The 102,866-nt window shown below is 49.6% G+C and overlaps 1 protein-coding gene across 1 annotated transcript; it reads right to left on the minus strand.

Annotated features, from left to right (window-relative positions):
* Nucleotides 1-390: 390 nt before the first annotated feature.
* On the minus strand, nucleotides 391-100,814 carry Gfod1 (Gfo/Idh/MocA-like oxidoreductase domain containing 1). The gene is made up of 2 exons (XM_027948109.3): nucleotides 99,834-100,814; nucleotides 391-6,921 (listed from the first exon to the last, which is right to left on the minus strand). Exons 1-2 carry the CDS (start codon nucleotides 100,084-100,086, stop codon nucleotides 6,002-6,004), a joined length of 1,173 nt encoding a protein of 390 aa, XP_027803910.1. The 5' UTR covers nucleotides 100,087-100,814; the 3' UTR covers nucleotides 391-6,001.
* Nucleotides 100,815-102,866: the final 2,052 nt, after the last annotated feature.

Here is a 102,866-nt window from a genome sequence, read left to right on the forward strand (position 1 = left end):
TCTCCCAATCTAAAACTGTGTCGCCACCCTCCTCCCTGGTCTAGTTTTTGACAAACGCATGAACACATACACACATGTGTACACACACACACACACACACCCCAAGAGGCTCTAGGGAGCTTCTCTCCTCTCCATTTCCACTTTTCCAAAGTGAGGGTTTGAAGCAGCTGGCTGTGAAGTGCCTCCCACTCTCAGATTCAATGATTCCGATCAAAAGTGGAAGGTGAGTTGACCCCTGACTCAGCCTCCTGGGTGCTGACACACGAGAGCTGCCTCCAGCACACACACCCCTCTAACATACCCATTCACGCTTCACATCCCACAAATCCTGCAGGTACCTAAATTAGGAGCACCTGAGCTGAGAAAATGAGAAAGAACTGGAACTGCTGCTGCTTTTAAATCTTTATTTGCCACTTGTTTTCTTTATCCCACCAATGCAAATTGTGGAGAAGAGCGAGGGGCCGCCTTTGGAGCCACACAGGCGAGCAGGCAGAGGGATGTGACCCCCTGGCCCCAGCGTCTTGTAAGCAGTAACGGGGATCTGCTGGGTGGGCCAGGGTAATGGCCGCCAAACCTGCTGGAAGGCCCAGCAGGGAAGACTGCCTCCCAACTCCCACAGTAGTTTGTCTTTTAAAACACTAGGAACAGTTGCATTCATTGTCCTTTTCTTTTTCTTTTTTTGCTTTAATAATAAAAAAGAAAAACCAAAACCTTCTATAATTTATAAGCTATTTTTGCTATCTACATTATATATAAAATATAGACTCTGTTTATAACACACATCTTTTCCCCTTGATAAATAACTCTTTAAAATATCTAGTATACATGCCTTGACTTTTTATATATAAGTTTGCTTTTATACATATACATACATATATACTCATGTTTGTAAAACACAATAAATACATACTTGACAACGACGACCCAACCAATGCAATTTTGGTTTAAAAAAAACAAAACACATACACACAAAACAAATGAAAAGCACCAGGCAGCAAACAGACAGTCAAAATTGCTAGAAACTTCTCCCACCCCTGGACAAGGCACAGGGCAGAATAAGGAGCAGGTCAGATCACAAGCCTTTGTTTCGTAACCTGGGATTAGACTCAGCATCACAAATAAATTACTGCATTTATAAGGAGGAACCAAGGGACTCATTCAATGATTTAGCCCTTGAGGTGGCTGCAGAGGACAGCAAGAACTGGACAGAGAAGGGGAGAGACAGAGACGTCAAGACTCCATGGCTCTGTGTACTTCCTGCCAATACCTGCCCAGGTGAGCTTGGATTGCTGCACAAAGCATCAGGCCATTGCATTCAGCAGGTTCTTTTTGTTATTCTATTCACTGCTGGTGGAAACAGAGAGGACTGTAGCAGATTCCAGAGTTTTCAATAATGCAACACCTTAGGAGCCTGAAGGAGAGCCAGCCTCTTTGGCCTGCCTCAAGGGCTCTAGCAGATAAGCATGGGGACACTGGAGAGGAAAATGTCAGCAGGCTACTACTTTCCGCTCTTAACTGATATGATCGTGCTCACTCAGCTATGGCACTGACTTTACAGCCAGATTCCAATGGGAACACCAAACCCATCATTTACTTAGAGAAGCACGGGAGGTCTCAATTCCTCTGTAGAGAAGTTCCAGAAACCCCAGTCCATCTGGACTGTCCCCACTGGTGGAGACTCTGGGCTCACAATGCAAATACATGAGACTTATCTTTCATCACCCTCCTTCCTCTCCCCAAAAAGGAATTGAAATGTGGAGTTCTGATAGTTGATCCCCCCTCACTCCACAAGCTACTCAATGTCATGACTTCTCCCTGTCAACTCCAGGGCTTTACAGGCACTGAGTGGAGAAAAAATCCTGAGCTAGTCCGAGCGAGCCTCAGGAAATCCCAAAGGTGAAAATCTGAATGAATGTCCCCTATCCTTGCCAAAGAAAACGCCAATTAGAGATTACTCACATTACAATTACAATGGAAAATTTTTAAAAGCTAGTTTTCTGAGTATATTTGAGATATAACTGAGTTCATGAAAAGTGAATTTACCTGTAAGAGCTCAGGGAATGCAGTGCAATGCAGTCCCAACCTCTCTACCAAATAGGGAACCTCAGACCAGTCACTGCCCCTCCCTTAGCCACCATTCCCCATCCAAATCTCTGAGAGTGCTGTGTGAGGCAGGGTGAGACTCAGAGTCAGGAAACTGGGCTGGGGTGATGTTAGCCACCATTTACCCTCTCTGGGATACAAGATGAGGGACTAAATGTATTAGATGTTGAAGTCCCTTCACATGAACTGGATTTACTATGTCCCCAGGATGTCATCAGCAAAGCTGATTTCCTCCTATGCTCATCAAAAGAAAAGAGATCAGATCAGAAGCCCCATCTATAATCACAGGTCAAATCCAAGAGCTGCAACTATAAGACAAGATGTAGAGAGTAAAAAATACAAATGTACAAATGCACGGCTCTAATCCCAGTCACAAGAAATCAACCCTGAAAGCCCCACTCCCTGAGAAAAGATATTTTCCTATATTATACTCATGCCCCCCAAAGCAAAATCTAAGGCCATCTCTGATAGTCAGCCAACAATGTTTTGAAAATCTCCAACTCTGTGGTTTTCTAAGTTTTTGTACATTTTTTTGTACTACAACCAAAGATAAAATTAGGAAGTTCGTTTTAAAGGAAGTTGAGTGCTATTTCCATTTGGGGAGGAAAAGAAAAATTGATCATTTCTATTTGCAGCTCTAATAACGAACTTTCTGGCAAAACACCAAATGTTGAATCCTGCTCGACAGGAGGGAGCCTCAGCAGAGAAGTGGACTCCAGGTCTCACTGGAGTCCACTCAGCACAGGGGGAGGGCAGCCCCTCTCCAGGGCTTGAAGGGCAGAAACAGAACTGGGTTTGGAGAAAAAGGTGGTAAATTCCAGTGAGTTCACTTCTGCCTCCTGGCTGGTTTTTGGACAGTTGCTTTCTAGTGTGTCAAAAGGGATGATAACACCCAGTAGGGCTGTTCTTATGGACTGAATGAGATGCTCTGCATACTGTATCTGCTGCCAGGTAGACCACACTAGATCTGAGGTGCCCCATGATGCAATCCTCCCAGCAAGGGGAGAAGTCTTGGAGAAACAGTGATCCCAGCCTCCAAAGTTTCCAAATAAGCCCAGGGCATTCCCTTAACACTGTGCCTGCCTGAACAGAACCCTGACCTGCATCTTCTCTGAGAATTTGGAATTTAGGACTTTTGTAGAGGCATCTACACAACGAAAGGTACCAGACAGTCAAAGGGAAACTGAACGTGAAGACCTTAAAGGGTTGCCTCCATTACAGCAGGCCCTTGAAACACATTAAAGAAATGTGCTGGGTTATTACTGGGAATTAGTCCTAGATCAAAGTCAGCAGATGGTACCCAGACCCCTGAGGGTGCCAAGCTGAAACAAAGTCTTCAGGAATTTCAGTCTCACCTTGCTGCTTACCAGTCTTTGCATGTGGTAGGACAAGGGCAGAAGGAACACTAAAGTATCCTAAACTCATTTGCTGTCATTTTTGTACTAAAATATGAGCTACCTAGGTCTTTTCTTCCTCGTTTCTGTATCAACCTACTACATGCATTTCAGTAGATAAAATTTGAGTATACTTACTAAAAGTATTTTTCATGCTTCTTTTAAAGTATATGCCTTTTATATCCCCTGGCCTCAAACAAGAATTTTTGTATATTACAGAGCTCAGAGGCCTTTGCGTGGGGTAGGGGGAATCTCTACAGTGTTATGGTTAAGTACAGAAACACAAAATGGAAACTCAAAGAACATCTACTTAGACTACAAATGATGTAGAAAAATGAAACCTGTGGAGTCACCTAGTTTTATTTCCCTTCATCCTTAATCACAGCCTTTCAGGCAAGCTAGGAAAAAAATAATTCTTTCTACAGTTTTCACAAAAACTACTTCTCCAAAGGGCAATTTAGAACAGAAACCCAAATAGTCCAGAAATGGGGCCCTTTGCTCCAACTAGCACTGGGATACTTTTCATCCACCACATCTCCCAATTTTGAAGTGTGTCAACCTATCAGGGAACATAACCATGTCATGGAATTTCTGCTAACAAACCCCACCATGTTGCAGTAGGGGCCCAGGGAACAGGGTGATTCTTCCAAGAAAAGCAAGATTTATTCTTTTGTCCTAGAAGATGAACATTTCCCTGGTGCTTAGATACATCCAGGACTATTCCTGTGTGTAGGAGCAGCCTGGGGGCTTTGAAGTGTATCGACTCCAGGGAGGAGGACGGAGGACACCTCTATTGGGACTGTTCCTTTTCAAATGTTGCCCATTTAGAGGCTGGGAGTGGCCTCCAGGGCCTTTAATTCCCTTCTAGTTCTATTGCTGGTTATCCGAAAGGAAGTCTACACCCCAGCTGTACGCCAAAGACACCTGTTTGACTTCAGAAATCTGTGAACAAAAGCTACGTAGACTTACGAGGACTAGTCCCCACACCCAGCCTCACAAATGTATTATGGGATGGGGGTGTGTGTGAAAAGTTAGCAAAGACAACAATAATTCCACATTTCAAAATGTACTTGACTTGGTCTTTCTTTCAAGGTCAGACCTGAATTTTAAAAAACTGATTTGGGGGACATTTGATGATGGTAAGTATTTACAAATGAGTATATGGGCCCATGCGATTAGCCGTTCCCTTTTGGCACTGCCCACTCTTGAGCTTGCAGTTGGCTGTCGCTAATGGAAGCTGGAAAAGTGGGTGAAAATACAAGACAGCCAGGGGGCAAGTAGAAGATTTTCCACCTTCAGCCTGATCCGCCCTGACATACAGCCCTCCGAGGCCTCCAAACCCCCATTTTAGAAACACTGAAAATCATGTTCCTTGTTATCTTTTTTGATAGATATTCAGTAGTTTTCAGGTGTCAGAATTCTAGAAGCCAAAGCTAAGGGAAAGAGCCTTGTCTTCTCATCTTAAGAGAACTCTGAGTGGAACTGAAGGCTTCCCTTTTCAATCTACCAAGCTGGGAAGCCCAGCTTGGTGTTGGAGCCCAAAGCAACTCCAGGGCTATGCTCATTTTCCCTGTTTGGGGACTCACACTGCAACCCTGGGGCACAGTGGCTGACCCAGGGCAGCGTGGGAACTTGCAGTCAGACCCACACTTGGTGCGGCGTTGTGTGAATGGCTCTCACTCATTCCGCCATTCCTGGAAAGGTTATAAATCAGTTTTTGCATTGTTGACAAGCTCAGAGGGAGGGTTTACTCTCTGCCTCACCTGTTCCCGTGCAGTGTGTGTTCTTGCTCACCCCTTTCAGCTTAAGGGAACCCTGCTCTCTGCTGCCATTCCTGATCTTTCCAACATCAGCCAAGGGACAATGCTTCCTTACCCCACAGGGAGAAGGATAAGGAACCAGACATGCCCTAGGGCTCCCCATGAGGAAGATCAATCAAGGAAGCTAAACCCTTTGCTTCTAAGGAGTTTCCCTTCAGACACTTCAAGTAGACTAAAAAGTGGCCTCACCTACCCAACCCACTTCCATCTCTCCCTAGACTGATAGGCTTATGAGGACATGAGATGATGTGCCATCTCCTGCCAGTGGCAGGTGTGGCAGGAGCCTGGCTCCCATGGCCTTGCCCCCTGATGCAGGGCCATTTGGCTTGCAAAGGAGGCCAAGGTGTGGGGGTGGATGAGGTAGGGAGGGAAGCAACCCCTCCTAGCTTCTCAGTAAAGGGCAGCAGAGGCAGCGAGCCTTCTTCCCACTCATGCAAAACCTGGCAAAAGACGTGTGGAGGACGGCAGGCTCTTCTGCCTACGCCCTGGCTGTGAGCTCAGCCCACCGACACTCTTTATTGGGGGCCCTTACCTGGGCTGGGGCTCACCTTCTCAGATACCATCTACTCGTGTTCTGTCCCCAACTCCCACGATCCCCATGACCACCACCCTCTCACCCTTATGTGTTTCCCCTTCTCTGGGCCCCGCACAGAAGGTCGAAGTCCTGCAGGTCCTTAGTCTGTGCTAACAGTAAAGGGACATCCGGCTGCGGCGCATGGCCTCGCTGATCAGGTAGGCGGGACTCAGCTCCGGCTCCTCCGTCATGATGGCAATGTTCTGCCACTCGCCGGTCTGGCTGGACCTCTTGATGGTGTCCACCACACACAGCGCGTACAGGCAGTCGTCGAAGGTGGCGGCCATGGTGAGAGGCCGCCCGTCCCACGTGCGCCGGTCGTCCTGGTCCTGGAAGGCCTGGCGCACGGCCTGCATCATCTTCATGGTGCCACGAAGGTAGGGCGAGGGGATGTCGCTGAAGGCCTTCTCGGGCAGCAGGGAGTTGCTCACGGGCGTGGCATCCTGCAGCAGCAGCTCCTGCTCGGGGGCACTGTTGCGCTGCCCGTACAGGTCGGTGCCCACCGCCAGCAGGCGCCCGGCCGAGCCCACCACAGTCACATCCTGCTTGAACTCGCCGGGCACATTGAAGTTGAGGGTGACGGTGCAGCACACCCCGCCCTCCAGCACCATCTGGAAGGTGCAGAAGTCGTCACTGGTGATCTGGCGGATGCCCTTGATGTGGTCTGTCTGCTTGACAAAGGTCTTGAGCAGCCCGTGGACCTTGACGGCTTTCTGGCCGGTGAGGAAGGTGAGCAGGTCAATGATGTAGGTGCCCACCGAGTGCAGGCCGCCGCCGCCCATCAGGTCGTCGCAGCTCCAGTTGTACTTCTTGCCCAGCAGGCTGCCGCTGTGCACCTGCACCTCGCACACCAGCAGCTCGCCCACGTAGCCCTCCTCGATCAGCTGCTTCATGCGCACGAAGGCCGGCAGGAAGCGCAGCACGTTGCCCATGATGCTCATGAGCTTGGGGTAGTAATGTGCTGCTGACATCATGCGGAAGGCATCCAGCGGTGTGGCTGTGCGGTCACAGATGACGTTCTTGCCGATGCCTGCGGGCGGGAGCAAGGACAGCGGGTCAGTGTTCACGGTGGAGTGAGCGGTAGGGGGCGCTGTGGCCGCCGGGGCGGGAACCACACCTGAGCAGAGCGCCCCCTGCCAGGTTATTTTTAAAAAATATTTTCTAACACCTTTCATTTATATAAAAAATACATCCTACATATTTCAATATTAATTTGGGGAGTATTGGGGATTGAACCCTGGGACACTTTACCACTGAGCCACATCCCCAGCTCTTTGAGACAGAGTTTCAATATTATTTTAAATAAGTTAAGGTATTTAATTTTAATATAAAGCCATGGTATTGACTTAAATAGTAAGTTTTACTTTAATGTATTTATATAGCCTGTATTTTTAGAAATATTTTAAATGTCTGGCATAAAATGCTCTAATATTTATATAAATCTATATTCATTTTACATGTATAAAATATATTAATTTATATTTTAATATTTACATATAAATTATGGTTGTATTAATACATATACAAAATATTTTGCTAAACTATGAAATGCTTTACAATAACTTTTACTAAAGATCTATTAATTTAAAAATCCTACATAGAATATAATCTGGATAGAAACAGGATATAAGCAAATCCTAGCCCAGGGAATGTGATTGACACCCTGTGAAGGTGTAAGCTTTGGGTACTGTCGCCCCCTCCCTCCCCCAAGTCCCCCAGGATGGTATCTGGAATGTTATCTTGTTTATTTTGCATTCTGGATTAAGACTGGCCCTAATCACGGATGTTTGTTTAGTGTTTTTCTAGTCCCATAAAGAACACATATTCATTATATCTGGGGTGGGCAGTGCCTGGTTCCTTCCCCACCCCCATCTGCCTCAGGGTGGAGTTTGTTGCTTTTGGCCAGCAGAGTGCTGGCCAAATAAGAATTAGTCTTGTGTGATGTCTATCGTGGGTTTATAAATTACACGGAGCTGCAAGATGAGCCCTTTAGGAGACTAAGTGGTTCTGGGTCTGGAGAAAACAAAGGATCAAAGGAAAGCAGAGTGACAAGGAATGAGAAAGGGATTTATTCTGCAGAAGCAGAGTCAGGGAAGAAGAAAAACAACCCTACTAGCCTGGGGAAACAGCCAACTGGAACAACAACAGAAAACTGTACAGGTGCTAGCAAGCCAGATAAGACGGATGCCAGGTGAGAGGACGTGCGGGGCGGGGACCGGGTCAAGTTCTCTGTGGTGCCCTCATTAGACCTTCAGATGGAGACCCAGGCACTCCAGCCACAGATGAGGGAAGGGCCCCAAAGAAACTGGGGTAATGAGACACATCCCCAGGTCCTAACTGAACATTTGATTGACAAAAATTGATAAGCTCTTGAAACAAGTTGAGCTGAGATGGGGTTTTGCCCAAGTCTGCAATTACAGATGCCTGACCAGTAGGGGGCGCCACGACAAGGCTGTAGACTGGCACTTGGCACTCTCATTTTCTCCAAGGAAGAATCAGCTGAACAGCAGAAGTGATGGGGCAAAGGGGAGAAAAGACGTACGAACGATAGTCACCAACTTCCACATGCACACCTAGTTCTGGCCCCAAGTGGAAGTCTGGAGCCTGCAGAGTGACCAAATACCCTTTTAACTCCTAGCAGCCAGGTGCAGACTGAAGCACTGGCAGTGACTGAATCACTGGAAGTGCCATGTACCTGCATGACAGAATGTTCCCAGCAAATATGATCTTGTAGGCATTAAGTTCATGTTGCCAGTTATATGTAAACAGGTTGGTAGGTCACTGAAGGGGCAGGTAAAAATTCTGCCAATCCCTGCCTCACACCTGTTGGGTGTAGGCTCCGGCCTCTGCTACACCCAGACCAGTACCTGACTGCCATCTCCTTAGTTTAATGATCATATGAATGACACTCAAAGAAGTTTACTTTTTCTATTATAAAAAACTATAAAATAACAAAAGGAGAAAAGGATAAGTAGAGGAAAACATTCACCTTCCTCTAAACACTCACTCCAAACAATCACTGAATGGGTAATTATTGGCCACTCTATAGATGAAATGATTCTGCTGAAAGTTCCAGAAAATGCAAGAGGATCACACAAATTCTGCTTCATCCTGAAATTTGTGCCGGGATTCCCATGAATACAGGAACCCCTCTCCTTGGACTATTGTTACATATTGTGGTTTCAAACTATCCAGTAGGGTCCTCAAGGATAAAGACTGGGTCTGTCATTCATGAAGTCTTTCCTATGCTCACAGTCCTAACAGTATGTCCTGAATGTGGCAGAGACACAGCAAATGTTGTCACCTGACCTCACCTCTCTGCCTGCCATCTTTTGTGACATCCATGCTTTATAGATGGGTCTTGGTAACACCTTCACATACAAAGTCTCAACAATTGCAAGAAATGTCTAGGAATCCATCTAAGCTTTGTGCCCAAAGATGCTGTTCACTGTGTGACAATCTAGGAATACAGCAACTGCCCAAGAATGGGTAGGAAAACTGGAGACCAGCCATATAATAGAATACTGGGCAGTCACAGAATCTGATGCCTAGGAAGACTGTCCAGGGGCCAGCAAGATGACTGTGATGTCACGGTCCTTGAAAAGGCTCTATTCATAAACTACTATGATCTCAATTTGCTTTAAAGAGACAGAAGGAGAAACCTCGTAAAGGAATACCTCAATGCTTGTAGTGGTGAATGCTGATCAGTAGGACGATGAGTGGGTTTTCTTTCTCTTGTATTTTTGAAGCTGGGGATGGAACCCCTGGGCCTTGTGCATGCTAGCAGGTGCTTTACCACCGAGCTACATCCCCAGCACCAACATTATCCCATAGTTTCTAACGTTAAAAAAAAAAAAGACTAATAATCTTTTTTTTATATCTTAACTGGTGAGATGGGACCTTTGAAGGACAGCACTCACAGTGACAGCAAAAAGACCCTCGAGAGTCTCTGATGGACGGGCAGCTCCAGTTCTTACGGACCTGAACTTCATTAGCTTCAGTAGCTAGGCTCTGTTACCTACTCTCCGGCTCCAATTGCTCAGAACCTCTTTATACGGGGGGAAAGACTGCCCTGGTCTCACCTTGCATAGCCCAGGGGACAGTCCACTTCCTCACTCCCAGAGAACAACTTTAGCAAAGGGACAGGAAGGCCATCCCTGCCGCCCTGTATCCATACGCCTCACAGAGAACCACACCAGACACGCCTGCTTTAGGTTTCAATTTACACTGTCTTGCAGCAAAATGTGGTGCCCTCCTTCCAAGACAAAAGATCAAAACCTTCAGGCCTTCAGACACTCTTACAGAAAATCATGCTGCATAGAATTCAGCAAAAGCACTTCAGACAGATGGATTCCATTTCACGCCGAGTATAGTCAGTGCTGGGAAAACAAGAAGTGCCTGGAAAACGTGTTTTGTGTTTTGCCAAGGCCTGATGGCTTCCAAGCAGGGCAGTTCAGCTAAGCTCTCTGCAGTCACAGTGATATCAGAGGAACAGGCGAGCTGTCGGGCATGCTGGTGACAAGTGGCCGTCCCTGGCTGCTTCCACCCAGATCGCACACTCCAGGCTCAGCTTGCTCCCTTGGGGGTCTGTCCCTGTGCCCAAAAATGGGTGTCTTGGAGGTGGCCATGAGTGGTGGCAAAACACACACAGGGACTGCCCTGGATCTTCTGAGGAGCCCTGCTAGCCCTTCTCTGTGTAGACCATGACCCCTTTGTAAGAGGAAAGAGGGCTTCAGCCAGGTCTTTTGGGGAGCTTTGGACTTGATCCAACCTGATTTTTCAAGACAAGACTCCTTCTTCAACAAATAAAGTAAGAGCTATGTGCCGTCAAACAGAGATGGATAACTTCCCATCTATTCACGGAGCTGAGGTTGGAACAGTGGGAGACTGACAGGGAGCCCTCAGAAGGTGCAAGTTCTCCCAGCAAAGCAGGGTGCCTGCTCTCTGTCAGAAGCACTTAAATTCAGTAATTTCCAAAGTAACTGCACTGCCCTCCTGGGGGATAGGGGCACTTGGCTTCCTCCAAGCTACAGAGCGTGCTTTCTGTAACTGAGCTGAAGTACCCATGGCCCTCTTGAGCGTGCATGCTAGAGAAAGACACCAAATGCCACCTGCAATCAGCTGCCCCTTCACTCTCTGAGCTCAGGCTCTGCAAGTCAGAGGTCGGTCCTGGCTCACATCTGTGCATCTCTTGATGCAAATGTTGCCCACCAGGAGCTTGGGCAAGGGGTTTCTCAGTGACACCTCTAGACAAAGACCCAGGCTCTCTGCTCTCCCACAGAGCAGGTGCTCTTTGCTGATCAGGGAGGCTCTTGCAACCCAGATACTGGACCTATTCCCTAACATAATCAGCCTGGAACTTCAAAGCATGTCTCCCTGCCAGCACATTTCCAATTACATACTCCCTTATCTAATCACGCTGGAAATCTCTGAGGCCAGTGCTACTTTCCCACCAGTTCCTCCTGATTATTCCACTTGTGTTGACAGCCCCTTATCTTGTGGAAGCCAACACAGACACTGGTCCTACAGACCAGCTTGCAACTGTCCCAGCATACAGGCAGAGCCCTCCAAAGAAATCCCATCAGACAGGGCTTCCCAAGTTTCCCAGCAATTTGCAGAGAGACGTCTTGCTCTGCATTTCAAGCGGGAAACTCATCATCTTCACGATATCTGATACCTGTTCCTTCAATGTTCCTGGCACTGGGACCAGCAAATGAAGAGGAAAGCTGATTGGGAGCCACAACCTAGTAGAGAAGAACAACCAGGAAGTGAGAAAATACAGGCTGCAAATCTAAGAGACAGAGGAACAATGAGAAGGTGGGCTGCTCAGCTGATTTGGACCAGGAAAGCAGCTCTACTGGATAGATGACATGTCATCAGGGTTCTGAAGCATGTGCAGGAGTTTGCCTGTTTATCAGATGTGCAAGTCATCCTTCAGATGTTGCTCCGTTTAGAAAGTGGGATCTGAGAAATCTCTACAACTGGACTGTTCACAAAGATTGTGAATGTCCTGATGTGTAATTTTCTGAGGAAAAGGGCCTTTGGATTCTTGAGAGTCTAGCATTCAAACAAAGATTAAGCAGATCTGGAGCTCAGAAGAGTAAGAAGGCACATCAAAGACCAACATCTGGTTTTAGCAGAACTAGGCACTGTATGTGAACAGCTGGGGTTACTTGTGATCTCTCCACCCAGCACCCAGAGACCTGGGACCTTCCATTGGCTTCACTGGCTCACGACAACCCTCTGTGAAGTCCAACTCTATCTCCTGTCCTTGCTCCAACACAGGTGCACACACACCACTTCCTTTTTTCCACTTACAAAGTGCAAGAGAGTGGCCTCATCGTAAGCAGAGATGACTCATCAACTCCCACTGTGCTGCCCTGGCCCCTCCTCCGTGTAAGCTGGAGAAGAGCCCCATGCAGAGATGAAATCCCCAATCTTTAATCCCCACGAGAGTTCCTGACAAATACAACGCCCCAGCTCAAACCATTAGTCTGATCTGCGCAGAGTAATAATGACACACGATAGCAACTGCCGCCGCTTATTGAGCACTTTATGCAAGGGGGAGGGGCGAGTGTCTCCCACGCATTTGCATTTCTCCCACGACATAAAACCCCATGAGATGGCACTATTACTGTCTCCACCTTCCAGAGATGGGAACTGAGCCTCTGAGAAGGTGAGCATCTGGCCCAGTTCCTCCTCAGTGCAGCTGAGATTGAACCTGGATTGTCAGGCTTTGGAGCCAGCCTGGCCTCTGCCATCTGCCCACCCTGTCTTAGGTGTATCTAGCACCCATGTCACCCCCGCCAGTTCACACAGGTGCAGCGTCTCAGCTCACAGCAGGGGAGGGCTCCGGACAGAGCCCAATGAGTGGCTGCTGCAAGCAGCAGAAACCAGGGCAGACTGGTGGGGGCTGCTCAGCTGGGGGACAGCTGAAGTCCCAGAGCAACTTAAGTTTCCATCCTAATTTTGAACTTGAGATGGAAATGGGTCAGGGTGACCCACATTCGACTCCTTTGTCAAGGCCCCATGTCATCAATGGGCTCTGAAAGGAAGCAGCCCAGCTGACGGTGATGGGCTTGAGGCTGAACTGAATGATGGCCAAGGGCTTCTACCTGGAACCTGCCTTAGGGCAGCTCCTCTCCCGCTCACCCCCTCGATGCAAGCCTGTTTGTTGGCCAAGCCCTCTTTCTGCACAAGAGCCCATATGGTTCTTGGATTTTCTCAAGCTGCCTCCTCTGCATTAGTGTCACCTAGCCGCCGAGTCTCTCACATCCATAAGAGGGACAGGGCCAGGGGATCCCGCACATCTCCATCACTGCAGGTTCTGGATGAGACTGGGGTAAAGATAAGATGGGAGCAGGAGCCCCTGGCCAGCTGCTTCTCACGGGGCATTCCCAGGAGAGAGAAGGAAAACTACTTTTTACCATCCCAGGAGAGACAGACAGAGGGAAGCAATTCAGCATCAGCAGATAGATAATATGCAGGAGGCAGAGCCCTGCAGGCTAGGGGCCAGCTCCCCAGGTACATGGGCCTGGGCCACCCTTCCCTGCCTGTCGGTGGCACACACTGACTGGAGTGGAGGGGCCATTGAGATGGTAGGAGGTCCATGGAAGGACAGAGGACTGTGATCTCCAAAAGTTGAGTCCTGCTGCTTTGGTCTCAAATAGCCAAATAACACCCACTGTACTTCAGTGGTCACTACGCTGGGGGTCAGCCTGGAGTAGACACTCTTGAGCCTATACTGCCATTCCACACCTGGACAGGCCAAAGGGCACCAACTGGATCCAAGAGACGTAGCTAGAGCCACCTAAGCCACCCTTTCTCTGCAGAAAGTAGCCACCCCAGGAGAGGAGCGTACAAGGGGTGGAACGCGGAACCAGAGCCACCAAGAAAACGAGCTTCTCAAAACAGAAATGATACAGTTGGATGAGATCACAGGAAGGGGCTGTCATAACAAGAAAGAGAAACGTTGGGTTCCTTCTCCAGAGAAGGAAACTAGCAAGGCAGTGATCGGCCAAGCCGTGTGGTGCCTCTGTAGTCAGATGGCAGGTGCACTGGTGTGTGGCGTGGCAGTTCTCTTGTGCCACCACATTCAACTACCACAGACACACAGCAGCTTCACCCAACATCTGCTCACTATCTGTCAGATCACTAGGTCAGAAGTCCAGGGGGCTCAGCTGGGTCCCTGATTAGGGTTTCAGACAGCCATTCCGGAGAAGAATCTGCTTCCACGCTCATTCAGGGTGTTGGCTACATTCGGTTCCTTGGGGTTGTGGGACTGAGGTCCGTTTCCATACCAACAGTCCAGTACATCTCTGCCCTGTGCCCTGCATCCTCCAGCCAGCGAGAGAACACGGACACCATATCCTTCTCTCACTTGGCGTCTCTCTGACTCCCCTGGAGCCACCAGCTACAGAGGACTTTCCACCTTAACGCCCTCCTGTGATTAGATCATGCCCACCCAGACGGCCTCCTGTTTGAGGCCACCGAACTACTCACAGGGATCTTACCAGAAGGCGAAAGTCACGGACGTGCCAACCAGTGACTCTGGCCCAGCCTGCTCTTTTGTTCTGAGCTCTAGAAACTCCCCCCGGGGAAGTCTCCAGGACTGGGCCAACACAGAGTGCCTCTGACCTGTGTCTGCATTGCGTTCAAACCTCCCTTTGTTTCTGGACCTTTCAGTAGGTTTTACTCCATCGAAAAGAAAGTCTCAGTGAGGTACTCTGGAGTTTTAAAAATCTTTTTTGCACCTTCTTATTAACCAGGAGGTTGTGGCTCTGATGCCAGGCTCTCTGGGCAGTAGGAACAGGTGCAAGGTAGGGGATAAAGAGGGAATAACAGTGTTACACGCCCACTAGGTGTCATGGGTTCCCACAGGCTCATCTAAACACCACACGGGCACCATTAACCCCATTTATACAGAATGGGGAAACTGAGGCCTAGGGACTGTGGTTGCCCAAGCTCTGCTCTGCTCAGTGTGGCAGGTCCAGGCTGCACAGCTGGGCTACCATCCCCAGCCCGGCATTCCCCACCTAGAGAGTGGCTCCCTGCAAAGGATGGGAGCAGGACTAATGCCCGAAGCTATCAGAAGAATTAAGAAACCCTAAGCCCTGGATTTGTTGCAAAGTGACTGTGGATGGCCATGGAGGGAGGGCAGAGTCTTGCTAGATGCGGGAAGGGGGAGAGCAGGAAGAGCCAGGGGCTGGACGGGGGAACGCAAGGGTTGTTCCCCTGGAGAGCAGCCATCGAGTTGCTCCACATCCGGGACAGAAAACCAGCCAGAGAGCAACTGAAAGATGATTATCAGGAAGGACAGTAGCTGGGGAAACTGACCATTGTGGTGACGGGGTTAACACAGCCGAGGAAAGGAAGCCCCCAAGGGCTCCAGCCTGCTGCAAGTGGGCGCCTGCCATCTTGGCCAGAGGAACTGGCAGCAGTGGCTGTGCCCCATGCTTCACCTCCACGAAAGTGGGGTAGCAGGAGGAAAGTCACCGTGGGCCGTACTCACATGGCCTCAGAACTGCAGATCATTGGGGGGGATAAATACCTCGGGGTGGCCAAAACCCACCCAAACCCATCCAGTGCTCCACACTTCCTCCCACAGACACAGGGAGCCTCGTCCTTCAGCCAGAGGGGAAGGAAGGGTGTCAGCAGGAGAACCATGTTTCTTTATAGTCTTCAACTAGAGCAGTGTGACCTCTCCCACAGCCCGAGGTGAGCATCCAGGCTCCCCCAGGACAAGTGGTGGTGACTACCAACATGGGGTTCCCAGAGCATCTCCACCCAGTCACCGCCACAGTGTCCACAAGTCGGACGAGGCTTGGGGAGTGGGGGAAAGGCACTGAGGCTTGGAAACGGACCATATCCTACTGAGCCACGGGTGTCTGGGATGTTGGGGAGCTGGGTATGTCAGCGGGGGAGTGGACATCTGCCACTTGGGGAAGTTGCCCAGCCTCTGAATCTCCTTGCTATGCTGGGCTTGGGAAATTCCCCTCCTGAGGGTCTTGGTGGAAGGAACGGCTTCTCTCCCCTGCAGCAGCCAAGCCAGCAGCTTGTTTACCCAGCAGCCTTTGCAGCAAAGGCAGGGGCACACGCCTGGGTTTGCCAACCAGGGACACCACGTGGGCCTGGTACACAGGAGGAAGGTGGAGATCGGGGTAGCAGTGGGGAGCGACTTCTAAATTCTAGGCTGGGGTGGCAGCCCTGCCCGTGATGGCTTCTGTCACCCAGGGCCAGTATCACCAATTCCAACCATGGAACCAACTCTGACCATGCTGGATGGGGTCCCTGGGCCAGCTGCCGAGCCTTTCTTTGTTCCTCTGTTTTCCAAGCCTACTTCCTCAGCCCCCTGGATGTGTCTGTGAGGCTCTCATGTCCTTTCCGAAAATTCCATTCTGCTCAAATCAACCCCATAGATTGTTTGTTGGCAATTGGAATGTTTCTCGAGTAGCACAGGTTTCCAAGCTTTCTGGACCTTGTCTGAAAAGATTGATCTGAGTGCAGAGGAATCACTGAGTGCCTATTAATAAAGGAGCCCGGGATCCAGAGTGATTTATTAGACAGGGAGGGGAAATGGGGACCAGGGGGTGTGGACTGATGTTCTGATACCTGCATTTGCAACATCTGTGACCTGAGCCATTTAACATTGAGAAAACTCAGTTTCCATATCTATAAAAATCAGAATAATAATGCCTGCTTCAAATGGCTGCTTTGAGGATGGGACAACATAGGCACTGTCCGGACCCATGAAAAGTGGCCACAGACGTCTACTGGAGTCAATCATAGATCCGAAAATCAACAGCACAGGTCAGCTCTGAGAGCTGCAGGAATTCAAAACAAGCCAGAGGCAGGGAGGGGCGTATGACAGCGTGGGGGTGAGGGAGGTACAGACTCTAAGCAGTTCCAGGCCTGCCCTGGTGCAGAAGCCATCTGGACACAAAGCCGATATCTGGCCCTCCAGCTTCCCAAGATGCGGACAGTCCAGAAGGCGCAGCGCAGCCTATAGGAAAATAAGCCGTTAGGAAAAAGCCTCTCACCAGGACCAAGTCACTGCCGAACACTGCTGCAAATCAAATCCACGCTCCTCGCCAGGGCCCTGTGGGCTGGGTCCTGTGAATGAGAACCACAGGCAGAGCCACAGCCGTGGGTTGTGCCTGGGTGAGCGTTGAGATGCAGGCTGGCAGGAGAACTTTAGCCAATGTCAAGTTTGCTCCACGCCCCTCATGGCCTGGCAGAGGCAAGGGCTGGCATTACCGGCTCTCTGGGGTGAACCCAGGGAAACGAGGCTGGGCAAATGTAGGGCAAAGGCCACCTGAGAGTTTAACTGAGCACCTCATTAGCTGCTCCTCATAAATAAAGCTCAGCTGGACATGGAAGGCTACCGGTTAAACCTCTCCTGCCAAGGGACAAACTTTGCCCCGGGTCACAGCTGTTGTTTGGACAGCTCTGTGTTACTAACCTCCCCGGGCCTGGGTTCCTTGGGAAATACTCATGTCCTGCCAACAGTGCTTGGAACCTTAAAACTCGAAAACTGGGGACAAGGAGTGAATGACCAGAGGAGGTGTTTACAAAGCCTGACCCCTGATCCAAGCTTCCCTCTGCAGCTCCAAAGCCAGCAGATTTTTTTTTTTTACTTCCTGTGTCCTCTTCTCTTAAAGGGATGGTGCTTGATTTTCTACCTCAGGACCAGGTGACAACAGCCTGCATTAAGTGGACAGGGTTTGGCAAGCCCAGCCACTCCAGGCTGAAACACTGCTCACTGCCCATGGAGACCAGTCACATGGCCCTAGGCACTGGCCAAGGTGAGTCCTAGTACTTTGTTTTCTTTTGCAACAATTTGCAAACAATACAGACTGGTGTGTGTGTGTGTGTGTGTGTGTATGTGTAACTGGGATCGAAACCAGGAGCACTCTACCACTGAGCCACATCCCCAGCCTTTTTATTTTTTATGTCGAGACAGGGTTTTGCGAAGTTGCTGAGGCTGGCTTTGAACTTGCAATCCTACTGCCTCAGCCTCTGGAGGTGCTGGGATTACAGGCGTGTGCCACCACACCTGGCTACCGACGGTTTTTAAAGGCAGAAACCTAGTTGGCAGGAACTCTCGGAAAACTGGACGCAAAAGAGCCTGTATTGGCCAACACTCCCTCCAAGCTGCGAGCTGCAAAGCCAAGGCTGGCCTGGTGAGGGCAGGTAGCTGCAGCTCCTTCTTACAGAGGAGGAAGTGGGCTGGGGATTCAGGGTTAACTCTTTCTCTTCCACAAAATACTGTGAGGCCCGAGAAGAGGCTGGGCTACAGGACAAGAAAGTCCTCAGCCCCTGGAAACGGAGTCCCAACAGGACTGTCACGGTTCCCTGTACATCTGAGGGCACTGCAGGGGACTGGGCTGGAACAGGTCTGGCTGGGGGTCCTGAAAGCTCACTGCTCAGGCTTGCGCAGGACCTTGACAAGCCTGTGGAGAGATGTCTGAGTCTTGGGCACCAGAGATTCTCTTACAGGTGTGCCAAAGACAGAGAGCAGGGTGCTGGATCTGCTCCACCACAGGGGAAGAGGGAGTCTCTCTCCCACCCTCTTCTCATTGACAGCAGCAGATGAGGCCTTGTCATGCATCACACTGATGTGACAGCCCACCCTGGGGGAAATATTAAAGACTCACACATATTGATTGGAGCACTTACAAGCGCCAGGTAAGCGCGGCGCACAAACTATCTCCCTGAATCCTCCCAACAAGCTGCAGAGCTTCTGTCCTTCCAGCCTCACTCCCACACCATGAAGCCAGGCCCTCGCCCGTCGAGGCCCAGAAAGTGGTCGAAGCAGGGTGCAAGCGCCTCATACCAGCTCTGTGCATCTGTGCCCATCTCCATTATGCGGCATTGCAACTTCAAATGCAACTCGAGAAATGGTAGAATGTGACTGCGAAGGAATAGACTTGTAAATGTGGATTTTTTTTTTCTTTTTTCTGTACTGGGCATGGAACCCAGGGTCACTCTACCACAGAGTCACATCCCCAGCCCTTTTTATTTCTTATTTTGAGAGAGGGTCTGGCTACATTGCTGCGGCTGGCCTCGAAGTTGCGATCCTCAGCCTTGTGCTCCCTAATCACTGGGATTACAGGTATGCACTGCGGTGGCTGGGGGTGCTGTGTCTCCATTGCATCAACTGAGCAGTTGACCTAGACCAGCTATGTATGCACACTCGGTGACGTTCACACAGAACACCTGAGGATGCAGTTCTTAGAACACATCCCTGTCGTTAAGTAATCCATGACTGTATTTTAACTTTCTGATACTCAACATTGAGTTTTGGGCAGTTGCTGTGATTACAAACAGACACACCAGGCAAAACTCAAGGTGGGAAAGAAATGAGGGAGGAGGGTTCTATCTGATGCCAAGTTTGAGAAATTGTTCAGTGGCTAACAGGAACATGTGTACCATTTTAAGTCATACTTATTATTCAACAGTGAAATAAAATCTTTTTACTCTCAATTTGTGTGATTGTTTTCCCCCAAGCAACTGCAAAGTTGTTAGGGCACAAACACTTATTAAGTTGCGTGGACCTAATTGCTTACTAAATTGAATTACTGGGTCTTTTTTTTTACTTAAAAACACTAAAAAAAAAAAAAAAAAGAGAGAGAGAGAGAGAGAGATAAGAGTGAACAGAGAATGGTTGTGAAGCTGTGTTCTAGAACATTCTGAGTAGCCCTATTCCCAACCACAGACACTCAGGCCCTCAGCTTGGGGGCCAACATGTTTTGAAGGAAAGAGAGTGGGAAAAGAAATCTAAAGGAGAAGTGAGCTGAGTAAACCTTCTCGACCTCCAGAATACACACAATTTTCTGAGCTCTCTGATGCAAAATAAAATAATCAACAGCCTCTGGTGACCACTGCAGCTCCAACAGGGGTGGAGCAACGAGCTGCCCTGACACAGTCTCCTCCCGCTCTCATTTCTTGCGTCTGGCAACACCAGAACTTACTGAAGTATACGACTTCACTTACGTTGTCTTCAATTACCCATAGTCTACCACAGTCTGAAAATACTAAATAGAAAGTTCCAGAAAATATGTCATAAGTTTTAAATTGTATGCCATTCTGAGGTCTACGATGAAACCTCATGCCTTCTTGCCCAGGATATGAAGCCCAGCTTGTTAGCCAAATAAACCTGTTTTCTTTATACATTTCCCACACCCAGGTATTTTGTTATAGCAACAGAAAGAGACTAAGACAAAGCCCAAGTTTTGGAAGGGATGGATTAAGCAGGGACTGGCACCCCTCCACACACATGACAGCCATGGCCTTTGGCACAGCCCTCTCCCAAGAGGAACTGGATGTGCAATAAAGAGCCTATAAACCACCACCTGATAAGCTCATGCATTGTGGCCTTGCCTCTGATAGGGGACTCTTGTTCCTCTTTTCTTGTAACACCATGGGGATTCATGCAATAGCCACAAATTGAGGTGTTGCAGCGTCACGGGTGGGTCAATCAGAAGCTGGACAGAGGCCAGGCTTGCCCCTTCCCAGCTGTGGGAACTCTGACGCAGGAGTTAGTCTCTCAGGGTTCCAGCTTCCTCATCAGTAAAATAGGACAGGGACAGCTGATGACCAGATGACCTATGGAAAGTGACAGCCAGGACTCACACGTAAGTGTTAGCCCCTCCCCCTTGAGATAAAGAGCCCAGGGTGGGGGCTTCAAGATGTCCCTGGGCTTTGTTCCCACTGGAGAAACTCCCGGGGCTTAAGTGCCAAGTCTCTTCCGCCCGCTCGCAGAGTCGTTCCCAGCCGTGGGCAAGGGAAGCCCTGAACCTCCCCAGGCTGCACTGCCCGGTCCAGAGGCACAGGGCGAATCCAGGTGTCCACTCAGGCGGGCAGAGGGACGGCAGGAAGGTCCTCCAAGGGTCGCTCTGGCCTGCCCTTGCTCAAATTGCAGCAGTGGCTTTTAAGAATTTGGAAGTCTGGGGAACAGCCTTTCACTTATTTTTAATAACCATGGAAACACCCATGGAGGCCCATCCAATGCGCGAACAAAGCCGAGGAACGAAACTCCTCCCAGGAATCGTGAGACACCACTTATTGAGCACCTACTGTTTGCCAGCCCCGGTGCTAAAGGCCTTTCTCATTTCTCAGAGTCAGCTCAGTGTCATTTTATAGATGGGGAAATGGAGGCTTAACCTGCCCCAGGTCACACGGCCCAACAGTGAGTCAGGAGCTGGGCTCCCGTCAGGTGCCGTGGACTTCCAAATGCGCTCACCTCTCCCAGTGAGCTCTATGCTGTCTAGGTGACAGAGCTGTACCCACAGCACCATCGCCGGCAGGACAGGTGGCCTTTCCCAGAAGCTGGTGGCAAAGCTGAGTCCTGCAGGGCTCAGAAAATGACCCCCCAAAGACTGCTGCTTTGATCCCTGCAGAGACCTTGGAACCCACCTCGGGATCCCAGCCCCGGGACCTCCCGGGGGTCTCCCTGTCCCTGACAGGGAGCAGCTGTCTGTGAAGTCCCTTGATCTGCCTGAGGGCTAGTTCCACCAAGACAACACCATCGATCTTGGTCTTCTTGCTGAAATTTCATGAACCACGAGGACCTAGACAGACTTTCGCCTCACACTGGCCTCGTTTGCTCCCACAGAGGATCATTTACAAACCACTGTCTGTTGTGTGGACCGGTGGAGTGTCCCGGGCCACCCTATGTTCTCCAAGCCCTTGAGTTCCCCTAAAATCCATTTACCATTCCCTAAAATCCGTCTGGGCTCCCGACTCTCCCCTCCTCCTGGGAAAGCCTGTAGCATCTTCTTCTTTTTTAAAGGGGGGGGGAGAGAATTTTAATATTTATTTTTTAGTTTTTCGGTGGACACATCTTTGTATGTGGTGCTGAGGATCGAACCCGGGCCGCACGCATGCCAGGCGAGCACACTACCACTTGAGCCGCATCCCCAGCCCAACTGTAGCATCTTCTTGAGCTGGTGGCAGCTGCTCTGTGATGGCCCCTTGCAGATAATACATTTGAGTGATTTCTCCTATTCATCTTTGTCACTTTATTCCAATAAGCCTGCAGAGGGCAGAACGAAATGTCCCCTCTGCCCCTTCTCCTGGCAGGCAGACTGTCACCTTTCTAATCCCTCAAGCCTGTGACTGTCCCCTTATGTGATGGCAAGGAGACTTTGCAGATGTGTTGAAGTTAAGGATCACACAGGGGGATTATCCAGGATTACCCAGGTCGGCCGGTATCTCACAATGCTCCGGATAAGGAGGAGGCCAGAGGTCAGCATGGACGCAGGAGGCAGAAGGGAGCCCAGGTGGGCAAGAGCCAAGACACGCAGGCAGCTTCTAGAAGCCGGGAAAGGTAAGGGGAGGAACGCAGCCCTGCCAGGACGTGCAGTTTAGACTTCTTGCCTCCAGAAGCGCTTCAAGAGTAAATCTGCACCATTTTAAGCCACTAAACCTGTGACAGCAGCCAAGAGGAAACTTGGATACCTGGGGATGTTGCATGTCAGAGGGAGGGACAGGTCTCACCCAGGAGGAAGGGTGGGATCCTGAGTGGCGATGACCACGGGCGCACAGTGACTCCCTTGAACCCAGGCTGCAGAGCCACAGGGAGGCTGTGTGCTGGAGAAAGTGCTGGGGAGGGAGGAGAGAGCCCAAGCAGCCCTCAGGGAGCTCAGAGCCACAAGCCAGGACCTGGGGACAGATGGGCAAGAGCAGACGCACGGAGGGACCCTGCAGAAGCCGGTCCTCAAAGGAAAAGGGACATCAGGCTCCAGGCCCCTGGCTGCTCCGTCAGAGCACAGGTGAGACATTGACCAGAACCTGCATTGTACGGCTCTCTAGCCCGGGATGGTCTGGGGGGCAGCCTGTGCCGTATCCTGAAAGGGGGGGACTCTGCTGTGTCAGAAAGCCCAGAGCGGGGCCCTGGGAGGGCTGGGCTCTGTTGGAACCCGGTAGGGAACCATCTGGCCTCGTCTGCCTCCATGGTTAGAAGCCAACACAACACAGGAGGGCAGGGTGGGCAGGGGACACACGATTGGCCAAATACCAGCTCAGCCTTAGGAATCACAAGAAGATGGCGGTGACCCACTGTGGGTGAGCTGGAAATGACACATGGCCCAGGTGGCCTCTCTGGAGTATAGTCCTTTTACTTGATGATTTGGGGAGGCATTGAGAGCAAATATTTATAAATTAAACATCTTATTCGAAAATAAACAGGTTCCCTTAGAACCAAAAACAAAGTTGGTATTCATTTTTTTAAATATTTTTTTAGATGTTGATGGACTTTTATTTGATCCATTTATTTATATGCGATGCTGAAAATCAAACCCAGTGCCTCACGCGTGCTAGGCAAGCGCTCTACTTGTATTCATTTTTAAAAGAAGAAATTTCTGAGTACAAGCCAGGTCCCCAGATACGGACTCCCTCCGCCTCCCAAGGGACGCATTCCCTTCCTCTGTCCTTGACAGACAGGAGGAAGTCTGAGAAGCCGACTGCTGTCTTCTGGGGCTGTTCTGAGGATGAAACCAGGTCAGGTACAGGCATGCTTTGCAGGCATAGAAGGATACCTGGTTTCACTGTGATTTGCTTTCTTACCACTTCAAAGCATTGCACCGTTTGCATGTTCAAGGTTTGTGGTGACCCTGTGTCCCCTGCATCGAGCAGATCTACTGGGACCATTTTCCAATAGATCAGATGATCACTAGCATTTTTTTTTTTTTAGCAATAAAGTAATTTGAAATTAAAGTCTGTGTATTTTTTAGACAGAATGCTATCACATGGTAGACTATAGTGTAGCACAAACATGACTTTTATATGTACTGGGAAACCAAGCTTCTGTGTGACTTGCTTTACTGACACTTTCACCTAACTGCAGAGATCTGGATCTGAACCCTCAACATCTCTGAGGTCTGCCTGTATCGGATAGTCATCGCCATGCTCATGGCCTGACAGACACCTGACTTGAATCTATTACAGGACTCACTTCTCACCAAGGCCTGGGCTGGGTGGGGATCAGGGCTCTGCTTGGTTTTGGACAAGTCCAGGCAAATACAGGTGGGACCTTCTTTTCAAAAAGTTCATCCCTTTGAAACATTCCAGCTCTGTATTGGGTGGCCATTTAGGTAGATACACTTATTGACATTCATCACACAATTAATTCCTGCACCACATTTTGCTGCATATAAATTCACCTCAGTAAAATATACATATATATATATACATACATACATACATATATATATTATTTTTTTTAAATTTCCCTTCATCCTCAAACATGCACCTTGCCTATTTAACTGAGAATATGCATGTGAGTGCACAATGCCTCTCCACAGTGCTCACTGGGGCATCTAGCTATGACGAATGGGCACCCCTGGACTCACGGTCCCAGCACCTGGAGGAAGAACTCAGCTCTGCTGACCCTTCCTCTCCTCCCATCCCACTCAGCCATCCAGGCATCCCAGTAATGGACATGTCTCTCTCCTGCAGGGCAGGGCTCACAGCAGCCAGGGGCAGTACCCCAGAGCAGGAACCAGGAGGGACCGTCCAGGGGCTCAGGGCTCCTTCTGAAACCTCTGCACTAATGAGGAAACCACAGACAACTGTCAGATCTCCTTTTCCTTATTCCTCCCAGCACACACCCTGAGCGAGTCCCAGGAGACTGGGCATTCAGAAGAGATGGGGTGCACCAGCACTTGGGGAAATAGGCAGATTTCATATGTATTGGGGTAAGAGTAAAGACATTTTAGGAGAGTGGACGCTCTGGAATGGACACAGTCCAAGATCATTCAAAACAAACATAATAAATGGGAGAAGCCTCAACCTGCTGCATACAATGATAATCACATTGGAAGCTGGAAAACAAAATATATACTCAACATTTGGCAAATAGATTTATGTACTGGGAAACCAAGCTTCTGTGTGACTTGCTTTACTGCCACTTTCACCTAATGGCAGAGATCTGGAGTTGAGCCCTCAATGTATCCTTATCATTTGCCCTGGGATTCTGGAATATTCCCCACACCGAGGACCCCACCCTAGTCCAGCACCTTGAACCCTGGCAGCTGCCACAGCAGGAGCCACCCAGACCCTAGTCCCGCTGCTGCTGTGCTAACAGGCCAGTCAGTGTCGGCCATGTTGGATAAGGAAATACTTTTGATGTCCCCTGCCCACGGGAACATGATTTAGGAGTCATCCACAGCAGATCGTGATCGAAAGAGCACACATTTTGTCTCAATGAAGTGCTGCCATGGTAGGGGGTCAGGGAGACTTAAAGTGGGAGATACACACCATGTGAAAACTCTTTGTAAGATTTCTCCACTTCTAAGCTTTGCATCGACCCTAATTGCAGACATGTGTCTGTCTTTCAGATCGACATTTTAAATGCAGGGAAGAAGGAAAAGTCTTGGAGGACCCAAGAGAAGACCATATCTGGAACTGTATGTGGGCAAGAGGCTCTGAACAATCAGCTTCTCAAGGACCAAGGCGCCTGGTCCCGATTCCACCCTATCAAAGCATGTGAAATGAGCGGCGGCCTCTCCATCGCCCTGGGTAACAATTATCACTGATGCTCGCATATTGGGCGGGGGTGGTGGGGTCCCTGGTGTTCTGTCTAGGGTCTTGTCAGGCCAAGGTTGATTCTCCCAGCAGGTGCCTGGAGAGCCAACAGCAGCATCTCGCTCTGGCAGGGACCTGTGCCTTATTGATGCAGAAAACCACTGTCTGTCTCAAATGTCTTTCTAGGAAATGAAGCGGGGAGAGACTGAGCTCCATTTAATGAGGATCATCTGACTGCAGAATCACCCTACAGGAGGTTATAGCTCTGCCTGGAAAATATGAATTCAAACCCTCCAAGCATGAAAAAGAAATAAGGAAAGAAGGGTGGGAGAGAGGAGAGAGAAAACAAAGAAAAGAAGAAAGAAGAAAAGACAGACTGTTGGAAAATGGAGGAAAACTGAAAAATGTCATTGCTGAGTGTAAGATGTGGGCCTATCTGGACCCTGGTTAGGGAAGGCCACCATCAGAAGACATTGCAGAGATGATCCAAGAAATGCAAAGCTGAACTACCCAGGAGAGGAGAGCAGGGAATTTGTGTTCATTGTCGTGGGTGCAGTAGCCGTGGTGTGGTGGCTGTAGGGAAAGATAGGAAGGAAGGACTCCTTATCAGTTAGAGATGCTAGCTTCAGTATTGACGGACAGAATGTCACTTAAGTATTTACAAACGGTATGATGCTGTTTACTTAGAAATTTTTGCCGAAAAATGGAAAATCTTAAAATTAAATTAGGAAAGCTAGTCCAGTTACAACAGTATCAGGAAGAATAAAATACTGAGAAATCAATTTAAGAAGTGAAAATTAAAAGGCATTGTTGAAAGCAATTAAAGATGCCAATAATGGAAATGTGGATCAGAAGACGACTTCATGTGGTTCCCAAATTGGTATACAGATCCCATGCAGTTCCTGTCAAGATCCTAGTTGCCTTCTGTAAAAACTGAGAAGCAGAAACTATGAGCCCAGAATAGAACAATCTAGAAAGAGAAAAAAGTAAAAAGATTTACACTTCATGACTTCAAAATTTATTACAGCCGGGTGAGGTGGCACACACCTGTAATAGCAGCAGCTCTGGAGGCTGAGGCAGGAGGATCATGAATTCAAAGCCAGCCTCAGCCATGGTGAGGCACTAAGCAACTCAGTGAGACCCTGTCTCTAAATTAAATACAAAATAGAGCTGGGGATGTGGCCAAGATAATTCAATGGAAAAACAGTCTTTTCAACATAGGTGCTGGGATGATAGGATACCCACATCAAAACAATGAAACCAGACCCCTTCCTCACACCACACAAAATTAACTCAGTATGGATCAAGGGCCTAACTGTAAAAGCTAAAAGCTATAAAGTTCCTAGAAGAAAACAGAAGAATAAAAAGTTGAGACCTGGGGTCAGGCAAAGCCTTTTCAGAAATGACACTCAAAGCCAGACACTAAAAATTTAAAGAGAGAAAGCAAAAGAGATAAATTGGACTTCCTCAAATTAAAGTACTTGTACTTTAAAGGAAATCATCAAGAAAGTATAAAACAACCCAGAAAGTGGGAGAGAATGTTTGCAAATCCTGTATCTGAGAAGGAAACTATATCCGTAATATATGAATAATTTTACAATTCAATAATACAAAGATAAATGAAATCAAAACAGGCAAAGATCTGAATAGACATTTCCCCAAGGAAGACATACAAGTAGCAATAAACTTGTGAAGATACTCAACATCATTAGTTGTTAAGGAAAGGCAAATCAAAACTACAAGGAGATACCAATTCACTTAAACTAAAAGTGACTATAATCAAAAAGAAAATCTCAAGAGTTGGTGTAGATGTAATTAGAATACTGCTGGTAGGAGTGGACCACGGCATAGTTGTTTGGAAAACATTCTGGCAATTCCTGAAAAAGTTAATCATAAAGTGACTACATAACCCAGAATTTCTACTCCCAGGCATCCATCCAAAGGAACTGAAAACAGGTATTCTAACAAATACATATGCATGAACATATAAATGTTCCCGGCAGCACTGTTAACCATAGCCACAGACAGAAACAACCCAGATGTCTCTCCACTAGCAAATGGGTAAACAAAATGCAGAACATCCATACAAGGGGACATATTCAGCCACAAAAAAGAACAAAGTTATGATATATGCTACAATGTGGATGGATTTTGAAAATATACGATATCTAGAAAGAGCCTCACAGAAAAGCACACGTGATCTCTCTCATATGAAATTTTCAGAATGGGCCAATCTATAGAAACCAACATTACAGTTGCCTGGTGTTGCAGTAGAGGGAGAGTAATTACTAATGGTTTCTTGTTGGGCTGATGAAATGTTCTAAAGTTGGTTGTGGTGATGGTGGTACAACTGTGAATACATGTTTTTTTTTTTTTTTTTTTGGGCAGGGAAAAAAAGTGGAAAGATTGAATGCTTCCATATTTTTAAAAGTTAAAAAATGCTAAATGATGACAGTTTGAAATCAAAGTCTAATTTTAAATGAAACCCGAAATAAATTCCTACGATGTAAAAATATTGACTTATCATTTAATGCACAGAGGAGATGTCTGGAAACGACTTAGCAAAATGTTGTAAGATAGAGAGCCAGTGAAGGAGTCCCAAGGGGAAAAGTCTGGACCAGGCTCAGCCCTTTCTTGTGACTAGGAAGTCACAAAGACAAGGATTCATCGAATGGTCACCTTGTCCAGAACCTTCTTAGAACTGAGAGAAATTGCAATCAGCCAGCAGTGCTAAGGACTTGCCCAAGCTCCCTGCCTTTCACAAGAGTTTTGTAAGGAGTAAATGAGACGAGGTACAAGATAAAGCTTTAAAATTCCTTGGAATACAGCCAGGCGGAGTAGTGCACGCCAGCTACTGGGGAGGCCGAGGCAGGAGGATGACAATTTCCTGGCCCACTTAGTGAGACCCTGTCTCAAAATAAAAAAATAAAAACAGCTGGAGATTTAGCTCAGTGGTAGCATGCCCCTGGGTTCAATTCCTAGTAGGAAAAAAAAAAAAGTACCTCTCCTCGGCACTGTGACTATGGCATCTAAAATATGGGGCTCCAACAACAGTTCTACTCTCTTGCTGTAGCCAAGTAGGAGATTAATTTTCCTGAACCTCATTTAAAAAGGCAAAGAGGAGCAGGTGGAATTAATTTTAATTGTACACTGCTCTTCACCCAGTCTCTCCAAACTTTTATTAGCATGTAATCAGTATAAACATGAGACATTTTACATAGATCTTCCAGACTCAGCCCTGGAGATCTGGTATGAATTTTAAGTGGTAGATTCTGGGGCTTTGGTATTAATGGATATGATAGAGCTGGAAATGGAGCAAAACTGAGATCCCATTAGTCGTGTGTGTGTGTGTGTGTGTGTCTGTGTGTGTGTAGGGGGCAGGCATTCAGGGATTCTGTTTTGTGTGGAGTCTTCTCTTACCTATTTTATGTGCCTAAGGGGTGGGGTAGGGCAGGGTTAAAGACAGACAAATACAGAAGTGTATCTCTGTCCTAGAGGTCTGAAGGTTCCGGGGCCAGGAGGATTTTTCCTGTCCCTCCTGGCCTCCCCTCCCCAAATTTGGAGGCAACATTCTGTATCTCCAAAGAACAAGCCTGCTACCTCTGCTATTCAGAGAATATTCTGTCCTCACAACTGTGATATTTTGGGTCATTTTGGCAGGAGGCAGAGATGGGCAGTGGTGGAAAGAACTCACAAATTTTCTCTGAATCGGGAACCTGTGAAGTACAGACATCTGGCCGTAGGATTTTGCTGGCTCCAGGACATCACTGTAAACCCACTAACACTAATTGCTTTCACGTCTGCTCCCATTTCTAGTGGCAATGAAATGCTTCTCTGGCTAATGGAAAATGAAACGCCCGTTTGCTATTTACCACATTACATAAGAGCTCTCTGTGCTACCTCTGCTCCCTGCAGCCCCTGCCCTGAAACCCTTTGAAAGGCATCTTGTGTGAAGCCCGAGAGGACTCCACTTGGACGGGTAATAAGGCCCCAGAGAGACACCTCATTCCTGCTAGGGCTGTGGAACTCCCACATCCTAGCCTAGATGGAGGGGAGGGGAGGGGAGGGGAGGGGAGGCAGATGGAAAATGGGGAGATAAAATGAAAGGAGTCCTGCCTGTTTTAAATTCATGCTTTCTGGAGTATTTTGTACATGTGTACTTGATGTTAAGTACAAAGGCCTAGAGAGTAGCTCCTTGACATTCAACTTCCAAGTTCAACTTCCCTGAGCAAGAAGGGGAAATGTGGGTCCAGCTGGAATGGAGATTTTAGAAAATGGACTCTGAACCCATAGGGCCTTCTAGAGTGGTTCTTAAAATGCTTTACAGATGGTCACTGGGAAGCTTTGTTTGGGAGTCCTGTTGTAGTTGCTGCCTATATTCATCCCAGGGTTGGGTCTTTTGTTTTTTGTTTTTATTAATTAATTTATTTATTTTAATTAGGTATATATGACAGCAGAATGCATTTCGATTCATTGTACACTGGGTCAGTTCTTATTACACAGGGTGGTGATGAGTACAGAGGGCAAGGGCTATCCTTCTTCTCCTTCCAATCACTCTCTCCTTCTCTAGTAATAGAACCATACATTTTTACCTGGACCCGTGGATTCCAAGAATGGAAACTACATTTCCCAGTTTGCTTTGCAATCAAGGTTGGCCATGTGACTAAGTTCTGGCCAATGGGATAGGAGTAGAAGGGACCTGTAAACTTCCCATGGTGCAACTCTCCATTCCCTTACCTTCCTGTGTCCATAAGCACAGGCACAGGGGTGAGGCCATATTGAACCACATAGTCAAGAAGAGTGGGGCAACAAGATAGAGAGAGGGTAGTGTGAAGCCACCAGGTTGTTACAGAGGGCTTACTGTATGAGAAAGAAATTGTGATTTTTGGATTTGGGATACAGTGGCTGAAATTGTATGCTTGGGATTTATCGGTGAAAGAGAAGACAGGAGACTATCCATCCCCCTTAACATTGATGATGACACCTTTGGCTTTCCTCTGGGAAAGTCAACCTCTAGCTTCTCTACCTTTCTCATGGATAAAGAATCTCACCCTTACTAGCTCCCAGACTACAGAGACTGTACATTCCCCGTTTCTTTCTTTTTCTTCACCTCCATTTGCCATCTACTTTAAGAGCACCACTCCTTGACCAGACTGGCTCAGGCTCCCTGAATAAAGGACCATATTAAAAACTAATGTCAATGTCTCTTTGGAATGCCTTCCAGACACCCTGTTACGATGGCCAAGAAAACTGTCCAAGACAGCCAAGTTCAAAGGCCTTCTCCTAGAACTGAAAATCTCCTCAAAGCAGAGATTGGGTTTCTGAGGAAACATCACCTTCTGCCCAGCTCTGAGGCTGTGTGGAGCAAACCTGGGGACAAGGAGACTAAGATCAAAGGGACCCAGAGGATCAGCCGTTACAACAGGACCCAGTTGCATGGCTTTTCCTGTCACTGGATTTCATCGTCAGGGAATTGCAAACACAAACCCTTTTTTTAAGGTAGATAGTGATGAAATAATTAGGGTGACTCCGACTCAACCCCGCCCTTCCCCGGCCCACCCAACTGACTTTGGGAGATTGCCCAACCCGAGAGCAGAAGTTCACACAATATCTCTTCTGGGGTCAGCTCCCAAAGGATGGGAGCACTTGGCTTAGCTCCCAGAAAAGCTGTGATCTGGCGAAGGTATGTGAGAAATGCACCCTTCCCTGGGGAACAACGCAGGAGAGTGGCAAGAGCCCTGTCTGAGTAGCATTTGTCCTCTACATGGAGGCTGACTTGGGAAACAGCCACCTGATCAGAACACAACTGAATGTGACCTTAGACCAGGCTGTGGCAGGCAGAGTGTAATTTCTTTTCCTTGTAAGGGCAGGGCCCAGTCTCAGTTGTCTTGTTTTGCCTAATTAAATTTGCCACACAATATCGCAAGTATCTTATCTAGACAGGAGGCAAAATCTTCCCAGTGAGGGAAGGTTTGACCAGGGGCACGTTTTGTTCACAGACAACATGGACTGTGAGGGGGGTGTAGTTTCTCTACTAATGGCTGCTGTTCTGGTAAACATTTGTACTGGGCGGTGAGGACCTCCTCAAGTGACCCTGAAGGGAGAAAAGATACAGCAACCTGGTAAAGAGCTCAGGTGAGCCAGTCAGGACCTGCAAGAAAGCAGGTCACTGGGTCGAAATAAAACCCAGCCAAAAGCAAACAACAGATTTGATAGACGGGAGATAATCTGAGGCCCGGGGTAGACCTGGGGCCCTCTACCTCAATGATTTTATGACTGAAAGTGCTCAGGGCTCATCTGGTTCACACAACTCTGTTAAGGGAAGAGCTGGGATACTGTGTTTGTTTACTTCCCTATTATTTTCTCTTGGAATGACTTGATGGATTTTAGGAAAAAAATGACACATGCTCAAGTTTTTTAAAAAATTAAGACAGGCAAATCTGAAGAAGAAAATGAAACCAGTCCCCAAATCCCAACACCCATCAAGTTCCTATTATTAGGTGAGGGGACTAATTTCAGTTACCTTGTTACACACAGACACAGCTGGGGGGATGGAGAGATCTATAGGTGGAAATGATTTCCAAGGGAGGATGCCACATTCTTTTCTTGAATGAAGGGGTCTGTTGTTTGAACTTGGATAAGTCAGGAACTGAAATGAAGTGGAATCTGCTGAATTTATAAAGTGATAGAGACCTTTAGATTTTTTAGAATTGGAGGGATTCTGCAGGCAGGGTGAATGTGCAGGGCCAACCCGGTCAATGACATCAGGAAGGCAGGTAAGATGGGGAAATGAAGTCCCAAGCCCCAAGTGATTTGAAGATGTTTTTTCTTGGATTTCTGGAAAGATGCCTTGACTTCAGATAAGGGTAGCAAGCTACCCTGGAATCTGTATTCTAGGAGTCCAGGGTCCTGCGTCTATCAGTGCCCCTGGCCCAGCTGTTTTGGATGGTTATTAGACCATGTCGGGAAGAGGTGTCCCTCTAGTGCTTGGGAATTCATGTTAAAGTCCCAACCCCCAGGCCCATAGAATGTGACTGTATTTGGAGACAGATTCTTTAAAGAGGTGCCTAAGATGAGATTGCTGGGGTGTCCCTAATCCAATCTGACTGATGTCCTTAGATGTCCTTAGGAGATTAGGACACAGACACACACAGAGGGAAGACCACATCAGGACACAAGGAGAAGATGCCATCTGCAAGCCAAGGAGAGGCCTTAACAGAAACCAATCCTGCTGCTACCTTGATCTCAGTCTTCCAGCCTCCAGAAGTGTGAAAAAAAAAAATGAGTTCTGGTGTTTTAATCAGTGTGTGGTACTCTTTGTTATGGCAGCCAAAGCAAACTGATACAAACCAAGGTTGACTGTAATTTTAGCGGGGCTGATATTCAGGTAACAGGGACCAGTATGGAAGCCAAGGCAGCATCACTTCTGATAGGTGTCAGCAGGTCTGCCCCTGCTCCCATGCATTAGTCTTATTCCTGTGGTGTGGGCTCTCCAGCCAGAGAAGTGGCTTTGGGCTGGAGAAATCAGTGAGCTTTCAGCTCCCCTTTCCTTGCCTTCCCTCCTGGGCTTACACAAGTGCTGCGCCCTCCCCCACTCTTGGGAAGCTGTGATGACCAAGGACAGGGAAGGGATACTCCTCTGAGCAAAGCCATTATCAAACCCTCATCTGAGAAGCCCTTGGGGATCCCGCCTGCTTCAGAGAGTGCATGCTTCTGAGGACTGTGACACGGTTGCTATGACAATGAGCATGATCGTGTTTGCTCAGCACTGCTCACAGTCTCTCAAGCAGTCTCAGTGGAACCCACTGTATACACGAGAAGGCCAAATACACCTGAACTGGGAATGAACTTTTCCCAGAGCATCAAAGATGCCCAGGAAGATGGCCGACCCTTTGGTCTGCCCCTGCACCAGCCTTTATGAACATGTTTCCCTAGAACGTCTGTACCTGAGATCTATGTGCCACTTGCACCTGATATTCTCCCTCATTTTTCAAAATACCAGCCACACGATTTGGTGGAGCATTTATCCACTGTGCCCCGAACCTTCATGTTCTTTTGGTAGCAGGAGGAAGGAACAGAGGTGATCTGTCCATCGTAAAAGTCTGCCTGGGGCCGGGCATGATGGTGCACACCTGTGATCCCAGTGTCTAAGAGGCTGAGGCAGGAGGATCAAGTTAGAGGCCAGCCTCAGCAACTTAGTGTGGCCCTCAGCAATTTAGTGAGGCCCTGTCTCAAAATTAAAAAAAATAATAATAATAAAAAGGGCTGGGGATGCAGCTCAGTGGTTAAGTACCCTGGGTTCAACCCCCAGGACCAAAAAGAAAAAAGTCTTCCAGGGGACAGACACCACGGGGACTAGGCTGCCTGCTTGCCAAGGTTCTTCAGCCGGGTGCTGGCCCACGGCTCGCTCTCCTGCCACCAGGGCACTTGAGCACAGCCAGAGTCGGCCTCCACAATGACAGCTAATAAGCACGCATTCCTTGTCCACAGGGTCATCAAAAGAACAGGTCTGATCCAAGAACCACCAATGAAGCCTGGCTGATGGGCGGCACCCTGGTGGCACTCAGCTGGGTACAGTGTGGCCCTTCACTCTCCTCACCTCAGGAGGCCCAGGATGAGCAGGCTGAAAAGAACAAGCCTTCCGAGGCCAAAGGGGGTGGAACCACCCTCTAAGCTTCATTCCAAGGCTGCGGTAGCTGTCACCCCTGGACTGTCTGACAGCTGGGCCCCCTCTCAGACATGCCCAGTGCAAAGCAGCCCACAGCAAAGCCAAACAGACGGCCCAGCCAAGCGGACCAGGGCGTCCCAGAGCTCCACCTGGGCCTCTGCTCTGTACAGAGTAATGAGAATGGCAGCCCCTGAGGGGTGATAAGGGGCAGAGATCCCCGAGACAAAGAGGCCCATACAACAGGCACACAGTGGCTAAGGCCTGAACCTCTCCCAGACAAGTTTCTGGATTCCACACGTGACGTTTCCATCTCCTGAGCAGTTGCCAAAGCAAACCACATTGTTCTAAAAAGAGACAAGGACTTGTTCGTGCCAGCTATTACAAGGCAGGTCTCTACCCACCACCAGAAGGGCACCACCCCGCGGAGACCATTCTGTTCCCCAGTCAGGCTCAGTGACACTGAGCCACTTCTCAGTGCCATTCTGGGTGTCCTGGGTAAACTGGAGGAAAAAGCAAAGCTTGGGCCCTGTTCCGTAGCGTCTCGCGACCTGCACGGGGAGAAAAGATGTGCATATTTGGGAATGACTCACGATGGCAGCGGTCACACTGGAGGGGCCTGCCAGGTTTGTGACGCAGGTCTGTGAGGGCTGAGAAGCATTTGGCAGAGGCAGCCTGCCCCTCTGCAAACCCAACCAGGCGAGTCAAGCCAGCCAGCAGGGGCTCCAGAGGCTGGAGTGAGCGGCTTGTCTTGGTAGAGAGTGTGGTCCTTTGGGTCAGCCAGAATTAACCTGCTGTCTCCGGCAGGACACACAGTAGGGCGAGAGCAAGAGCCGCTTTGCTTGGGTTCAGTTACAGGCACGGCCACCTGGGCCACCTCATAAGATTTCTCTGGGCCACACGAGCCTCATCTGGAAAATGAAGACCAAAAAAATGGTGCTCACATCACGGGGTTGCTGGGGGAAGCACATGAGTGTGGTGCCTGTCACTCAGGAAATGCTCAATGAACACTTCAAAAGGACCCCTCAGTTTATAATCACAGGAGGAATCAATTATATCAGCTCAGTCAAAAGATACATAAGACAAAGTGATTTGAATTTCTAACTAGATTTCCCTGGGTGGTTCCTGGAGTTTGGACCTGAAATGTCCCCCGAAGACTTATGTATCCAAGGTTTGGTCCTCAATGTGTGGTGCTATTGGGAGGTGGCAGAACCTTTAACAAGTGGGACCTACTGGAGGCAAGTTAGGTCACTGGGGGCGTGCCCTGGAAGGGGACTTTGGGACTCTGGCCCCTTTTCATCTCTTTGTTTCCTGGCTGCCATGAGATAAGCAGGCCTCTTGGGCCACACGCACCGCACCGCCGTGAGGTAGCACGCCACCACAGGCCCGAAGCAGCAGAATCAAGTGACCAGCACAGATACCTCCAAAACTGTGAGTCAGAATAAACCCTTCCTCCTTTTAGGTTGATTATCTCAAGTATTTTGATTTCTGTTCACTCAACAACCACTGACCATGTTTTTCTAGCCTCAACAGCGTGCAGGACACACTGTGACAAAGGACAGACACGGTCCCGTTGTCATGGAATTTCATGTCCCAGACAATAAATAACAGAGAGAGACCACCTCAGGTGGTGGAAGTGCTCTGGGGGAGACAGACGGAGTGTGGCAGTGACAAGAAGGCTGTCAGCGAGGCCTCTCTGAGGTGGCATTTAAGCTAAGATGAAAAGGATGGGGAACAGTTCGCCCATGGAGAGGAGGGGGTCGGCAGGTCCAGGGAAAGCAGAGGGAGGTACCACTCGGGGAGGTGGGAGCCCTGGGCAGGGGCCACATCCGTAGGCCTCACAAAAAGCTCAAAGTTCCTCCCACAGCAAATGAGGAGTCTCGGAAGGTTCTAGTCAGGCGAGGGCAACTCAGCTAGACGTACTTGGGTGGCTTTGGTTATTCACAATAAAAACTTGGTATCCACCTCTTATTCAGCACTTACTTGCTCCAGGTGCTCGACAGAAAATTTTACATGAATTATTCAAGCATGACTTGGCAGGGATGAGCCCCAGGGAGGAGGAGATGGGGACAGAGGAGGAGGACATATGAAAAGCATGAGAGAGGGCTGTCCAGCTTTGCCAAGAGAGTGAACAGGACCAGGGAAGAGCCAGGCCAGACACCGCCACCGGCTTCTCCAGCTCCTGGGATCATCTCTCAGGCAGAATTATCATGGACCCATGAACAAGACTAAATCAGTCGCTCAACTTCCTTATAAAGCACCTACTGTGACACTGCACAGTGTGTTCAAGAAGAAGCACATGCTAGGCTGCTCTGTACAGAAGTGGCCCCTCATCCAAGGGGGGAAACGTTCCAAGACCCCCAGTGGATCCCTGGAACTGTGGATGGTCCAGAAGCCTAAACGTGCTACATGTCTTTGCTGCACATACACATCTTCAATAAAGTTTAATTCACCAATGAGGTATTGCCCCGTGTGACTATCCCAGACAAAGGGATGATTCACATCCTGGGCGGGACGGACCAGGGTGGTGCGAGATTTTGTCATGCTACTCAGAATGGCGTGCGTGCAATTTAAAACTTAAGAAATATTTTATTTCTGGAATATTCCATTTAATAGTTTTGGACCATAGTTGACCACAAGTAACTGAAAGTGCAGGAAGCAGAACTAAACAAGGGGGTTCACTTACTCTAGAAAACTCTAGTACCCTTCACTTGGCTGCTTCTTTTTTACCTACTTCCAATGGTGGAGTCTAGCAATCCTATGCCTGTTGCTGTTGACCAACTAGAGCAGAGCTGCTAGTACAGACGGCGCACTGAGAATGGACTTGTCCTTCACGCAGCCTGTAGGCAAAGACCCCGGATGACATCAAGTTCAAAACAGCATGGAAACCCTGAGCCCAGGGGCACTTCTCATAAATGCAATGGGAATACGGGTTCTTTAAACCACACCTCAGTAACAATATCAGCTGCCACCTCATCATTCATCAAGACAATAATGCACATCTGGATTCGGAACCTGCTCGGAAGAGTTAGTTGAAAGAGTCTAACCCACCCCTCGGGTAGCACCCATGCTCGCTCGTTTGAATAACAATGCAACAAGATATGTCCCCTGCTTTTATAATTATGTCAAAATGGATTCTGCTGTCATGTGTAACTAAAAAGAACCAATAAAAAAGTAACAATGCGACGTGGAAAGCACCGACCACGCCCACTGGTGCACAGTAGAACTTCACAACAGGTGGCAAAGTAAGGAAACAAAGTGAGAGGAGAAACTTTCTAAAGGTGACTACCCTGCTGCACCTGAGAAGCAGGTTTTAACTTGCAGGAAGAAGAGGGAAAGGGACTGGGCTAACCCCACCTGGCTTCAGCCCCCGACCTGGACTGAGGTTGCCATTTACCTGCTCACTCAAACCTCACACCTCTGCATGCAGCAGGCAGAACTAGAAGTCATAACAGGACGAGGGACGGATCAAAATAGGTCAAATGGAGGCTGGACCTGCAGGAGCACAGCAGTCGTTCGGGTGGGTAACTGTCCTACTTGCAGTAATTCCTCTCCTGAGATGCAAAACTCCAGCCCAGACAGAGCCAGGTTGACACATGACTGATCCAATCAGACCTTTCTGCAGAATATGTGGACATCAGCGATGATTCTCCTTGACTGCAAGTTTTATTTTCGTATCCTAGCTTTGGTTTCTTGCATCTCCTTCAACAGAATGAATCCAGCCATGCAGCCTTGATGTCCTAAATAAACAAACATGGAGGACCAAAGAGTGGCACATAGACGACCCTGAATTTGAACCTGGGACACCACCATCAGGACTCTCCCAAAGCCCCAGGTGTTGGTTTCCTCCGCTCCTTGTTTCCTGCTCAGTCTTTCAGCTTAGGATTTCTAAGATGTCAGTTTCAACATCTTAGAAGTCAAACTAAGACTTGGCCCACACATCTGGCCAGTGGCAGAGCTGGCATGAAAACTCTGGTCTCCTGAGCAGTGGTCAGTGGAGCAAGGGCCACCCATCACCCTGGGAAATGTTTCTGGGCCCTTTTCACTAACACAGTCAATAACCCAAAGGCCAGAAGGAAGCCGAGCAGGGCTGAGACGGGTGGGCATTCAAAACACATCCTGCCCATTGTCCACCTCGTGTTTCCTGGTCAGACGGGCAGCCTGGGGGCCTCGGCAGGTGGTTCCTGGCTTTGTGTTCCAAGTTCCCATCCAGCAGAAGCTTGGCCTGGAGGAAGAGCAGCAGATGGCTCTTGCACAAGTCCAGTTTGCCGTGTTGCACTCCCATGCACTTCCTGTTGAAGAAAGAACTTGGCAGGGGAGAAGCGTGCCCATGAGAGGTGAGCATCTTCCAAACGGACAGGGATACAGGGATCACCACAGCCGTGACCGAGACCTGGAAGTCAAGACTCCAACGGGGACGACTGGAAAGTTCCTACTCTTCCCCTCCAAGCCCTCTGCAGGCCGCGGCTCTCCTCCCGCGACAGAGTGGAAGCAGATAACATCTGATCTCCCCACAGCGTGTGTCCCCCAATGGGCCACTTCCCTCGACACGGCGACCACCCTCCCTCTCATCTGCACTGAAGCAGGAGTCGCTTCCAGCCCTGCCGATTGCTAAGTCAGAGCCAGGAACAGCACACCAGGTCGCCCTCTCCTGCCACCAGCCCTCAGGGCCCTGCGATCCACACAGGAGAGAAGCCCAAGGCCTGCTGGGGCTCTGCAGAGCCACCTTCTTCCAGAGCTCCCCCCCACTGCTCTTCTGCCTCCCCCTTGCTCCCCCTCAGTCCACCACCCCACTCGTGGCAGACCTGCAGCACACTCGCAGCCCTGTGGGGACGGCTGGTGCCTCCACCTGCGGGTCCATATCCGCAGGTCTCCCTTCCTTGTGTCTTCAGATCTCTACTTAAATGTCCTGTCTCTGGAGACCTCCCTCTGCCACCTGTGGAAGCCAGTGCTGTCCCACCCCCTCTCCCCCATCACTCTCTTGATCTTCCTGCTCAGTTTGGGTCATGAGCCTCTCGCCTGCCAAGGGCGCGCAGTGGTCTCTGTATGTTACTCTCCCCCCACCAGAAGGGTGGTGAGGCAGCACCTGGTCTGTTTGCTTCTGGGACGGTGCTCAGCACAGACTTGCTGGCTCCCGGGGAGCCAACTCCACCCCTTTAAACTAGATTCAGGGACAGAACATGACTTTCCCCAGAATGCCCAAGGCCAGTGGGCGCCTGGATTCTTTGCATAGGCAGGTTTGTGTCTGAATGGATGCATGTCCTCCTGTCTGTCCAAACAGCCCTGTTTCCGAAGGGTGGCAACGGAGCCTCAGAACACACTGCACAGGGCCTGGCAGGGAACTGAGAGCCAGGTCAGCGTGGACAACTTCTAGAGGCAGAGGGCCCAGAGTGGCCCAGATTCTAAGCAGCCCATGGCCTCTGCCACCCAGACACAGCCAGCCTGAGGGTGGGCTGTTGTGGGAGCTGGGGTGGAGGGGTGAGCAGAGATGCAGAGGGAGCCAGACAGATGCGCTTTCCCTTTCCGCCCAGTGCACTGGATTTGCATCTGATGGAAACCTGAAGGCTCTAGAATAAACTTTGCCAGTATTTACCTTAAATTTTCAGGACACCTAGCTGTGCCTCAGGTCCATGCCTCTGTTTCAACAAAGCACTGATCTCCCCAAGTCTTTGAGAGCAAGTGGTGTGGGCATGCTCCTTCCCGTGGTAGCGTGTCGTGACACCAAAGCTGCAGAGTATTTCAAGGGCACCTTTAGAAACTCCATGCCTAGCAGCTCTGCTTAAGAGAATCTACTTGAAATAGGATGTCCTAAATCAGACAAAAAGTCACACGCAAAGATATTCACCCAGGCACTATTTATAATGAGGGAAAAGTTGAAAACAACCTAAACGTCTAAAAATAAGAAGGATAAAATTCTTATCCCAGTGTCTGGCACACAGTGAGCATTCCATAAGGGGTAGGTAGAACATTTTATTTTGAGTAATTAAATTAAGTAGAGTACATCTATAAGATTGTATCCACATGTGCCGTCAGAAACCCCATCAATCTTTTCCACTACTCCACCCTCCGTATTTGACTACTGCACAAAAGGAATGTGCCACCCACCACATCTCTTCTCTCCACTCCAACCCTGTCCTTATTAGTCCCCCTCTCAGGGGCGGGGGTGGTGGTGGAGGGGGGCTGTGGGGGTAGCCTCCTGTAATTTAATTGGCATTTTTAATGTCTATGATTTTCTGAGCCCAGGCTAGGAGGGACATCAAAGGGGTGATACTTGGACTGCGGCTCAGACTGTTGAAGCCAACTTAAGATGGGTCTCTAGTGAGGGTCCAGAAGGTTCTGCTGGGCAAGCATGACCTTTCCCCAGGGCTGTCAATCAAACACATGCAGCTGTTACAGGGCCAGGGCCTTCTGGGAAACTGAGGCAGTACAAAGACCCGCTTCAAACCCTTGTGATCAGTCAGAAAGATTTCAGACATGTCACTCAGAGCAGCAGGAATAAGTTTATGGAAGGAATAGGGAAAGGGAAGGGGGACACTCTCAAGGGAGAGAGTGGGTCCTCTCAGAGAGGAGAGGGGACGGCATGCCTCTCCTGCACTCCAGTTTTATTGGGGATCCCAGGGAAATTTCCAGAGAGTCCCACCCAGGTCCACCTCTTGACTTTTGACTGACAGCAAGATGACATCAGATTTCAAAGACCCCACTGACATGACAACTCTAGGTGACCTCGGCCCCTGCTGACCAGTTCTAATTGGAATCTTAACCAGAAGATTCGTATAGATTTTATGGTCAGGAGGAGTTACCTTTATCTCCCTGAGTTTCAGGATCTGGTCACCAAAGTCTCCCCCTGCAGGGTTACTGGGATCCTCTGGTGGACATCATCTTGGGCCTGCATCTCTCCTGCAGTTAACAGGCAGTTTGCCGAGGAATGTGCCGTAGCCTGTCCACTTAGGCCCGGCGAAGCTCCAGCTCAGTTGCTTCTTGGAGGAGAGAGCATGCGGGGTCAGCACATGGGCCCGTTTTATGGGATCATCCCCTTGACCTCGTGTTCCCACCACTCAACATCTGTCTGTCCCCTAACGCAGCAACTTGGGGTGGACAGAGCAAGGGCTGGCTCCTTTCCCCAGGAAGCACCAGCGGGCCCCAATCTGAAGTCCTGAGCTATAATTTCTTTGAGGAAATATAACCAGGGAAGGAGGAAGAGAAATCAACAGACCTTCAGGAAACTGGGGATGGGTGGACCCCTCCCCCATGGGGTCCTTCCCCTTTACACACACACACACACAGTTTCCTCTGGTCATGCCCTTCTCCGGTTAAGTTTATCATCCAATGCTCAGGCTCTGGTGATGACAAAATGAACAAGAAGCTCACTCATGTGGTTTGTGATGTTGTGAAAATACCAAGTGGAGCCAGAGGTCGTGGATCTCAAGCTGCCCAGCACCTGGATTTTCAGGAGAAAAAACCGACCCCCCAGATGCAGAGAACAATATGGCTGGAGGGGGCTTGAGAGCCCACACACCCTGCAGGGAGGAAACTGGGGTTGACCAAGAGACCCCTGGTGTCCCCAGGCTGCCACGCAAGAGCTTCCATTCCCTCCCTGGCTCCTCAAGACCCATCCCTCCTGCTTCATCCCACTTCTGCACTTACTCATGATCTATTTTAAACAATGCCTCAATATTCAGGAGCAGACACTTCCCCAAAAGTAAGGGCACCTAGTGTCAACACTGACCCTTTGCCATGAGCTGCTACCATTGCAGGTGGATGATGGGAGAAAAAAAAAGGAAGCCCAGTTCCTTCTGGTTCAGATCATTCCATCTTGGTAGGAAGCCTGCGCGCACCCCGATACCAGGGCTGGTTCCTCTGTTTAAACAAAAGGCTTTCTGCAAGCCGCAGGAGGAGGGCAGGCTTTCTCAGCAAGGACCTTCCCCTGGTGAACAGGGAGGTGCCCTGGTGGGAAGGCCCTGGCCTGGTTTAACAATTCTGGAAATTCAGGGTGGGCTTTGTGTGAGTGTAGACACTGCAAGTGTCACCAGGGGGATTGTTTTAAATACAACTTGCTCTAATTGGCTGTTTCTTTTATATCCAACGCCACGTTGAATACACCTGCTAGATGGAAGAGCGTGTCAGGGAATAAAGGTGGCATTCACAAAGCACCACAAGTCCCAAGGGGCTGGAGATGCCTCCTGTGGCTGGTAAACTAGGCACTTTCTTAAAAACCAACCAAGGGCATACCTTTGAAAGCCCGTTTCACTTCCAAGATAAAATAATGGAGAGAAACCCCAGAAAATGCCATGTTTGAGATGAACTATAAGGTGTGTAGAGTAGAACCCGGCACAGGGATAACAGCTTATGAATAACAGAACCAGGGCAGGGTGTAGCTCAGAGGTAGAGAACATGCCCGGCATGCACAGGTCCTGGGTTCAAGGACCAGCACTGCAAAAAACCAACCAACCAACAACAGACCAAGAAGCCTTTGCTCTAGCCTTGGGACCAGATGACAGCCGAAACTCACACCATGACACGGACACAGACACTGCTGAGAAAGAGAATGGTGGGTTTCTTCTCCGGGCACCTGCCAAGAGCAAAGCACAGTGCTAGCTGCTCTCCTTCAGTGTCACATGCCTCCTGGGAATGTGCCCAGAGCCCCTGCAGGATGCAGAGCAGGATGTCCAGGGGTCAGCCAAGGCCACACAGCAAGGAAGGAGCCCAGCTAGAGCTGGACCTGCTTGATCCAGACGCACACCTCCACTAGCCTGCCTGGGGTGAAGGTGCCTCTTTCTTTGAAATCCTTTGTGACCTACCTCCTCTCAAAGTAGAAACATCTCCAACACATGGCCATTCACTCTTTCCTGAAATAATTATGGTGACACTGGGCTCTGGGAGTCACCACTTCAACAGGTGACCTTCACCTAACTGATCAACTGGATTTTTCAGTGCATTGGCTTCTGTGGGAGGCTCTGAGAATGTGAAGATGATGATGATGACGTCATGCTGATTTCAAATTTTCCTCATAGAAAAGTCATAGTCAAGGGTTCCCTTTAATCCTTGCGTCCCATCAAGTACATCTTGGAACAAAAGAGAATACTTAAATACACGTCATTGTCATAAGGATGGAATACCCCGAAGCTATTAAAATAAGGTCCCAAAGATACCTTGTATCACGAGAAACACATACTGCTGGCCTCTGGATCTGTAGAGATCGTGGATTCAACCAGCTGTGGATTGAAAACACTCAGGGGGAAAAAAACTGCAACTGTGCCAACCAGGTACAGACTCTTTTCTTGTTACATTGTATTTTAAGGGAATAATGACAACAATTTATGTAACATTTATATTATATAAAAGTAATCTAGAGATGACTTAATCTGGAGGATGTAGGTAGGTTATATGCAAATACTACATCATTTTAGATTAGGAACTTGAGCGGAACACCTTTGGATTTTGGCATGGGAGATAGTGGTTGGAAGTCATGGTACAGTCCGCTGTGGATACCGAAGGATGACTACAATCACTCTTGTGTCCAAAAACAAACAAACAAAAAAAAAAAACCCTCTATGCATATAAAAATGTATTGAAGGAAACTCAAAAACTATATGAGTGTGTTCCCCAAAGGTTCAGGTGCTAGAAGCTTAGTCTCCAATATAGTGATGCTGAGAGGGGGCCCTTTAAGAGGCGGGGCCTAGCTGAGATAGGGCTTTAAGAGGGATTGGTGCTTTTCCTATGGGGGTGTGTTCTTGCTGTCACAGGAAATTCCCTGAGAGTGGGCTGTTATAAGTGAACCCTGCTCTCTCTTGCTTCCTTGTTCATACAGGTGTCCCTTTGTACATGGCTGTTTCACCTTCTTGTCCTCTGCCAGGCTGTCATGCAGCCAGGTGGCAGCACCATGCCGTTTGGCCTCTCCAACTGCCAGAATGGTAAGCCTAAGAAACCTCTTTTCTTTATACATTACACAGTGGCAGGTATTTTGTTATAGCAACATAAATCAGACTAAGTGATTATCTCTGATTGATAGAAAAAAGACTTTTAAAAATGTCCTTTTAGATTCTGCTATCATTTTGAAAATTTTCAAAGTTTTTAAACATTTTTATATTTATCTATGCAATCCAGAGCACAACCCACGAGAGCACCTTCTATATAACAGCAACAACAACAAAAGTATATAAATAAACGTAGCAGCACCAAACCATACATGGGGCTACCATATGCAAAGCATCTTCTTCAGGCTGTTACATAGGAACACACTTAATTCTTACCTCAGCCCCTGGGGCTAGGAGCTGTCATTGTCAATTTTTCACAGCCGAGAAAACTGAGGCCAGAAAAATTAAGTTAACTATCCAAGACCCCAGAACTAGTAGGAAGTAGGGGCAAGACTTAAACGTGACAGACTGGCCCCCCAGGCCTTGCCTGGGGCCACTACCCCAGAACTAGCTGAGGGCTTACGTTCCCCAGGCCAGAGCTACAACAGATGGGGCTCAAACGAGCAGGAAATGTTTCCAAAGCCATCTGGGGACAGAGAGCTTCTTGAAGTCCCTCTGGTGTCACTCTGGTATGGCTCTGGTCAGCAGTCCACCCTCGGCTCTGAAAGCTTCAAGATCTGCCCTCCGTGTTCTTCCTGAGGAGGGTACGTGGCCTGACTGCTCCCGCCCTGGTCCTTGTCCCGTTTCACCAAAGATGTGGTCTCTATGTGGCTCTGATAGAAATTAAAATTCAACTGAGAGCCAGACGTGGTCGCGCACACCTATAGCCCCAGAGACTCAGGAGGCTGAGGCAGAGGATCACCAGTTCAAAGCCAGCCTCAGCAACTTATTTTTTTATTAATTATTTATTTTAATTAGGTACATATAATAGCAGAATGCCTTTTGATTCATCATACACAATTGCAGCACAACTTTTCATTTCTCTGTTTGTACATGATGTAGAGTCGCACCGTATGTGCAGTCAGTCATACATGTACCTAGAGTAATGATGTCCATCTCATTCCATCATCTTTCCTGCCCCCATGCCCCCTCATCACAGCCTCAGCAACTTAGGGAGTTCCTAAGCAACTCAGCGAGACCCTGTCTCTAAATAAAATATAAAAAATGGCTGGGCAATGTGGCTTAATGGTTAAGCACCCCTGGTTTCAATCCCTGGCACGCGCGCGCGCACACACACACACAAAATCAGATGACAGCCACGTTCTCTGGTCTTCCAGAAGGCAGGAGAGGCCTGGTCAGCTTGCTCACAAGAAGGCAGGCTCAGGCTGGGGACCCTGCGCCAGTTTCTCCCCACAAGTGGCTGCATCTCAAAGTCTGCAGACACAGGTTGCCAACGTAGGAAGCAGGTGAGTCGGGCTGAGACTCGGTCACTCGGGCTCTCTTCCCTCCCACCAGCCTCCTAGGGAGCACGTTCTGGGCCAGGAAGGCCACAAACACTCAGAGAAAGGCCATGGGCCAGCCTGCCGGTCCTACAATGCAGTGGGCCAAGAAGCCACAGAAGCAGCCATCAACAGGGCTTGGTGACCCACACGCAAGCCCAGATTTACCCCCTGCAGACTTCACTGTCCTCTGGGTGACAAGGTGACTGGAGAGCAGGGGAGTGGTCTCTTGACTGAGTGACACAGACCTGCCCTGATCCCAGTGTGAAGACTGCAACCTCTCCTTCACCTCTTGTAGCCTGCCAAGGTCCCTGGCTCCCAGGCCAAATGTCTAGAAGCCTGAGATGTCACCTCTGCTCCCCCAGGAAGGTGAATGAGGCCCCCACTGGGGTTCTGCAGGCACCCAGGGTGGGTCAGGTCACATAAGGGACCTGGAGCAGGCAGGAGGGACAACTCCCGAGAACCCAGAAGCAGAGGCTAAGTGGACGACAAGGCATCCCGGGAGCAAGGGACAACCCTGTGCCTCAGGAGCAGAATGGGACTAGGAACTAAGCCAGGCCGGAGGACAGAGAGCCATGGGCCAAATGTTTCACATTCTCCCAGCTTTCTTGGGCTCTGGCAATGGCTGTGTGTCCACTGGGAAAAGGACAGGGCTCCGTGCAGGAAGGCCAGACTGGAGCCACAGCCCCCTCTTGCCTCCCCTGCGTCTCGGAGCACAGGACTTACTTGCTCCGTGTTACTTGGCTTCTCCTCTGTAAGAGGGTGTGACAGTGTTTATCTCGCGGTGGTACATCATGAGGAAGCTGGCGATGGCCCTGCTGTTGTGTGTTGTGGGAACCCACGGGACACACAGAGGTGACAGGCTCACAATGCGCCGAGTTTGCTCAGTTGCACACAATCATCTTGAAAGTACATTTTCAAGGTTGTCCCGAGTTTTCCCAGAGCCCCAGGCGTCAGTCTTTCATCCACCTTCAGCCTCCGAAGAGAGAATGTGCATCCAGAAGGGCTCAGCTTTGGGAAAACCCAGGAACCAAGCAAAAACTCAGAATGACAAGCGGGAGGCTCACGAGAGAGAACAGAGGGAGTGGCCGGGAAGAAGCAAAAACAGTGAGAAAGCACTAAGCTCCTGGGGTCTTTCTGAATTCCATGAGCACAGAGTTGGAGCGCTTCTCCACCTGACAGCCAGGGGAGGGTGGCGCCTGCGGGGTTGGGTCTTCAACCTGCTCCTGCAGCACGCCCAGGGCACCCGACAGGCACCTTGCCACTCTCTGAGGAGCTCGCAGGCCCAGGGCACCAGGCTGAGAGCCTTGATGCAGGAGGCCCGGAGCGCGGGAGGGGACTACCACAGTTTGAGGTCAACAACACCAAAAGAGAGAGCTGACAAGTCCCCGGGAAGCTGCTGGCTGCTCCCTGTTCAGAGGGCTGACGCCTGGCCCACCCCAGATGGCATTCACAGGGACACCCTTCCAAGAGTCTCAGGACTGAGGATTGCAGGCACCACTGAGGTGGCAGGTCCGGATGGAACCAAGTGGCCCTTCCACCCACCACGCTTGAGTCTGAACTGCTTTTCTTCTTCGTGTTAGAAAGACACACTCGCTGCCATTTGGGTCTCTGCAGCCTCTTTAGAGGCCAGGTCCTTTCTGATCCCCCGGGGCCAGGTCCTTTCTGATCCCCCGGGGCCTGGGCTGAACTAACCCCCTGCTCTTTCCCAGGCCTCTTCTGAGAAGCCTGGAGGGCACTAGTCACCTGTGGGGCAGGGACTGGGGGCGGGGAGGAAGTGGGAGGGTGGGCACCCGAGGGAGGAGGCACAGCCACAGCCCAGTGGAAACGCAACCCCACATTTTCACTTTCCGATAGTTACCTTCTGATCTCAGGTACCCAGTGTGGCTGCATCCTGCTCCTCATTTCCATTTCACACCCAGAACGTTAGAGAAAGTTTCAAGAACAAGAGGAGGAAGGCGGGAAGCTCAAGGTTAAAACCTTGACACCTGGGGGAATCCAGCACAGTTCTCCATTCCACTTCCTCTACCCAGGCACCCAAAGCCTTCCCCAGGGGTCGGGACCCCCCAGGCAAGAGATATTTTTACTTGTACTATTTTAATTTGCTACTTCCTTTATTATCTCATTTATCTCAATCTTTCCTATTTAAATTTATTTTTATTAATTTCTAATTATCTCATTTATTCCTTTTTATTGATCTTATATTTCATTATATGTTCATATTTATTATTCTCTCATCTGTTATCTTTGTATTATTTATGACCTCCATTTCTTTTTTGGGCTAAGGGTACCAGAGATTGAACTCAGGGGCACTTGACCCCTGAGCCATATCCCCAGCCCTATTTTGTATTTTATTTAGAGACAGGGTCTCACTGAGTTGATCAGTGCTGAGGCTGGCTTTGAACTTGCAATCCTCCTGCCTCAGCCTCCCAAGCTAGGCATGTGCCACCTCTACAGCACCCTTTCCTGTTTCCCTCCCTCAGCACTACAGCCTAGATGTCAGCTGCAGGGTTCTCCTGAGTCCTCTCTCAGAAGCAGAGAACGTTCTGATCATTCAGCAATTCCAGTAAGAAGCTCCCTAAGGACCGTGAGCCATATGGCTTCCGGCCTGCTGCTTCTCTGGGCTGGTTAAACAGTGCCACGCTGAACACACATCCTCTTCACCACATGGACAGGGCACTATCTTCATTGGTGCCAAAGACCCCGAACATGTAAGTTATCCTGCCAGAAACTCATTCAGTGCCCTAAGAACATGGCCAGGTCACTGGTCACCTATAAAGAGGGGCTCCGAGGGGCTCCAGAAGGACCTGGAGGAAAGACCCAGCAGAAGTCGGAGGCAGGGATCTGCCTGATTCACAAAGGGAAACCAACGAGTTTCTTCTGGTTTCTGTTCTCTGTAGGCGCAGGGGCCCTGGTGCCAGAGCCCACCTTCTAGTCACCTGTTTCTGCTGCACATGAAGTTAAATAACACAAGGGGCCACAGGAAGCCAGTCCCCATGAGGGACAAGCTGGTCCTCTGGGTGGCAGGCGCTGGCTCTGAAAAAGGGTTGTGTGGTCCTCACACAATGAGTTGCTCCTTCTGCAGACTGTCAACCTGCTGTTGCTCTCAAGACCACCTGGCTACACAGACCACAGGGGGCACAGAGACTGTGAGGGTGAGGTCCCTGGTCCTCTCAGGGCACTAGGCTTGCATTTCCTGGTAGCCAGGAATAAGGAGTTGATCAGGACCTGCTCCACATAAAAGGCTTGGCCGGAAACTCACTCAGGTGGTGTCCTGGGCCTCCGGGCACAGCGTGGTCACTGGGGTGCTTAGAAACAGCCCTTCACAGAGCTGTCTAGAAGCAGAAGACCAGGCCCAAGACCACGGAGTATCAGGAGATCAATGGAGGGGGCTGGCGAAGAGCCTCGTTCTCAATGGGACACAGAATGCATGATATGTGATAAGGGAGGACTACTTTGTAAACGTTTTATTTTTATACATCCAAATATATTAATATTATGCAAATATGTGCAATTATACCAATATATAGAGACATGCTGTAATATCTGTACTGATGTGACAGATTGTTTTCTTCAGAAGTGGCCCTGGTACTCCTCATCTCACGTGTGGTTCCAGAACCCTGGCACCTCCTGATGAGGTGGCATCTATGTCCTTCCCCTTGAATTTGGGTAGGAATGTATGACCTGCTTAGTGAAAAATAAACAAACAGTGGAGATGGCACTATGTGACTTCCGAGGGCGGCTATCAAAGGTGCCCACAGCTTCGAAGCAGCTTGCATCTCTCTAAGGATGCTCACTTTTCAAATCCAGCCGCCATGCCGTGAGAAAGCCCAGCCCACAGGCTCGTGGCCTCCTTGAGGTCCCAGGGAAGAGTCGGAACCCAAGATAGACAGCGAGCCTCAGCCGGATCCCAGTCTCCCACCATCTTCAGAGCCACCAGGATGGCACAGCATGGAACAGCAAGAGCTGGCCCAACCCAAATTACAGATCTCAGACCTAAGTACATGAGTGTGTTTAAGCAACAAAGTTGTAGACTAGTTCATTACGCAGAAACAATTATGCAGATACAATATAAAATGTATCTTGGACAGTCGGGCCAAAAACATCCGGGGAACACTGAGCCAGCCCGTCTGTACAAGCAAGAAGCCCATCATTCATTTTCTATTAATTCACTCACTTATTTATTCTGTAATATTTACAAAGCCTGGTACCATGCTGGCCAGAGCACACGACATTCACTCCGTCCCCCCAGCATCCGGGAAAGGGCCGACCACGTTATCATTCCTATTTTACAGAGGAGAGAACAAGGTAAATCCTGCGACCCTGGATAACAAGTCAATTTCTTAGCCCTGCTCAGGACAACAGCAAAGCGAGAGAGAGGGCGAAGACGAGCAGGCCTTCAGGAGAGTGGCCACAGAGTCGGGCAGCCCCCTGGAGCAGCTTCTGCATCAGACCAGCCTCAAGAACTCCTAGAACTTAAACCAGAACCACCACTCACATAACTTAACATTCAGACAGGACCGTCAACATGGTCTAACCCAGACGCAGCTCTACCTACCCACGAGGAAGCAGACCCAGAGAACTGAACTGACTTCCATGTGTGCAAAGCAACTAGGCAGCCGAGCTGGAACCCAGATTCAAATATCCCAGGCCCCACGCTGGGTTCTCTCTGCCCTCACCACACGGAGCTGCCACTACCTGGGATTTGGTTCTCGGACCCAAGTAATTTTCTTGCAAAAGGCATGAGCAACCACTGGTGAGGTGTTCACCATCGAGAATAAGCACAGGGAAGCGACTTGCCACTTTGTCACCTACATTCCCCAAATCCATCACCCTGTCTTCTCCTGCCTCTCCAAAGAGGACCCCTCTCCCGCAGGATCCCCACCCTGAGGACTCTCAATCTGAGACTTTTCAAGGAGTCCTTGCTTTTCTCCTCCTATATTCCACTCATGGGTTAAGATCTTATTATGTGCTTCATCTGACTTATCAGTCACCGTCTTATTTATTCTTAGGGAAACTGAGGCACGGAGAAAGAAGTTAAGACATTTGCTTCAGGTCAGGCACCTAACTGGGACAGAACACGGGCTGTTTGATTCTGCAGTGTCCTTATGATCACTTTGCTATACTCTGAAGAAAACTGAGTTGGAGAAGGAAAACTGAAATGGGTGGTGGCGATGAAGGTACCACCCATTGTGCCATGGCTTCTCATTGTCACCAATCGGGACAAGTAACATGATTAGTCCCTATTTTGCGCATGAGGAAATTAAAGCACAGAAATGATAAGCAACTATTTCAAGGTCAAGGGCCAAGACGGAACCCCAGAGCTCCTATTCTTCCCATGTAGCCACTACTCATGGTCTCTCCTCATCCAGAAGAGCATGGTGGCCCCCCTACCCTGACCAGCTAGGTTCACATGACTAATTCAGACTGTCATTTTCTCTGTGCCCTTGCCTTAAAGACACATGTCTCAGTCCCTCCTGCCTTCCTGCAGGCTGACACATCTCTGAATCCCACAGGGGATGCCCCTGCTGGTGCACCCCGACTCCAGTCTCCCTGAATCCCAGTCCTATCCTGGGGGAGTAATCCCCTCACTAACCAATAAGGCGCAGGGCTCTTTTAGCCACAGAGTTTGTGGCACTTTTCCAATTAAAAAGTCGGTACCTGTCCTCTTCTGCATGACTCTACTCTAAAAGGCACCGTGCAAATTGCATTTTAAAGGGGGGGGGGGGGAACGCTTTTAATTAATGATGAGAAGAATCCCAAAGCAATAATCTGGCACCTCAATACAAATTTTAATGACCACTTACTTAACTCCCAGGCCACCATCAAGTGTGAAACGTCACTGGCTAAGAACGTCTAATGAAACTCCTTCTCCTTCACTTTCTTCCTCCTCCCCCTTCCCGTCTCCAAAACCCAAAGCTTGGTTGGAATAGGTGACTGTTGAGAGCCTGCGCTTCCAATGGTGTATTCTGTTCAAAAAGCAGCCCTCTCCACCCTCCATATTCAAATTCACTAAGACCAAGGCCACCCCCCTCCCCAGGCACCTGGATCTGGTGTAAGGTAGCCCCAGTCTTCTCTCAATGACTCCGTCCCAGCCTGGTCCACTCTACTTGCTGGACGACCTCTGACCCCCCTGAACAGGCAAACATCAAAACAAGCTCTGGGTGCGATTTCCTGGATGGGTTCAGAGTCGTCAGACAGCCTTGTCACAGACAGGTCACCGGAAAGCAACCTGGTTACAGGATGTTCTGAGGAGGTGAGAATCTTAGGAAGAGACCACTGTCATCTCCATGTCAACCAGTGGTGACCATGAGACTGCAGGGAAGGTAGGGTCAAAAAAAAAAAAAAAAAAAAACCACCCCGTCCAGTCTCCTCGCCTTCTGCATGGCTTCTTGGTGGCCCCAGTGTCAAAGGCCTGTGCTGGACCCCAGGCCGCCATGGTTGTCCTGGGAGTAGGCATCACAGAGGAGACCTTGGCCGCCTCCACACCTTGCTCTACCCCGGAGCATCTCCCTCCCACTCCCACCACACGTCCCACCACACCTGGGGCCACGAGGTGAGAGAAGCAGAGGTGTCAATAAACAAAGGCGCAACTTCGCCCAAACCCACTTCCTCTCCTGCATCTCTGGTCATAAAATGTTCCCCTAGGGTGACATGAGTCATCTGCGTGTGCGAATCGATCAGAAACACGCCTCACACCGCCGGCAGCCCGTCCAACAGTCGGCAGGTGGCCAGGCCGTCTCCTGGGCTGGTTCTGGAACGTCCCCACGGGCCCGCCTTGTGGCAGGCTGGCCCACGGCATGGCACTGCTGGGGAGCAGGGGAGACTTTCAGAGGGGACACCCGGGGAGGGTCTTCTGGTCACTGGAGCTGTGTGTGCCCAAGGGACTGCAGGACCCGGGTTTCTTCCTTCCCCTCATGTTTCAGCCATGAGGAGAACAGTTTGCCACACCATGGGCTCCCACTATCATGTCCTGCCCATTCCCCAAGGACTGAAAATCAGCACAGTACAGTGACACAGCCACCTCAATGTTTACAGCAGTTCAACTCACAACAGCGAAATTATGAACCAAACTAGATGGCCTTCAACTGATAAATGGATAAAGAAAATGTGGTATAGATACACAGTGGAATATTATTCAGCCTTAAAGAAGAATGAAATCATGGCATTTACTGGGAAACAGATGGAACTGGAGACTATCTATCAAGCTAAGTGAAACAAGTTAATCCCCCAAAACCAAAGGCCGAATGTGCTCTCTGAAAGGCAGGTGCTGACTCACAACATGCTGGGAGGGGGATAGGAATAGAAGTTCATTGGATTAGAAAAGGGGAATGAAGGGAAGGGAGGGGCGATGGGAATAGGAAAGACAGTAGAATGAATTGGACAGAACTTTCCTAGGTTCATATGTGAATGTTCCAGAGAAACTCCACATCCTGTATAACCGTTAAGAATGGGATCCTGATTAGAATAAGTTATACTCCATGTATAATATATCAAAATAAAACACCCTACTGTCATGTATAACTAAAATAACAAATATCTCCACCACAAGAAGCCTAAAAGCGAGGAGTCCACCCAACATGGGCTGAAACCTCTAATATTATGAGCCAAAATAAACCTTTTCTCTTCATAAATTCACTTATCTGGGGTATTTGTTACAGTAATGGAAAGTTAGCTAGCACATCATGGTCCACTTAAGGTTTTTCAATAGCAGCATGAGTGATATTTTGTGCTGGGTCATTTTTTGATGTAGGGAACAGACTTTCCCATGAATTTTAGGATATTTAGCAGCATTGCTGACCTCTACTGACTAGATGATTGAGCTCCCTAACTGAAACAATCAAAAATGTCTCCAGTCATTGCTAAGTATTTCCTGGGGCCAAGATCTCTGCCAGTTGAAAATCACTAGCTTAACCTGAAGGAGGGCTTCCACGGGGGAAGGCATCATGGGGGGCTTTTCACGTGCTGCACACCCTTTTGATCTCAACCACCTTATGAGACATTTTTTCTTCCTTCATTTCTGGGCATTCTACCACTTTTGCCTAGAATACCTATCACTTCCTCTTTATTCTCTCCATCCAACAGGGATGATGAGGATCAGCCAGAGAACAGACTCCTCCACTCAGCCTTCATGAGCTCTCCCAGCCACACACATCACCTGCGCCAGTGCCTAAAGGCATTGATCTGCAGACCACTGCAAACATTTCCTGTCTTCATGGACAGGCTATGCCAGGCCCCTGAACACAGTCCCGAGAAGCACCAAGACTGGTGTGAGCATTAGAATGACAAATAGTGTCATAGCCTGGTGCAGGGGGAGAGCAGGGCATTATGGGAACTCAGAAATCAAGTGCAAAGCATTGTGGGAACATAGAAGTCAAGTGCAGGGCATTATGGGAACTCAAGTCAAGTGCAAGGTACTATGGGAAAAGAATTCAAATGCAAGGCATTATGGGAATTCAGAAGTCAAACTCCCAAGTCTTAGACTGGAAGGAAAGGGGGAAGGAGAAGACGTCCAGAGAAGCAATTGTTCAGGCCAAATCTTAAAAGATCAGTAGCCATCAGCCGGACAGATGGAGTAGGGAGGGCACTCCTTGAAGACAGGGTAAAGGAGACAAATTGAGTTCCAGAACAACAGCAGGCCACAGGCCAGAGGGCAACCGAACCAACAGGAACTGCAAGGCCAAAGTTGGAAAGCCAGAGTCCTGGGAGATTCACCGCATGCTGAACCAACATCTGAGTCCCTCCAGCAGGTCACTTGTGGCCCCAAAGCCATTGCAGAAACTCACAATCCCCAGGCAACCTCAGAACTACCTCTTTCTAGAGCTTTCTCTTTCTGGGCATCTCCGAGTTCATGCTGTGCTGGACTCAAGACCACCCTACTCGTATGTCCCCACAGAAGGGCTCCGGTTTGCAGCCTTGGGTTACAGCTGCAGTCTATCCACCTAGCTGGGAGACAGTGCTAATGAAGAAAAAAAGCAAGCAACTGGACTCAAACCCAGAGAAACAGAGAGCCCTTGGAAAGCGTGTCTCCCCACCCTGGCTGCATCCGGGTAATTTCCTGCTCAGACCCTCCTCTCAAACAAGACTTCCTTTGCTCATGAGCTACTTCAGACCCTGATCCGTGCTCTTAGTTTTCCTTTCTCTCTCTCATTCCAACTGTAATTAAATAATTGTTTGTCTCCACCAGACCATAAGCTCCAAAGGAACACAGCCCACATGTGTTGGGCACCACCTCTCCAGGGACTCTGCCCCAGGACCATCCCCGGTGCACAAAGCAGTTTGTTAAGTGGTTAAGATACTTCTAAATGGGTTGGTCAACAGTACTGCTTCAAGCCCACTGAATGCCTTTCCCACAGGACCCAAACTCGTCCAAACTGTGCAATGCTTTTTTTTTTTTTTAAAACAGTACTGGAGACTGAACTGAGGGCCTTGCTCACACTAGGCAAGAGCTCCCCCACTGAGCTAGCAATGAAATGCCTTTTCATGATAGGGTTTCATTGTATTCCCTGGAAACAAAGTACTGGCTCCAAGTAATGGGCTAGCCCAGCACTTTGATCTTGCCTTCTGTCTAGCACTAATAGCCTTGGGAAAGTGGGTTTCTTCCTTGACTAGCTTTATTCTTTAAAACCTAATATTGGGGGCTGGGGCTGTAGCTTGGTAGTAGAATGCTTGCCTCGCACATATGAAGCCCTGGGTTCAAGCCTCAGCACCACATAAAAAAATATATAATAAATTAATAAACAAAGATATTGTGGGTCCATCTACAACTAAAAAATATTTTTTAAAAAACTCAATATTGGGTCTGAGAACGGTTAGCTCGAAGGAAAAGTACATGCTCAGCAAAGAGCAAGGATCTGGGTTTGAGCATTTTAAAAAAATACAATATTATAAATATAGGAGTGGGGGAGAGGCAGGGAGAGTCAAAGGGGATTTCAGTATGCACGCATGTTTACATGTATAATCAGAAGCTAGTTTAAGGAACTTTTGTTTTTGTATATATGCAAAATACATCTGGAAGCACACGCAAGGTAACTGTTGGCTCCAACAAGAGAAACTGACTAACCAGAGGAAGAGAAGGAAGGAGATTCATGTTTCACTGTTGTCTTTTTTGAATATTTGAATTTTGAATCATGTATGGGTCTTACCTGTGCTAAGGATACAAAACTAAGACAAGTTCAAAAATTGCACTTTGAAAGACATATAAATAAAACAATTTTAAAACAAAAGTAAAAGCCGGATATATTCTTTTAAAGAAATATAACACGAGGGTAGGAAATAAAATTAAGTTTTTCCCTTCGCAACCCTGTATATTCCCCAAGTAAAATGGTTGCGAACAGTTTTTGGCATATTCTCCTGGAATAGAGATCTTTGAAAAATAATTAACCTAAATGGATTATGCTATACATTCGATTCATTTTTTAAATTTTTCACTTAGTATGACTTAGAAATCTTCCTATAGCAAGACACCAAACCTAAATTATGGTTTTGCAGACTGCATGAAGTTGTATTAAAACAACATGGTTAGCTGAACCCTCTCCCCCATGCAGGGACATACAGGGCATACCCGTTTCCTGTTATTCAATACTATAACTAACGCTGCAATAAACAGTTGTGCTAATGTGGATAAATAAATTCTCAGAAGTCGTTCAGAGGTGAGGGCGGTGCGATTTTCAGCTTTCACGGCTATTGCTGAATGGTCAGGCACACACTAAATCATTCTATGGCTTTATTTTCTCCATTTGTAAAGCAGGAAAATATTGATGGGCTATCAGGTTACTCCTGTAAAAGTCTTGGCTAGCCTGAGAAACGCGAGGCCAGATCATTTTATGTGACATTCAGTCAAAGACACTGTGTTTGTACAGAACTCCAAGTCAGAGCTTTGGCTGGGGCCAGCTTATACTGATGGCTCCCGGCCAAGCGGCTGGTCCAAAAGCCCCAGGATAGCAGGGTGTGCGGGTCCTCGGGCCAAGGAACAGGGCTGCTGTGTCCAGAAGGACTGTATGTTTACCTCCTCAGGTCACTTTTAGAGAAAAAGCATATTGTCATGAGCAGAGGATAAAGAGAAAGGGATCAGGCCCACTCCAAGGTCATGGCAGAGACAGAGGTCAAACACTGCAGCCTCAAGACCCGAGTTGGTTCTGGATTTCTGCTGCTTTCCCTGCTCCAACACATTTCCACAATGACACTCCAAGTGTCACTGAAGATTTTTATCTTTGAAAATGTTCTTCCTCTAACCAAATGCAGAAGGCGGGATTGAGAAGGACTCTCTTACTCTGAAATCCTTCACAGCCACCTCCAAATGCAGCACTGTCCAACAGAACCTTCTGCGATGCTGGAACCTATCTGCTCTGTCCAGCGTGGGAGCCATCAGCCACGTGCGACCTTTGTGATCCTGGAATATGGCTGAGAAATTAAAATGTTCACCTTGTTTTCTTTTCATTAATTTAATGTAAATAATTACAGATGGCTGGTGGCTCACGTTGGGCCGAGAAGCTATTAGACTTTGGATCTAGAGTGCCCCTTGAAGGCTCGGTCCCCTGTGCAGTGATGCTCAGAGGTGGGGCTTTGAGACACGATTGGCTCACTAGGGCTCTGACCACATCAGTGGATTAATCCATTGATTGATGGCCTACGGGGAAGTGGTGGAAACTATAGGAGGTGGAACCTACTTAGAGGGGTGGGTCCTTGAGGCTGTGCCCTTGGGGACTATATCTTATCTCTGGACCCTCCCCCTCCCTCCCTCCCCCACTCCTTTCTACCTGACATGAGGTGAGCAGCTGTGCCCCACGGTGTCCTCTCTGCCATGTCATTCTGCCTCAACACCGGCCCATAGCAATGGAGTCAGCCAACCACGGACTGAAACCATGAGCCAAAATAAATCTTTCCTCCTTTAAGTTGATTTTTCTCAGGTCTTTTGTCACAGAACCAGAAAGCCAACACAGCAACCGAAATGGTTTCTAAAGTACAGGTGCCTTTTGAGTCCAAATCTCTCAACCAGCCTATCTAAAAAGACAAGCCACCTCTCCAGCTATCGCATAATAAATGGACTACAGGGATGTACAGCCATGAGCATACCATGGGCCAACGTCTCAACTGTGACCTTTGGCAGTCCCTGCTTCCCTCTGGCCACTAGCTACTGTACTCCAGACCAGAACACACCACGGTCCACTTAAGCCTGTAGAGGAAAAGATGCCTTCAACTTCATTCAACCAACAACTGGGACAGGTGTGCCACGTGGCACTGGTGCCACAGAGAAATAAGAGGCAGAGGGAACAAGTGGGCAGGGGGTGTAGGGAGGGAAACACACACACACACACACACACACACGCACACGGAGAAGAGAGCAAGAAAAGTCACAAACGGTGTGCTGAGCATTCATGGGCACTGCAACAGGTTGCTCCGTTACTTGAGTGAGTGGGCCACCATCAGAGGACTCGGGGAAATGCAAGGGGTCTGCACCAGGTTGAGCCTCTACTCCCCCCCGAGTCCTCTGACGGTGGCCCACTCACTTCACACCACGTTGCCGTTGACATTGATGTGTCTTATTGACTCAGCTCAAGTAACGGAGCAACCTTTTTCCCCTTTCCCCTCACTTCCTCTTATATGTAATTTTGTATAACAATGAGGGTCTCCTTCCTTTACCATGCAATTTCCCTTCTCTCTCCCTTTCCCTCCCACCTCTCATCCCTGTTTAATGGTGATCTTCTTCTCATGCTCTTCCTCCCTGCTCTGTTCTTAGTTACTCTCCTTATATCAAAGAAGACATTTGGCATTTGTTTTTTAGGGATTGGCTGGCTTCACTTAGCATAATCTGCTCTAGTGCCATAGGAAAGGCAGCAGAATACAACAGACACTAGTATGGCAGTATGTAAAAAAGTGGATGTGTAACCGATGTGATTCTGCAATAGGTATACGGGGTAAAAATGGGAGTTCATAATCCGCTTGAATCAAATGTATGAAATATGATATGTCAAGAGCTTTGTAATGTTTTAACAACTAATAATAAAAAAATTTTTAAAAAAAACCCTTAAATGAAGAAACTGTATAGATCCCTCTTATGCAAGACCAAGAAGAAAAGAAAGTTCTGGAAGGCAAGGAGTCAATGAGGTACTGAGGAGGCGATCCCCTTATCAACAAGGAAATCCGCTTGTGACCACACACAGACTTTTGCCATCGCTTATCATCACTCAACACCAGTTCCCACGCCCCAGAGAAAATTCACTACCATCAATATAAGATTATACTTTCTCACAAATGGATGGAAAGTTTAAGTTTTAAAACACAAATGACTGATCTTTAAACTAATAATACTTTATCCAAAATGCTTGGGACCATAAATTCATCAGATTTTTTTGATTATTTACTTTTTAAAATAAATTATTATTTATTTGATTATTTATAAAAATATTTATCCAATATTTTTTGGAATATTTACACAGACTTTGCTGGCTGAGCATCCTAATTCAAAAATCTAGAGAGCTCCAAAAATCCATAGCATTCAACAAGTTCTGGATTTTAGAACATTTCAGATTTTGGATTTTGGGGTTAGTAATGCTTGACCTATATTTTGATATTAATACATATTTCATCTACACTACTGAGCACTTATAGCAGACCTGACATATTTATATTATTCCTAATCTTCATTGTTATCCTGCAAAATTAGCATGGCCCTCCCTATTCCAGAGATGGATAAACTGAGGCTCAGTGGCCAATTACTGACCCAGGATTCTAACCCAGACCTTCTGGGGTCTGAGGTCCACACTCTAACCCAGTGACAAACACCCTGGGGCTGTGCATGATGCCCATGAGACCCTCTGAGAGACTTTGGGTGGGAGCTGGTAGTATGGATGAGGTTTGGCTGGTAATGTTCAGACGGCAGAATTGTTTCCCCAGACACACTGGATTTTATAATTGTTTATGGATGTAATCGAGATGGAAATTAACATTCCCCGAGTGGACATAATTTTATATCACTGAATGAGGACAGAACACAGAAATGAAAGCCCATTTGCATTTTTGACTTCTAGAAACATCCATCTCTGCAATGAGGGTACTTGGGAATTAACTGTCCCAGATATGCCAGGTAGAAAATCAGAGGTGCATTTACCCCAATTTCCCTCATTTGATTTTCTTGAGACGGCCTTTTGTCAAACACTCTAACAGGACTTTATTGATGGTGATGTTGTGCTGGGTATGCAAATCGGGGCCTGGCATATGCTAAGTGTGCGCTCTGCAACTTACACCCCAAGAGTCATTTTTTTAAACACTTATCACAGTGCCTTGGCAGAGGAGAGGGAGAATCAGAGAATAAATGACTGAAATGAAAGAATGTCGTCTGTAATTCCAAACAGATATGGATGTGCCTGCAGGTCTGAGAAAGTCAGGCACTGACAGTGTGGCTGCGCCAGGAAGACCCAGCCCAGAAGGGGGCTCTGACACTCAGCCTTCCCTTCAACCCTTCTTTGCCAACACCAATGCAGGCTTAGAGCCTAACTGAGTCTCTCAAATAAAGCCAGAATGGTGCTCCTTTGCCTTCTAAGAGATGTGGAAAACATGACATTTGCATTTCAGGGGTTCTGTTTGCATATAGAGAAGCTGAGCTGGTGATGTAGGTTGGAATTTACTGAGCATTTACTATGTGCTGGGCAGTCGACCAAACACCAGGCTTGTCTAGTCTTCCTCTTTGCAGCAACCGTATATGCTAGATAACATTATCCCCACTTTCCAGATGAGGTTTGGAACATTTCCATAGTGTTACTTACATAGTGGTTCTCAACATGTTTATCCAAAGGGAAGAGGGGAACACTTTTAAAAAACATCAGTACCTGTGTTCCACCCCGAGAGGTTCTTAAACCCCTTGCCCTAGGATGCAGGCTGAGTACCCAGAGTTTTAAGAGCTCCCTGGGTGATTCAAGATTGAAAACCAGTTTGGGGTGCTGCTCGGTGGTAGAGCGCTTGCCGAGCATGCACGAGGCCGTGAGTTGCATCCTCAGGACTGGGGGTGGGTGGGGTAGATCAAGAACCACTGTACAAAAGCAATTCACTGAAGGAGGCAGAGGGGGACCAGACTCCTCCAATCCCAGGACCTGAGGCCTTAACTGCTTACCCCACTCTGCGCTCCCTGCTGACATAAAGAACATCAGGTGACAGTGATCAGTACAGTTGTTCTAGGAAATCTAAGCTAGACTAATTCCACCATTCCAGGTGGCCCAGCCTCCCTCCCAGTTCTAGGACTTTCCACATAGGGGTTAACGGGAGCTCTCTGTGTGTGAACCGTGCCCACTGCCTGGAAGGCCCCCTGCCAATCTTCCGGTGACAGCGTCAGAGCCCTGCAGCCCTGGACAGCACTCTTCATCCCTAGCAGACCAAGAGTGCAGACTCCCTCTCGTTCCAGGACTGGCTTGGTCTCCTGGCAGCAATTTTTGCTAACAAATCTTTTCAGAAATCAAACCCAGACATGTTTCCTATTAGATCAGAGAACAGCTTTCAATGTAAACAGCGCTCAGATGATTACCCAAACAGCCCGAGTTCATTCCAGAAACGCAGAGCCCTGTGTGTACTTAAAGTAAGTGCTCAGGCGGTTACCTTCTGCCAGACCGCCCCACTCTCGAGGCCTGCTGCATGGCTGTCCGTCCCCCACTCTTCCTCCCCACAGCATACAGGAGCCGCTGCAGTGGTCTGCCTCCTCAGATGGACAGGAGCGAAAAGAACAGGGCTGGGCCTGGTGCACTGTCCCTCGTCTGCTTATCTAAAGGCTCAGATCACAGAGGAAAGCCATTCCCCAGGCCCCATCTGCCAGGTTGATAGGACTTCAATGGATCATAAGCATTTGATGTTAACCTCTCCTTCTTCAGCCCTCGGTGCGGAGGCTGGCAGAGTGGATGTGCCCACAGTAGGCCCAGGTTTTATTTTTTAAATGGATTCTCTTACACTCACACACACACACACACACACACACACACACACACCCCTTAGCGCCAAAGGTCGACAAGGTCTACCATGGACATCTGTTCTTCTTTTTCCTCTCACACCCATGCTATCATTCTAGATCTACAGATTTTGACTTTCCTTGTTTCTGAAATGGCTGGATTGGGGATGAAAGGTTCCCTTGAAAACAACAAATCCAAGATCGTTGCAAGTGATAGATCCAATTCAAATGAAATTCAATGCCCATGACTGATCCCACCCACAGATAAACCCTTATCCAACAGAACAGGAGAAAAATCTCTGAATTCACAGTTCTCTCCAATCTCATATTTCATGTTAAAAAGTCTTTTGTAAAAATTGCTAAAATTATAGATTATTTTTTACAAAGTTGTTTTTTTTATTTTATTTGAGGAAAAAAAATATTATTCTTGATTTATTGTGTCTTAGTCTGTTTTCTCTTTCCTGTAGCATAATGCCACTAAGTTATAAAGAAAAGAGGTTTATATTAGCTCACAGTCCTGGTCTAAGATCAAAGGACCACATCTGGTTAAAAGTGTAGATTTTAAGAGTTGTCATCACATACAAAAGGATAAGCATGTGAGGTAACATAAGGCCCATGCATATTAGCTTGACTTAGCCACTCCTCAATGTGTGCGATTCTCAAAACAGCACACTGTGACCCAGCAATCCAGCTTCGGGTTGTCTGCAAAGAAACTGAAATCAGTAAGCCAAAGAGACATCTGCACCCCCAAGGTCATTTCAGCATTGTTCACAATCGCCATGATAGGAAGCAGCCCAAATGTCCATCGAAGGATGGACGGAGAGAACACACGGAATAAGATGTGGACATATTGGAGGACATCATGCTAAGTGCAATGAGCCAGGCACAGGAAGACAAATACCGTGTGATCTTACTTATAGGTGGAATCGCACAAGTCTCCCTCATAGAAAGAGAGCAGAAAGGAGGTCCTCAGAGGCTGGGGGACAGAAGGGGGGCTGGGGAAAAGAGATGTTGGTCAAAGCACAAAGTTTCATTTAGACTGGAGGAATAAGGTCAGGAGCTCCATCACACTGCATGGAGACCACAGTCAGTGATAATTACTGTGCATCTCAAAATTGCTACAAGAGATTGCTAACATTCTCATCCCCAAAAAAGGATAAGTCGGAAAGGCAATGGGTATGGGGCTGGGGTTGTGGCTCAGTGGTAGAGCGCTCGCCTAGCACGTGCAAGGCCCTGGGTTCGATCCTCAGCACCATGTAACAATAAATAAATAAAATAAAGGTACTGCATCAACTACAACTAAAAAATAAATATTTAAAAAAAGAAAAGGTGATGGGTATGTTAACTAGGTTGACAACCTTTTCCTATAATGTATACTTAGTAAAGTACATTGTATCCCGTAAGTACACACAATGTTATTTGTCAATCAAAAGTAAATGTTTACAGTTATGCATAATGATATCCAATTTTCATTTGTGTATTTTTAAAAATCAAGTAAAGGGCTGGCTCGGGGACATAGATCTGTGGAAGAGCGCTTGCCTAGCCTGTGCGAGGGCCTGGGTTTGCTCTCCAGCCCTACAAAACAATATTTCTTCATCTTCTCAGTTCTACTATAAATATCAAGCCCCTCTAATTATTAAACAAATCTTCCCCAGAAAGAAACTTAATAATATGCAAAGCAGTCTTGCCGTAACAGCACACCAATGATCAGTGCCACGTGACACCCAGCTTCTGCACACCCCAGCAGATGCCACACACAGCAAAGGGACAGAGCCCAGTAGCTGGCTGTGGGAGGCAGTCACTCTGAATGATGAGCATTTTCCTTCCCGTGATTGGTAGAGGCTCTGTTGGTCACTTTCTTAGTTATCTGGTCACCTTCGTAGTGGCCCTAGACACTGCCCAGATCCTTGAAGTAGGAGAATGTGTCTTCATGTGCAGGCCTCCCTGAGCCCCATGGATCAAGCTACACTCAACTTGTTCCTTTGTGATTCACCCCTTTGCCCTGTTTGGGATAGAATGTTCCACGGAAACGCCCTTTGGGTGTCCCCTTCTCTTGCTCTGCCTTTGGGTGTGGCCTTCCTAGATGTCAGTCAACCTGCTGACAGTGGACATCAGGAAGCTAGACTCAGCCCCCTGAAACCTGACTCCTTGCCTCATTTGAATGGCTTCTCCTCAATAAAAGGGTCAGCCCATGTTGGGTCTTGCTCTTTCTGTGGACCCTTAAGGTCAGAGGAGCCGTCACAGGACCCCAAAGAAAAAGGTATCTCTGTCTCTTGTGTGGTTATTCCGTGCAGCCAGTTCCCCTGGAGTGACCCTGAGTGTTTTTGTCATGAGGAATGTGTCCACTGAGGAGTCGAGCATGGAGGAAATAATAAGCCTTGAAATGAGACCTGAAGCTGCCCCTAGCTACGATGTCCCCTGGATCATGTGTCATAACGTTCTGCACTGGTCCTGAATCTAAAGAGATCTATCCCCTGGGGATCCTGATCTCTGAGATGGAGGCTTTGCCTTCTGAAAAAGCCACTCAGCCTGGACAGAGCCTGGGAGAGGAGGCTCAGGACAGGGTGAAACCAAGAGAGGCAGGTGAAGGCCCAGGTTCACACCTGAGGTGGCCAATGGCTAATCCCACAGCAACCTTCCCCCACAGCATCGGCTCACCCGCCCCTGACATCAGCAGCAAATCACTTGTGTAGGCCACCTCTACTCCCTTGAGCACCTGTGTGCAGGCAGCAGCCACATATAGCCCAGGAAGCCTTGCAAAGAAATGGAGGTCTTGAGAAAGAGGGTGAAGACCAATATGATCCCACTAATCCATCCCTCTCTGGGGGTAGGAGGTGCTTTCAGGGGCTGGAAGCACACACTTGGCCTGGCTGGCATTGACATTAGCCTCATCACACTCTCCTCTGCCATCTTCTAGGTGCCCAAAGCAGAGGTGGCTTCCCAAATTCTGGGTCCATCCAGCTCCAGGTGTCACAGATGACTGGCAAACATTTGCTAATATGAAACAGAAACCAGTGTTCTAAAACTTTGAACCTAAATGCTAAAATAAGCAAATCACTTTTTGCCATCATTATATAGGTCAGAAAAGATTCAAGGTAGAAGATGTATCAGTGCGTGAAGGCTGCTGTAACAAAACACTGCAAACTGGAGGCTGAAACAACAGATTTATTGGCTCACTGCTCTAGAGTACGGAGACCCAAGATCCAGGTGAGGGCAGGGTTGATCCTTCCAAGGGCCGTGAGCTGTTCCACCTGCTCCTGCTTGTTGTCCATGTTTGACACTCCTCAGGTTGTAGATGCACCACTCAACGTCTGCCCAGTGTTCGTAAGGCATTTCCTCTGTGTGTGTGACGGTCTGAATTTTCCCATCTTATAAAAACACCAGTCATATTGAATTAGAGCCCACCCTAACGAACTCAATTTAATTCAATGACTCTATTTCCCAACAAGAGAGTCCGAGGTCCTGGAGTTGAGGGGCACACTTCAATCCATAACAGAATGGAATCTCAGAGATCCAGGGATTTCCAAACTGTGTTTTAGGGAGCACCAGCTTTTTTTATGGGTAGGTACCAAGGATGGAACTCAGGGGCACTCGACCACTGAGCCACATCCCCAGCCCAATTTTGTATTTTATTTAGAGACAGGCTCTCACTGAGTTGCTTAGCGCCTCGCTTTTACTGAGGCTGGCTTTGAACTCACGATCCTCTTGCTTCAGCCTCCCAAGATGCTGGGATTACAGGCATGCACCACCTCGCCCAGAAGGAGCACCAGCTTTTTTAAATTCTCTTTAAGTTGAGAACCATCTGGTCCAGCACGTCTGAGGAAATCTCAATCTCCATCCTAGGGATTCACTACTAAAATACATTCTAGAAGCATCTACTGTGTGCCAGGCACAGAGCTCCCCTCGAGAATCCAGAAAGAAGTCTGGTCACTGTGGAGGATCCACAGTTTTCTTGGGGAATTGGAGTCGATGCCAGGGTACTGTGTTGAGAACTAAGAGGGGGACCCAGTCACTGAGGGGCTTATCTCAGACTTGGAGGAACAGGGAGTGAAGGGGACTTCCCAGAGGAGAGGCCTGGCTCTGTGTGTGTGTGTGTGTGTGTGTGTGTGTGTTCATGTTCCTCTGTGAGGAAGGCTACGTTGCCGTGGGATTTGGAAACTTCAACTTTCTTTTCAAAGTTGTTCACAATGTCCTTCCTTGGTGGGAGACCCGTAAGAGCACAAACAGTGAGGGGGTTGGAGATCACAGGCACCCCGTTCCTCTAAGCTATGGCAGGTATGGGTGGCGTACTCAGCGGAGATTGGCTGGACGAAGAGATGCTTCACAGCTTCACATCCTGGCTGGGATGTATTTTATTTTGATTGACACATAGTAATTGCACATATTATACATATTTACAGGGTCCAGTGTGGCATTTCAATACATGTATTCAATGTGTGACGATCAGACCAGGGTAACTGGCGTTCCAATCATCTCAACATTTATCATGTCTTTATGATGGTAATATTCAAAAATCCCAACAAACCACTAGTGGTTTTAAAGTATTCAGTTAATTGCCATCAGCCAGAGTCATCCTACCGAGCCGAGAGCATTAGAAGTCATTCCTCCTGGCCGACTCCACCCCTGCACCGTGGCCCCCCTCCCTCCCTCCCTCCCTCCCTCCAGCCTTTCGGTCTCTGGCAACCATTATTCTACTCTCTGCTTTCACAAGAGCCAACTTTTTTTAGTTTCCCCACATAAGTGAGATCATGCAGTCCTTGCCTGCATCTGGCTTATGTCTCTTAACATAATGTCCCCCAGTTCCATCCAGGTTGCCGCAAATGACAGACTTCATTCTTTTTTTATGGCTGATGAGTTTTTAAAGTACCTAGGAGTTTTCCAGGCAAAGACACTAGGAAAAGACATCACCATCAAGAAGGCAAGGGGCAGAAAGGCACTGGCCCCTTCCATTGGAGGCAACGTCACAAGCCGAAGACATTTCAATGACAGAGGACGAGGCCCTGGGTACGGGAGGGGCAGATGAAGAGGCCCTGGGGGCCAGGGAGACACTGAGGCATTTATAGTATTCTTTCCAATCTGCAGAATTTCCCAATTTTGGTTTCTGCAGTTTCAGTTACCCATGGTCAACTGCAGTCCAAAAATATATTTTATGGAAAATTCCAGAAATAAACAATTCTTAACTTTTAAATTGCATGCCATGATGAAATCTCACACCACCCCGCTCCAGCCCACCCGGGATGTGACTCATCCCTTTGTCCAGTGTACCCAAGCTGCGTACACCACCCACACCTGCCAGTCACTCAGGAAGAACGGGGGTGCCTGTGATCCCCAACCCCCTCACTGTTTGTGCTCAGATGGCTCTTCCACCAAATAAGGAGACTGTGAACAAGTTTGAAAAGAAAATGAAAATTTCCAACTACCATAGCAACACTCAGCCTTTCTCACAAATGCCAAGAGGGGCTCTGCCAGGGACATCTGCCTACTCGTGCGTGCTGCCCGCAGCAGGCCCCTGGGACATTCAACACGTTGTCTCCGCTCTCCAAGGGGAACGAGAAACGTGCTTCAGATGCTCACAGGTCAAGTCGGTGTGTCAAGCCGCTAAATTGCCATGGATTTTTCAAGCTCTCTTTAAACAGCCTCCAAGGGTGATGCTCTGCTCTTACAGCTGCTGGTGTCCAGCACTGGGGACTGAGCCAAGGCCTCTCTGAGGCAGGGGCTAATTTTAAATGCTGGGATACAAAGAGTGATGGGGCCATTCGGCCCTCAGAGAACCAAGTTCTCAACACCAGGGCCACCGGGGCCAGAGTCAGAATCAAATACAGATGCTCCTCTACTTCACCAACGTGTTGACAAGTGGCACGATGAAAATGCACTCATACCCCTCACCTCAGCTGAGTGCTCGCCATTTCCCTCAGGATGGCAGGGCAGACTGGGAGCTGCGGTCACTGCGGTCACTGCCACTCGGCACCATGAGAGTTGAACAGGATACCTCTAGCCCAGGAAAAGATCCAGATCCAAACTTCCAAGGATGGCTTCTACTGAGTGCATCCTGCTTTTACAAGGTGATAAAGCCACAAAATCAAACTGGACCGAGGTAAGTCAGGGACCGTCTGTACTGGATTTGGGTTCTCACCATCCACAAATGCAGAGCAACCAACATGACAGCTCAGACCCCTCTTTGTTTCCTTTTACACCTGCAGTTCCCGCCACTCAGAATACCAAGCTCTACCTGCCCAGGACAGAACTGTGGGTACCTAAGGCATCCAGGAGGCCGTGTGTAACTTCTAGTCAAAGTTCACAGAAACTGTAAGTTTGCCAGGAAGAGACCTTGTACTTCCTTGCAAATTATCTTTCCTCCACGGGTAATTTTTCCTGACTGGGCCCTGGAGAAATGCGTAACCAGCGATTGATTAGAGAATCCAGTCCCCGTTGTGGCCCACGAAGGATCTGGCCCCTCACACAACATTTGGACTCGGTGTGGGGTAGTGGGGACAGCAGTAGCCAAGAGGCGATGGTCATTAATGTTCACTGAAGTGCCTATTCAAAAGGCAGAGGGGACCCGCTCTCTATCCCATGGATTAGCACTGGGGTGGGGGGTTTTCTTGCTCTGAAGTCACTTTGAAAGGGGTCTCGAGGACCACACCCAGGTTTGTCAGAAGTTATCAACCAGCGTGACCCTGAGTTCTCTCTCCTGGGGGATTTACACAGAATGCGCTCTGTTCCCCCAGCACATACCGGTGACCACAGGCATGAAGTGCTGTCTACCAGGGACACTGGTTAGGAACTCACCGTCCTGGGTTTTTATTGTGGGGCTGTTTGTGTAAGCCAGCTGCCATGTCCCCGGATTCCAGCCTCCCAGATGGAAAGCAAGTGTCCGGCAGAAAGCACACTGTTTGCACAAGCAGTCCACGCAGAGTGAACCCTCTTGTCTTTTAGGGCAAGTTCTGCATCAGTGCGGTGAACTGTTCACCGGTCAGCTGCCCTGCAGAGCCCCTAAAGGTCAGCTTACAAGCAAGCCCTTCTAAGGACAGCAGTCTTGGGCCTCTGCAAGGGAAACAGGGCTCAGGCAAGGCATGTGAACCTGAGCACAGCTGCCTGGGGATCATCCTGCCACACCGTGGTGACAGTGGCTCTCACCCATGGACAGGCCCATCTGACGTGACACAATGGTGTTGTTCTTGGTACACTCTTAACAACTCCTGCCAGGATTCTTAGTGGACATCACAGAACTCAGAGCCAGAAAGGTCCTCGGGTCCCTTCCCTTCAGGATATAGGAGAGGGGAGCACCCTGTAGGGAGGTTATGTGTCAGTCTGACATTTAAACCTTCCTCAGGCTGGGGGTATCGTTCAGTTGGTAGAGTGATTGTCTCCCATGCACAAGGCCCTGGGTTCAATCCCCAGCACCAAAAAGAAAAGAAAAGAAAACCTCTCTCCTTTCCTAGACTCTCCGGCCCAGGCCTGGAAGGGCTTCTGACATGGACCGGGCCCTAAGCCACAGCCCTCCACCATGACCCACAGGCCTGGGAGCAGCTCAGAGGCATGATTCTAGGGATCCGCCTGGCCATGTAACTGGTGTGGTCAGGGAGGAGTAGCCTGTCCTCAGTCACACTCAACAACATGCTGTGAGAACAGGCTCGAGGTCCGGCCACCTCCAAAAACCTGGAGCCACCTGGCAGCATCCTGAGGCTGCGCAAAGCCCCTCAGAGAGGCTGAGGGGCAGATGGTGCTGAGGAAGCTCCGGGGGCCTCAACTTGAAGCCCGTATCTTGGAGGATGGGAATAACCAAGGCCACGCAGCTGGCCTTGGGCTCAAGCAAATGTGCCACATTGTCACTTCAGAGAGCAAGAGGACAGATCACCAACAAAGAGAGAGGCATCAGACTGAGAAGCAAGAGCCAAGATTGGGCCATATGTACCCGCCAAAGACAGGCGGGGCACGGGACTAAGGTCAGCAAACTAATCATCCTGGGTGAAGCCACCCTGGAGTGGGGGCTCTTACGATGCTGACGCGTGGCCCACGTTGTCTGTTGTCACTAGACCCCACCACCGCACGGGAGGGAAGCAGATGTGGGGATCAAGATGGGATTTAAGACACTCTGGCTGAGTCCCTTCTGCCCACCCCTAGAGCTGGTTCCATTTGTCAGAGGACTTTTTGTTTAAAATTCAGAATAGTGGAGAAGCGGCACCTAACCCATCGGGGTAATGTGACCGTCACACGGGGCAATCCAGCTGTGGGGCTCCGCAGAAGCCACCTCCCCCATACGTTCCTGCCTGTCCCCAGGCTGTGGGCTCCCTCAAGCCCAGAGACCTCAGTCTAGCTGTTCTGTATCCACCTGAGCACCTCGCCAAGTGCTTCGTGTATAGCCAGCCTTGAATAAAGGTTTTTTTTGTTCAGCATTCCTCACGAATTCCATGAAGGGGATAGTTGTTTAGTCATTTGAAGATAAATAAATCTAGAAATTCAGGCAATAAGGTCCTTACTCCTTTCAATTCGTTCATTCATTCATATGGGCTCTCACTATGTGGCCCAGACTGGTCTCCAACTCCCGAGCTCAAATGATCCTCCCTAGTCTGGGAGTCCAGGGGTGGTGGCCCACTCCACTGACCGCTTCTAAGACGTCCTTAAGAAGATGATGTTTTCATAACTGGAGGCAAACAAGTGAGCCAGTATAGGTAGTGGCAGCAACTTAGGTCTAGTGAGAAGTACACTAAAGTATTAGTTGCACTTTTAAGTTTTATAGAAATATATGTAAATACACATACCTATATAGATATAGGTAATTGGTGACAGCTGTACATCTCACGCCCTCATATCCCATAACCTGTTTCCATGGCCTCCCACATAGGGAGAGCACAAACCCCCCTTTTGCCCTCATTATGGGTTGAATTGTCTCTCTCCAAAAGACACTGATGTTTCCAGCCCTGATGGCTGTGAATGTCACCTTATTTAGAAATAGGCTTGTGGCAGATGTGACCAGTTCAGGTGAGGTCATTAAGGTGGGCCCTTGTCCAACCTGACTGGCGTGCTGATACAAAGGAGAAATCTGGGTGCAGACAGACGGACATGCACACAGTGAGATCATTATTAAACCTGAAAGCAGAGACCAGGTGATACGTCTGCAAGCCAAGGAGCATCAGAAGTCGCCAGCAAACTCCCGAAATCTACAGGGAGGCCTGAGCAGACTCCCTGGCAGCCCTCGGGAGGAGCCAGCCCTCTCAACGCCTTGCTATGTTGGGCTTCTGGCCTCCAAAACCAAGAGAACACATTTCCGTTCTTTAAGCCGCTCAGCTTACGGCTTGTTACGTCAGCTCCTGGAAGCAAATACGCCCCCGTCAAATGGCTACACAAATTGGCTGGGATGAACACCACCAATAAATCATCGCACAGAGGCGCATGCAGAAGGCAGTAATCGTGCCCTTGTTGGACTGAAAAGACACCGAGCATTGAGGGGACTTTATACTCATTGGCACCCCCCAAATCCTACTTCCTGGCCTCTCCATGACTACTTCTTTTCAAAGAAACCAAAGAGGAGACACCTTTCCAGGCCACCCATCGGCTCTTCAGAATGAGCAATGCCACCCTGCCCATCGGCAAGCACACACGTTGCCACACTCACACGTCACCCACAGAAGGGACGCTTCCCACTCTCCTCTATGCAAATCCACCGATGGTGTTCTCCACCCTCCCACATACCGCCTGGGATGCAGAGAGAAGAATTGGCAGCAAGGGACAAGGTCGATGCTTCCCAGCTGCAGGAGGGAGAGAGGGGGGCGCCTCACAGGGGATACCAGAGCAGGAGTTGGGGCAGGGAGTGCTCTTCAGACCCCAGGACCTTGGCTTCACCCTCTGGCTATCACAACAAAGCCCTGGTTTCCCTGGGATGAAATCCTCGAATAGATACTAAACGCATTTAGGTGGGACTTGCCGCCCTCTGATGCTGTGGCTTTCACTGGAACTTAGGGTTCCGTCATCTGCAGCCTCTGATCTAAATCCGTCTGCCCGTGAGGCTGTCACGCGGGGGCTCTGCGCACACGTGCAGGCCCGGCTCCCATGCCATCCTGGAAGGTGTCTAGCCAGAAGCACACAGCTCCCGGAACACTCTGGAAGCTTGGCAGCGAGCAGAGGCACCCCTGGAGGTGTGGGGTGGGTCGAGTTTCTCACCCGATCCGAGTCGAGTTTTACACCCGGGGTTCGCCGTTTCCGAAGTCCCTATCACGACATCACCGTGGTAATTCCAGATGCCCGTCCTGGGTTTGGTTTCTTGAAAGGAAAGCCAACCCCGGCTCACAGACACCAAGAGGATGGTCGCCGGCCGGGAGGCCCCTGCGGTGGAAATGCCACCTCTCACTGGCTTCTGGGAACCAGGGACAGGAACAGGTGTCAGGGAGAAAACCCTAGGCTGGCTCACCCCAGGGTGACAGCTTGCAGGGCAGCAGCCTGGGCTACAGGCAAAGGGGGGCCTGAAGCCAGAACCCCAGCAACCTGAGGTCCTGCTGCTGCCCACCAGCAGCACCCGGCGCGGGCCACCCGACGTCCTGTGGACCTGGGAAGCCAACTCGGAACAGAAACGAACGTCTCAGCCAAACAAAGCACAGACACCCACACAAAGAGCCACATTCAATCACGAAAGGCACCAAAAGGTCAAATTGCCACGGGACCCGCCTCGTGTAGGTGTTGAGGTGCCTCCCACGGGAACCCGGCTGAGAGGAGGAAAGCCCGTCAGTGGCCCAAAGCGACCTCTCCTGAACCCCCAGGTGGTGATTTAGCAGCCGCCTGGTCATCCCTTCCAAGGACACAGAGAAAAAAGACAAACAGACTCAGTTTCTCCTCTGCGCCCCCCAACAGCTTCCGACCCCAGGTTTGTGTGGCTCCCCTGCCTTTATTTCATTTTGACATGAGGATCGTGGAGTTGGTGTCAGCCTCAGGGGTTGAACACTCAGTCCCCAAGACTGCCCCCCCCCCACACGTAGATGCCAATCACAGCCCCAAGTTGTTCTACCGGTTCTTCGAGAGACCTACTATGAACCAGGGTTCCGACAGCCTCTTCCTCTGGTTCAATTAGCTTGTGTACCTCCCAGACCTCGGGGTCACTTTCACTTACTGGCTTACTCTAACGGGTGCTACAGAGGAGCCCCAATACCAGGTGCAGAGGGCGAGGCGGGGGGAGTGGGCATGGTGTTCCCCCAATTCCATGGGTTCAGCCATCCAAACGCTCTTCCATCTTGGTCCTCTCTTTGGGGTTTTCATTACAAAGACATGATTCAAACCATCAGCCATTGGTGATCTACTGAACCCCTAGATTCCCCTCCCTGGAGGCTGGGGGCTGGGCTGAGAGTTCCAACCCCCCCCCACCCCCGTCCTGTCTCCGTCTTTCCTGCGACTGTCCTTATCCAGGCTTCAGCCAACTCACGAGTTTACAAAAAATATTTATCACTTCGGAAATTCCAAGGATTTTAGGAGTTACGCCCCAGGAAATGGAGAGGAAGATCAAATGCAGGCTTCACAGCACCACAGCCCTGTTTGGACAGAGTTTTCAAATAGGCAGGGAGCTTAGTGGATTCCTCCGTGTGGCCCGACTACTCTGCTTATTCTGAACATATCGTCAGGCGTGATTTTGACACAGCAGGCCTGAGGCTGGGGCTCTCTGCTCATTCAGCCAGCTCCAGCCAGGAAGGCTGCTACCTCCCAGGGTCTCACGGTACTGATCACCTCACAGCAAGATCCCAAAGGTTGGAAGAAGGAAGTGAAGTTTCTTAGAGTGTCCCTCCCCCCCACCCCATCCCCACCCCCCGGTACTGGGGATTGAACCCAGTGAAGCACCACTGAGCTACGTTCCCAGCCCTTTTTATTTTGAGACAGGATCTAGCTAGTTGCTTAGCGCTTCACTAAGTTGCTGAGGCTAGCCTCAAATTTGCCATTGTCCTGCCTCAGCCTCCTGAATCACCAGGACCATAGGCATGCACCAACATGTCAGCCTAAGATTGCCCCAGCTTTCTAAAAAATTTCCATTAGCCAGGCATGGTGGCACACGCCTGCAATCCCAGCGGCTCGGGAGGCTGAGGCAGGAGGATTGCAAGTTCAAAGTCAGCCTCAGCAATGGCAGAGTGCTAAGCAACTCAGTGAGACTCTGTCTCTAATAAAATACAAAAAAAATTGGGCTGGGGAGGTGGCTCAATGGTTGCGTGTCCCTGAGTTCAATCCCTGGAACCGCCCCTCCCCCCAATTTTTCCCATTAATACTGTCATGAATACAGGTGCAGCTGATCCCACTTTCTTTCATCTATTTAAATATAGGTCCGTTGCAGCTGCCTCCAATCATTTCTAGTTTAAAGCAAGAATCGAAATAAATATATCTGCTGATCTCAACTGCTCTTTTGTTCCAGGAGATGAATGCGGAGCAGATGTTCAGTCCTGACGCAAAGCCTGCCAGAGCTGGGCTGCCCACCCAGGACACGCTCACCGCACTCCACAGATGTGTCTTAGGGACCCACAACGTACAGTAACCCCCTGGACATTACTGAGCAGAAGAAAAGTTCAAGTGAATTTTCCAAGAATGAGAGCCGGGCACCGTGGAGCACGCCTGTAATCCCAGCAACTCCGGAGGCTGAGGCAGGAGGATGACAGGTTCAAGGCCAGCCTCAGCAACTTAGCAAGACCCTAAGCAACTCAGTGAGACCCCATCTCAAAAAATAAAAAGGGCTGGGAATGTGGCTCAGTGGTAAAACATCCCTGGGCTCAACCTTCTGTACCCACCCACCCCCCAAAAAAGAATGAGAGGCCTCAAGGAGACTTTGCGGTCCCTGTAAGAAGCTGTGATCTGTGCCCTGACTTGGGGTACCCGAGCATGGAAGTTGGGGAGCACCATCCGGAGCACCCCTTCTGGAGACACCCGCCCGCTCTCCCTGTTCCCATAATTAGCAGGTCCTGTTAGAGGCCTGCGTGGGAGAATCGTGGAGCCTTTCTCTCATAACCAAGGAGTGAACGGACGGAGCTGCCTCCGGCCCACAGCTGTGCGGAGCAAAGCCACCTGCTCCCGGCACGAACAGCAGAAAAGACTACGAGGGGAAGGTCACCTCCCCAGACACACTCCCTACTGCGGATCCCAAGTCAGGCTTCGCCAGGAGCAAGTGGGCACCTGCCAGGGATGTGAACTGTGACCTGGACTTTCTGGAATTTTCCAGAGTCTAAAAATGGAGAAAAGTGTCTGGAAATTTCTGTCGCAGCCAAAACTGTGCCCTACAGACATCAAGTGTTCGGCCAGCGTTGGGTGACGTGGACAAACCAGCCCACCACGAGCAAAGAGCCAACCAAGGAACTTGTCCCCAACCCCTGGTGGCACCTGATATGCTGGGGCATCCCTCCAGGGTCCTCACAAAGCTGTCCTCAGCTGCACTTTGGAAAGCACTGATCCAGAGAAACAGTCGCACACCTGGGGAATGAAGGGGCTGGGCCGGAGCCAGGTCTGGGTGATGCTGCCACCCGGCGCCTCCTCTCCCAGGCCGTAAACCTAATCGATTATTGATGGAGGCCGGGTATTTCCCTCTCAGCACTGTGATCATCAGTAACAAATCCCTGTAGATGGATGAGATTCAGAGCAGCAAGCGATCCTCAGGGTAGCTTTAAACTGGACTCCACGGCTCCTGTTCTTTGGAAGTAGCTGAGGACCTGTTCTCACAAGACAAATGAACACCAGGGCTTTCCCTGGCTGAATGAAGTATTTTCTATCCAGCCAGAGCAGAGCTCTCTTGGTTTTCATTTTTTGTTGTTTTTTGGTTTTGTTTTGTTTTGTTTTGGTACCAAAGACTGAACACAGTGGTGCTTAACCACTGAGCAACAACCCTAGCTCCTTTTTATTTTTTTATTTTGAGACAGGGTCTCACTAAGTTGCTTCGGGCCTCGCTAATTTGCTGAGGCTGGCTTTGAACTCGCGATCCTCCAGCCTCAGCCTCCTGAGCTGCTGGGTGCACCATCCTGCCCAGCATAGAAGAGCTTTCTAATAGGATTCTGGGGGCTCCGCCTGGAGTCACTGGCTCAGAAGAATTACGTCATTCCTTCCCGTCAGCCTCTCCATCCCCTAACCTAGAGGTTTCAGCCCATCCAAAAGGATATTTGAACTCAGGACAATTAAAACCCAAATATAATTTACTGGGCCCCAGCCCTTGGGTCCTATTTCCTCAACCCTCTGTCTTATTTATACATTGACTTACAAACCATCTCTGAAGTCCTTTGAAATAATGACACCATCAATAACAGTTCACTGAATTTGCCAGCTGTGGTGAAGGAGTCCAGCTGAACTTGACTTCAGTCCAGGGCCTTCCTTCCTTAGCTGTGTGACCTTCCACAACTGTCCTCCCCTTTCTGAGCTCCATTTCTTCTGCTGCAAAACGGTATTAACACCTGCACATATGGGATTGTTGTAAGGATAAAACATGAGATGACATAGAAGTGCTTTGTGAGGCTCTGGTAATTATCATGGTTCAGGCAGCCAGAAAAAAGGACCCCACTTCCCCTCAGGCAAAGAAGTGAGAGGGAAATGGAAGCGTTTTTCACAATTTCTTGTAAGAAGTGACGATGGAACAGTGGGAAGAAAATACCCAGGACTGCTACGCTGGTCACCAGGTGCCGCAGCCGGACTGCGGCAACCAGGTGAGACCAGTGCTTTGCTTCTCAAAGGCAGGGTGGACGGGAGAACGGGACATGCAGAAGGACCCAGAGACTTTGTCCTGTCTTGCTACAGTCTGAACATTCTTGTTACCCTAAAATGCATGTGTTGGAAACTTAATCCCCAGCTCTGCAGTCCTGGGACGTGGGATCATAAGGGAGGCATTTGGGTCACGGAGCCTCTACCTCTCGAATGGACTGCTACCACCACAGGAGGGCTTGCACGGCTCTCTCCTGCCACCTGAGGACATATGATCATCAAACGTGCCTTTCCACCTTCCATCATGTGGGGACGCAGCAAGAAGGCCCGTCACACACCAGACACCGGTGCCTTGATTGGAGTCTTCCAGTCTCCAGAGCCATGGGAAATGAACTTCTGTGCTTTATAAATTACCCAGTCTGTGGTATTCCGTCATAGCAGCACAGAGCAGACTGCCACTGGCATGGTCTGGAGTTGTGTGTCAGGTCCATCTTCATCTCCCATCTGGACTCCTTGGAAGCAGGAAGTCCATCTTGCCATGTTTCCAAGCCTCCTGAAGAGGGGAGAGGTTTGTGACTCGTTTTTGTTGTGTTGATTCTCAGCGCTGGGGTGGAACAGGGCCTCGCGCAGGCCAGGCAAGCTCTCTACCACTGAGCTGCTCTCCCAGCCCCTGGCAGGGTGCCCTGGGCACGGTGGGCCCTCAGTCAAAGTGCCGCTATCGTGATCATCAAGGGCGGCTCCCTCTGTTTCACGTCACTGAGGAGCAGCTGGGGAGACAGGAGGGTTCCCAAGGTGCAGGGAAGGGGCACCCGCCCTTCACGGCCCACCTTGCTAGCATGCCACCCGAGCTCTCCTGGGGCTCCTCGTGCAGCCTGATGCAGGCTGCAGTCATGCCCGTTTGTTTTCACAGCCACTGTCAGCCAGCGCCTCCCACCCCAGGAGCGGGACCCTCTGTCCCACGCCCGCCTCCTTCAGCAGCTGTTTGCTGTCAGCCAAGTCGCTGGCCATGTGCTAGGACAGTCTTCCCCTTTAGACCCACTCTCTCCCTTGCACGGACTCCCCGTCTCCAACCTCAGGATGAATGAGGGCCCCCCTATCCCTCCACCTTGCCCAGGCTCAAGTCTCCCAGAAAACACAGGAGGCAGCCTCGGCCTCCATCGAGCAAGCCGCGGCTCAGAGGACCAGACTCCCACCTGTCCCAGTGATGGGCACCAGGGATGGTGCCCTGAGTCCCCCCAGCGGGCCAGGCCTCCAGCGGCGAGGCAGCACAGCCATGTAAAGACTCCAGTGGTAGATCTGGGCCCAGACTCCACCAGTCCCTGGGTGACACTGGACAAGCCACCAGGAGCGAGGAAATTCCCCTCCCCCTCTGAAGGTTGCAGTCGGTTTCATGTATTTCCAGACTAATGCACGTCGGCGAGGTGGTTCGGTTGATTGCATTTATTTTAGAAGCATCCCCTCCCATCCTGCAGGAGAAAGGAAGGACTGGAGACGCGGTTCGCAGGCTTCTCCTCCAGCGAGGTGTGTCAAATCAACGCGCTTTGGAGGGTCGCTTTCTGAGCCCCGAGCAAGACCTCACCTCTCGGTTTCCCCAGCTGTGAATGAAGACTGTCACTTGCTCAGACCGTCATGGGGAGAACTCAGCGAGATGCCTGGCACTCGGCCAACACTCCACCTTTAACAAAACGACTTGCTTTCATGTGGGGGAGGGTCTGACCTGGCTCATCTTTAATGCGACAATGGCTCTATTTTTATAAACACTCCTCTTATTATCCACGTGCAGAGAAAACAGGGAGTCCACGGGGAGACGCTCCTGCAGCCCCGGGCCACTCAATCCCGTCGGGGGCAGGCTATTTTAGCTCCCAACCTCAACATCAATGAATCAAGATTCTTCCTAGGATTTCTGTCCCTCTCTTTATGTTTCCCGTCAGCCAAGACGACGCCTCAGCCGTCTCAGGCACTTCTGGGCCTGGCGCAAGTCAGCAGGCTGCGAGCTTCACATCCACCGTCAGCTCGTCCAGGACGTGGAGTTCAACACTCTGCCAGACCCAGCCCCTCAGCCAAGGCTGACGGTCGTTCCTAGAACACTGTTGAAAGTTGGGAAGAAATTGCTCCTCTTGCTCTTTCCTGGGCCCCCTTGACTTTCCCAGCAGGGTCAGTGAAAGAGGGAGTCTTTTCTGGCTCCAACTGATGGAATCCAAACAAATAATGTCCACCACACCTCAAACAGAATTGTAAGCATGACGAACAACATATAAAACACATGAACCAAAGGCAGCCTGAGCCGGGTGCAATGGCGCATGCCTGTACCCTATGGACTCGGGAGGCTGAGGCAGGAGGATTGCAAGTTTGAGGCCAGCCTCAGTAACTTAGCAAGGTCCTAAGCAACTTAGAAAGACCCTGTCTCAAAAAATAAATAAATAAATAAAAGGCCTAGGATGTGGCTCAGTGGTTAAGCACCTCTGGGATCAAACCCCAGTACAAAAAAAAAAAGCATCCTGATGATTTAACCTATGTCCCCAAATGCCCACTGTCATCGTCATTTGGGCCATTCTACCCATCTGGCCAGCAGTTTCCTCTCCTCGAGGTGAAAGCAACTGATGAAAACAAAGCCTCTCATATTCAGGTTGCACATGGCACCCTGAGCTCAGTGGCGGGGAAGACGAGCTGCTAAGATTTCATCAGGCAGAGAGCATCTGTCTTTTCAAACTCAAGTCACACAGGCGAGCAATTAAGCAACTGAAAGAGAAGAAGGAAAAGGTTTCTCAAGGAGCATTTAAAAATGCAAAGCGTGTTATCTGTAACACCACCCGGGCACTTAATCAAGGGTGTCCTACAGAAGCATCCAGCCTGGCTTTCCTGACCCTCAGAATGCAGACAGGGGGAGCTGGCTGGTGGTCTGTGCAGAGATCCCTGCTGACCGGCCAGAGTTCCCTGCAGTGAGCCGGTTAGGGACAGAGGGAGGGCATCTGTGCCTTGCAACCCAGGAGCCACAAGTTAACTGAAGAGAAATAAAATTGAAAGCCCAGCCCTCATTCTCACTAGCCGCATTTTCCATGCTTAGTGGCCTCGAGGAGTCAGTCTCTCGGGTCAAACTGGGCAGATCAGAACATTTCCATGGTCACAGAAATGTCCAGAAATGTTGCCCCAGATCCCAAGACCCTGCAAGATACTTTCACTCCATCCACCAAGACCTGGGGCTCTTATGTGCCCAAGGTGTGGATCCACTAAGCATCATGAAATTGGATCAACAGGTCACGGCCAGCTTTTCTCCCCCCGCCCTTTTTTTTTTTAATGAAATGGAGAAAATAGAAACTACCACAGGGCATCACGTGCCAAAGAAACAAGGGTGAATGTCGTGTCCTAAAAGCCAGATTCAGTTTCATTTACGTGCATCCGTGCGTTTACCCGGGCACCCACAGTTGTCTGTTCTTACAGTTACGCGGATCCTTAGGGAATGGGTCACAGTGTAAAATGTGTGACTTCCGGGGCATCAAGGTCAGGAAAAGCGAGGTTCTCACATCGGCACAGAGACAGCTGGGTGACCCGTCCCCGCTCATTTTCCCCTTTTCCGGATGAGTCAGCTCCCGAGAGAATGAGGCCCGGGGTCTGATTCATGGGACCCCACGCGGGTTTTCCTCTAGAGGTGACTTTGCACGTGCTTGTCCTTGTGAATCCATTTCCTCTGGGCACACAGCCAGGGAGCTAGATGGACGGCTCCAGATGCCCAGCTGGGCTCCCAGTGTCCACAAGGACAGATGGGAGGTGGACAGACCCACCCACGGCCAGGCCCACACCCACTCTGGGAAGTCCAGCTCTTCTGCATATAGCAGAATAAAGACTTGCCAGAACCCCAACAGCAGAGACCGAGAAGCGGCCATAAGTCATCCTTGCTTCCTTGGAACTCAAGCTCTTGCCTCTTAACCACTGTTCTGTGGTCACAGAGCCAGAAGATACTGGAGCACCTTGCCCCGAGTTCGGTGGTGAATTCCGCTTTTCAACATGGCTAGGCCAGGTAGCCAGGGGTGGGGCCCACATGTTTTCCTAAATGTCGAGGTGAGAATAAATGTTCTGCTGAAAGCATTTTTAGATGAAACCAGCACTGAATCGCTAGGCTGAGTAAAGCAGATTACCCTGCTTCACATGGGTGGGCCTCAACCAATCAGCTGAAGACCTTATTTCATTTCTTTTTTTAAAGACTGATCTCCCTTAAAGAAGAGGCACCGTACCAGCACACCTGCCATGGATTTGAACTCCATTATCAACCCTGCCCTGGTCTCTAGCCCTCTGTGCTGGTGTACCACTCACCTCTGTGCCTGCATCCTCTCTTGCTTCCTGGTGCACACACTTGGTCCATGTATGCGGGTGTGTCTATTAGTCAAGGAGACTTCTGTTTCCCAGGAGAAACACGAGATTAATAACCCTTGACTAACAACCCCCCTCATCCTGGAACACCATCTCCCACGTGCAGCCACCCTGATTTGGTCTGCTCCCTGACCTCTGCTCACCCCTGTAGGACGCCGATCACGCCACTTTTTTGGCAAACATGATGACTGGGCCCGTACGGCGGCTTGTTGGCCAGCCGAGGCTTTGATTCCAAACCTTATTCTTTAAAGCTGGGTCCAGCAGCCGCAGCAGCCCCTGGAAGCTTGTTAGAAACACAAAATCCCAGGCCCCACAGAACCAGGATCTACATTTAAGCCAGATGCCCAGGGGACTGTCTGCATGTTAAAGTCTGAGAAGCACGGCTACAGCAAGAGGTTTTTAACTCTGAGCAGCTTTTTAAAAAAAATTTTTTTTTGTTTTAAATGCCCATGTTCTTTTCTACTCCCAGAGACTCTGATGTAACTGGCCTGGGGTACAGCCTACACACCCCGACCTTAGGAGCCTCCTCGGGATCCCAATAGACCATTGTAAGGAAGCTCTCATTTTGTGGGGGGATCCAGGGAGTGAACTCAGGGCACTCGACCCCTGAGCCCCATCCCCAGTCCTATTTTGTATTTCATTTAGAGACAGGGTCTCACTGAGTTGCTCAGTGCCTCGCTTTTGCGAAGGCTGGCTTTGAACTCCCGATCCTCCTGCCTCAGCCTCCCAAGCCACTGGGAAGGAAGCTCTAGCTTTATAAGAGGAGTTAAGGATGGGAAGGCTGAGGGTCTGTAGGAGGCCACAGATGAGTCAATATGAGGAATAAGAACCTTCCTACCAGGGTTTCATGTCTCCCTAAAAAACGTTTACAGGAAAGAGCAAACAGATCCGCATGCCCTGTCAACACATTTAAAATGCAACCCGGGTCATCTGACACCCCGCTGAGGGGGTCGCTGTCAGCACACCAAGTCATCTCTGCAAACAAGAACCAACCGAACTCTCTCTAAATGCAGACCTACTCATTTAGGCTGAATCTTAGGAAAACTTCTCATTTATTTATGACCGTCAAACACTGAAACTAAGCACCAAATTAGGGCTGGGAAAGATGTGTGTCACCCCCAGGCTGGACGACCCAAAAATGTCCCCCGGGGATGCAGGGAAGGCTCAGTGGCTCCCTCATTCTGTGCTGATCCCGAGACGCTCTGGTTATGTAACTTCTCTGGAAGGTACAGGAAGATGAGACTGTGCCTTCTTCTGGTGGCCATCTGGTGCGGGTTTTTAATCTGAGGAGCAGGAAGGAGAGAGGAGAGGGAACGGGGTTTCTCTTCCTTACAAGGCGCTCCCTGGCTTTTATCTTTTTACTGGTTTGGTGAGGTTGACTAATTCCTCCGCCCGGGTCATGATCAGTAACAACAGGCTCTCCACCCACAGAGATCATCAACGTCATGTCCTCTCCCTTTTAGGAAGGGTGACTACCCACCAAGGGAGCCCATCTGCCACCAGCACCCACATAAGCAGCCCTGCACCTGCAGATGACTCAAACACAACAGGGTGACATTCTCCATCACCTCCCTGCCTGTGGCCTCCCATAAACTGTCCATGACACAATTTCTGACCTGGAGTCGGTTGGCGTGAATATTCCTTGATCTGCTCAGGGCCACACAACCACAGGGTGCAGAACCACGTCATTCCTTGGTGCCATGGAGAACAAGTGGTTTCATGAAACGCCTGCAGAAGCAGCTTCCACAAACGCCCACCATGCTGGTAAATTTGTGCCCAGCGATTAAGAGGCGCCCCACTGAATTGCTGGCTTGACAGCTGGTGAAAACACCTACCCATACAGACGTGTTCTTGGCGCAGTCATCAAGGAAAATTTAAGGGGGAAAAGAAACCCACCGTGGAGGGCACAACACACGTGGGCAGGTGCACACGCCACACACACGCATCTCCACACACAGAAGGGCAAGTGTGCCTGTAAGCACGCGCTCTCTGCCGTCCCCCAGAGCCTCGCCAGCCACACCCCTTTGTCCCTGGAATGCATCTTCTCCTCCCCTGGAGATAAAGGGAACATGGCTTCCTGGTGTGCAGCAGAATTGTGTAGGTTTGTGCAACTGAATAGGAAACATGAATGCCAAGCTAATCAACTGTGACAGCGATGGCAATAGAACAGCACCTTAAAATATTTACCAACCACCAATTTGGCCTGTCGGTGCCAAGCTCTTAAAGTGAGTTATTAGACACACAGGGTGGGGACCAGAAGGAGCTCTTAAAAACCGACTCTAGCGTCTACATTTTACAGGAAGAGAAAGCCTAGGCCGGGGAGGTCACTCGCCCAAGGTCCCACGGCTAACTGGCCAAGGTGTTGGGACAAGAAGCAGCCGTCCAGGTTCCCAGGCCAACACCCTTTTTGGATGCGCAGCACCCCACGCAGGAGGTGATGGGTTTTCTCGGGGTCAGGGTTCTGAAGCTGCAAACCATAGACACCAACGTGGGTTTGGCTGAGCAGCAGCTTCCTGCAAAGAAAGGGGGAATAGAACCTGGAACAGGGCAGGTGCACCATCCCTCCGCCTCTGGGAAGCTGCAAGAGCCTCTTCCCACCAGGGGCAAGCTCTGGAGGCAAAGGGAACCCCTGGGGTGTGCCCACACAGCTCCGGCTTTGGCCACACACGGTGGGATATAAACAAACCACCCTGCAGCCAGGCACCTGTGGCACATCCAGACCCAGAGACACGCCCACGGATTCACCGAGCATCAGCAACGCCCCTGGACTACAATCAACCCCTTCCGCTTCCCAAAAGAGGCGGCCTTTCCCTTGGGATAATGTGGGACTCTTTTTTCTTCCACCAAACACATGTGTAGACACCTGGGGACAGCGCCCAGGCCCAAAGGATCACAGGACGGAAGAACTGGAGAGTCACCCAATCAGACCATGCTACTGTCTCTTTGTTTGGTGGGGCTGGGGATCGAACCCAGGGCCTCACACGTGCTCAACACTGAGCTATAGGCCCAGCCCTTTCTCTTTTGAAAAATAAATTAATTTTCCCCACTATGACCATAACTTGTGGGTATGTATGTGTTTTACTGGGAATCAAACACATCCTCCGTCCTTTTTATTTTGAGACAGAGTCTCTCTCTCTAAGTTGCTCAGGCTGACCTTGAACTTGCGACCCCCCTGCCTCAGCCTCCTGAATCACTGGGATCATAGGCGTGCCCCACCACACTGGGCCCACTATGACCATATTTTTAAAAGATTGAAAATATAGACGAGAGGAAAAAACAATCCATAATTCCACAATTTGGAAATAACCACCATTAGGATTTGGTCCTCTTATCTACCAGACTTGAATTTTCCGGGCAAGGGTGAGTGTGTACTAGGATGGTAGGATGCACCTAGCTGCTCTGATATGGAATAATATTTTTTTCTAGTATTTCACTGATTACAAATAAGGCATCGGTGAACACTACTGAGTCGGTGGGTGTTTCTGTCATCACTATTTGAAGCCAGTTCCTTAGGAGAGCTTCCTAGAAGTCATCCTTGTCATTATTGGGAAAGCAGAGGCCCCGAGTGAGTCAATGATTGAACAGGGTAAGAAACGCGCTCTCCAGAGACCTGGGCTTGGTCCCCAGGAGGCTGTCGGCGACCAGGGTAGGAACGCTGGTAAGCCACTCCCCTCCTCAGCAACTCAATTTCTCTGGGGCACCAGGAGACAGTCCTCCTAAGCTGACAGGCGTCCCGGTGGCCAGTGCCTTCTCTTTCCATGTTCTCTGTGGCCTCCCACCCGAGATGCCAAATTCCCCAGCCGGTCCCCCTTCTTCGCTTTTCTTATTAGCTGCTCAGAAAAATGACTCGGTTGGAACCCACGGAGGGACCGTGTTGGTTTAAGCACGTGGGGGCCATGCCCACCAAGTCTATGGAGTAGAAGCCCTGGTCACAAGTGGTCACTCCTCCTACAGAGCCCTTGCCACCGCTCTCTGAATCCAGGTCAGCCATGGCATTCACAGACCTTGCTTCTCGTCTGCGGTGTTGGCCACGGGGCATTGTGATAATAATAAACACACAGGCCTGCACTTGGGGACTTCTCAGGACTCAGTCAGGCATGGGCCGCAGTCACCTGTACCTCCTAGGATGGCCCTCGCCGAGGACAGAGAAGCAGCCACTGGTCACATCTCACCCTTGCCCCAGAACACGGCTACACTGATGCAGGGACGCAGCCCACCCCTCAGGTCCACCTTGGCCCTACACTCCAGTGGGCATTTAGCTTCACTTCGATTTTTAAAAAATGAATCACGATCATTCAGCTGGGAGCAGTGGCGCAGGCCTGTATCCCAGCAATGCGGGAGGCTGAGGCAGGAGGATCACAAGTTCAAAGTCAGCCTCAGCCACCCCGCAAGACCCTGTATCAAAGTAAAAAAAAAAAAAGACGCATCCACATTTCAGATGTTAGAATGTGAAAAGAATCCACGACTTAGATTCCACGATGCAATATTTAACTTCCCCGTAGTTAAATTTCTTACTAGCAAGAGGGAGAGAGGTGCGAATGTCCACCTGGGAGTCAGCTGTGCGAGGTTACACTTGTATCACACCAACTCCAGGCCTGCTCCTCAGAAGTACCCTTCACAAGGTTAATTTCCCTAAAGAAGAGAGATCGGGGGACAGAGGAAGGGTATCGAGGGGGACGCAGGAGGGATGAGAAAAGGGAGGAAGGGTAGAATGAATCCGGCCTAACTTTCCCAGGTACATATATGAATATACCCCAGTGAATTTCACCTTTATGTATATCCATAATGCACTGATCTTAAAAAAAAAAAAAAAAAGAAAGAAACGCTATATATAAATGGAGTAGAGGAAAGGGAACAGAGAAAGGGAGGAGGAAAGGGGAAGGGGACATATCAGGACTGAATTGGAGCCAATTATATTCCAGGCTTGTGTAATTATCAAAATGAACCCCAATATTATATGTCTCCATAGTGAACTAATTTTAAAAATACTAACTTCCCTTCTCATTTCAAATGTGATGGGTAGGTTCCGGATGGACCACAAGCTCCTTCAGAGTAGATGTCATATCTTCTGGGCTTTGACCTGTTCACTTCTATGACCAAGATGTCTCCTTACGCCATGTAGGTACTCAATTAACCGGTGGGAAGACAAATGTTGGACTAGTTTGAAAACTGCTAGGTATGTAAGCCAGGGACTCCTGTCCGAGGATATAGCATGGGAGTCCCACTGGCCTGCCCAGGGCCTGAATGTGACAGCACATCTTCAGTGTAATCCTGCCTGGGACTGGGGGCGGGAAGAGCCAATGTCAGCTCTGGAGGCACCGAGAATCTCTCCCCCCCCCCGCCCCCCGCCCCAGCCTGCAGATGGAGGCAGCTGCATTCAGGCAAGAATGACTGGCTAAATCGTACTTCTACAGACAAACGTGGCACTGTGGTACCCAGAGGCCTCCCGGAGAAAGCCAGACTGCCTTCTGCGCCCCTGTGAACGGCTGTGCATATTAAGTCAGGCAGCTACATCCCCTGGGGCTGTGAACCTGTCCCCCAGGACTCTCTGGGAGCAGCAGCATGCAGCGTAAACAAATGTCCCACGTGGGTGGCGCTGCAGGGAGCAGGACTCACACGGACAGCCATGTGCATTCCCACCTGGGTCTGCCTGCCTGCTGCGGTGCCTCTCCTCCAACGCCCCAGCTCCTTTGGAAAGGGAAAGGAGACGGAGCAGGGGAACTAATCTCGCTTTCACCACCCACTTTTGATTATTTATATTCACGTAGGAGATGAGCAGGGCTTCCAGGGACACATTTAAATATCAAGTCGTCTCAAATCACTGCTTTGCCCTTGACTCCAGTCGAGTCATTCTGGCAGAAGCGTGCTCCTGCGTGTGCGTGTGTGTGTGTGTGTGTGTGCGCTCACACCTTCACAAATACACACCCACCCCCGCCCCCAGCATGGAGCTCCGGCAAGCCCGAGTTCAACAGTCCCAGTTCCCCAAGGAGCGTGTGCACAAATGGATATGGCTTTCTCGGTGTCAATGGGACTCGAGGAAAAAAACAAAAAGCAATAATAATTAGCAAAATAGTGATTACCTATTAGTCGAGGCTTCGTGCTCTAAGAATTTATTTAGCCTCTCCCCTTAGATGATGGGAAGGACAGGGGTAAGTGAAGAGAGGAGGAATAAGTCAGGGTCCCTGTGTCCCCCACTGTCACGCAGAAGCAGAAAACCATCTTACTACGAAATCAGAATTCTTCTTCCCCTCAGCCCTAGTCCTCGGGAACTAGCTGCTCAGTGTTCTCACAGGTTCTTGTAAGATCAAGAGTCCTGGCATCTAGAAACTTCCCTACATCGTCTAGTAAGCCCCTTCGCTTCTCTCTGCTTCCATCTCTACACTGACAGAATTCCTGCCTTGGCACCACTCCTCCCTGGTCTGTGCCATCTGCTACCTAAAGTCTTGGGGTGAAACGGAGGGAAGGTGGGGGCCGTGTCATTTACTTGATTGATCATTCCCAACTTCTCATGGGAAATTTAGGAAACTTTCCACACCTGACGCCCTTCTTATTAATAAGAGTCCTTCCTAATGAATCCAGAAGAATGTGCCTGGACCTCGTGAAACACCCACTAATTAGTTCTGAGACACAAACATCCCATGAGTCGACGCCCTATTATCCCACTCCTTGGAGAAAAATGAAACACATCCAAAAGTTTGGATTTCTCAAAAAAATCCATGTTTAGATTAAACACAAGCAACTGCTCTGCTCATAGCTATACCCCCAGTTTCAGGATTGGTGCCGTCCAACAGAATTTTCTTGAGGGATGGAAATGCTCCATGTCACGCCATCCAATATGGCAGCCACGAGTGGCCTTCCAGCACTTGAAATGTGACTAGGGCAACTAAGAACTGAATTTCCCCTCTTGTTTAGTTTTAGCTTATGTCAATTTAAAGAACCACACGAGGCTAACAGCTATTCCATTGCTCAGCATGGACCTAGACAGCGCCGAGGAAAGGGAAGAATGAATGGACCCCAGTTCACCCCAACGTGTCCTGATTAAGCAGGATCTTAATGTTTACTGAGCATTCTAGTTGAACAAAGCCCTGTTTAGGTCAACAACCTTCAGAGCTAGTTACTCTTATTATCTCTGTTTACAGATGAAGAAACAGAGAAGGGTCAATAGCGACGTAGGTCATGGCAAGGCCAGGATCCAACCCAGGTCTCCCACACCCACATTGCCACAGCTCCCCAGGTTTTCTGGGATCTGATGGAACCGTCTCTCCTAAAACTGGCTGAGTTTTCCTCTGATGAAAAATATGGGGGTGCACCACTTTCAACAGAGTGAGATCAGATTTCACAGGGAAATTTTCCTTTTGAAATACACCAACAAAGATACGTGACGTGTCTCATCCGGGGATCTTCTAAAAGTCTAGCTGCGGCAGTAGCCTCACAAGGTGCTGGTGACTGAATTGCAGATCCCGAGTCAAGAATTAACTACTCATTCTACCTCTGTGGCCTCCTCCTGAAGCCACCTTCCACAACGGCAGCCACTCTGAGATGGCCCAGCAGTCACTATCTCCACGAGCTCTCGAGGAACGCAGACCGGCACATCCCCATGTCACACGTGAATGTCCTCCAAGGGCACGAGTCACCAGCACCACCCAACAGCAGCCCAAACCAGGGGCGAGACCCTTCCCACCCTCCTGTCCCCAGCTGCTCGACTCCATCACACGCAGGACTTTTATCTTCACAGCATCTCCAGCTGCTCGTTCCGCCCCCTCTAAGGTCCACCAGGTCCTCTCCAGCGCCCTGCAGGCTGTCTCCCTCGCTCACCCAAGAGTGCTGTCATTTGTTACTGTGACTGTGTGGGATCCTAGGGGAGAGGACCACGCAATGGGCACTGACCGCTGCTGAAGAAAAATAGTTTTAGGATATCAGACATTCTTTTTCCTAATTTTGAAATAGATACATGACATCTGTACTTATCAATGCTGAACTGATGGGTAATTCCATACTTGTCTGGGATGTGCAATGATCAGAGCAGGGTAATTAGCATTTCCATTGCCTCAAAGACTCTCCATCCCGTGTGTTGGCAACCTTCAAACTCTTTTCCTTCAGCTCTTTTGAAAGGTATAGTGGACCGCAGAGAACCTTGGACATCCTCAGGCCACTCTAACACCGTCCTGGGTGGCCAACGGTGCACAACACCAGGTAGCTCCCAGGGCAGCCATGGAAGACTCCAGAACATTCTACAGCTTCCCTTAAAATTCTTTAAACCTTGCCCCTCTTCTTGCTCCAGGGGAAGCCCCAGCTCCTCACAAAGATCCCCCAGGACTTTGCAGCTCTCAGCTCCTCCCCAGCCCGTGGCAGTCCAGGGACTACACAGCCACCCCAGAGGAAGGGCAGTGGGGACTGCGGGGCCCTTCCCCACAGGTCCTGGACATCTTATCTCCCACCCCAAACTCAAGATCCCCACTGGTGCTTGGCAGGGAAGAGGAAGTAATCATTCACCAGCAATCAGCAGGCGCCCTTCCAGGTCCCAGCCCGCTGAGTATCTCCCATATTCTCTCTCTCTCTCTCACACACACACACACACACACACACACTTTTATGGAGGGTTCTGTCACAGCGTCTGTCCCGTCGCCTTCCTTTGTTCCAGTGCCTTCAGCAACTGGCCCTGGGAAGCTCCCCCCACCCCCGTGGCTGACTCTTCATCCAGGGCTGACCTGGGAGGGGGACCGTTCACTTGCCTTAGGTGAACCCCTCCCTCTGGGCACCACACTGTGTGTCTGGGTCCTTTCACGGGGCATCGTGATTTCCATGTTCACCCTGCTCCTCGCTACACACCCCGCTGCCTCCGTGTGTCTGCCTGTGGTTCTCTTTTCCCAAGGACAAACCCGTGTCTTACTCTCTGGGCTGTTTCTCACCACAGCCAAGAGCGAGAGCTGCAGGCATCCAAAAGGCACTAACTGAATAAAAACAAATGGAAAAAAGAGAAATAGTCTCCAGGCGCTGAGAAAAATAGGGGATTAGGAGACCCCACGTGGGCACTGGAGATAATCTGTAAATTGCAAACATGCCCAGCAGAGTGCATTTATCAGGGCTTGGTGCAAGGCTGCAGCCCCAGGACCAGCCCCTCCTGCGCCTTCTCCGCCTTCAACATAATGAGCCATTTTAGTAAATATTTGCAAAGCTCACTTTTCTTGGATTGGAGAAATAGTCCCACTGTACTAGTTCCAGAAATCGAAAACAAAGGACAGGGGATGAGGGGGGTGACTCTACCCCTTCCCCAAATGAAGCCTGCTACTACAACAAACTAAGAAAAATCACAAAACCAGCATTTACAACTCAATAACAGGATGACAAAAACCTATTTAAAAATGGACAAGAGATTTGAATAGACATTTCACCAGAGGCGAGGCATAACTGGATGATAAACCCAAGAAAAGATGCTGACATCATTAGTCATTAGGAATATGCAAATCAAATTCATGAGATACCGCAACACACCACCTCTAATGGCTCTTATCAGAAAGACTGACAATAGCAAGTGCTGGGGATGACATGGAGAAATCAGAACGCTCCCACATCACGGGTGGCAAAGGAAAAGCGTGCAGTTGCTTTAGAAAAACAGTTTGGCAGTTTCTCCAAAAGTCAAATATATACACTCCCTATTATCTCAACAATTCTAGTGCCAGGTGTCTGATCAAGAGAAATGAAAATGAGGATCTGCAAAAGACTTGTATGCAAATGTTCACTGCAACGTTATTCTTAATAGCCAAGCCCGGAAATAATAAGAAGACCCGTTAGATGATGGGTGGAGACACGACATGTGTTATATTGATACCATGGATTATTCCATGGCAGTAACAAGAAACATACTTCTAACACTCGCAACAACATAGATGAACATGGAAATCACGATGCCCCGTGAAAGGACCCAGATACAAAAGACTACACATTATGAGGCTGCATAAGACTACACATTATGAGATTGCATTTAGATGACATTTCTAGGAAAAGCAAACTGTAGAGACGGAAAGCAGATCAGTGGCTGCCTGAGGCTCATGGTGGGAACAGGATCATCTGCAAACAGGCAGGAGGAACCCGGGGGTTGGAAATGCTCTAAATGTTCTTTTGTGTAGTGATGGGTTGCATAACTACATACGTTTACTAAAAATCTTTGAAGTGCAATAGGTGACTTTTATAGTATAAAGCTAGCCAGTTAAAGCTTTCCTGGAAAAAAAAATGCTAAAGCCACAAACCGACTTGATTGGGGGCTTCGGAATCTTCTAGTTTTCGCTGATGGCTATTATGCTAACCAGAAGAGTGGCTGAATGTTCCAAGGGCTGTCACAATTAGAAACTGGAATTTTTGAAAACTGTATTATTTTCAATATAAAGTTATTTTTCTGGGTTTTTAAAAACTACAAAGTAGGACATCAACAATTGTCAAGAAAAGTCTAAACCCCAAAGCATCTCAGACTTGAGCAAACCCCAGAGGCCCTGTAGACAGTAAAGAATCTGACAGGGAGAAGGTGAGTGACAGGGCTTCCCCCAAGGCTCCCTCAGTCAGAGTCTGAACTCACAGGACCTTCACCTACAGGGCCTCCTGTTTGGAGGGAAAGTGCTCAGAGGCTCACGGCTGAACTGGACGGGGCAGTTGCTCCAGCATGTCTTTCTAGACCCAGACTTGTGGGACCTGACTTTCAGGTGCTCCATGACCAGTTTACCTGGCCAGGTGGCAAAATCTCTATCAGTCAGGGTCCTCCTGAGAAAGAGAACCCATGGGATGTGTGTACAAATACACAAAGGGTTTTGTCTCCAGAGACCAATCGTGAGTTGAAGACCTCATCAGTGGAAAATGCACTGACTACCCAGCACGGTGGTGCAAGCCTATAATGCCATCGGCCATGCTGTGATGCAGCCAGAAGGGCCTCATCAGAGCTGAGTAGAAACCAGTGGCGTGCTCATGGACCTCCAGAACCCTGAGCTAAGTAAACCTCTGTTCTTTACAAATTTCCCAGCTTCAGGCATTTCATTGCAGCAATGGAAAATGGACCAACACATCTCTGGCTGTGACATACACATGTTTGAGTGTGTCCCCCAAAGCTTCATGAGTTGAAATTCAGTCCCCTTTGTGAGATATTAAGAAGTGGAAATTGGCCAGGCACAGTGATGCACACCTATAATCCCAGTGGCTCAGGAGGCTGAGGCGGGATTGAAAGTTCAAGGCCAGCCTCAGCAACTTAGCAAGGCCCTAAGCAACTTAGTGAGACCCTGTCTCTAAATTAAAAATAAAAAGACCACGCATGGTGGTGCACACCTGTAATGCCAGGGGCTCGGGAGGTGGAAGCAGGAGGATTGCAAGTTCAAAGCCAGCCTCAGCAAAAGTGAGGCACTAAACAACTCAGTGAGACCCTGTCTCTAAATAAAATACAAAATAGGGCTGGGGATATGACTCCATGACCAAGTACTCCTGAATTCAATCCCTGGTACCCTACCCTGCAAAAAAAATTAAAAAATACAAAGGGTTGGGATGTAGCTCAGTGGTAAAATGTCCCTGGGTTCAATTCCCTGTTGCAAAAAGAAAAAGTAAAATGAAATAAAATTCACGGACTACCCCTGATGTCCTAATCTTCACAGCTTAACGACATGGCACGCTGTAGAGTGTTGGTTGCAAAGGCAGGAGGATGGCAAGTTCAAGTCCAGCCTCAGCAACTTAGCGAAACCCTGTCTCAAAATAAAAAAAAATTAAAAAGGCTGGGGATGTGGCTCAGAACCACTTGCTGGGTTTGATCCTCAGTCCCCCACCCCCCACTTTCCTTCCACTGCTTCACTGCGGTCATTAAAAAGGCAATGAGATAACAGGTGTGCACTTCATTCAGTCAGGACTCGACATCGTCAAGAATCATCTACGTTTGTAAAAGTGTCCACTCGGCCCTCCTCCACCCACTGCCATCCAGCTGAGTGGGCCCAGCAACATTTTTAATGTGTCCCTAGTTTGTGAGTGACCCCAGAAAACACGGAGCCAGGAGTGTAGCGGACACAAGCCGAGATGACCGTGAAGATGGGGCTGTACTTTTCAGGTGACACTCCTGTGATTTGTAGATCTGGGAGCTGCGGCGTGTGGACAATTATTTTGTCCACCACATGGGCCCAAGAAGCAAAGGAGGCTGGTGTGAAAAGGGGTGGGTGACGAAGCTGACACCTGGGAGTCTATGGCTAGGTGCCCAACACCTGGCCCCATCCCTGCTCCTGGGTTCGTTGAGATGGCCAGCATCCTCAACACAAGTGACCACAAATCTTCCTAGGAGCATAGTGAGGACCTGACAGTGGCATCAGACCTTCTACTGATCACATATCTGTGAAGCGAGGGCTGCTGTCCCTTGGTATCTGCCAGGGGCTGGTTTTAGGACCCCCAAGGATACCAAACTCCACGAATGCTCAAATCCCTTGTGTAAAACAGCACAGTATTTGCATACAATCTACACATATCCTCTCGTATACTTTCAATCATCTCCAGATGACTTATAATACCTCAGACAACATAAACAGTTGTTCTACTGTATCGTTTAGGGAATGATGACAAGAAAAAAAAGAAGTCTGTACATGTTCAACGCAGATGCAATTTCTCTTTTTAAATATTTTCAACCGGTAATTGGTTCAAGCTTGTAAAACTCTCAGACACAGATGGCCAGCTGTACTAGATTTGCAGCAAATGCCTGTAATCCCAGCATCTCAGGAGGCTGAGGCAGGATTGCAAGTTCAAAGCCAGCCTCAGCAACTTAGCAAGGCCCTGTCTCAAAATCAAAAAAAAATTTTTTTAAATGGCTAGGGATGTAGCTCAGTGGTTAAGTGCCCTGGGTTCAATCCCCAGTACCCAAAAAAAGGAACATCTGTCAAAGCACCATTTGGGACAGGCTACAGAACTGATCATACTCGGGAGAAGTAAAAATGAATGTTTGTTGAGCTGATGCAGATAACTGAGGGAGGACAAAACCCAAGTATTTAATTACCCCTCATTATAATCACCACACCATATGATATTGTCATTTCCTCCATTTTATTAAGAAAACTTAGACTTAGGAAGGACAGGTACCTCTCCCATAGTCACATGGTAGTAACTGGAAGTCTTTCCTATCATTGGTTACCTTCTAAAACACACATCCAATAATATTACGATGCTCTTTGCTGGGCCATGATTGCCCTGGATCAAAATCCATAATGAATTGCCTTCTGTATTTCATTCTTGGTGAAATCCTCAAAACATGCTATTTACTTCTACTTTTTTTGTTGTGGTCATTCTCCCTCAGTTTCAGGTACCAAAACGTTCAACATCTTCAGAATCATCTGTTTTCAAAGTCAGATATCACCCACAAAAGGGTAGTTCAACTGCACCTAATTTCGGTGAGATGAAATGAGACTGGTGAGGCTTAACTTTTCCTAACAGTGAGCAGGGTAATTTCTTTCATTTCCATAATGCCCCAGGGCTCCCTCAACTCTTCACAAATTGATAGACTGAAATCATTTCCTGCAGCGCACAGGGGCAGGAACCCAGCGAGAAAAACTACAGTCACCCTCTTCCAGAGTGTTAAGATAGGAGCAGATCCAAAAGAAACCTTGAGGATGAACCGGGAACGCAGCATTGGCTGGATTTCAGCATGGTCACCAGCAAGTCCAAGTCCACCCTCGTCATCCTCTGCAGCCATGTCTCAGCTGGCGTGGCAACAGTGGCCTGCAAGCCTCAGCCCTGTTTCCTCCTGTGTCACCTCTATCCCGGCTGCCCTCCTTAGCATTAAGCAACTGCTGCTGCGTGAAGTGGGGCAGGGAGAGGCAGGACGCTCAGGTCCTCGGCTAACGATGCCAAGCAAGTTGGGGCAAGATCAATGGGCGGCTGGATTGGAGCTCAGTGTAAACCTCTAGCCTTCCTCACGGCCCCAAGGGAGGCTTCCCCGGGGAGAATCTGCACCGCCATCTCCAAAAGCCAGGATAGGGATCAACGAAACAGATGTCATCGCATTCCATGCAAGGCAGAGAAATGATGGCAGGAGACATCCTGGTTTCCCAAAGGCAGAGGGTCGGTTCACCTCCGGTGCCTGGCTATTCCAGTGTCTGCATTAACAGAGACCTGGACAGAAACTGTGACTCTCAGGTCCCATCCAGGTATCTGCACCTTGAAGAGAACCCCAGATAAGGTGACTGTGTGTGAAAGTTGGGAAGGCAGAAGCTACGGCAGGTAGGACCAAAATTCTGCGTGTCGGTGGGCGCCGGGTGTTTGCAACCCCTCACCTTCCCCCAGGGAGACAGCCACGCAATGGAAACCGGTTGTGCCTTGGTGCATCCTTCAACAAACACTTACAGTGTGTCCACCAGGTGAGGAGGCACTGGCACTGTCTGGAGAGCAGGAAAAAGGCCCCACCCTCCAAGAACTCACCTTCTAGCTGGAGAGACAAAAAGCCCTAAGAAGACAATCTTGCAAGGGAAAGGGATGGTCACAAACTGACAGTGTCACCAAGAAGAGAAAGAGGATGACAGAGGCATGACCGGGAGGCGAGAGTCTGGAAAGGCCTGGCTCCTAAAGGACATTTCAGCTGGAACTGAAGTGACGGAGCTCGTCTTTGGAAGCAGTGAGGAACCAGACTTCCAGGCAAAGGACAGAGACGGGGCGGGGGGCCTGGAGTCACGGAAGGGGAAGTGGCCCTGGGGGAACAGAGGAGGGGGCTGGAGGGCAGAGAGTCCCAGAGGGGAGCTGGGCGAGGCAGGGCCATTTCCGGCCAGGTAGATCACGGTGAGGCACTTGGTGTTATTCCAGGTGCCGAGGGAACCTTAAAAAACAAAGAGCAAGTCCGAGCGTAGGTGTGCGTGCACATGCATGATCTGTGCGCCCACACACACCCACTTTTTCCACTGTCTAGCGATCAGACTGGATAGGAGACAGGCTGGGCCCCAAGGTGGTTGGACAACTTACTGTGTTACTCCAGGGAGACTGGCAGTGGGCAAAATATTACCAGGCTAGGCTGACCCCACAGGCTGGCTGGGGCCTGGTGCTGGCCCTGAGCCCCTTTGCTCTGGTCACAAAGGTGAGTGAAAGCATCCTTGCTGCCTTGGGGACCTGGCAGTCAAGAGCCTTATCCGTAGAGGTGCCGGGGAAATTGAGAAAGTGCAGTGCCATTTCGGGCGCCAGTTAATCTGGCAACACTGTGGCTAAATGAAATGTGCAGAAGCCCACGGACCAGCTCTCAGTCCCCACAGGTATCCTACAAAGAAACCGACGTGTGCAAAACAACACATGCTCAATAATTAGATCAGTCTCATGCTCAGGATTATTTATGTCATGTTTGCATAAGCAAAAGATTGGAAACAACCTGAATGTTGAGTCATGGGGAACTGGTTAAATAAATTCTGATTTTTCCATACAATGAAATACATACAGCTAAAAACAGGAACAAGGATACGTTTGCATTCTGCATTTTATATGTGTGTATGATATAGATATATACATGTGTACACAGTTGTTCTGCAGAATCTCTAGGTAGTTGGTTCCAGGACCCCCTCTGATACCAAAATCCATGGATGCTCAAGTCCTTCATAGAAAATGGCACGTCCTTCCATATACTTTATATCACCTCCACATTATTTAGAATACCTAATACAGTATAATGCTCTGTACACAGTTGTCCTGCTGTATTGTTTCGTATTTTACAGGCACATAAAATAATTTGATCATTCTCATTCCCTAGTACCTAATTCACACATGTGGAACCCAAGGAGATGAAGGACCAATTATATGTGTAAATATTTGCATATTTTATGAAACATTAATATGTATTTATATATAATAAACATTTATCTATGTATAAATATGTGCTCATATATTTATGTACTTTACATATATTTATAAAACATATAATGCATCTAAATTTTATATAATATTAAATTAAGATATTACCTTTTTTTTTCTCATACCAAGGATTGAACCCAGGGGTGTTAAACCACTAGGCCACATCCCCAGCCCTTCTTATATTTTTATGTAGACACAAGGTCTTGCTAAGTTGCTTAAGGCCTTGCTAAATTGCTGAGGCTGGCTTTGAACTTGCAATCCTCCTGCCTCAGCCTCCCAAACTACTGGGATTATAGGCATGAGCCACCACAGCTGGTTAAGATATTATATTTTTAATATATACAAATTTCCACAATAACACTGCATAACAATATCAAAGTATATAACCGTGTGAACTAGATGTTACCAAGTGTGTAAAAAATGGTTTAAAAAGTCTCCCACATGTATTTTCAGTATATCCCTAGAAAAGCCTTGAAGATGTGTGTGTGTGTGTGTGTGTGTGTGTGTGTGTGTGTAAAACAACATGGATTGGCTCTGATGGAGACAGGGACGGGGACATTTACTCTTCACTGTGTACATTCATAGCATTTGAATTTTGTATCTTGTGAATATATAGCCTATTCAAAATAACTAAACAAAATTTAAATTTTTAACAAATGTATGCAAAGAGGTGCTAAAATGGGGGGGGGGGGGCCACACAGTGCTGAGAACTCAGAAGGGTACATGGGGGTGGGACCTACCAAGCGCTGATATACTGAGTCTTGAAGGACCAAGATCATGACCCCAAGGGACAAGGGTGCTCCTGTCAGAGGCACGGACATGGCAGCCAACGGAGTCCCTCCAAGGAGACAACAGCAGTGTGTCTCATGGGCTCCCATCAGCCTGCAGGACGAGTTGCTTCCTGGGACGTGATAGGGAGCCTTGAAAGGGGAAACAGGGCCAGCGGCAGGCAGGGGTGAGCTGGAACCTAATTCAAAACTAGGTGAGGCCCTGGATTCTCTGGGGAAGCGATGACACAGACGGGGAAGATACAGAGAGATTCAGGAGACGGTGTGGGAACTGATTCCATGGGTGGGGTCAAAGGGAACCCAGGACATCACCAACCAACTCCATTGCAATGCCATTATCTGGAACAGCCGTGAACAAGGTAGAGGTGGTAAGAAAGGAAGAAATGACCACGGGTTCAAGTCTCTAGCTGTGTGTCCTTGGGCAACTCATTCCACGTCTCTGAACCTCAGTTGTCTCATTGGGGCTAGTTAGTATCTATCTTAGAGGATCACATTAGTCACAAAATAAGACGCTATGCACCAGCACCTTCCACACTACCTGGCACACAGCAGGTACTTAGAAGCATCCTTGGGCAGTATAGAGATTCTATGTGGTAGAAACATCTCCATAACAGAAGGCCACGGGTCTATCATCGTCCCCTGCACAAGCAACTCAAAGCCCAGGCTTTTGCTAAAAGAATTCACCAGGACTGGTGAAAGGTTGGCTGGTTTCAATTCCAAGCAAACACCAGCATCTGTAAACCCCAACAGCCAGGCCAGCCTGATAACTGTTTGGGGTTTTTCACTTCCTGCACCGGGTTGAACTTCTAACCATGACTGTGAAGCCGACCAAGACGACCACCCCATATGTACTCGCAGGCCCGACCAAAGGGAGCCCTACCCGGGGATTTTCCAGGAAAGATGAGGCTTAGCACAAAAGTCCACATCTAAACCCAGCCTCTCCATGTTTTCCATATGCAAGGACTACCTTGGCTTGCCTACGAGAGGAGGGCTTAAAAGAGAGTCCCCAGTCTACCTCAAAAACATGAACAAAATCGTATTCCTTGGTTAAACTTATTAAACTAAGTCAATTATGCCGTCTATATTTGGTTCTGAAGAGATAACTCACATTAGTCTTATCAATGAAAAAGCCATGGGGATGCTCTTTTTTCCTGGTTCTGGGGATCAGACTCAGGGCCTTGTGCGCGCTAGTCACTACACTGAGCTCTATCTCCAGTCCTCCGGGGATTTTGAGAAATAAGCACAGAAGTATCCAGAAATGACTCCTCTGGGCCAGCTCCCCCAAGTACTTTTCACAGCCCCAGTGCGGGAGATGGTCAGAACACAAGAACATCCTTGTTCCCCAAATTGGCACTCCCCTGCTCTGGGGTTGCTCTGTGGGTCTGCCCTGCATGGCGGGGGGGTGGGGGGGGGTGAGGAGCAATGTTCCAACAGGGCCTTTCTAGTAGATGCAGCTTAACAGGGACCAGTTTTCTACAAATTGCCCTACAGATGCGTCTATCGCTTGGTGGTAACCTATCTGCTCTGCACAGATCCAGTGTAAATAAGGGACTTTCCCACCCGACATAAATGTCCCATCAAAGAGAAAAGACATACTGGCCAGAACCCAGTGGAACTCAATTCAAGACCAAAGGGACAAGGCCACAAAGGCCAGAGGCTTGTTAAAATTGCCAACCTTGAGCAGATGCTCAGGCTCTAACTCATCAGATATCCCATCTCCTCTTGTTAGAAGTTCTGCTTCTTTGCTCACTGATAAAAACTCCAGCTCCCCAGGATGGGCTATTAAATGGCTTAGGGTAGGAAGGAGCCAGCCGTGGCCCTGGGGTTGTTTGAGGGGTGCTTGGAGCTGCTGGGGGGACAAAACACTTGCACTTTTCTGTCCTCAGCCAGCAGGGAGGTTGACAATGCAGTTCAGAGGCTGTTCAGCCCCCTGGAGGGAGTTGGGGGGGACCAGATGAAGAGGGAGGGTGACAGTCTGCTTGTCAACACCAAACCTCTGAACTATTCCTGAAAGGAAATGAGGGAGATACCACCACACGCTTTCAAAACAAACTGGCAGCTTTGGGCCCTTTTCCAATACAAAGTATCCACGCTGCTGAAAAGAGAGTGCCCCATCCCCTAAAAATAAAAGATTATTCCAAATCGGTGCAGAAGTCAACTCCCAGGAGGCCGCACTCAAAGGTTAAATTACAGGGGTTTAACCTATCTTTAGTAACCTATGACATCTCTTAAAATATTCTAATAGTCATACATACACACACACACACACCCCTCCCGCCATCCTTCCTCCTGCCTGGAAGGAAATCAGTCCAGCCGATTGTCACATCTCTAATCTCACACTACACTCACTCACAGTGGAAAGAAACAAATCACCCTAGCAGGGCTGCACAGCTGCTGGAAAGCAGGTACTCTATCGCCCCCACGAAAACCCAGACACGTGTGCGGCCCTTTATTCAGGCCTTTTTATTGCGGGCTGCGCGCTCCCCTCTCCCAGGTGCGTACTCGGCACTACACACACAGCTGAGGGCAAAGTTTCCTCTCCGGGAGTAGCAACCCAGCTCCTGTTCTCGGCATCCACCTGATTTGCATCCCCCGAATCCACGCACCTCCATTCTCCACGCCACGCACCTGGGGAAGCGCGTTCAGGTGGTGCGGGGAGAAAGGGGGGAAGCGCGCAGGTGGAGAAGGGCAGGCAGTAGGGAGGGGGAGCTCCGAGTGGGACCCGGGATCCCAGATCCCTGGGGCGGTTCAGATGCTGGGTAAGCCTCTGGGATGTGGAAAGGGCAAGAAGAGAGAGAAAGGCATCCGGAATGGCACCGGGAGAAGGCGGGGGGGGGGGGGCGCTCACCCAGGGTTTTGACAGCGATCTGCCTCGTGAGTGGCGGCGGCAGGTTGATGCACACTAAGTCCACGTCCTGATGCAGCAGCACCTCGTCGATGCGGCTGGTGTAGAAGGGGACGCTCATCTCCTTGGCCAGCTCCTCGGCTTCTTCTTGCGTGCGGCCCCACAGCGCCTTCACCGCGAAGCCCTCCTCTTTGAGCAGCGGGATGATGACACGGGCCGTGAGGCTGGTGCCGAACACGCCCACCCCGGGAAGCATGGCTGCTCAGGTTCGCCCGGTTCTGCTTCTGCTGCGATCGCCAGGCCAACACTCGCGCACACACACCTCTTTAGCCAATCGTGCACCGGGCTCCTGCAGCAGACCGACCACGCCGCGGTGCGCCAGGCGCCCAGCACCCGGCAAGGCGCCCGGGTGCCGACAGCGCGCCGAGCTGCGGGCAGAGCAGGCTCTGGGCTCCTCAGCACGGCGACTGCTGCAGTGTCCCCCACGCAGGGCTCCCGTCCTTCCCGGAGGCCGCGTCTGGGACTCCCCCAGTGCGCCCGAGGCCCCGAAGCCCCGCGGAGCCCGGGCTCAGGCAGCGCTCCCGCTGTGGCGCCGGCCGGCTCCGTGCGCCCCGCCGAGGCCGTTCCATGGCCGGCTCATCCCCGCGTGCGCACCGCCGCAGCCCGGGCCGGTTCTCTCCCGCGTCGCTTCAGCAGCCGGCGGGTCGCACGCACGATTCGACACCCAAAGCACGGACTCGCTCGGCGGCGGGGGCTTCTTTCTCCCCCGCCCTGGTTCCCAATGAAACAATCCAGCGGCCACCGGGAGGCCGCCTACGGAGGCGATCCGGAGCTCGCCGGACGCGGATCTCGAGCTGCAGCGCGGCCACGGCGGCCACCCAGCGGCGCCAGCCTTCTCATTCTGCTGCCATGTTCGCTGGAAGCGCGGCTCGGGGGGCCTCGGCCCCAGGCGGGCTCGGGCTCCGGGATCCCGCGGGGCCGAAGGCGGAGTTGGCGAGTTTGGCTGTCAGCGGCCAGGGTTCCTGCACCTCCCTCGCCTCAGCGCCGCGCGCCATTGGCCGCGGCGCCCGCTCCCGCCCCCGCCCGGCTCCGGGTGCGCACTGCGCCGGGCCTGGGAGCGCAGCCTGGCTCCGCCCCGGCCCCGCCTCGCTCGCCTCCAGCCCCTCCGCTTCTCGCCTTTCTTCGCCCTCACCTCCTCCTTCTCGGGGTAGCTGCGCTCCAAGCCCCGCCCCAAGCAAGCAAATAAATCTATCAAAGCAGGGCGCGCCCTAATAGCCGTGGAGGAGAGCCGTGGACGCCCCGGCCCGGGGAGGCCGGGATCCGGCGAGGTGTGAGCAGCGGGTGATTACAACCTCTGCCCCGGGAGCGTTTCCTACGTGCCGGGCACCACGCTAGGAGAGCTTCCAGCATTCGCCCCTTTAATCCTCGCACTAACCCTAAGGTTTTGGAAACCCATTTTACCAGGTGATGAAAATGAGCCCCAGGGAAGCTAAGGGTTTGGATCGAGATGACTCAAGTAAGCAACAGGCCTGGGACTGGAACCCAGACTCCAAGTCCAGGCGCTGCGCCCCGGATTCCGTCTCCTTCTAAAGGATTCCCACTCCACGCGCGAGTCAAAACCCCCACCGTCCACCCCGCGTCGCGACACGCGGTCCAGCCGCCTTCCTAGCAGTCTGGCCTGAGTAGCTCAGCTTTTCCCGGCCCAGGGCCCAATTAGACCGTGTGGCGAGGAGAGCCACAGCTGGGCCGGGTCTCCAAACGGGGTAGCCTGTGAGTCTAACGTCCGATTTGCCAAACTGATACGTAGCCCTGGCCAGATGCCACGGCAGTCTCTCCACATCTGCTTCGGCTCCTGTCTCCTCCACCTCTTGAGGCCTTTATGTGCCCACTTTGTCCCCCACCTACCGGGGACCAGGGGGATGCGGGGGCAGGTGGAGACTTGCCCAGCCCCTGGAGCCATAAGGCCCCTGCGCCTCTGATTTCCTACCATATCTTCAGCAGTCACGCAGCTTGCCTCGTAGGTAGTAGGTGCTCAATAAAATGTGGATGCTAGCTTTGCCCCCCTTGGTGCTGGGAGCAGGGCCTAAGGCACAGGGACCTGCCCTCTGACTCGATGTCTCTGGAAAGGTCAGGGGTCATGTCATATTTGTCTCTTGCCTTCAGCATTCAGCTCGGTGTGGCACTCCTGCTTCAACACAGGAGTGAAAAGGTGACATTTGCAAGAATTTAAAGCAATTGTAACAACTGGCAGGGAGGCAGGGCACGGGGAGAAAGGAGGACACCAAAAAAAAACCCTTGTATGTGGCAATGCTGGGAGGAGTCTGACCTCAGGACATTAGAAGAAAGGACACGGAGTGCTTTGGGTGACTGGCAGTGGCCTGAGAAGGGCTGGGGGCAGGGGCTGCCATCCGCTGGCTGCTCTTAAGCAGAGGGTTAGTAAAACCAAGACAGGACGGTGCTTGGGGCAGGGCTGCTGGGGCCCTGGGAGCCGGGCTTGTGTGGTCCTGTCCCCCATGCGTCTTGCTCAGAGCCTGGGTTGTGCTGCTTGGCACAGGGGGCATGAGCAGAGCCAGAGTGGCAGGGGTTGACTCCCAGCTCAGCCCTTTATGAGCGGTGACACCTGGAACCACTTCTTCTCCATGCCACGGTTTCATCTGCAAATGGGGGGACGGTACCTACTACAGAGGCCGCTGTGGGTCATCGTGGAGTCCTGAGAACAGCACCTGCGCACAGGCTCCACATGAGTGCCTGTGACCTGTATTTTAATTATTTATTACACATAACCTATTTAAATGCCCTATATATGAATGTTATCCTGTATATAAAACCTAACCTACAGAAAAGCTCTGTTATAAATGTAAAATAAATACGGAGAGTGAGCCTATTAACAACATCATCCTTTTTTGTTGTTGTTGTTCTAGGGGTTGAACCTTACCACTGAGGACATCCCCAAACCTTTTTTTTAAATTTAATTTTATTTTTAAAAGGATCTCACTAAGTTACTAAAGACCTCACTAAATTGCTCAGGCTGGTCTT

Source organism: Marmota flaviventris, chromosome 6, assembly GCF_047511675.1.
Source record: "Marmota flaviventris isolate mMarFla1 chromosome 6, mMarFla1.hap1, whole genome shotgun sequence".
NCBI lineage: Eukaryota > Metazoa > Chordata > Mammalia > Rodentia > Sciuridae > Marmota > Marmota flaviventris.

What these genes read in the sequence shown, in the direction of transcription:
- Gfod1 (XM_027948109.3), bottom strand. Translation starts at nt 100,086, where the DNA reads ATGCTTCCCGGGGTGGGCGTGTTCGGCACCAGCCTCACGGCCCGTGTC. An exon ending in GATCGCTGTCAAAACCCTGG is followed by an intron (nt 6,922 to 99,833) that starts GTGAGCGCCCCC and finishes TCCCGCCCGCAG; the next exon opens with GCATCGGCAAGAACGTCATC.